At 38.1% G+C, this 127581-nt stretch overlaps 7 protein-coding genes and 2 long non-coding RNA genes across 10 annotated transcripts; 5 read left to right on the top strand and 4 right to left on the bottom strand.

The window, feature by feature from the left end:
* Window positions 1–5831: 5831 nt before the first annotated feature.
* On the bottom strand, window positions 5832–19026 carry LOC134659183 (origin recognition complex subunit 4). Its single transcript, XM_063514816.1, has 8 exons — window positions 18622–19026; window positions 18126–18251; window positions 17494–17713; window positions 14064–14270; window positions 12885–13105; window positions 7674–7882; window positions 6070–6354; window positions 5832–5859 (listed from the first exon to the last, which is right to left on the bottom strand). The coding sequence occupies exons 1-7, from the start codon at window positions 18829–18831 to the stop codon at window positions 6090–6092; spliced, it is 1458 nt and encodes a 485-aa protein (XP_063370886.1). The 5' UTR covers window positions 18832–19026; the 3' UTR covers window positions 5832–5859; window positions 6070–6089.
* On the top strand, window positions 9242–11024 carry LOC134659150 (uncharacterized). Its single transcript, XM_063514778.1, has 2 exons — window positions 9242–9410; window positions 10216–11024. The coding sequence occupies exons 1-2, from the start codon at window positions 9254–9256 to the stop codon at window positions 10944–10946; spliced, it is 888 nt and encodes a 295-aa protein (XP_063370848.1). The 5' UTR covers window positions 9242–9253; the 3' UTR covers window positions 10947–11024.
* A 1139-nt stretch (window positions 19027–20165) lies between the features above and the next one.
* On the top strand, window positions 20166–42750 carry LOC134658991 (synaptic vesicle glycoprotein 2C-like). Its single transcript, XM_063514598.1, has 14 exons — window positions 20166–20523; window positions 24498–24634; window positions 25167–25300; window positions 25955–26102; window positions 26885–27047; window positions 27502–27720; window positions 31034–31154; window positions 33346–33468; window positions 35043–35135; window positions 37260–37540; window positions 39676–39908; window positions 40322–40483; window positions 41188–41368; window positions 42603–42750. Exons 2-14 carry the CDS (start codon window positions 24526–24528, stop codon window positions 42748–42750), a joined length of 2115 nt encoding a protein of 704 aa, XP_063370668.1. The 5' UTR covers window positions 20166–20523; window positions 24498–24525.
* LOC134659370 (uncharacterized) lies at window positions 26155–26424 on the top strand. The gene is made up of 2 exons (XR_010097804.1): window positions 26155–26196; window positions 26265–26424. It is a non-coding gene; the product is annotated as an uncharacterized LOC134659370 (long non-coding RNA).
* Window positions 42751–70948: 28198 nt separating the features above from the next.
* Window positions 70949–93728, bottom strand: LOC134659134 (uncharacterized). Of its 2 annotated transcripts, XM_063514760.1 has the most exons (9): window positions 93582–93728; window positions 80885–80971; window positions 80097–80260; window positions 79062–79919; window positions 78260–78434; window positions 77015–77163; window positions 76059–76245; window positions 74453–74477; window positions 70949–71084 (listed from the first exon to the last, which is right to left on the bottom strand). In XM_063514760.1, exons 2-9 carry the CDS (start codon window positions 80968–80970, stop codon window positions 71013–71015), a joined length of 1716 nt encoding a protein of 571 aa, XP_063370830.1. In that variant the 5' UTR covers window position 80971; window positions 93582–93728; the 3' UTR covers window positions 70949–71012. The 2 variants fall into 2 exon arrangements, with proteins under 2 accessions (XP_063370830.1, XP_063370829.1); XM_063514759.1 differs by lacking the exon at window positions 70949–71084 and having other exon boundaries at window positions 74315–74477.
* Window positions 93729–95385: 1657 nt separating this feature from the next.
* On the top strand, window positions 95386–96853 carry LOC134659227 (LYR motif-containing protein 4). The gene is made up of 3 exons (XM_063514854.1): window positions 95386–95533; window positions 95803–95923; window positions 96719–96853. The coding sequence occupies exons 1-3, from the start codon at window positions 95445–95447 to the stop codon at window positions 96773–96775; spliced, it is 267 nt and encodes an 88-aa protein (XP_063370924.1). The 5' UTR covers window positions 95386–95444; the 3' UTR covers window positions 96776–96853.
* A 5425-nt stretch (window positions 96854–102278) lies between these two features.
* On the bottom strand, window positions 102279–126569 carry LOC134658990 (uncharacterized). The gene is made up of 16 exons (XM_063514597.1): window positions 126383–126569; window positions 125458–125578; window positions 124018–124113; window positions 122888–123052; window positions 122116–122248; window positions 121435–121487; window positions 119758–119836; window positions 109442–109507; window positions 108731–108805; window positions 107963–108019; window positions 107102–107209; window positions 105139–105291; window positions 104880–105016; window positions 103958–104029; window positions 102881–103034; window positions 102279–102596 (listed from the first exon to the last, which is right to left on the bottom strand). Exons 1-16 carry the CDS (start codon window positions 126456–126458, stop codon window positions 102369–102371), a joined length of 1773 nt encoding a protein of 590 aa, XP_063370667.1. The 5' UTR covers window positions 126459–126569; the 3' UTR covers window positions 102279–102368.
* LOC134659191 (uncharacterized) lies at window positions 107101–108807 on the bottom strand. The gene is made up of 3 exons (XR_010097785.1): window positions 108731–108807; window positions 107963–108019; window positions 107101–107209 (listed from the first exon to the last, which is right to left on the bottom strand). It is a non-coding gene; the product is annotated as an uncharacterized LOC134659191 (long non-coding RNA).
* On the top strand, window positions 111553–112660 carry LOC134659154 (uncharacterized). Its single transcript, XM_063514782.1, has one exon. The coding sequence runs from the start codon at window positions 111874–111876 to the stop codon at window positions 112639–112641; it is 768 nt and encodes a 255-aa protein (XP_063370852.1). The 5' UTR covers window positions 111553–111873; the 3' UTR covers window positions 112642–112660.
* Window positions 126570–127581: the final 1012 nt, after the last annotated feature.

Genomic DNA, 127581 nt, shown 5'->3' with positions numbered 1-127581 from the left:
TTAAATTATTGAGAGTCGGACTCGCGTTCCAAGGGTTCCATTCCATACTTACATTAAGTCCGACTCACGCTTGACTCGAATCACATTTCCCTGTCATCTACACATCTGTTTCAAAATTTTAGACCTAGTAGTTTCGGAGATAAGGAGGGGGGGGGGGGGGGAATGATCTGACAGACAGACAGACACACGAGTGATCCTATAAGGGTTCCTTTTTAGGGTTCCGTAGCCAAATGGCAAAAAACGGAACCCTTATAGATTCGTCATGTCTGTCTGTCTGTCTGTCTGTCCGTCCGTCTGTCCGTGTATGTCACAGTCACTTTTCTCCGAAACTACAAGAACTATACTGTTGAAACTTGGTAAGTAGATGTATTCTGTGAACCGCATTAAGATTTTCACACAAAAATAGAAAAAAAAACAATAAATTTTTGGGGTTCCCTATACTTAGAACTGAAACTCAAAATATTTTTTTTCATCAAACCTATACGTGTGGGGTATCTATGGATAGGTCTTCAAAAATGATATTGAGGTTTCTAATATCATTTTTTTCTAAACTGAATAGTTTGCGCGAGAGACACTTCCAAAGTGGTAAAATGTGTGTCCCCCCCCCCCCCCCCCGTAACTTCTAAAATAACAGAATGATAAAACTAAAAAAAATATATGATGTACATTACCGTGTAAACTTCCACCGAAAATTGGTTTGAACGAGATCTAGTAAGTAGTTTTTTTTTAATACGTCATAAATCGCCTAAATACGGAACCCTTCATGGGCGAGTCCGACTCGCACTTGGCCGCTTTTATGCTTTTGAGGTACGGAACCCTAGAAATGGAGGTAGGGTAGGCTCTCTCACGGGTTTACGTGAAACGTGGCGTGTAAAGTTATTGCAAAGGCCGCTTAGGGCCCAATAAGGCTCGAAGCTTACGGGAGCTGAGGCCCAAAGCCCCAAAACTTTGAAATGAATGAAATGAAAATGCTTCATTGCTACAAAAAAAGTACAAAAATATAAACTAAACTAATTTAAACTAACTACAGTGAAACCTGGATAAGTGAGACTTCAAGGGACGTGCAGATATGTCTCACCTCAAGAGGTATTCCACTTATCCAGGGTCTCAGCTAGGCAGGTACATATAAATTTCTGTCTCATTTACAGAGGGTCCCATTAATAGAGGTGAGAATAGAGGATATATTTCAGTTATAGAGGTAGTTAATAAGGTATTTTGTAATTATCTTTAAAAATAAATAAGGCAAAACAATCCTTGTCCCTAAATATTTTTTAAGTCTGTTTAAATATTTCTTTGAATTTATTTTGAATGATTCTCCAAAGGATAGATATTTTCAATTAAATTGGATACGGACTTCATTGCGTCTTAGAAATTTATTAAGTGAAAATTTGTTTATTCGTGTAATTATCAAGATTTTCGCTTTTGTTTCTTTAACTGCATTAAGGGGCCCACTGATGATTAACAGTCCGCCGGACGGTATCGGCCTGTCAGTTACAACAAAAAGTTGACAGTTCCGAACAACTGACAGGCCGATATCGTCCGGCAGACTGTTAATCAGTGGGCCCCTTAAAGTAACTAAATGAAACTTGAAGTCGTTTAGACACAATTAAGCAAATGCGAAATTTGTGGATAAACTAAGAGTTGTAAAAATACGGAAATTGATCAATAAATTCCAAGTTAGAGAGGTCATGATTGACGTTATCTCAGATACAGAGGTCAATTCCTATAAAATTAAAAAAAAACAATTAGGAAAATGTAATCTTATAAATATTGTCTCAGTAAAAGAGGTAAAATACACTCTCTGTCTCAATTATAGAGGTAAATGTGACTATAAAATCACAACAACGAATCCCAGTTATAGAGGTTCGTTTTATCTCACTAACAGAGGTAATTCAGTGCTAAAGTGTCGGGACCGCACCATGACTCCCAGCTATTAGAGGTTTCTCACTTATCCAGGTCCCACTTAACCAGGTTTCACTGTAGGTATATTTAATTACACAAACCACCGCGATATACCTAGTTTCATTGTTTTTACCTTAAATCGCGGAAAAAGACTATATAGCGGTAAACCCGTTTGTGTAATTAAATAATGTCGAGGAAAACTGAAATAATTAATAAATGTTATTACTATTATACAATCCATTGATCCGTTGATATCAAAAAAGGACTGGTTAATAAATCTGCATACATTGATTTGACGACTGGTCTGGCCTGGTGGGTAGTGACCCTGTCTGTTAAGCCGCGGTCCTGGGTTCGAATTAGTGTCCGACCGAAACATGTTTTTTTGCCGAAACCGAAACCGAAGGTTCGGCTTTGGCTCTAGTTTCGGCCGAAACCGAAACCGAAACTTTTGCAGATTTATTAAAATCGGTGAAAAAAGGTGATTAAACCGCTTTTATACTCATATTAAGAGGCCGGTATCGATTTTAGTCGCAAAAATGTGAAATTGATAGATTTTGTCGATGAAATTGTACACCGTTTGTTCCGTAATAGAAATAACAAGTACTGGTATCTATTAGCACGTCTTCTTATCTTGCACTTTTACAGATCATTTTTTTTTTAAACAGACTCACTAAATTAGTAATGTTTTTTATTCTGATGGCGCGTAAAGCACTGATTTTGTCAATCTTGATACTGATAAATGCATGATGACTGATAAATTTCGTAAAGTTTGGACTACTAAAAATGGTAATTCTGTATTACACATATCCTGTACTCCACCTTTAATAGACTACATTTTTGTTATATGATATTGAACAAGAGTAAATGAAACTTAGGCGAAATCAATTTTCACCAGAAATTACTTTAAAACCAGTGAACATTTTTCGTGAAAATCAACTTAATTTCAACGTAATTTTGATACTTAAACAACCTACAACATTTCCTGAAACTGTTCTTATACATCATTTTGTAAAATTTTTTGATGAATTTTTAAAAACTGCCCCTTCTCGTCATATATTGCCGGTGACACACGCTCGGGACCTCATTATTAAAAGGCAAGATGAGAAGACGTGCTAATAGAAACCAATACTTTGTTATTTAGATATTACGTAACAAAAGGTGTACAATTTCAACGACTAAATCTATCAATTTTACATTTTGGCTCTAAAATCGTTAACGGGCTCTTAAGCATCATGGCAGTGGCGCCATCATTAGAGGAATTGCGTTTTCTAATAAACCAATTAATGTCTAGGTATACATAAATATTGTTGTCCTACTTGCTCCCCAACTTTTGGTCTTTGTCACAGATTTAGTTTCATAGTACGAAGTACTATTACGTATGTTTCGGCCCGGCCGAAAGGTTCGGCCGTTTTTTGGCCGAAACCGAAACTACGGCCGGAACATGATTTTATGGCCGAAACTGGCCGAAACCGAAACCGAATCTTCGGTCGGACACTAGTTCGAATCCTGGTAAGGGCATTTATTTGTGTGATTAACACAGATATTTGTTCCTGAGTCTTGGGTGTTTTCTATGTATTTATGTATTTGTATATTATATATATCGTTGTCTGAGTACCCAAAACACAAGCCTTCTTGAGCTTACTGTGGGACTTAGTCAATTTGTGTAAGAATGTCCTATTGGCAAGGTGCGAAGTCGGTGGAGCGGGAAGTGGCGCTGATCGTCACAAACACAGGTAATCTTATGGAATGGCCGCCATTAGTAACTAGCGGCAGCCGCTTGAACTAAATTTACTCCATAAGATTTAACGTAGAAAGTCTGCCAAAATGAGGGCAGCACCAGTCGTGCACCTAGCGAATAATATTTATTTATTTATACATCAGTAGTCTGTATTTCGGATACCGGTATTTTTTGTATGGGAACGGAAACGGTATTTTTTCGTTCTTTGCTAATTACTTCATTTCTAATTGGGCAATCTAATAATACGTCGTAACCTAAAAACACAACTGATACATTTCGAGTATAAAATAATTCGAAAAATATGGTTATTTCTAAGTTTTTGCAAAAAACCGGTTCCGATCCCTGGTCTGTATGTTTGATAGTTTAGTCATAATTTGAGTAAATGTCTTAATTTCCTCCTTATAGTGTCATTCACAGGGACATTTACCTTATGGGTACAAAACGCGAGAGTTTAAAGTGTTATTAAACTAACTATTCTAATAATATTAAATATACCTTATAAGTTATAAGTAATTATAATTATTTCTAAATAATGTGGCAAACGGTTTTGGCAACCGCATGATGCTCTTTGTACCGTTCGCTTTACGTTTCACATCAAAAAGTGAACTAAAGATAAATTTAGTAGACTATTAATTTATCTCTTTATCATTTTAGTACCAAAAAGACTATTAGCATCTAGCATCGAGTAGCGGAACTACCAGTACTGCTACTTGACAATAGATGTAGCACCGACCGGAAAGTCTTATGTTGTTGAGATAAGACTTTCCGGTCGGTGCTTCTATTGTCAAGTAGCAGTACTGATAGTTCCGCTACTCGATGCTAGATGCAGACACTGAAATTAATAGTCAGAACTGATGTATGGAGTGAGAACTCTTGTCTTATTATATTTCTCTATGCTCTTTATAATAGTAGTTTATGTAAGTACGAGTATGGGTTTATGAAACGAACGATCTGCACACAAATCATAAACCCTCTATGATGCGTTTATAAACTGCAAATTACGGCCATCAGCGTAAAAATATTTTAGTTACAACATAATTGTTTATTGTTATTCAGATAATAAAAATGAAATGTTATTATTGCAATAACGTCGATATCGTTTCGACTGATCACGTAGAAATATTGCATTGAAATATAATCTAGCTCCGCCGTGAGGAAACCGGACTTATACCAGTAAGGCCTAGTTTACCCTAGGTTGAAAGGTCAAATGGCAGTCGTTTTCGTAAAAACTAGTGCCCACGCCAATTCCTGGGATTAGTTGTCGAGCGGACCCCAGGCTACCATGAGCCGTGGCAAAATGTACACATTTATTGTATTTTACCGTTTGTTGTGTACTTGTTTTGTGCAATAAAGTGTTTTACTATCACTCTTTTATCAAGGTAACATTTATTAATAGGTATTTAATATCTGGGAGAACGAGCTTTGCTCGAAAAACATTAAAAACTCAAAAAGCCGTTTCCAAGATCCCCGAAATAAGTAAATAATCAAGAATTGCTCGTTTAAAGTAATAAGATAAATAAATACATAAATAAACAAGAATTACTCTTTTAAAGTTATAAGATAAATAAATAAATAAACAAGAATTGCTTGTTTATAGTTGTAAGATTAGATTAGAAAGATTATAAAGTTTCATTCATCTTCGCGACATCTATTGTTAAGTAGCAACGCGGACAGAAACGCCATGCACGCCATCTAACGGCGACTAGGGTAACTACTTCAATTTATGAGTTCTGCTTGTAATGTTATATGTTTCCGCTAGATGGCGAATTATTCAAAGTTCTGCTTGTGATACCTCATATTTTCGCTAGATGTCGGCTTATTCAATTCAGCCGGTGTAGCTTTATTTGACGTTCATAAGCATATTGTAATTTTCCTACTTGAATAAACTATCTTTTATCTTTATCTTTTATCAAGAAATAATGATAAATTCAATAAAATTATGTTTGTATGTTTGATCGTACTTTATTTAAAATAGCACAAAACATGATAATTATAATAGCCAGAATAAATAGTTACAAATTAAAATAAATAATCTAACAATCATAGTAAAAAACACTTAAATAGAATCATAAGCGTAATGAAGAACTTTGCTAAGTAACTTCTATTTATTATGACGTATGTTGAGTGAGGGACGAAACAGAATCTCGAGCGTAGCGAGTAACACTATTACAGATTCACACTATTATTACGGATCTTGAACAGAGCGATCGAAATAGTATCTCGAGCGTAGCGAGTAACGCTATTACAGATTGCCACTATATGTAACATGAACAGAGCGAGGAACGAAATAGATTCTCGAGCGTAGTGAATCACACTATTAGGGATTCCCATTATTATACATCTTGAACACGGACCGAAAAAGAATCCCAAGCATAGCGAGTAACACTATTAGTCCCTTATCTTGAGCAGAGCGAGGAACGAAATAGCACCTCGAGCGTAGCGAGCAACGCTAAAGGTCCCCACTGTTAAGCCAATGGCTAATCTCCGTTGGCAGCGCCTTAAACCCTGCAACCGCCTCGTTTAACCCTTCGGCTGCTAACGTAAACAGCTGGTACTCTTTCTGCACTCTACTGGCCGTAGTTTCGTTGGAGGCGTATTCGGAACCACGAGCCGGGACGAGGAGTTCTAAGGCCTGGAGATGCTCGAACGCCTTCAGAATGACGGGTCTGGGCACGGTCTGTGTCGACGAGTTGGATGCTGCGAATTTTGTGTACCTGAAATAGAAAATAAACACTATAGTTTGTCAAAGGACTGTCTCATTTCAAACATAGACAGAGAGAACCATACTATCTTTGTCTTACACTAAACTGAAAATCATAATTAGATTCCAAAAAAAGTAAGACAATGTTGCCACTTTTTACTAGCGCGTCTTGTATTTATGTAAAAATAAATAAATAAAACTACTTTTTTAAATCGTAGGAGTAAAATTACCAATAAATAAATTATCTTAGCGTGTTTATTTATAAAAAAGGAATTTACTATTTTACAAACAAATTATTGCAGTGGCAACATTTTTTGGAATCTAATTACGACTCGGAGTATAGTACTAGCACCCAAAAGAAAATAATGAGTATAGTTTTTTTGTTCTTATTTACTGACAAATTGGTTTGACCAACTATACATACGATTATGTACAAACATCAAACATTTATTCAGCAAATGGGCCATAGGGGCTTTTATATTATGTCATATTTTTACAAGAAAAAATATTAAAATAAAATTATAAACATGGAATCAATGAAATATTAAATATTTTATTAGAAATATATACAGTCTCTAAATTTCGAATTACATACAAAAAATCTGGTAAATATCAAATGATATTTCGTACATAAGTTCCGAAAAACTCATTGGTACGAGCCGGGGTTTGAACCCGCGACCTCCGGATTGCAAGTTGCACGCTCTTGCCACTTGCACTATTCACTAACCCGGGGTTAACAGGTTAAACCTGGAGTTAACATGGTTTCCAGTACAATTTGTCACTGAGTTAACGGATTAATGCGTTAACCCCGGGTTAGTGGGGTGGTGGGCCTTTGTCATTTATTCAATATTGCATTTACTTTATTTACTTTTACCTATGTAAAACCATTTCGAAGTTCATAGGCTGCCCATCGAATATATCCATTCCATGTTTCATAGCGATGACCAGAGACAACTCCTATATAGAGACTGTAGATAACTTTATACTTACCTATGTAAAACCATTTCGAAGTTCATAGGCTGCCCATCGAATATATCCATTCCATGTTTCATAGCGATGACCAGAGACAACTCCAATATAGAGACTGTAGATAACTTTATACTTACCTATGTAAAACCATTTCGAAGTTCATAGGCTGCCCATCGAATGGAATATGTTTCATAGCGATGACCAGAGACAACTCCAATATAGAGACTGTAGATAACTTTATACTTACCTATGTAAAACCATTTCGAAGTTCATAGGCTGCCCATCGAATATATCCATTCCATGCTTCATAGCGATGACCAGAGACAACTCCAATATAGAGACTGTAGATAACTTTATACTCACCTATGTAAAACCATTTCGAAGTTCATAGGCTGCCCATCGAATATATCCATTCCATGCTTCATAGCGATGACCAGAGACAACTCCAATATAGATAGGGACTGTATAAGTTTCACTTTGTGCTCCGGAGCTACTGTTTTGTCTATGGTTGATATTAGGTCTGACGCTTCGATGTAGGGCTTACTTGGGGATAAAGTGCAGACTACTTGGAACTAAAAAGAAAATTGGTATTTAAAATAACATTCAGGGTTCGAAAGGATAATTATCAATGAGAGTAAACTTGATAATTATGAATGATAGTTGTCTTGATAATTATCGTGATTTTTATGCCGGATAATTAACGATTTGATAATAACCTAAAATATCGCTATACGATAAGTAATTGCTTCTGTATTCTTTACATTATATGAACATTGTATTGCGAGATAAATAAATAAAATAAACTATAAAAAACACCCCATTTTTTAGGGTTCCGTAGCGAAATGGCAAAAAACGGAACCCTTATAGATTCGTCATGTCTGTCTGTCCGTCTGTCTGTCCGTCTGTCTGTCCGTCCGTATGTCACAGCCACTTTTCTCCGAAACTATAAGAACTATACTGTTGAAACTTGGTAAGTAGATGTATTCTGTGAACCGCATTAAGATTTTCACACAAAAATAGAAAAAAAACAATTAATTTTTGGGGTTCCCCATACTTCGAACTGAAACTCAAAATTTTTTTTTTTCATAAAACCCATACGTGTGGGGTATCTATGGATAGGTCTTCAAAAATGATATTGAGGTTCCTAATATCATTTTTTTCTAAACTGAATAGTTTGCGCGAGAGACACTTCCAAAGTGGTAAAATGTGTGTCCCCCCCCCCCTAACTTCTAAAATAAGAGAATGATAAAACTAAAAAAAATATATGATGTACATTACCATGTAAACTTCCACCGAAAATTGGTTTGAACGAGATCTAGCAAGTAGTTTTTTTTTAATACGTCATAAATCGCCTAAATACGGAACCCTTCATGGGCGAGTCCGACTCGCACTTGGCCGCTTTTTTTTTACTATCTAAGAATAAAAAAAATATATATATAGCACCATCCATACCTGGAATAATTACCCGATATTTATCGCAATTATCAAAGACTATAATTATCTGGATAATTTCAAACCTTGATAACAATTTGTGGTACAGTAAGCAGCAGAAGTTACTAAGCGGGCGAGGTGTTCAAAATGATCTTGACACGACTTAATTGTTAAGAGAATAAGAGATTAAGAGCGTGTCAAGGTAATTTGAACACCTCGCCCGCTTAGCAACTTCTACTGCTGACTGTATGAAATGAAAAAGTATTTTGGCAGAAACGTAACTTTTTATCGCCGTTGTAGGTTTTTGATATTAAAGTTTTCACACTTGTCATTTAACACAAAAGAGAATCAATCAACGCCATTCAACAACTGTCATCACTGTTTATTCTAACGTCACATTACCAAAAAGATACGTCAAATATAAAAATATTTATTTTACCGCTTTACCAAAATAAAATATTGACATTACAACTGTGTACTCGTAAAACGATCAATATTTATTGAATAGTAAAATGACACAATCACCAAAAAAATACGTGTCTACGTACACAAGTTCGACAACCAACCGAGGGGTCGAAGCTAAGGAGGTAGAGATTGGCAACATACAACTGGATTGCTCGTCTCAATACCAGGAGAGTACGGATGTCGAGACACGCTCGCCGGCGTCAGGTAAGCGAATACTGTAGCCTACAAACGCTAACATTAGTAGAATATCCATACTAATATTATAAATGCGAAGTGTGTCTGTCTGTCTGTCTGTCTGTTACCTCTTCAGATTTAGTTGAAATTTGGTATGAAGATAGTTTGAGTCCTGGGGAAGGACATAGGATACTTTTTATCTCAGAGCTCACCCCTTAAGGGGGTGAAAAGGGGGGTGGAAATTTGTATGGACAATCAATAACCGCTGAGCCGATTTAGTTGAAATTTGGTATGGAGATAGTTTGAGTCCCGGGGAAGGACATGGGGTAGTTTTTATCCCAAAAATCTCCCTTTAAAGGGGTGAAAAAGGGGTTGGAAATTTGTATGAGGAATCGTTGAAAAGCAGATTGGGTAAAAATAAGCTACCCAAATTACTAACTCCACGCAGACGAAGTAATAAATAAATAAATATTTTAGGACATTCTTACACAGATTGGCTAAGTCCCACAGTAATGTAGCCACGCTCTAGTAGGGTCCATGTATGTACTAACTAACATAAGAACATCTTGCAATATACAATTATGATTATGGTAAGCTCAAGAAGGCTTGTGTTGTGGGTACTCAGACAACGATATATGTAATATACAAATACTTAAATACATAGAAAATACCCAAGAATTCGGAACAAATATCTGTGTTCATCACACAAATAAATACCCTTACCGGGATTCGAACCCAGGACCGCGGCTTCACAGGCCGGGTCACTACCCACTAGGCCAGACCAGTCGAAATTTTTTTTTTGAGTGTTCCGTTTTACGTTGTTTCATTCTTTCAGCGGACACAGGTTCATACCTACAGGTCGTAGTCCAAAAACACAAGAAAAAAGAACCGACGGTCGCCGCAACGCAGACGTCCCCTCGACTACCCATCGCTTCTAGTCCTATCAAAACCATCAGGAATGGTTCAGGAGACCATCCTGTATACGTCTTACCTCATCATATGTTAGTTTACAACCCTCTAAACCATGAGAAACAAGAGAAAAAGAAGTTATCGACCATCAAAGAGCCTACGCGTTCATTTTGGTCAAAATTTATAGAAAACACCGAAACTGCACCCGATAAAGTAGATTTATACTATTTTGAAAAAACTACAGGTGATTTTTTAGCGACGTCAGGTATGTATACGTATACTGAAAGATTTTCCGCACAAATGTCTAGAATACCAAATAGAATTCTAGCTGAAATGTTTTCTATACCCCAAATCATTGCTAATATACCTGTGGCTATATTGTTAAATTTAGAACGAGCTATTTTTGTTACGCTTAGAAATATAATCGTGGGTAGCGTTCAGATTTGGTCGGATAATTTTCTAAAGCCAGTTTTGGCTTTATTTTTTAATTCTATAATACAACCCCCTTTAGTTTTAATTGGTAATGTAGGGAGAAGTGTGAGGGATGCTTTAAAACCGTTGGCAGATATAATTGGGGACTTTTTAGAGCCGGCAGTGAAAGTGTTAAGTGCTATAAGACTAGTGAATATTGAGAAGAAATGTGCTCATAATGTGTAGATAGTTGGAAATTAACCTTTTAACGGCCATCACGTTTTTAAGAAGTCACGCACACGCCAACATCATTTTTATGAGTGAACATTAACCTTTTCGACGCCGTGTCAAACACAAAAGCTGTCACGGTGACGCCACATCACCGAAGTGTCAAAACTGAAATTGAACTTTATGCATATGCACGTAGGTCTATGTTTCTCTGTGGTCTGTGACTGATTAATCGGTCTTTGGCGTTGAACCTACGGTGCGGATATATCGGTCATTGACGTCCAAAAGGTTAAAGTTTATGGCAGAGTTGTTTAGACCGCTAATGCAGATGGCGCTGGAAGGCTCAGTTTTAGCATAGAGAAAAAAATACATAGAGTGCTCACTCCATACATCAGTTTTAGTACCAAAAAGACTATTAGCATCTAGCATCGAGTAGCGGAACTATCAGTACTGCTACTTGACAATAGATGTAGCACCGACAGGAAAGTCTTATGCTGTTGAGATAAGACTATCCGGTCGGTGCTACATCTATTGTCAAGTAGCAGTACTGATAGTTCCGCTACTCGATGCTAGATGTAGACACTGAAATTAATAGTCTGAACTGATGTATGGAGTGAGCACTCTTGTCTTTATTTCTCTATGGTTTTAGTTATGTTCTTATTCAGTAGAATAATAATCCGTCTTTATTTAAATCAACGATTTAGAATTACTTATGTCAACTTTATGTAGATACCTATAATATTAAAATATGTACATAATTCGTGTTTAATTTCGATCCCATTTGCAACATTATGACATTGAGCTCAAAATGATAGAGGCCGTTAGTGGCCATAGGAACTAAAAAGTTGCAAGATCAGGGACCCGCTTCTCAAAAGCTTGTAACTTGTAATGTAATACAAGTGGAAGTCCCTTTCTAACAAAAGCTGTCAAAAAGTGACATCCACTTGTATTACAAGTTACAAGCTTTTGAGAAACGGGCCCTAGGAGGAAAAAAAGATAATGTGTATTTGGGTGATTTCGAATACTTAATATTCATAAAAGACTCTAATTTGCTTTTAATTTTGGGTGACTTTCGGAATAACCAACTCTGAAGTATTCCGAATTTGCCATATATACTTTGACACAGAATAAATAATAGTACTAGGTACAGAAGATTCACTCTCTAACAAAACGCGTCTATTACGACAGATATGACCGCTAGGTGGCGCGAGCGCTACGCGGCAAACACTATGACTAGACACCAAAGTTGGTGTGGGCCGCATGTACTTGTAGGTACTTATAGAGACGCGTCGATATCACCATAGAGAAAAAAATACATAGAGTGCTCACTCCATACATCAGTTTTCGTACTAAAAAGACTATTAGCATCTAGCATCGAGTAGCGGAACTATCAGTACTGCTACTTGACAATAGATGTAGCACCGACCGGAAAGTCTTATGCTGTTGAGATAAGACTTTCCGGCCGCGACATCTATTGTCAAGTAGCAGTACTGATAGTTCCGCTACTCGATGCTAGATGTAGACACTGAAATTAATAGTCTGCCCCAAAGGGTAAAAACGGGACCCTATTACTAAGACTCCGCTGTCCGTCCGTCCGTCCGTCCGTCTGTCACCAGGCTGTATCTCACGAACCGTGATAGCTAGACAGTTGAAATTTTCACAGATGATGTATTTCTGTTGCCGCTATAACAACAAATACTAAAAACAGAATAAAATAAAGATTTAAGTGGGGCTCCCATACAACAAACGTGATTTTTGACCGAAGTTAAGCAACGTCGGGCGGGGTCAGTACTTGGATGGGTGACCGTTTTTTTGCTTGTTTTTTTGCTTGTTTTGCTCTATTTTTTGTTGATGGTGCGGAACCCTCCGTGCGCGAGTCCGACTCGCACTTGGCCGGTTTTTTCTCTATGATATCACGGAGTGAGCCACGCCTGACTTTGATAATATTATACTTACCAAAATGTCCTTAAAAACCTGCTCATTATTAGTATAATAGCACAGCTTCTCTAACGCGTCTACCACCCTCCCCCCCCCCCTTAGAGCTAGGACATGCGCGTTCCAGTCCTCCACGAAACCTGGATCTAGGTTCGAGAACTCTGTTAGCTCTACTTTGCAACGGTTCAGTACTTCTATGGGTATAGAGTTGCTTTGTCTGTCTGTTTCCATTGGTTCGGCGGCTGAAAAAAATACATTTTTATTATAAGCTTTTACTTTTTACAAGCTTTTATTACAAGCTTTTATTTACTTTCACCTGTCCCGTTGTCTGTCTATCAGTCTGTAATCAAATCTTGCAAGTTAAATTTGATCCACTTCCCGGTTCCCGATTGAGCTGAAATTTTGCATACACATGTAAGTCGGGTGACAATGCAATATTATGGCACCATCGAGCTGATCTGATGATGGAGACAGGAGGTGGCCATAGGAACTCTGTGATGAAACAACGCAACCTAATTGTGTTTGGGGTTTTTAGAATTGTCTCGATGAGTATTAGTTGTCTGTCGTAAGAAAAGTACAATCAGCGATAAAAGCGTGTACCAAAAATGAAATTTTTGCCAAAAACTTATTTTTAAGCTTAGTTTTTAATTTTAGTTTGTAATTTTTATTTTAAAGCTTTTTATTATTTGTTTTATTACTTTTAGATTTTTAATAAATCTCACTTGATAAGTTCAATACAGGTGGATTTTCTTTTTGGGTCAGTGAGGGCAGCTACCAGATCCCGTGCTGCTACGAGAAAACGGCTTTAGAAGACCTTCCCTCGATTTCAAATTGCTTACCCCCACCATAGAGAAAAAAATACATAGAGTGCTCACTCCATACATCAGTTTTAGTACCAAAAAGACTATTAGCATCTAGCATCGAGTAGCGGAACTATCAGTACTGCTACTTGACAATAGATGTAGCACCGACCGGAAAGTCTTATGCTGTTGAGATAAGACTTTCCGGTCGGTGCTACATCTATTGTCAAGTAGCAGTACTGATAGTTCCGCTACTCGATGCTAGATGTAGACACTGAAATTAATAGTCTGAACTGATGTATGGAGTGAGCACTCTTGTCTTACTATATTTCTCTATGATATAAGTAAAGAAGCAAGAATCGGGCATGATTCGAACTTATGACTAAATGTAATCTCTTACCCCCACTCTTCCTCCTCGCTCGCTTTTTCCCCTTCCCCTTCCCTTCCCACTTCCCCACGGGCACCGACAGCAGTTCCACCAGCTCGTCTACGACCCTGCCGTGCGGGTTGGAGCCTTCGCCAGGGAATATGAATATGTGACGGTGTGAGAAACGGGATTTGACGCGTTTCTCTAGAGTTTCCATCACGTCTAGCCGGTTGGTTATGCCTGAAAATTATATATATTTTATACATATCAATGATTTATTAACTCAGGATTAGTCAGGATAGGTTATAGACCAGGGATGTTGCGAACATCCGCATCCGCATCCGCAACCGCGGAACTTCCGCATTATTTTCAACATCCGCATCCGCATAAAATCGATGCGGAGCTTATACGGATGCGGATGTCGAACAAGTCGGTACAGGAACGTCTTAGCGGCGGCGTAAGTGCTAGGTAATTTCGTCATTACATATAACGGAATCGTCTAGATCCAGAAAAGTCGGCCAGGTTACTGTTTATTAAATATAACGCACCTATATTCTTGCTCAAATACTAAACGTTTCGTTTTTTTTTTAATAAAAACATACTAAAAATGTAATATTTGACGTTTTTTAAGTACCTAATCTTGACATCCGCATCCGCATCCGCGGATGTGAGCCGTTAAATATCCGCATCCGCATCCGCGGATGTCAAAAAATCTGCATCCGCAACATCCCTGTTATAGGCGTTCCAAAATTGAAGCGCTTAACTTGTGACACATTGGACAAGTTGCCTTTAGTCGCGGCTGGACAAACGAGAAATGTGCACGTGCTTACGAGCTCCCGCACACCGAAAGAGAAAGAGACGACCTTATGTTTAACAACGAGTGTGACAAAGATGGATGGAATGATAAAATTAATCAAAAATAACAGATTTCTTCGCATGCACAGAAATAAATATGGAAGTATTTTTTGTGCTCCTCAAGTATGAGTGTAACCTATCTATGGTTATACTCGTATAATATAATTGATAAATATAAAATGAATGAGCACATAATAGTTATGCCATCATTTTTTAGGGTTCCGTACCTCAAAAGGAAAAAACAACTCTTATAGGATCACTCGTGCGTCTGTCTGTTTGTCCGTCTGTTACAGCCCATTTTCTCGGAAACTACTGGACCAATTAAGTTGAAATTTGGTACACATATGTAAATTAGTGACCCACCGACGGAAATGTAACGTAAACAAATTAATTTTAAACATGGGAGCCACTAAATACCCTTTGTCTCGTCGTGTGTAATATCAAACAAGTTATACAGCAGGGTCTGAGTCCGCGCTGAGTGGCAGAACGCGTGGAACTCCTCATAGAGCAAGAGGTTAGACTAGCGCTATCTCTATCCCTCTCACTGTATTGTGTATGTGACTCACCTAAGACACATAGGCGCCTGCCTTGCGTGTGTAATATCAAACAGGTTATACAGCAGGGTCTGAGTCCGCGCTGAGTGGCAGAACGCGTGGAACTCCTCAAGGAGGAACAGAGATGAAACTAGCGCTATCTCTATCCCTCTCACTGTATTGTGTGAACTCACCTAAGACACACATAGGCGCCTGCCTTGCGTGTGTAATATCAAACAAGTTATACAGCAGGGTCTGAGTCCGCGCTGAGTGGCAGAACGCGTGGAACTCCTCATAGAGTAAGAGGTTAGACTAGCGCTATCTCTATCCCTCTCACTGTATTGTGTATGTGACTCACCTAAGACACACATAGGCGCCTGCCTTGCGTGTGTAATATCAAACAGGTTATACAGCAGGGTCTGAGTCCGCGCTGAGTGGCAGAACGCGTGGAACTCCTCAAGGAGGAACAGAGATGAAACTATTTCAAGCGCATATAGCGATGAGATCCTAAGCTATTTCTGTCACTCTCACTATATGCTTATGTGGCATATGTCCGTGGTCGCTGGGGCACTAGTGCTATCTCAATCCCTCTCACTGTATTGTGTATGTGTAAACTCACCTAAGACACACATAGGCGCCTGCCTTGCGTGTGTAATATCAAACAAGTTATACAGCACGGTCTGAGCGCGCCGAATGGCAGAACGCGTGGAACTCCTCAAGGAGGAACAGAGATGAAACTATTTGAAGCGCATATAGCGATGAGATCCTAAGCTATTTCTGTCACTCTCACTATATGCTTATGTGGCATATGTCCGTGGTCGCTGGGGCACTAGTGCTATCTCAATCCCTCTCACTGTATTGTGTATGTGACTCACCTAAGACACACATGGGCGCCTGCCTTGCGTGTGTAATATCAAACAAGTTATACAGCAGGGTCTGAGTCCGCGCTGAATAGCAGAACGCGTGGAACTCCTCAAGGAGGAACAGAGATGAAACTAGCGCTATCTCTATCCCTCTCACTGTATTGTGTATGTGACTCACCTAACACACACATGGGTGCCTGCCTTGCGTGTGTAATATCAAACAAGTTATACAGCAGGGTCTGCGTGCGCGCTGAATGGCAGAACGCGTGAAACTCCTCAAGGAGGAACAGAGATGAAACTAGCGCTATCTCTATCCCTCTCACTGTATTGTGTATGTGACTCACCTAAGACACTCATAGGCGCCTGCCTTGCGTGTGTAATATCAAACAAGTTATACAGCACGGTCTGAGCGCGCCGAATGGCAGAACGCGTGGAACTCCTCAAGGAGGAAGAGATGAGACTAGCGCCATCTCTATCCCTCTCACTGTATTGTGTATGTGTGAACTCATCTGTATTACAAGTTGCAAGCTTTTGAGAAACGGGCCCCTGATCCAAGTGAAATTTTGTGAACAGGAAACACAGGTAAAAATATATTAGTGTCAAATTACTTACCTAAGACACACATAGGCGCCTGCCTTGCGTGTGTGATGTCAAATAAGTTATACAGCAGGGTCTGAGTCCGCGCTGAATAGCAGAACGCGTGGAACTCCTCAAGGAGGAACAGAGATGAAACTAGCGCTATCTCTATTCCTCTCACTGTATTGTGTATGTGACTCACCTAAGACACACATAGGCGCCTGCCTTGCGTGTGTTATATCAAACAAGTTATACAGCAGGGTCTGAGTCCGCGCTGAATAGCAGAACGCGTGGAACTCCTCAAGGAGGAACAGAGATGAAACTAGCGCTATCTCTATCCCTCTCACTGCATTGTGTATGTGACTCACCTAAGACACACATAGGCGCCTGCCTTGCGTGTGTTATATCAAACAAGTTATACAGCACGGTCTGAGCGCGCCGAATGGCAGAACGCGTGGAACTCCTCAAGGAGGAAGAGATGAGACTAGTGCCATCTCTATCCCTCTCACTGTATTGTGTATGTGTGAACTCATCTGTATTACAAGTTGCAAGCTTTTGAGAAACGGGCCCCTGATCCAAGTGAAATTTTGTGAACAGGAAACACAGGTAAAAATATATTAGTGTCAAATTACTTACCTAAGACACACATAGGCGCCTGCCTTGCGTGTGTAATATCAAACAAGTTATACAGCAGGGTCTGAGTCCGCGCTGAGTGGCAGAATGCGTGGAACTCCTCAAGGAGGAAGATCATGCTCTTGCTGCGGCTGTCGGCGCTCTTCAGACACGAGAGGAGAAAGGAGAGGTTCTCGGCGAACGTGCCGAACACTCGGTCACCTACTGCGTTCTCTAGTTGCATCTGAAAAGTAATACACAGAATAAGTGAAATTGCATTTTGTATGTTATATTTGTTAAAGTTTACTACACAAAAAATATGCCAATTTACAAATTGTTGTACCCGGCCACGCATATGGCTGCGTTTTCACCAGAGATTGTGTAGTGAGGGATGTGTTTGTTAAGAACCAATCGAATCAGCCGGCCTAGACAAAGTGACAATTGCTATCGCTTCGCCATCGAAATCGTGCTCCTAACTTTGACATCGAAAACAGATGGCGCTGTACTGCGCCATATGTTTAGCGGTCACTGAATTGTCGAACGTCAACTTTTGACAATCAGAGTTACCGCAAAATGTATGGAGCTGTACAGCGCCATCTTGTTTACGCCATAAGAGTTTTTTTTTGTAAAAATTCATTATCGGGTCAACTTGTTACCTGAGCTGTGATAGCCTTCAGCGCCACCTTATCATCATGGTGCAAGTGACCGTTCAGCTTCACTATGATGGCATCGCTGGCCAGGTCCGCTTCCTTCCCCAGCTGGTGTAGAACTGAGTTTACTAACTGGAATAAGATTGAATAATTTTACGGTTTAGACTCACTTGTTTTAAGTCACTCGCGCGACATTCATATATATTCATATTTGGAATAAGATATTCATAGCAGGCTCGGATCCGGTCTTTTCTTCATATTATTAATATTATTATGTTCTTTTTCGGTCTTTGGTTTATTATTTCATTTTTAATGGAACATTCTAATACGAAATTGTTATCTAGGCACATGATTCAGTTCTACGTAAAGAGCATAAAATAATTAAAAATATTGGGCTATTTCGGGTTTTTCCACTCAATTGTTCAAGATACATTTTTTAATAACCATTTAAAAGAAAAATAAGGTTGATACATGCTTTAAAATTACAAAACGGGATACTTACGGTAGTCTTTCCACTGCCTCTAGGCCCTATTAATAAAGCCGAGTGCGATTCGCCCTGCAAAACTGTTCTTTTCATTAAATCGTAAACATGGTTCCATTCTTGTTCATGGCCACGAAATGTAACGTTATCCTCCATTATTCTCAGCTTCAAATACTTTCTTATTAGCTTTATTTGCTTAGAGGTAAAGTTTGCTGGATTGAGCTCACACATTTTTAGTTAATTATTGAAATAAACCCAGACGCAAACAAATACATAACCTATTGACGTGACACGGCCATTCCCGCCGGTTTTTTGACAAATGATAATGATCATTGAGTTTGACATTTGTAAGGATGTAGCTAGAGCGAAAAATTGAATGGATTAATAAAATCGATAATTTTGCGTAAAACTATCGATTGCAAAGTAATACATTTTTAGGCAATCATAATTAATTTCAAAATTTCCCACACGCTTTTCTGATTATTCACAAAATTACTGGATTTATGAAGTTTGATTGATGGTTGATGAAACTCTTGATAATAAAGCGTAACCCTTCTGCGCATGTGCTAACACTCCTACCTGCGCAATGCGTAGACATAACTGGTCAATATGTGAACTGCTACACATGAAGTAGAGATCGCAGGATATCACATTCGAATTGAAGATTTCAATTTTGATTGTAATTATTGGTAATATTGATTGAAGTTATATATAAACGTTAATCAAACGAAAAATATTAAAACACATTGTTTAAAAATACTAAATTCATATTAAATTTTACTTCTTTTTTGCAATGGAAAACATATTCGTTTATTCGTACCTACTGTAGGTATTTCAGCTAAGCGATTTCAGTCCATTTCTATTCTAATAATATTATAAATGTATTTTTTGCAAGTTTGTAATCTAGAAAAAGACACAGTATAATTATCATCTCGACCAGAATTCATATCCCTTAAGACTAAGGCGAGAGGCATTAGGGGTTGCAAATTTGTAGGTCACAGGTCACAGTACCTAATAAAATTAGGGGACTGGAACTATTTCAAATCCGCAACTACTCCAACATACCTTAATAAGTATTACGTAAATTTAGATTTATTAATATTATGTTACCGAGGGGTGCTAGTTCCATACTTTATCACAATACATATGTCAAGCAGAAGTGACACATCCATACAACACAATAAACCTAGAAGTGAGATTTCGCATATTAACATATTGCCATGGAGTTATCTAGGTCTGTGCATATTACTGTTATGCCATCCAGGGATCGAAATATCAACTCACGTTGCCTTGATCTTCAGCCCTTCTCTTTCATGCATTACACTAACCTACATATTTTGTCCCTTTCTTGACCTTAAACTCTAGGTTTTCCACTGCTACACATGAGATAAATTCGTCGACAGACTAGATTGACATACAAACCTCAGTATAAAATTCTCATTCAATTGTTTTATTTCGCTTAATTAAATGTTCTTTGGATAAAAACAAACTGAATGTAATTATTTTATATAAAGTTAAAAGTTGTGATGATATCAATTTGATATAATTCTTTAAAAAAAATGTTTTTACTTAATTCATGCCATGTCTAGTCAGTGGCACACTTTTGCAGTTCCTTGTTCTATCAGTGTTGCAAAAATTGGTGAATACATTGAAACTGTTTCAGTGAAAAATGTGAATTGATTCGATTGTATGAAGCGGTTTTAACTATGTTTTGTGATTGTGAACGAGTGAAAAATGTGTTTTCGTAAAAAGCGCATCAGGTCCTAAGTTCAATTAAATTATTGCAAATCTGCAATTCTGCACACGACACGAGCGATTCTAAGTCACAATGTAATAAATGTATATACATATAAAACAGTGTAGCACCGCTTTCAGTGTTAAATAAGGAAAGAAACTAACATTGCTTAGTAAATGCTTCAAATTGTAAGTTATCGCTGGAAATATTATGAAATTTTATATCCTTGAACCCTTAGAAAATCCTTTTAAGTTAAATCCTTCTTCGATTTTTAGTAACTCTAGAAAGCAATGTTTTGTCTGCTATTTCCAATGCTTATTTTGACTTTATTATTTGTATAATTATGTACCATAACTGTGACCATAACATCGTTTAGAATAACCCGGAAATGGTATTATATTGAAACAAAAATGTGCTTTTATCCATAGGTAATTATTATTTGCCATGTATGATTTTGGTTTACTCAATCGGTACAAATTATATCTCGGCACTTAATATAGATTACTAGCTTTTGCCCGCGACTTCATCTGCGTAGAATCAGTAACATCAGCTAGAGTAAGTATAGCGCCTGGATAAAGTGTAATAGCAATCATTCAATTTGAGCATTGCTTACATTAACAGGCAATTCGTTAATTTTCTCATTTCCACCCCCCTTTTCCCCTGTTTAGGGATGACTTCCAACATAAAAACTATCCTATGTCCTTCCCCGGGACTCAAACTATCTCTATGCCAAATTTAAACTAAATCCGTTCAGCGGTTTAAGCGTGAAGAGGTAACAGACAGACAGAAAGGCAGACAGACAGACAGACACACTTTCGCATTTATTTTATTAGTATGGAGTATGGATTATGTTTAACTTGCCCATCATACCAAAGCATAAGTATGTACCGTACCTACCTCTAAAATAATTAAGTATAATAATTATTCAGTACTTTGGTGCAAATTTTCAAATACGGCGTTGATGTTTTTAATTTCTATAAACTACTACATTTATAAACGTGTTTTACACTGTAAATGTGTGTAACAAGTTGAAACATTGTAAGGTCTTGAAATTGGATTAAAAGTTACTTATAATTTTAAGGCCGCCAAAATATAACAAATAAACAGTGGGAAATATTTTCTGATTGCAATATTATACCTAAAACAGGATTTGCTTTTGTTAGACTTTAATCGATACTACAGCACTATTGCTTAAAAATCAATCATCCATTCAAAAATAATGCAACCGAATTAAACGTCACCTAAACATGCACTATTCCTTTTTATCTTGACAAGTAACCTAAGTTATAGACCTCCTTCTAAAATAATACGGGTAATAAATTAATAATAGTTATTATCATATTATCAGTCAGGTTAGAACGCTTGTATACGAAAGAGTGATTGTTTATTTCTTATAAAAGAGACTTAAATATAATATATTTTCATTTGTTTGCTTTATTGAATATAATTGGCCGAATTATTACAAAAAAATTCAAGTGACAGTTGTTTTGTGTGTCTTAATGTGCTATAGTCCAGTTTAGATGTTTAAAAAGTTTTTCTTTTTTTTAAACACTCATTCAATTTCTCAAATATGACGTTTTACAGCGGTCATAATCAATTTATATTCAATTAAATTGCACTATGTTCGCGTATTGCGATTTATTATTTTATAAAGTGCATACGGTGTCGTACATGGCGTAGTCTTGTGCTCCCCTGCGCGTTCTAAATTGGTTAAATGCGGTTCTAACGCCCACCGGACTCTCCTGAATTTGTCACCAACAGTATAACACTGAGTTATAGTCAAATCGTTTGCAAAGTATTATTGTGAATAAAACAGAAATAGTGAAAGTTTACTGCCAAAGTAAGTGCATATATTTATCTACAGTCTAAACAGAAACTCATGTTCTAATAAGTTCGTACTAAAACATTTTATTAAGTAAATTCAACCAAGTTTTGCGTATTATTTTAATAATATACTAACTCCTAATCACTAAAGTATATGTATTTTATTGATAACAGTGCTTTGCTTGTTTGTACATATTTCATATTGATAAGATTACTAGTACTCGCTTATATACATTTGGGTTTGATAGGTAGATATAGAGATCTTTATTTGATAATGATAATAAATGCTTATTTTAGTTTATTCACTGAGAAGTGTTCCAACTTTCATGCTATTATTATTATTCCTTTATTTATTTTTCCTCTTACGTTAGGTTATTTATAATATGAATATAAAAGTAAAATATAAAAACACTTAAAAACAATAAAAAATACATATAAACACATTATAAAAAACCTAACCTAGAATGCCGCCGGCAGCGGGGCAGGGCCCAAGCTACCGGTGGTCAGGGCTGCAGAGAGAGGAACCGGCGGACTATCCGCGCCGTGTCCAAGATCACCGCCTTCTGCATCTGGCCCTTGATCCAACCACCTAGCGAGAGTCTCTCAAGATGTTGGTCGAGACTCTTCGCTATTAGACTGTTCGCTGAAACAACTATCGGGACAATGATCGTCGAATCAACATCCCACATGGCGGTTATCTCATGAGCCAAGTCTAGGTACTTACTGGACTTGTCCTTATTATTATTATTATTTAAGCTTCATTTGTTCTACAGTCAGGATTGTTATATTATTTTATTTTATTTTTTTAACTTTGTTTTGGGGCTGTCTGCAGATCCCATCTGCTGGGTGAAAGCCTCCTCACTTTTTCTCCACTCATCCCTGTGTTGGGCTTTTTGGAGCCAGTCTTTGCCTGCGACGGAGGAGATGTCGTCTATCCACTTCTTTTTGGGTTTTCCTGGGCGCCTCCGTCCTACAGGTCCAGTCTTCAACTTTCATGCTATGGTTATACTTAACTCACTAACCCGGGGTAAACCCGTTAACCCAGTGTGAAATTGTACTGGTAACCAGGGATCGGAACCGGTTTTTTGCAAAAACTTCGAAATATCCATATTTTTCGAATTATTTTGTACTCGAAACGTAGGACTCAGTTGTATTTTTAGGTAACAACTTCGTATTATTAGATTGCCCTATTAGAAATGAAATAATTAGCAAAGAACGAAAAAATACCGTTTCCGTTCCCATACAAAAAATACCGGTGTCCGATCCCTGCTGGTAACCATTGTTACTCCAGGTTTAACCTGTTAACCCTGGGTTAGTGAATAGTGCAAGTGGCCCTTTAATTATAGTAGTGGGACTAGTCGGGGAAATACTTGCAGAAATGAATGGATCAGTATCATGAACCTAGTATTTTAACTGGACCAGGCATGAGGGGCGGGGTGAAATGACCGAACGGGATAGTCTTATGTATCTTTCAGTAGGAGTAGCAGCGAAAGCGCTATTATTGTTTGTCCTTGTCACAGTCTCACTTTTTTTTATTCCCTACCATAAATTAGTGTGGGTTATGGTGGGCAACAAATAAATTCGACCAATCACAGTGTCGCATTGCATATGTTTTGTCCCTCACGGAGGCACGCGTATACCACTTCTATAGGATCCTACCTTCTATGATCAGCATGATCAGTATGCAATTTTGTCTCAGGCAATGCTTTTGGCACAATTGTTTGTGGGGTCAAACAAAGCCCCATAAATCTGCATTCTATGAAAGAAAAATAAAAACAATTGTACCAAAAACAAAGCTAAAACGCATGGAACAAGCATTAACATTATATTCAGACTTTTGAAATGCCAAATTCAGTGATTTTATGAACATTTTTAATTGTTGACTTTGGCCATAATTCCATTTCTATGGAAATTGTCACCGCCACACACTACAACAAAACAAAAACAGTTTTTTTTCGACAAAGGAATCTTAAGTGTAACGCCTGAGTGGATGCTCGAGTTGGGCGTGCAGCGGGGCGGGGCGTGCGGCGTGCATGTTAAACAAATGCGCACGTATAGGAGCGGCCTTAGTGCACGCTGCTCACATCACGCGTGAGCCCACAGCCACGCTGCACGCGTCGCCGAGCGAGCGTCCACTCAGGCCTTACACTTAACACAATCAGTGCCGAAAACCCGTATTTTATGATTTCGTTCCTAGGCCGGACGACCCGATATTCGGGATCGTGGTACTACAGCTTTATAAGACGATTTTTTTGTGGCCTGTTCGGATGTCTTGTTTGGCTGGGTGGCAATGAATGTGTTAATGTAATGACTTAACAAATGTACTAATTTCTACCAGATGTGTCACATAACAGCGAGCGAGAAGCATGGCGGAGGAACAGGCGTGCCTCGTGCGCGCTCGCTCTGACTCCGACTCACCCAAGAGCTTCGGGTCCATAGCTCGCACCATGGCCTACACAGAGGACAGACTGACCGGTACGTCCTATATGTAGCACATAACTTATTAATAATACATTTTACCATAACTCCCAACCTCCCACACAACTTATTATTTGCTAGCGATCCACCCCGGCTTTGCACGGGTTAACAAATTATACACAAACTTTCCTCAAGAAACACTATCGATAGGTGAAAATCGCATGAAAATCCGTTCAGTATTTTTTGAGCTTAAGGCGAACATACAAACACAAACAGACAGACGCGGCGGGGGACTTTGTTTTATAAGGTGTAGTGATTTATAATAGAAATACTAGGTACAGACAGAAGGTTCTCTAACAAAACGCGTCTATTAGGACAGATATGACCGCTAGGTGGCGCAAGCGCGAGCAGACGTCCGTTCCGCGGTGCGCGGCTACTCCTATGGCTAGACACCAAAATTGGTGTGGGCCGCATGTACTTGTAGCGACGCGACGAAATCGCGGAGGGAGCCACGCCTGCCTCTACATACGAGTATGGTTATTTTTTTCGACAGATCATCGAGTTTTACTTATTTGTTTTTTTTTTTCAGAAGGTACCGGCGACCCAGGTACAGTCAGCATGACTGTCAACCCACCCGAACCCATGGACAATGAAAGCGGCGAGCTCATAGACTACAGCGATACTAGCGCTTTAGACCAGTTCCACGAAGACGCGCTGCGACAGGTGAGGCCCAGTGTTCCATTTATGGAACATGCATGTAGACCGTAGACCATCAGATGAGGCCCAGTGGGACATTATTCAGATTCCGTGGACAATGCGAGCGGGGAACTCATAGACTATAGTGATAAGACCAGTTCCACGAAGACGCGTTGCGACAGGTGAAGCCATGCATATTACCAGCTGAGGCCCAGTGTTCCATATATGGAACATTACCCCGAACCCATGGAGTAGACCTAAAGAAGGCTCAGTATATAAACCTTATACTGAGCCAAATCATTTCAGTCAAGATGGCCAAGTCGTAGGTATTATGTATTAAAAAAATAAAGATACTTATCTAATATTGACACGGTTTTAAAATTGGCAAGTCGGTGGAAATCGAGTTCTGTACTGACTAAAATAAAATAACCAACTTGGTTTAACATTACATCTCAAAACATTTTTGTAGTAGAAGAACTGCGTTGCGAGACTTGCATCTTTTACATACAACAAAAAAAAATACAAAATTTATTTTATAAAATGCACAATGTTTATGATATAAGGGATGATGTCTTCCGGTAAGCAAATTGTAATATTTTTGATGGAATTCTCTTATTTGTGACTAAAAAAGTTAAAAAACCCGTGTTGAGACTGTGGGTTTTTACTGTGTTTCCTTTTCAGGCCGGCTGCGGTATAGCCCAGCTGAAGGTGTACCTAGCATGTAGTCTGGCGCTCGCCGGCGCGACCTTAGAGCTTTCAGCAGTGCCCTTTGTGTTACCCTCGTGTGAGATCGAGCTGTGCATACTGCCACATGAGAAGAACTGGCTTGGTGAGTCTTATTAACTTATGTTCCATATTTGGAACATAATGATAAATGATGTAACGATGAAACATTGAAGTGTGTTTTTTTTTTGTAAAATGAAGTTTGAGCCAAAATAACAAAACACGTGTCCATTATTTTTTCATGTTCTCCAACATATATTCACACCAGTAATTAACTAGCAATTTGCTTGAACAAAACTATCTACAGAAGTTAGAGCGTTTTGTCACTTTTCAGTACTTTGGAGGCCAATTTCTCCCAGTAGGTTGAGTATGGGCAGCTAAAAAAAATACGTGTCTGTTATTTTAGACTACTCTTTAACTGTTATAGAGTAGACACGGCTGTTATAGTATCTTCTTCCTCGCGTTGTCCCGGCATTTTGGCCGCGGCTCATGGGAGCCTGGGGTCCGCTTGGCAACTAATCCCAGGAATTGGCGTAGACACTAGTTTTTACGAAAGCGACTGCCATCTGACCTTCCAACCCAAAGGGTAAACTAGGCCTTATTGGGATTAGTCCGGTTTCCTCACCATGTTTTCCTTCACCGAAAAGCGACTGGTAAATATCAAATGATATTTCGTACATAAGTTCCGAAAAACTCATTGGTACGAGCCGGGGTTTGAAACCGCGACCTACGGATTGCAAGTCCCACGCTCTTACCGCTAGGCCACCAGCGCTTCTTACACGGCTGTTATAGTATAATATAACAGGGTACCCAGTCAGTCCTTGTTATAATTATATTATAGTACATAGTACATATAAAGATTAGAGTAATATGGAGCATTGTCTGCAGTGCTGATAAGCCTGGTGGGCGGGTCGCTGGGCGGCGTGGGGTGGGGCGCCCTGGCCGCGCGGCTGGGGCGGCGGCGCGCGCTGGTGTCGGCGCTGGCCGTCAACGCCGTGTTCGCCGCCGTCGCCGCCTTCATGCCCACATACGGCACCTTCATGATGGCCAGGTACGTTATGGAACAAACATGTTCCCATTATGGAACAAACTTGTTCCGATTATGGAACAAACGGGTTCCGATTATGGAATAATAATGGTCCGAATATGGAACAACCGTGTTCCCATTATGGAACAAACATGTTCCCATTGTGGAACAAACATGTTCCCATTATGGAACAAACATGTTCCCATTATGGAACAACCATGTTACCATTATAGAACAAACATGTTCCCATTATGGAACAAGTCCAGGAAATTAGAAAGGAACGAAATATTCGAATTACCTTACAACATTTCTGATTTAGGTTACCTACTCAGAAGCATGCCCTACACAAATCAAACTTTCTTATCCAGATCCAGAGGCCGTGAGTTGAAGTCTCACCCAAGACAGTAAATTTCCACTTTTAAATTTATTCTAAGCTTAGTAAGGAATATTTAGACTTCAAAATGCCAAATGCTTCCAGATTCTGCTCTGCCATCGGCTCAGGCGGTCTGGTACCGACTTGCTACTCCTACTGCTATGAGGTCTCCCCGCGACCGCACCGCCGCCGCCTGCTGTCCATATTAGTCATCGCACACGGCGTGGGGGCGCTGCTAGCGGCCGCCCTCGCACACGCAGTGCTGCCACCTACCGGGGCTGACGCTCTGTTAGACGACAAGGAACATTTCTCGGCGTGGCACAGGTATTATGCCACATTGGGTTAGTACAGACATGCTATATACTAGAAGTGTCCATATTAGTCATCACACACGGCGTGGGGGCGCTGCTAGCGGCCGCCCTCGCACACGCAGTGCTGCCACCTACCGGGGCTGACGCTCTGTTAGACGACAAGGAACATTTCTCTGCGTGGCACAGGTATTATGCCACATTGGGTTAGTACAGACATGCTATATACTAGAAGTAATATTAGTCATCGCTCACGGTGTGGGCGCGCTGCTAGCGGCCGCTCTCGCACACGCAGTGCTGCCACCTACCGGGGCTGACGCTCTATTAGACGACAAGGAACATTTCTCGGCGTGGCACAGGTATTATACCACATTGGGTTAGTACAGACATGCTATATACTAGAAGTGTCCATATTAGTCATCGCACACGGCGTGGGCGCGCTGCTAGCGGCCGCTCTCGCACACGCAGTGCTGCCACCTACCGGGGCTGACGCTCTGCTAGACGACAAGGAACATTTCTCTGCGTGGCACAGGTATTATACCACATTGGGTTAGTACAGACATGCTATATACTAGAAGTGTCCATATTAGTCATCACACACGGCGTGGGGGCGCTGCTAGCGGCCGCTCTCGCACACGCAGTGCTGCCACCTACCGGGGCTGACGCTCTGTTAGACGACAAGGAACATTTCTCGGCGTGGCACAGGTATTATGCCACATTGGGTTAGTACAGACATGCTATATGCTAGAAGTATCCATACTAGTCATCGCTCACGGTGTGGGCGCGCTGCTAGCGGCCGCTCTCGCACACGCAGTGCTGCCACCTACCGGGGCTGACGCTCTGTTAGACGACAAGGAACATTTCTCTGCGTGGCACAGGTATTATGCCACATTGGGTTAGTACAGACATGCTATATACTAGAAGGACTACAGTTACCGCTTACCATCGGGCGAGCCGTATTCCTGTTTGCCACCATCATTGTATTATTTAAAAAAACTTTATTGTATCGGAAACAAAGATATTTTTCTTGCGAAGTTTATGACAATTGTCACAAGATTTAAAAGAATTTTCAGTAATTCTTGACAGGAAATGAGGTCTGTGTCGGAATTTCGTGACAATTGTCAATAGCTTCGCAAACGTGACGTCAGCAACAGTGATGTCGACAATTGTCGCACCTGTCACCGTGGTGAAATATGGGCCAGGCTTGTCCCTGTCACATTTTAACTAGAAACTCGTTAGACGCATTAGATTTTTAGGAGTAAACATTGATCCACATCTAAACTGGAAATCCCATATAGAAAAAATCAATAAAAGCATATCTAGTCAATGCTATGCTTTATCTATACTATCTGAAACATGCTCAGAAGAAATCACTAGAAATGCATATTATGGGAATATATATCCGTTACTTACCTATGGAATTATCTATTGGGGAAATTCTACAGATATCCAGTCTACTTTTATCCTACAAAAGAGGTGTCTACGAACTATTTACCGTATTAATATTAAAGAATCGCTATCCCATAGAGCCTACTTTTTTAAGGAGAAAGAATTTCTTACGCTAACTGGAATTTATATTCTCGAACTATGTAGTTTTGTAAAGAATAACGTCGAATATTTTGTTAAGAAGTCGGAAATTAAAAGTAACTTGCGTAACCAATACAAGCATGATTTAGTTCATCCTAGAGTCAAAACCTCCATTTTTAAAAAAAGTACATATACAGGGTGCTTCCTGTAACAGGAGCAATAAATTAAACTGTAGGGTGTACTCCTCAAACTGACCAACATTTGTTCAGCAACTTTTGAAAATAACTCATGTTTTGATTTTTATTACACTTTTAAGTTTATTCTAAGACGCAATGTATTGCAAATTTTCTTATGTTTAAAGCGTGACAACTTGACAAGCAACGTCAAACACACTGATTTCAGCGTACATTGAAGGCAATATTTATTTTGTATGAAAAAGAGGAAGTCTAAAGGATTCATTTGTTCAGCAACTTTTGAAAATAACTCATGTTTTGATTTTTATTACACTTTTAAGTTTATTCTAAGACGCAATGTATTGCAAATTTTCTTATGTTTAAAGCGTGACAACTTGACAAGCAACGTCAAACACACTGATTTCAGCGTACATTGAAGGCAATATTTATTTTGTATGAAAAAGAGGAAGTCTAAAGGATTCATAATTTTTAAAAGTTGCTGAACAAATGTTGGTCAGTTTGAGGAGTACAGCCTTTAGTTTAATTTATTGCTCCTGTTACAGGAAGCACCCTGTATAAATGCAATAGATATATTATATTTAATAACCTCCCCGATGAACTAAAATGTCTAGAGGGCAATCAATTTAGATGTAAATTAAAACGTTGGCTAATACAGAGAGCATCTTACAACATTAAGGAATATTTTGAATATAATAGAGATAATATTGTATAACAAGCTTTTAAATCATAAATCTAACTATTATTTCTAGGTAGTACCTAACTAATTAGTTTAAGACATAAATTGCATGTATGTAAATATAGGTATCAAGTAGATGTAAGTAAACATTGCATGCCCATGTCGGGTAACTGTTGGGACAATGTTCTTATTATATGAATGTCATCTTCTGTACACAGTTTGTCAATAAAGTGTTTCTATTCTATTCTATTCTACTTACCTACTCTAGCAAGCCATCTCTGTCAGTAGAAAAAGGCTCCAAATTTGATAAATGTTGGCGCGAACGATCGATTCCCGTACAAATTAGAATTTTGCTAGAGTATGGGTGTGGCCTGTAATACGAGCAAAAAATTAAACTGTAGGCTGTACTTCATACTAACCAACATTTGTTCATAGATATAGAAGACATATATTTTTTTTTATTCAACATCACATGAAATGGCAGAGTTAACAGACATACACACACAGATAAACCTTAAATTTAGACGACTGTTCAGCGACTTTTTAAAATAACTTGTGTTTTTTTCTAAGCCGCAATTTATTGCGAATTTTGTTATGTTTAAGGCGTGACAAGCAACGTCAAACACACTGATGTCAGGGTACATTGAAGGCAATATTTATTTTGTATGAAAATAAGAAGTTTAAAGGATTCATATTTTTTTAAAGTTGTTAAACTAAAGTTTTATCGTTTCAGGAGTACAATATACGTTTAAATTATTTGTGACCTTATTTATGAAAAGGGGCATTATTGCTCGTGTTACACTTAAAGGCCACATCCTGTATGTTCCTGGTAAATTTCATGAATAATACTAAATATATTAACAACCATTGGAACATATAAATATGTCTAGTCCTACGACTATTTCGCTCTATAATTATATATTTTTCTTTAGGTATTTGCTGTTATGTACGCTACCAATCCTCGCTTCGCTCGTGTCTCTCATATGGACGCAAGAATCGCCGCGGTATTTGCTAGATGTCGGCAGGGAAGTCGACGCCATGTTGGTCTATCAGGTATGATATGTTACACACAATAAAACACAACACACGTTCTTTTTAACACTAGCGACGCGCCCCGGCTTCGTACGGGCATAGAGAAAATAAAACCGGCCAAGTGCGAGTCGGACTCGCGCACGGAGGGTTCCGCACCATCAACAAAAATAGAGCAAAACAAGCAAAAAAACGGTCACCCATCCAAGTACTGACCCCGCCCGACGTTGCTTAACTTCGGTCAAAAATCACGTTTGTTGTATGGGAGCCCCACTTAAATCTTTATTTTATTCTGTTTTTAGTATTTGTTGTTATAGCGGCAACAGAAATACATCATCTGTGAAAATTTCAACTGTCTAGCTATCACGGTTCGTGAGATACAGCCTGGTGACAGACGGATGGACGGACGGACGGACGGACGGACGGACAGCGGAGTCTTAGTAATAGGGTCCCGTTTTTACCCTTTGGGTACGGAACCCTAAAAATACATAGAGTGCTCACTCCATACATCAGTTTTGATACCAAAAAGACTATTAATTTCAGTGTCTACATCTAGCATCGAGTAGCAGAACTATCAGTACTGCTACTTGACAATAGATATAGCACCGACCGGAAAGTCTTATGTCTTATGTTGTTGAGCATTAGACTTTCCGGTCGGTGCTACATCTATTGTCAAGTAGCAGTACTGATAGTTCCGCTACTCGATGCTAGATGTAGACACTGAAATTAATAGTCTTTTTGGTATCAAAACTGATGTATGGAGTGAGCACTCTTGTCTTACTATATTTCTCTATGGTACGGATTACACGAAACCTTCACGTCACTCGCACGATGACACATGTCGCGCGAGTGACTTAAAACAAGTGAGTCTAAACCGTAAAATGTGGTTAACGCCATCTAGCGTTATTTCGTCGCGTTACTTGAAACCCCTAAGCACATCATTGTTAGTACTCGAGTTATATTAGTACCAGTTAGAGGGAAACTCACTAGATGACATTTAAATAAATAAAGAAAAAAATTAATTGACATTGTAACAGTTTTTCGATCAGGGGCCTATTACATAACATTTTACAACTCATAATACAAGCGGACGCCTCTTTTCATTCCCTTTTATTAGAAAGAGACTTTCGCTTGTATTATGAGTTGTAAAATGTTATGCAATAGGCCCTAGGTCACGTGCCCGTCTTACGTCTTACGAATCTTACCTGTCGCGAGTTTAACATTTTTTCCCCATCGCAAAAAGTGCACAGCGCCCTAAAGAAGTTTTCACTTCAAAAAGTAGTGTTTAACTCGGGTGAAAGGCATCATTTCAGCCTCGGGCTGCTCGGCAAACTACCTCGGCGGGAATGAGTGCCTTTCACCCCTTAGTTAACAATAGGCTACATGACTAATTTTCATTTATGGTATCAATCGATCGGGTTTGTTTTTAGGATCTAATGTCTATATGGGACCCATTGCATTAAAGTAACACAAAAGTCAGAAATTGTAGTCAAAGGCCGACAGTCGCACTTCACTCGCGAAACGCCCTAAACAAAACGATAAGGGAATGTGACGTCAAGGTCTCCGGGAGCCCATCTTGTAGTATGGACAAAACAAGAAAATTGCGTTTTTGTCGGTGAAATATTGCGTTTATGTATATAGTTGCTATACAATATTTTTTGGATGAAATTTAAGGAATCGAATGGTACTCTTATTTTTATCGTTTTTGGAAGTTAAAAAAAACTTAAATTTTGTAACTTTCAGGTCCTGTATTTTTGTAAATTTTCAATATTTTTTCTACTCGCCGACTGCAATGCTTGAATTAAGACTTCGTATACCAAAGTGAAATCGCATACTTTTTTCACTATGGGACCCCAACTCAACTATAATATTTATTTCGATACAAGTGCGGAAAAGTAGGCATATGTACTGTAAACTTACTGTAAAATACTATTGTGATATTTGAGAAAAGATACTTCGATTTATTAACAAAGCACTTTATTGTTAATTTAGTTATTACATTCAGTCGGCCATTCATTTCTATGAATCCACGAATGAAGAGCGAGAGAACGCCGTGCGAAAGAGACCGCATATTAGGTTGCATTCACTATGGATGCGTTCTCACAACTATTATTTTAGTATCCACATTATTGTGATATATTGCTCGTTTGCTATCTATTTTACGAGATTTTGTTATAAAATTCAACATGTGTCATCATCCCTATTGTTCGGGCAGAGCTTGCACCGCGGCAACCAGGCGGGGTGCTGCGCGCCGGGCGCCGAGTACCGGCCCGGCGCGTTACAGCTGCCCCCGAAGCGCCCCGCCGCGCTACACCACGTCAGGCACACCGTTAAGATGGTAACACATGTTTATCACTACCGCCTACAACTTATCTGCTTTGCCTAAAGGTTGACTGGTAGAGAATGCCTTATGGCATTAAGTTCGCCTTTTGTACAGTGTGTTTTCTTATGTGCAATAAAGATTAAATAAATAAATCACTGATTTAAACTTTCACGATTTTTACGCCTTGTACAACGGCACTTAATCGCGTATTTAAGTTTTAAGATTTACCTCCGACGTTTCGAGGACGGCGTTGTTCCCGTGGTCTCGGAGAAGACCGGCTAAAGTTGACATCAAAATCTTCTAACCGTCCCGTTGTACAATTTAATAACACAACAACAACAATGTTAAGTGTGTACCTACAGTGAAATATAGCATTACCATGTGTACAGTAAAATATAGCATTATTTATTTATCTATTTAATGCTATATTTTACTGTAAAGTGTCATTCTATGGAACTTGCTAACTATGTAAACAGAAGTCACTAGTAAATTGACGTTTAGAGACAATTTAAATATGGCGCACACATGGTAATGCTATATTTTACTGCACACATGGTAATGCTATATTTTACTGTACACATGGTAATGCTATATTGTACTGTACACATGTAATGCTATATTTTACTGTACACATGGTAATGCTATATTTTACGGTACACACGGTAATGCTATACTTTACTGTACACACGGTAATGCTATATTTTACTGTACACATAGTAACGCTATATTTTACTGTACAGTCAGCAACAGAAGTCGCTAAGCGAGCGAGGTGTCCAAAATGACATCGACACGATCTTATTCTCTTAACAATAAAGTCGCGTCAACATCATTTTGAACACCTCGCCCGCTTAGCATTTCTGCTGCTGACTGTACACATGGTAATGCTATATTTTACTGTACACATGGTAATGCTATATTTTACTGTACACATGATAATGTTATATTGTACTGTACACACGGTAATGCTATATTTTTCTGTACACTCGTTAATGCTATATTTTACTGTACACATGGTAATGCTATATTTTACTGTACACTCGGTAACGCTATATTTTACTGTACACATCAGGGATGTTGCGGATGCCGATTTTTTGACATCCGCGGATGCGGATTTTTAAAGGCTCACATCCGCGGATACGGATGCGGATGCGGATGTCAAGATAGGTACATAAAAAACGTCAAATATTACATTTTAGTAATTTTTATTAAAAAAAACCGGCCAAGTGCGAGTCGGACTCTTGTTCCAAGGGTTCCGTACATTAAGTCCCACTCACGCTTGACTGCTAATTTCTAATAAGTTTTTTGGCTAATGACTAAATTACCTAGCAGTCTAGCACTTACGCCGATGCTAAGACGTTCCTGTACCGAACTGTTTCACATCCGCATCCGCATTAAATCCGCATCGATTTTATGCGGATGCGGATGCGGATGTTGAAAATAATGCGGAAGTTCCGCGGTTGCGGATGCGGATGCGGATATTCGCAACATCCCTGGTACACATGGTAATGCTATACCTATACGAGTATTACAGTACACATAGTAATGCTATATTTTACTGTACACACGGTAATGCTATATTTTGTTCGCAGTTTTGGCAAGCGTTCTTCCAACTGTTCTCAAGCGCGTACAGGAACACTACGTTTTCCCTCGGCGGGGTGATGCTATTCTCAATGGCCATACAGGTATGTACATGTAAAGATAAAGATAAGATAAGATAAAAGATAGTTTATTCAAGTAGGCATAATTACAATGCGCTTATGAACGTCAAATAAAGCTAGGTAGACCGGCTCCAACCCTACACCTCTGCCCCGAGAAGATTTAAGTCCCCCCTCAATTGGAGGAGGGTATCCCAATATGGGACCGGCAACAAACTCGGCGGGACACATCTTTTCAAAAATAATTACATCTTATAATTAACATGCATTACGAGAAAATAAGGAAAAAAAATACTATAGAATTCATGCAATTATACACATAAGGTGTAATAGAAATTTGATTTAGAAAATATACATATGTACATGGAATCATACAAATTCGTAGCTCTTTCAGAAAACATATCAAATTCTTACAAAAGGAAAAGAAAATAAAGTACCTCTTCTTCCTCGCGTTGTCCCGGCATTTTGCCACGGCTCATGGGAGCCTGGGGTCCGCTTGGCAACTAATCCCAGGAATTGGCGTGGGCACTAGTTTTAAGAAAGCGACTGCCGTCTGACCTTCCCACCCAGAAGGTAAACTAGGCCTTATTGGTATTAGTCCGGTTTCCTCACGATGTTTTCCTTCACCGGAAAGCGACTGGTAAATATCAAATGATACAGGTAATTTAAAATCGTCGGTATTGTCACTATGGGATTGGCAACTGCCAAAGGTTTCCATAGATGGCGCCATCATAGCTTGCCCCTTTCTCTAGTTTAGTTCCTTTTTATTAACTTGTAATGTACCTAAAGCGTAATTCTATGGAACTTGCTAACTATGTAAACAAACCGCCATATTGAAATTGTCTCTGAATGTCAATTTACTAGTGACTTTTGTTTACATAGTTAGCAGGGATGTTGCGAATGCCGATTTTTTGCGGATGTCAAGATAGGTACATAAAAAACGTCAAATATTACATTTTAGTACATTTTTTTTCAAAAAACCGGCCAAGTGCGAGTCGGACTCGCGTTCCAAGGGTTCCGTACATTAAGTCCGACTCACGCTTGACTGCTAATTTCTAATAGGTTTATTGGCTAATGACTAAATTACCTAGCAGCGTCTAACACTTACGCCGATGCTAAAACGTTCCTGTACCGACCTGTTCCACATCCGCATCCGCATTAAATCCGCATCGATTTTATGCGGATGCGGATGCGGATGTTGAAAATAATGCGGAAGTTCCGCGGTTGCGGATGCGGATATTCGCAACATCCCTGATAGTTAGCAAGTTCTATAGAATGACATTATATGTAAGTATGTATGTAACTATGTTTGTACGGGTCAAAACTTGCAAGTTAAATTTGACCCACTTTCCGACTTCCAATGAAGTTGAAATTTTGCATACACATGTAAGTCGGGTGACAATGCAATATTATGGTACCATCGAGCTGATCTGATGATGGAGACAGGAGGTGGCCATAGGAACTCTGAGATGAAACAACGCAACCTAATTGTGTTTGGGGTTATTAGAATTGTCTCGATGAGTATTAGAAAACGGGACAGTCGAGTCGGACTCGCCCACCGAGGGTTCCGTACTTTTTAGTATTTGCGGAAAATTTTCAACTGTCTACCTATCACGGTTCATGAGATACAGCCTGGTGTCAGACAGACGGACGGACAGAGGAGTCTTAGTAATAGGGTCCCGTTTTTACGCTTTGGGTACGGAATACTAAAAAGTACAGTCAGGGATAAAAACTGGCACCGAAAATTTTTTTTCGAAGTGAAAACTTCTTTAGCGGCGCTGTGCGCTTTTTGAGATGGGGGAAAAATGTTAAACTCGTAACAGGTGTCACGTGACCGTAAGACGTAAGACGGACACGTGACCTGATCGAAAAACTGTTACAATGTCATTGAGTTTTTCTTTATTGATTTAAATGCCATCTAGTGAGTTTCCCACTAACTGGTATTAATATAACTCGAGTACTAACAGTGATGTGCTTAGGGGTTTCAAGTAATGCGACGAAATAACGCTAGATGGCGTTAACCTCAATTATACATAGTGCTGCGGACATTTTGCACTAGTCATTGAGTTTTCACTTCTGCCGGCACTCTCGGAGTGCCCGTTGTTTTTTTTTCCAAAAACTTTTTTTTAAAGCTAATGTTTTTTTTTTCAGTTCTTCCTGGCATCCCACATACCATCAGCCGTTCTATCCATAGAGAACCAAGAATTCGAAGCGTCGAAAAAAATTATAGAAAACACGACATACGAAAACCGCCATTACAACGAAACGCTAGAAAACGTGGAATACAGAAACGTGACGTTCTATAAATGCAGTTTTAGAGATATGATGTTATCGCATGTGGGGTTCAAGAATTGTTCTTTCTACGATGTCGCGTTTTCAAATATCAAGACGTCTTATGCGTACTTCACTGGGTCGCTGTTTGTTAATACTACGTAAGTATTTTTTTAGTTTAACTAGCGACCCGTCCCGGCTTCGGACGGGTTAACAAATTATACACAAACCTTCCTCTTGAATCACTCTATCTATTAAAAAAACCGCATCAAAATCCGTTGCGTAGTTTTAAAGATCTAAGCATACATACAGACATACAGACAGGGAAGCGACTTTGTTTTATACTATGTAGTGATTCAGAAACGTCACGTTCTATAAATGCAGTTTTAGAGATATGATGTTATCACATCTGGGGTTTAAAAACTGTTATTTTTATGATGTTGCGTTTTCAAATATCAAGACCTCTTATGCGTACTTCACTGGGTCGCTGTTTGTTAATACTACGTAAGTATTATTATTTTGGAATAACTCCCATCTTAAAGGCCGGCAACGCACTTACAACCCCTCTGGTGTTGCGGGTGTCCATGGGCGGCGATAATCGCTTACCATCAGGTGATCCGTCTGCTCGTTTGCCTCCTATATCATAAAAAAAGCGGCCAAGTGCGAGTCGGACTCGCCCATGAAGGGTTCCGTATTTAGGCGATTTATGACGTATAAAAAAAAACTACTTACTAGATCTCGTTCAAACCAATTTTCGGTGGAAGTTTACATGGTAATGTACATCATATATTTTTTTTTTAGTTTTATCATTCTCTTATTTTAGAAGTTACGGGGGGGGGGACACACATTTTACCACTTTGGAAGTGTCTCTCGCGCAAATTATTCAGTTTAGAAAAAAATTATATTAGAAACCTCAATATCATTTTTGAAGACCTATCCATAGATACCCCACACGTATGGGTTTGATGAAAAAAAAATTTTTGAGTTTCAGTTCGAAGTATGGGGAACCCCAAAAATTTATTGTTTTTTTTTATTTTTGTGTGAAAATCTTAATGCGGTTTACAGAATACCAAGTTTACCAAGCTTACCAAGTTTCAACAGTATAGTTCTTATAGTTTCGGAGAAAAGTGGCTGTGACATACGGACGGACAGACAGACGGACAGACAGACAGACATGACGAATCTATAAGGGTTCCGTTTTTTGCCATTTGGCTACGGAACCCTAAAAAAAACAGTTGTCAAAAAATGAACATCATTAGTACAAAGGCGACCTTATCCTCTTAAGGGATCTCTTCCACGTTTAGAGATATGATGTTTTCACATCTGGGGTTTAAAAACCGTTATTTTTATGATGTCGCGTTTTCTAATATCAAGACCTCTTATGCGTACTTCACTGGGTCGCTGTTTGTTAATACTACGTAAGTATTTGAGATATTATTTATCATATTAAATATGTATATTGAAACTGGTCAGCCACGTATTTTGGTCAATGATTGACGAGGAGCTTCAACGGGAGTACGCGTATTGTCACGGCTCAATTAATATAACATTTGGCGTAGGCTCGAGTTTTTACGAGAGCGACTGCCATCTGACCTTCCAACCCAGAGGGTAAACTAGGCCTTATTGGGATTAGTCCGGTTTCCTCACGATGTTTTCCTTCACCGAAAAGCGACTGGTAAATATCAAATGATATTTCGTACATAAGTTCCGAAAAACTCATTGGTACGAGCCGGGGTTTGAACCCGCGACCTCCGGATTGCAAGTCGCACGCTCTTACCGCTAGGCCACCAGCGCTTCAAATAATATAATTATGAATATACCCTATAATTAGTTATTAGGCTGTCCGTGATCCAGCGTGGCAATGCTGCGAGCATCATGGGCACCTTTGCGCCAGGAACGACTTGAAGCGTTTTGTCTTTTTTAAATTTATAATTTTAATTTTTGTGTGTAATTTTTTATTATAATTGATTTTTTATTATCGATCGATTTTTTACATTTATTTTTATTATATTAATGTTTTTATTTATTTCTGTAATTAATATTTCAATTATGTAATTTTATTTTTTACCTATTTCTGAATTTTATTGTACCATTGTAGTTTTAATATTTTATTGACAGTATTAGTGAATGTGTGCTCATCCGGTTTGTCTGTGTTTTGTGACTCTGTATTATTTATTAACAATAGTCTTAAGTTATGCTTTAATTGTAAATATACACTAACACTTTTATGGGCTTTGCCTGAAATAAATGATTTTATTATTATTTTATTATTATGAATATTGTATTTTGGTTTCAGCATAATCGACACAGACATAACAGTGGGCCGCGAAATCGACGCGTGGTCCGAACTGCGCAACACGATCATACGAGGCATGCGCCTCGCCTGCCTCCGCGAGGCACCTCTAACTTGGAGGCTAGCCGGGGCATTAAGGGAGCAGGCACATGCCGCCCTAGCAACCATGTTAGCTGGCTTATTCGCCGCCATTTTCGCCCCAACGCTGGCTTTAAGGGGGAAATTTTCACCGAAAGGTAAGTCTTAAAACCTTCGATGCGCTCTGAATTCTTCAGAATCCTTCGCTCCTTCCACAATCGCGAAAAAATAACACTAGCTCTAGCTTCTCCAGCGTCCCTCGCTCTAAATTGTAAAAGAAACACTAGCTACGCTCTAGCTTCTCCAGCGTCCCTCGCTCTAAATTGTAAAAAAACACTAGCTACGCTCTAGCTTCTCCAGCGTCCCTCGCCCTAAATTGTCGTAAAACACTAGCTACGCTCTATATAGCTAGCTTCTTCAGCGTCCCTCGCTCTAAATTGTAAAAAAAAACACGATCATAGGGGCTGTTCATAAATTGACCCCCCCCCCCCAATATCATCTAAAAATCATGCTTCGAATGACCCCATTTCCTCCTACGCTTTGCTACCATCACATCCCCCCCCCCAATTTCAATGCATGCGCCTCGCCTGCCTCCGCGAGGCACCTCTAACTTGGAGGCTAGCCGGGGCATTAAGGGAGCAGGCACATGCCGCCCTAGCAACCATATTAGCTGGCTTATTCGCCGCCATTTTTGCCCCGACGCTGGCTTTAAGGGGAAAATTTTCACCGAAAGGTAAGTCGAAACCTTCGATGCGCTCGCGATTCTAATATAACACCTCGCTATGCTCTGAATTCTTCAACATCCCTCGCTCCGGCGAATAAAAACACTAGTTACGCTCTAGTTTCCCCAGCGTCCCTCGCTCTAAATTGTAAAAGAAACACTAGCTACGCTCTAGCTTCTCCAGCGTCCCTCGCTCTAAATTGTAAAAGAAACACTAGCTACGCTCTAGTTTCCCCAGCGTCCCTCGCTCTAAATTGTAAAAGAAACACTAGCTACGCTCTAGCTTCTCCAGCGTCCCTCGCTCTAAATTGTAAAAGAAACACTAGCTACGCTCTAGTTTCCCCAGCGTCCCTCGCTCTAAATTGTAAAAGAAACACTAGCTACGCTCTAGCTTCTCCAGCGTCCCTCGCTCTAAATTGTCGTAAAACACTAGCTACGCTCCAGCTAATAGCTCCAGTGTCTCACACCCATAATTGTCATTACCCAACACGATCATAGGGGCTGTTCATAAATTACTAGCTACGCTCTAGTTTCTCCAGCGTCCCTCGCTCTAAATTGTCATAAAACACTAGCTACGCTCTGAATTCTTCAACATCCCTCGCTCCGTCAGACCATGCCACAAAATAAACCCCTAGCTACGTTCTAACTTCTTTAGCGTCTCACTCCGCCCAAAATGCCGATTAAAAAAACAAAAACACAATTTTTTTTGTTCACAGTGATCCTGTGCGCGATTTGCGTGTTGCTGTCTCCCTCTATCTACGTGGTGCAGAGCGAGACGGCGCTATACGTGGTGGAGGCGGGATACAGGGTGTTCCTAACACTGGTGTTCTACATAGCTTGCGTGGCCATCGTCGACTCTTATCCCGCTAATTTGAGGTATAGTACATTATTGTCGAGGTTCGGAAGTAGCTACTTGCAGGCTGAGGATTCGTTTTAAACGGACGACCTTGGGAGTCCGTTTAATTGAATCCGAAGCCAGCAAGTAGCCTTCCAGCCGAGTCATATATAGTGCTTTTCTCAAAAATGGTGCAAGAAATAGAAATATTTTACAGAAGCAACGTTCTAATTTTCACAGAAAAAAGTACAACCATTAAAAAGATTTGCTTGCCGCCTTAAAAAAAAGAGAAGTGTATTTTTCTGCTGAAAATACGCCAACCTATTTGAGACACCTAAATAGTCGCGGTACCAATATTAAGCCTGTAACAGACTATCGCACCGCACCGCGACCTCCGTCGCACCCATAAGTGAGAGCGAGAAAGAGATATCTGTTTCTCGCTCTCACTTATGGGTGCGACGCTCCAAGGTCGCGGTGCGGTGCAATAGTCTGTTATAGGCTTTATAATAAAATAATAAGTGCTGATCATCTGTTTGGCAGTTTAAGGGACCTATGCCTTCATTTGATATGGCTATTTAAAGTTTTAAAAAGTTTGGAACTCGTTAAATAATGGAATTTGTATGCAACATTGCAGTCCCGAAATCGAGACTGCAATGTTTTTAACTTTTTAATTTTTTGAATGACCACAAACTACGCACTTCGCGACCTATTTTTTAACCGGCAACGTCGACTTTGACGTCCATTTTTGAGAAAAATACCGTTTCCGTTCCCATACAAAAAATACCGGTATCCGATCCCTGGTCAGGGGGGTGTCACTCCGCAGTTTAGGTACATTTGGCCGGCGCGCCCATCGGCCAGGCGTATGGCAGTGGGCTGCCGCTCGGCGCGCACGATAGTCGTGCCACGCGGCGCTCGCGCAAAATTGAAAATACACAATGGCTTCGAAACTTACTTCCGTGAGAATCAGACATACTATCTCCGGATAAAAAATGTATGTTTACATAATCAACGTTTGTAATTCCTACATATTTATCTTAAAAATAATAAATCAGTGGGTATAGGTATAAAGACTTGTCAAGTGATAACCCCGTGCCGACACTCACAGCTCGGTCATAAAACTGCGGCGCGCAAAGGAGATTCACGGTTCGTGCGCGGTTATAAGTTTCAATTTTGCTTGCAGGCGGCGATATAGGTGTAATTTTACACCTAAATCTGACTTTTGTGAAGGAGTGAATTTTCTGTACGGTAGTACTATTAGTTATTCTGTGCCCTGGTATTGTAAACCCCTTGTTCCAGATGCACGGCGCACGGGCTGATAATGTCCGTGGCTTACCTCGGCGGTGCCGGCGTGCGCGGGCTGTGGGCCGCGCCGCCCGCCGCCGCCGCCATCTTGGCCGCCATCTTGGCCGTCGCCGCCACCGCATGCGCTGCCCGAGTCAGATAGAGGTGGTACTATATTCCGACATCTTGAAGCAAAAATATAAATAATTAATTTAAAAAAAAAAATCATTTGCGCTATACAGACAGACATTGACGTCAAACATATAAATTAAAAATTAAAAAAAAAACAGATTCCGTAGATCCATATATTGTTAGAAAGAGGAACAAAAAACAAACTTACACACATTAGATAACATATTAACATAACACATAATATTAGCCACGAAATGGTCCCGACTCAGCATGGTGTTAGCCGGGATGAGCCAATTTGCGTCAGAGTTCCACAAAATTACAATTTCATATAATTATTGAACCTTACAATATTTAACGAGAATTATTTGAGAAAAGCATATTTACATTATTTATCCAAACTTTCTATACTCTTAGCAAAATATAGTCTGTCAAGCCATTTTCGTCAGTAGAAAAAAGCGGCAAATTTAAAAAATGTAAACATATGTACGTACGTAATTGTAAAAATTTGAATTTCGCGCCTTTTTCTACTGACAAAATTATTTGACCGGCTATATAATATGCCTCATCAAAAAAAATTAACTAAATCATCTTAATCATCATCAAAACTATTTAATTGCAGATGTCACTCTTCAGACAACACGCAACGTAACACGGACTGACATACTACAGATTCGTATGTATATACCGATATTTGTTACTATAATATCCTGTAATTATGTAGACAAATGTGGTTTTCCGTCACAGAAGGGTCCTTATGCTTCAAATGATATAAGGACTTTTTTGTCTGAAATTCCACCAAACATTCTGATAAATGTGTGTGTGTGTGAAGTTAGTTTTGTGTCTGGGAAGTTAACATGAGTTCTACCAAAGAGAATTTGAAATAGAGGTGGATTGCCAAACTAAATTATGTAGCCACAGTAAATTTACCGCCATCTTTCGACAGAAGATTAAAACTGTTAGAACGCCATTTGCCTTCGATCCTTATTCTTTCCCTGATGTGTCAATTTGTTAAATATCAAAAATTAGCGCCATCTACTCAAGACTAGGCCAAAGTTATGATGCAATCTTTTCGAGCGATGGCGCCATACCTTTGGCATTTAATTAACAAATTGACACATATCAGTGAAAGAATAAGGATCAAAGTCAAATGGCGTTCTAAGTTTTAATCTTCGGTCGAAAGATGGCAGTAAATTTACTGTAGCTACATAATAATTTACCATGACAGTAACTCTCTATACATTCTATTATCTTTGGTTTTACTCTTAAGAGGGTTTATGGCATTAGCGCTTGTATGAAACCTCTTAAGAAATATTTTTTGACAGTTCGTCTTTAAAACTAGTACCAATTCTATTTCTAGGTGTATGTAGGTACTGTAAACATTTCTTTATATTTTATTATTTTTCAAATATCGATTCAATGATAAACAGGGTTCGAAAGGATAATTATCAATGATAGCTATCTTGATAATTATCGTGATTTTTATGCCAGATAATTATCGATTTGATAGTAACCTAAAATTAAAACCATAAATATAAAAAACGCCTGAATAATTATTTTTTTACTATCAAAGAATTCTAAGAAAATAAATATAGCACCATCCATACCTGGGATAATTATCCGATATTTATCGGATAATTATCGCGATAATGATCAAAAACTATAATTTTGTGGATAATTTCGAACCCTGAATTGATAAAGCGAGAAAGTGTAAGCATAAAAGCCAACATGCCAATCGTTAACGCTCCGTAGCGAAGGAAACTGTCACTGTCGCACTAATACGGAACAGTTATTAGAAAGAGATGACTACGCTAGGCCACGGAGCGTTAACGATTGGCATGTTGGCTAAGCACCCCGTTGTGGCCGAAATAATTTAGACTTGCCATTTCTAACTAAAACCAAAGTTGTATGACTGATTCTATGATACTCAAAAGCTTGTGGTCATGAAAACCTGTATGGCTAAGATAATCGGTTTTTTATCAGCTATCATGTCTGTCACGTGCGGAATGTCGCATGACATGACAAGTGATAAAAATGCGACCATGATACCGCCGCTGTATCATGCTGGCGTAGCACGGTCGCATTTTTATCGCTTGTCATCATGCCTGTCACGTTCTAACAAGTATGTAAGTGCGAAAGTGACGGGCATAGGGACAGGCGATAAAAATGGAACCATGCTGCGCCCGATGGTCGCATTTTTATCACTTGTCATCACGATGTTTGTATTTGTCAATGATAATGTAATATAAAATATATATTAGACGTCTTTTAATATTCTTGGATGTAGCAATAATATTAATATCATTGAATTGGCAATCTTGGAGAGAGACGTGTATATATTGTTATATTATAATTTAGATTTTAAAATTTAGAGGGGTATTAAATATAAATTTAAATTAAAAAGACACATGGTGTATTCCCATTTGTCCCCAAACAACCGCCGCCATACACGAGGCGAGGACAGATGGGAATGGTTTATATGAAGCGCCTATTCCCACCTGTGCCCGGCGGGGACAAATGGGAATACACCACACATGTAAGAATAGTACGGATATAATTCTAAAAAGATGTAAAATATTTTAAATGACAGAAAAATACTAATAATACTTGGAGGTGCAAAAGGTCTCCAAGCGTCAATATGAATTCATATGAAACGTGTCTCGTCAGGAGACTGTTATGCAAACAGTCTAATAAACTAGTGCTATAGAATACATAACTAGTATGTATCCAATATGTCAATATTTTATAATATAACAAATGTATAATCTTATACTTAGGCTTCCTTTTAACTGAGGCGGAGATGAGAGACGTGCGGGAATCAACCAATTCTCTCATCTCCGCTCAGTGGTACGGCAACCTTATATTGTTCATTACACTTAGCAAACCCGTGTTAAATGTTGTCTCTTTCTAACGAACATAAATGTCAAAGTGATAGATAGGGGTAAATTATTATCAACGGCATTTTAATGCCAATAATCTCCATGGTTAATGGGCGTTTTTTTTTTCAGTTGTCCCCTACACTTTTTTTTCAAATTTGGGATTGTTTATGTTATTTCTACTCAGAATCACGAGCTCTTTCTATCCTAATAGGAGAAAAAAAGTGTCCCAAAATTTCCATACATTTTTCGATCTTTCCATTCCGCGACCGCCATACAAAGTCTATGAAAAATGGTGACGGAATGGAAATAAAAACCTTAGGACACTTTTTTTCTCCTATTAGAATAGAAAGAGCTCGTGATTCTGAGTAGAAATAACACAAAAAATCCCAAATTTGAAAAAAAAAGTGTAAGGGACATCTTTAAAAAAAACGCCCTAATACGTTAAGTTTAGAGATGTAAAAGATACCCAAGTGAAGTAAATTTTAATATTACAATAATTTATGAATGCGAGTGTAATATTTTTGCCTGAATTCAAATTACCTACGCTAGTTATTAAAAGTGTTCCCATTTGTCCCCGCCTAGCATAGATTGGAACAGGTGCATATATTGAATTATTACCATCTGTCCCCGCGTCATGTATGGAGGCGAGTGGGGACAAATGGGAACACACCATCTAAAGTGTGAGAGAATTCCCTTGTGTCACCGCCTCATGAACGTAGGAGCGAATATTTTAAAGACATACGTTACTTTAATATTATTGTCAGGTGACAAACACAACTGTTAATTGCAAAAAAATAATTAAATAAAAATTAACTTTATTTTATTATTAGTACGGTTCACTATGGCTCAGAACCTGTGAAAGTAATTACAGTAGGTCCTCGTTAATCCGGACGGGCTAAAAAATTGGTGATTGTGTGGTAATTAATTATCACTATACGTGCCTTTGTCGAAAATTTAACACATTCAATGACGAAAACACGACTATCGGGTATTTTATGATTTCGTTCCCAGGCCGGACGACCCGATAGTCGGGATCATGGTACTACAGCTTTATATGAAGACATTTTTGTGGCCTGCCGCGGATATCTTGTTTGGCTCGGTGGCAATTAATGTATTAAAGGACCATTATGTATGATACACGTGCAAATAGGTAATTCGCCACGAAATTTAAACACGATCGAAGGCAGTGTTTTAAATCGCCACTCGTTGCGAATTATCTATTAGAAACTCGTGTCGTACCTCGTATTTGCTTCTTTTCGCACTTGTATCGTAATGTACTATTTCTGCTTCACACGTACGCATTTGACCGGATTAGCGAGGCTCTGCTGTTGAGTTTTGGTTGTCACCTGATTAGCTAAATAAATTTCCTTAGTTGCGGCGGTAGCACGGTCGCATTTTTATCGCCTGTCACCATGCCTGTCACGTTCTACCAAGTATGTAAGAGCGAAAGTGACAGGCATAATGACAGGTGATAAAAATCCTACCAGGCTACCGCGCCTGATTAGCTAAATTAGCTAAATTCCCTTAGTTATTCTCATAAACTATCGCTTTTATTATTGCCATATCCTTAAGCATTACGTAGACTGTTTATTTCATAGTTTTAGAAAAGACATTTATACTTTAATTATGTATACAGGGTGCCCAGTAATTAATGGATAACCATCTAACCACCGACTGGGCACCTTAGAATGGTCCAGAAAATGCACTTATAGGTCTAGTAAAAGTTTCGTGGTTTTCGAGATAATCGAACTTTTCTGTCTTTTTTAATAGCTAGCACCATACTTCAAATTTAGAAAAGTGCGATTATCTCGAAAACCACGAAACTTTACTAGACCTATAATTGCATTTTCTGGACCATTCTAGGGTGCCCAGTCGGTGGTTAGAAGGTTATCCATTAATTACTGGGCACCCTGTATGTACATTTCCCATTTAAGGCCTGTGCACACAAGATGCGTATCCGTAGACGTGCACGTGCGCGTTGTAATATACAGATCCTTATGAGCAGACATGGGAATCCGTGGGGTAAATTTTCTTGACAGGTAGCTAGGGACTTCCTATATCGATAAAGTCGATTATCAATGCTAGTTCTATATACTAGTGATTACTCAAAGGTTTGCTTGTAAAAATATGTTTTTGTTAAAAGTGTAAAAATAAAATAATACTCAATTCACTTTGATTATCAATCAATAAAGAGGTTGAGATAAAATATTAACTATTTTATAGTGCAATAGGTATTACGCCCTACCTTTATTATGCTATTATTTAAAATATGCTATGTGTGAATTTCATACTCGTCGTCAAAACAATAGTTACAAAAAACACACAATGTTGGGGGCGACCACTAGTATATAGAACGAGCATCGATAGGTAATTGAGTTTATCGATATCTATAGGAAGTCCCTACCTGTCAAGAAAATTTGCCCCACGGATTTCTATGTCTGCTTATGAGAGACGTCACACCGCTTGCGTGACGTGTGCGTGCACGGCTCCAACATTTTTGTGCACGTGTACATCTACGCACACGCAGCCAGTGTGCTCCGGCCTTTATTTTGTACATAAAGCATTCCTCATTTGTGACTGATTTGGTAAATATTTAGCCATATACCTAGTCAACAGCCATTTCCCTCTTTGTGATTAAATATTATATTTAAAATTATATAATATAATTCAGAAGTTACATAACATAAATAGGAAATTGATTTTGTCGTAAAATAAATGCCGTTTTGAAACATTTAGGTGTCGTAAACTTCCTTAACATGGCCTTGATGACCGGTCTGGCCTGTGTGCCAATCCAAGTTGACGATCGCTATCGCTTCGCCAACGAATCGCTTTGTGTCTCTATCACTCTTCCATATTAGTGTGACTGTGACAGTTGCGTTTCGTTCGCTACGGAGCGTTAGCGAGTGGCATGTTGGCTACAGGGCCTGGTGGATAGTGGATAGTGACCCTGTCTGTGAAACCGATGGTCCTGGGTTCGAATCCCAGTAAGACCATTTATTTGTGTGATGAGCACCGATATTTGTTCCTGAGTCATGGGTGTTTTCTATCTATTTTTAGTTTTTGAGAAATGTAACTTCTATTTTGTATTATATTGTTTTTTTTTACATATCTTCAGTGAATATGAATTTTGATTAATATAAGTTACATTAGCAAAAGTGCAGCTTTTGGTCGGTATATTATTAAATTTATTAATTGTCAACGAATTGCACGTAGTTTAGTATTAGTTTTGTAAAATATTTCATTTCAATATCACTTGGTACCTTTAATTACATATCCTTTTAAATTTGACTGAAATATAATTATTTTGTAAGTACCTAATTATAATATTAAATTCAAAAGTTGATTGTTTTTTTCTTCATTGTTATGTGAAAAACAGCAATAATATTTTAGTTTTATAAAGAAATATTTAATTATCATTTTTATTTATTATAGAGAAAGTGAATGAAGTGTAGAATGACAATATTTATATAATTATATAAAAGCTGCGACATTTCAGAAATCATCGGATATTTTAAAGGTCAAAAGCTTGCAACTTGTAATTAGTGATGGGTAGGACATCAATTTAAAATGAGTTTGTATAATAATAATAATAATAACCCCGCGGGGGCAGCTTGTGGCGAGCTGACGGTGAGTGGCGACACCGCGGACCCCTATTCCAGAGGGCCCTGTTATCTGGCCCTCGCCTCTGTGCTTGCCTTCATTGGCCGGCCAGAGTGGAGTCGCAAGAGCGGGACCTATGCTCCAGGTTGGAAGTGTAAAATGTCATAACGCCGGCGGCCTGCTGAACGGATCACCGGGATCTGGCTACCGCAGACTCACCTCTCGACAACCTTACAGCCGCTCCGAAGTGTTGCCCTGTTGTCGCACTGTGCGTGCGGCCGATGTAGGGCCCACTAAATGAGTTGGCGAGTCACCACCTGTCTTACACAATTTTGAGACTGATTGTCACGGCAGGTGTCCGCTAGTCTCCTCCCATAGCCCATTATCCAGTCCATCCAACTTGCATATCAATAGCCCATGACCTTAGTTCCCATCGCAGCACAAAAGTGCTGCACTGCAATAGTCTTTGCACCTGGCGGAGACCATCTCCGGATGTATCATATTGTGCGCTCGGGGATGGTATCCGCCACGTGTATCCCTTGCTTTTAGAGTAAACTGTCTTAAAGGGCCTCTGCGCTGTTGGCTTCGGCCCCACGCACGCCTCCCAAAGGTCCGGGACCCCATGGTCCCGAGATATGGAAAGGACAAACAAATAATAATAATAATAATAATCTTTATTTCCAAAAATACAAATTACAGAGTGTGGCGGGGTCTCCGCACTAGGCTTCGCCTGTGTCGCGGTGTACCAGGAATACATTTTAACCAACAGAATGATAGTTACTAACATAAAGTCCAGCTTTTGGCAAAATAAACTTATAACTAACAATCATATTGCATCACAAAGAAAGTAAACTATATTATATATAGTTAAGTACTTATGTATACATTAATTTTAAAGTACACTATCTAACATAGCTTCTGTCTCGGCATAGCTAAGAGAACTTAAGAATTTAAATAAGAGATTTTTTGCTTCTATGGTGGTGCTAGATCTAAGGTTACACTGTTTAAGTATGGAATTGTAAGTTGTCACTCTGATGCGATCTCCAAAACGTTTTCCAAATGAGGAACGTACTTCGGGAATTGGTAGATTGAAAAGTATGAGTACCTCATTTACTAAAATGAGGTGTTACAATGTCTTACTTCAAATGAGGTGAGGTACTAGCATATTTTCAGCGTCGACTATTCCATTAATTCCAACGGCGACAAAAATATTTAATGTATATACATATTTATGTATTCATCACTTCCTTTATAAATAAATAAATAGTAACATTTAATTGGAGTGCAATTCTGGAGGTTAAGAATAGAACTTTTAGGAGAAAGATAATTTTAGAATCAAGTAAAATGAATAGAGGAGTGAAGTAAGACATTTTTGCGGTACGAAGTACTGCGACAAATTAACAAAATGAGTGGTACAAATGAGGTGCCTCACGAGTGAGCGACTCAACACTACTTGTAATACAAGTGGAAGTCCCTTTCTAACAAAAGCTGTCAAAAAGTGACATCCGCTTGTATTACAAGTTACAAGCTTTTGAGAAACGGGCATCTGCACACACTGGATGCGTGCATTTGAGCTTTGTAATATACAGATCGCTATAAGAGACGGCACACCGCTTGCGTGACGTGTGCGTGCACGGCTCCAAGGCCACCAACATTTTAGTGCACGTGCAAGTCTACGCACATGCAGCCGGTGTGCACTACTCTTAAAAAAAAGAGATTTGTTACTTTTTCATAAGTATTTGAACTTGTGAAGTGTAGTTATCGTAGTAGTTATTTACGATACAAGTGCGGAAAACGGGAAATTCGAAACGATTGGCGATAAATTAAAACACGAGTTGCGAATTACCTATTCGCACGTGAATCGAACAACGTTTTACAGTACATATGGCACTTTAAAGTTTCGACATACGCACGAAAAGTGCTATTTTACGCACTAGTGCGGAAATATGTACTGTAAATGATATTTTTATATAAATATTCTCATCTGAAATGCTAGAGAGACGTAGTATGGACTGATAAATGTTTGCATATTGCTATTTGTAAATATATCTAAGTTAAATAAAATTGTCTTTGCAACATAACGCATTTTTTTATTTTTCTATATGGGGCATTATCTATGAAAAGGGACCTTATTGTCGATGGCGCTTACGCCGCACAGCGTCGCGCGGCATTGTATTTATATCGGAGCATCGTTATTAATGGCGTAAGTGCCGTCGACAATAAGGTCCCTTTTCATAGATATCGACACATAATTAAAACTTGTCAAAATAATGATTCAAAATACAATGCATTGAGGAGGTCTTTTTATAGACCTCTGGGCGTCAAGGAGACAAAATCTAACTTATTTCTGTTTCTTCTACAATTTCTGTGTTATCTCCGAAATATAAAATAAAATAAACATATTATTGCAGTTGACTGTACAATTGTTATATTGTACAGTCAGATGTACTTATTATATAGTCTCTAGATTAAAGGATGACTCACGCTAGACCGGCCCGGGCCGGGCCGGAGCTTCCGGCGCTTAATTTTCTATGGAAAGCACGTGATCACCGTTCGGTGGTCATATAAAATGACATGTCTTACGCTTCGGCTTGGGCTCGGTCTGGTCTAGCATGAGTCATCCTTTAATCGGGTAATGAAATCGGTTACCAAGCTGTTAAGTAAGCCAATTATTTTTTTGATTGAAACAGGTAAATTAACCCTCATTTGGTTAAAATAGTTCATTTACTGGAAATTCGATTATCTTATGAGCTAATATCTCATTCAACTGTGATGGAAAATGTAGGTAGTTAAAGTTAGGATGCGTTCACAAAACCTCGTTAAACCCCGTGTACTTATACGAGTACAAATTAAATTAAATTAACACATTCAGTACCGAAAACCTGACTATCGGGTATTTTATGATTTCGTTCCCAGGCCGGACGACCCGATAGTCGGGATCGTGATACTACACCTTTATATGAAGAATTTTTTGTGGCCTGCTGCGGATGTCTTTTTTAGCTGGGTGGCAATGAATGTGTTAAAAGAAAGTTCCAAATTCAAAAGTGCCTAAATGGCCCTCCTGGGTCTAGGTTCTATTTATGTACTAACTTGAAGCAGGTACCTAGAGTTAGACCAAGCTAAGTTGGAAGCGATTTGATAGCACAGACTGTGCAAGTGTTATTTTACATACTTAATACAATAACAATCTTCAATGAAATAATGTTAAAATAACACTTGCATAGTCTGGTCTATCAAAATCCACCTACCAACCACCAACTTAGCTTGGTCTAACTCTGAATATATCGTGCCTTATGGCTCCTCTACACGATGGGCCAGCGCCGTCCACTCCAAGGGACGCATTTATGCGTTAGAGGGAGCAAGTGATATTGCTATCTCATTCTACCGCATGGCTGCGTCCCTTGGAGTGGCCGGCGCTGGCCCATCGTGTAGAGGAGCCATTATTCACAAGCAGGCGTGGCTCACTCCGCGATTTCGTCGCGTCGCTACAAGTACATACGGCCCACATCAATGTTGGTGTCTAGCCATAGTAGTTACCGCGCACCGCTAAGGAACGGACGCCTGCACGCGCTTGCGCCACCTAGCGGTCATATTAGTCGTAATAGACGCGTTTTCTTAGAGAGTGAATCTTCTGTACCTAGTACTATTATTTAAGGTATTTTGTGCCACAAGTGTGGAAGGAGCCTTATGAAACCACCCATATATAAAGGCACGGCCGAGCCAAGCTAACGGCCATTTTCAACTTACAAACACATTCAACCTAGATTAGAAACATCATGATGAAGATTACGTTTAACATTTTAACTCTACTCTTATGTTCCTCTGAGGTTTACTGTAAGTATTATTTACAATTGATCAGTGTTAATTATAGGTGTATAGTTTATGAAGAAAAAAATGTGTGTCCCATAGTACAAGCTTTGCTTAGTTTGGGGCTAGGGGCTAGGTTGATGTGTGTAAGATGTCCCCTAATAATATTATAATCATAGTCATCGCATTTATTCGTGATAAACTATAACATACACAGGTACAGAACAACAGAGAAAGTTAAACATAAAATAAATAGTTTACCACGAAATGGTCCCGCCTCAGCATAATGCTAACCCAAAAGTCAGCGCTGATCTTCCGGTGAGACCAATTGTGTTCGGTTACCGCGATAGTTACTCATTAAATAAAACTATTAAATAAAAAACAGATTATATCGCGTATATTGAATTTATTCTACATCCCGACGTTTCGAACCCTTTACAGCGTTCGTAGTCCACGGTCCACGGGTTATTAGTTTTATTTCATGATATCCATTTTATTAATTAACTAGCGACCCGCCCCGGCGTAGGCGCGGCTTCGTTGCGTAGTTTTAAAGATGTAAGCATACAAACAGACAGCGGGAAGTGACTTTGTTTCTAGGGCTTGCAATTCGAATATTCGAATTTGTCGAATATTCGACCTGTTTTGATATTCGAATATTCGGCCGCTCAGGTTTCGAATATTTTTTATTACTATAAAAAATCTATTTTATCCGCTGTAGTTACAGTTTCTGTGTGTTTTCCGGGTATTTACAGTGAATGAGGAACGGTAGGTACCCAAATACGAAGGAAATAATATTTTTACTGTATTCCTCTCGATAGACTTCGTGAATACAGTGAAACCTAACTCAATTTGAAAGAAAACGAAATCAAAAAGTATGTTATTTTTACGGTGCGTAAGTTTAAGTTAATGGGTCATTCTGTTTATTCAGTACCTACAAGCGTACGTTAAGCGAATTTTTGAAGTCTAAACCTTGCCAATTATCGCAAATCTCAAATTTTATCATACACCAAACCTGCCCAACTAGGTAATCTAACCATGCAACTTTAGCTGACGAATAATCCACCCAGTAGTCAACTAACTTTTTCCCTTAAATATTCCAATATTATATAATTAGCCGACCATTAGGAATAAAAACTTGCCAAAACAAATAAAGTCAATAAAGATTCAAAATACAATGGAATTAAAGGCCTTTTTACAGGCCTTTGAGTGACTACAAGTTAATTTAAATCGGAAAATAATTACCTAATAAAAAAAAATCTTACATACTACGCAACGACGCATTTATAATAAAAGTTTTATCTAGAAATATTGAAAACGTCTAATTTTGGCGTTTTACTTGTTTTTATAAAATGTGGGCATCTCATAGTAGGATGATAAAATCTAGTCAATTAAGTGGATTTCTGCAAAATATCATTAGTTTTAGCAATATGTGAAAAAATCTTTTGAATAAAACGATAATAAACCGATTTCTCGTTCCTTTTCTTATTTTTTATAATATTCGAATAATAATTCGAATATGTCGTCAGAAAAAGTCGAATATTCGAATACCTGAAAGTTTCGAACATTTGCAATCCCTATTTGTTTCATACTATGTAGTTATTAATTACTGTTCATATTACAGCCTACCCAAAAATAGTACCAGCGACTGATACCGAAGGGCCGACTGTTGAATTTACTTGTACCGAGGATTTGGCACCGGGGGAGATGCTGGCTTGGTGGCAAACGAAAGGTATGTCATAATTAATTAGCGTACGGACCAGGGATGTTGCGAATATCCGCATCCGCATCCGCAACCGCGGAACTTCCGCATTATTTTCAACATCCGCATCCGCATCCGAATAAAATCGATGCGGATTTAATGCGGATGCGGATGTGGAACAGGTCGGTACAGGAACGTCTTAGCATCGGCGTAAGTGCTAGACTGCTAGGTAATTTAGTCATTAACCAAAAAAACCTATTAGAAATGAGCAGTCAAGCGTGAGTGGGACTTAATGTACGGAACCCTTGGAACGCGAGTCCGACTCGCACTTGGCCGGTTTTTTTAAATAAAAATTACTAAAATGTAATATTTGACGTTTTTTATGGTACTAACTTGACATCCACATCCGCATCCGCATCCGCGGATGTGAGCCTTTAAAATCCGCATCCGCGTCCGCATCCGCGGATGTCAAAAAATCGGCATCCGCAACATCCCTGGTACGGACAGATGCCATTGTCGGCAGAGAGATGGACAATTTCTTCTCTCGAAATTATGATTATGTATTAACATTGACGTATATCTCAGGACTGCCCTTAAGAGCCAACAGGAGCTGAGATTTAAATATTTTAGGTAAATATACCCGTCTCGCTAACGGAAGCGGCTCCTAAAACTAGTGCGATAAGGACAAGGCGAAAAATCCTGCGTAAAAATCTCAAAAATCGAGGTTTCGTACTCGACTGTTTCCTCCTCCAAAACTTAACCAATCGTAACCAAATTTGGAAATCTAAATGATTATGACATCATATGTGTCGGACCGTTTTGCTTTTTTGGCTAATTGATATAAGTTTTGAATAGCGCGCCTCTCATTGCGGCATAGTCAATTAGGCCATTTTGGCCATTTTTGAAGGGCTCTAGCGCCTTAAAAAACAAAAATATCAAAAAAAGCAAAACGGTCCGACACAGATATTGACAATATTAATCTGTGTTGAAAAAATCATTGCTCTAGCTTCAAAACCCACGGAGGAAACAGTCGAGTACGTTTGTATGGAGAAATGACCACTCCTGTTGGCTTTTAGGGGCAATAAGAATGTGGGGTCAGTACAGCGGTGTGACACCGCTGCATCGCTTGGTTGATGAGTTCGCATCACGCGCGATTGGTCGCAACTAGTTGCGTTAGACTGCACGATTGGCTCGTATTCGTGAGTGACACCGCTGAACTAGTACCGTTTTTAGTGCCCGTAAGGCCCGTCCTCGTATGAAGAAAAACGCCTTATTCGAAACAAGTATCGTACAAAGATAATTTTTTCTTCCTTCGTTACCAGTTACGAAAGGTCGGTTACGGTTAGTAAAATATTTATTTATTTTATTTATCCGAGGTGCTGTCTACATTAGATGTCTGTTTTCAGACCTTTGGACGGACAACACCCTCGTATACAAGGACTTCTTTCCACTGACGAATAACACGGTGCACTTCAGGGTGCGCGCGTCTAACGACGCTTACTTCGGCTTCATGTCCAAAGCGAAAAGCAAGGCCCCTTACATAGATGTACGTAGATATATACTTTTTAGGGTTCCGTACCTCAAAAGGAAAAAATGGAACCCTTATAGGATTACTCGTGCGTCCATTCCCCCCCCCCCCAATTTTCAAATATGGGGTAATGTACGGAATCCTTGGAACGCGAGTCCGACTCGCACTTGACCGGTTTTTTATTATTTTAAAATGTAATTACTTTCTATCACCACACCGCTCGCCGTCGGCAGGGTGTTCAGGGTTCTAGGGTGTTCACACACCCTTTGACGAGACGAACTTTGGAGCCGGAGCCCACCCGGCGCGCGCGCGTTGCGTGCATACCCCCGCAAATAATTCTATATTTGTACGGCCGGTCACGGAAGGCGAAATAATTAAAATAATAAAGCAGCTTAAAAATAAATATAGTTTCGGTATGGACGAAATACCACCCGTCCTTATAAAAATATGTACAACTGAGTTAGCTCCCCCTCTTACACGATTAGTTAATCAATCATTTAGTGAAGGAAAATTCCCAGACCTACTTAAAATCGCAAAAATAAAACCTATTTTTAAACCTGGCGGCGATGTAAAAAATCCTAGTCAATATCGTCCAATAGCACTTTTACCAACCACATCGAAGATTTTTGAAAAATGTATGATAAACCGAGTTTATAATTTTTTTGAGAAATATCACATCTTAGATAGAAACCAGTATGGATTTAGGAAATATCATTCAATGTCACTAGCAGTTTACTATTACATACAAAGCGTCCTAGACCATATAAATAATAGATCGTATAGCGTAGGGCTCTTGTTAGATATGACAAAAGCGTACGAGAAAGTATCCCACGAAATATTACTTTGTAAATTGAATGGCATGGGAATACGCGGTTTAGCCCATAATTGGTTTAAATCGTACCTTCAGAACCGTAAGCAATGCGTACAAATAGAATATTTGGATAAGGAGTCCGAAGATATTAAAACAGTTACATCCAATATGCGAGAAATAACCAGTTCTATCCCCCAGGGTAGCGTCTGTGGGTGTCTCCTATTTCTGGCGTACATAAACGACCTTCCAAAAAGCCTAGACACAGACGCTACCTGTGTTATGTTTGCTGATGATGTTTCCCTCTTATTTAAGTGCAATAATAGTTTAGAAAGCAACTCTCAACTCAAAAATATTTTTTCAACGGTAGAGAATTGGCTTAGTGACCATAATTTAGAAATTAATTTGAATAAAACCAAAGTTATACAATTTAAACCTGTACAAAAAAAACCTTTAGAATTAAATTTGGAAAGTAATTCGTGTAAAATAGAGGAAGTTACAGAATTTAACCTATTGGGCATAACAATAGACTCTGGAATAAATTGGAAAGGACATGTCCAAAAAATTCAAACTAAAATGTCGAAATTTCTATATGCGCTTAATGTATTAAAACCGAATACCACTTTTAAATGTGCGTTATCTGCTTACTACGCATATGCGTACGCATGGCTCCGCTACGCCGTGGTGCTGTGGGGGGACAGCACCGAAGCCGACCAGCTGTTTGTGCTTTATCCTAGCTAATGTGCGTATCCCAAACAGTTGCCGCCCATACTTTATTCAATATAGGTTGTTAACCTTGCCTTGTATTTATATATTACAGGCTGCTCTTTTTGTTCGGGAAAATCCATATTTAATTACTGTAAAACAAGACAAGGAAAACACTAGAACACAGTATAGAAATAAATTACTATTACCAAAGACTAACCTAGAGATGGTGTAAAAATAGTCCCCAATATAAATGTATTTTAATCACAAATAAAATTCCCAATTATATTAAGCTAGAAACTCGAAACACAATATTTAAAAACAAGTTAGTAAATTTATTAATCGATAAATGTTATTATTCGGTTAAGGATTTTCTTAATGACGATAGTTTATAACATCTATTTTTTGTAATACTTATTTGTTATTTATAAATGAATCCAAACTTTAGGTTATTTAGTTTTTAAGTTAATGTTGTGTGCCCTTACAGGGTGTCATGGTCTGACTTGTATTTTATTGTATAACATCTGGATTTACTTATGTACATGACTTTACAACAAAATAAATGAAATGAAATGAACCTAAATGATCGTGTACTGTGCGGTTTAAGAGGAATTTCTTCTCGCGGACGCTCCGGTTGTGTAATGGGCTCCCCTGCCGAGGTTTTCCCGAGGGTCTACACTCAGTATGGGGTTCTTCAAAAAAGGATCAGGTTTTGAAAGGATCGGCACCGCGCATGTACCTCTGGAGTTGCAGGCGTCCATACGCTACGGTGATGGTATAACATCAGGCGGTCCGTATGCTTGTTTGCCACCGACGTGTGTCGTGAGACATAAGTAGGTACTACACGTACGAATACGTACGAACCTAATTCGCAACTCGTGTCAATTTTTAAACACTCCCTTCGGTCACACGGTCACGGTTTTATAATTCGCCACTCGTTGCGAATTTCGCACTTGTCGTAAATAAACTGTTACGTACGTTTTCGTACGGTAACATGTCGCGCGAGTGACTAACAACACTTGAGTCTAAACCGTAAAGTTATTTTTTCTCGTCGACTGCAATGCTTGAATTAAGACTTCGTATACCAAAGTGAAATAGCATACTTTTTTCACTATGGGACCCCAACTCAACTATAATATTCATTTCGATACAGTTTAGTCAACTATTAATGAAATTGACCAATCGAAAGCGCGGAGCAAGTACCAGGGCCTCATGAGTTACGAGAAGGTGTCGTTGATCAACCGGCTGGGGGCGCGGGGCGCGGGGGCCGGGTCGCGTACGAGTATGAAGGTATCGCGGCTGCTCGCGTATACTTTTGTTTTCTTTACCTACATATATGATTCTTCTACTAGTTTTAAGTATTTTTTTTGTTGACTCGTAGAAAAAGTATTGTATACAATAGTGATATAATCAAGCTTTTCAATCTCGTACCTTACTTAGGCAACTCAGCAAGCTTCGTTGCCTAAACAAGGTACTCGACTGAAAAGCTCTCCATTATATCACGATTGTATAAAATACTATTAATGAAAAATAACAGTAGGTTAGTTTATGTGACTGCTACATAATTATAGGCAAACCTCGTGCCGCCACCATACAAAATTATAGCCAAGGAAGTTTGAATCTTGTTGTATTTTCAATCCGGTTGAATTTCATTTGTTCGAAAATTTTATGAGACAAATGAAATGCTACCTACTTCGTTTTGAAGTTGACATTCCATCGAAACTGAGTGTACATTCTAATGTACATTGGGCGGCACGAGGTTAAAATACGAGTGTGGGTTTGAATTGAATTGAATTTTCAGGTGGCTTTGGGAGGATGGGGCAAGAAAAAGAACGCAATATCATTGAACAGAGAAGTCAAAATTTTCGTCGAACTCGACTATATAGTCACCGATTACGAATTTCGCGGGTTCTGGGCACGCAAGGTAAAGTATAAATAAGTGTTTGCAAAGAGAATTTGAAATAGAGGCGGATTGTCAAAGTAAGTTATGTAGCCACAGTAATTCACTGCCATCTTTTGACAAAAGATTGAAACTGTTAGAACGTGATTTGACTTTGACCCTTATTCTTTCACTGATATGTGTTAATTTGTTGAATATTGGAATTAACCCGACAGTAGGCCAAAGGTATCGGGCAATCTTCGAGCGATGGCGCCATAACCTTAATAAACTATTTTTTTCTCTACCTACTGAGATTCTTACCTAATTTTGTTTCATTATTTAGGTTACATAGCAGAAACAGTATTATTTTTGTTGACTCCTAAAAAAAGTATTGTATACAATAGTGGTATAATCAAGCTTTTCAATCTCGTACCTTATTTAGGCCACTCAGCACGCTCTCTATTACCTATATCTTGATCTAAAGGACGGCGATTTCGTGTCGGCGGGGTTCGAGGGTGAGGCCAACCCCTTTATGACGTGGAACAGCACTGTCAAGTTTGATGCGACCCACTTCAGCGTCGCCACTGGATGGGGCGCCACTGGCAACTGGAAGTTGGAAGGTATGACCAAGGAGAAAAGAGTGTATAGAGAGTTACTGTCATGGTAAATTATGTTGGCACAGTACATTTACTGCCATCTAGAAGATCAAAACTGTTAGAACGCCATTTGACTTTGATCCTTATTTCTTTAACATCTTAGGGTATCTTGTCTTGTACATCTCTGTCAATTTGTTAAATGTCAAAAGTTAACATCATCTACTCTAGTAGGCCAAATGTATGGCGCCATCGCTCGATAAGATTGCACCATACCTTTGGCCTAGTCTCGTGTAGATGGCGTTATTAATTTTTGATACTTAACAAATTGACAGAGATGTACATGAAAAGTACCTATCTAAAATCACAGACATATGTAATTACTTTATGCCCGAACTGAGCCGAGTTTGCCCGAAGCATAGAGAAATATAGTAAGACAAGAGTGCTCACTCCATACATCAGTTCAGACTATTAATTTCAGTGTCTACATCTAGCATCGAGTAGCGGATCTATCAGTACGGAATGTCTTATGCTGTTGAGATAAGACTTTCCGGTCGGTGCTACATCTATTGTCAAGTAGCAGTACTGATAGTTCCACTACTCGATGCTAGATGCTAATAGTCTTTTTGGTACTAAAACTGATGTATGGAGTGAGCACTCTATGTATTTTTTTCTCCATGCCCGAAGTCAGGAGTATCTCCCCACTACTATTTGATTTTTAGGACAATCATCTTGGATGAGTGACGATCTATTGCTAAATATGGTTCAAAATACCGGTAAAGAATTTTTGAGACCAGCGGAGTTGGTCCTAAACAAGACCAGAAGCAGCATCGACGACCGTTCAACGGTGTTTTGCGCCCGGCATAGAATGCTTGCTGACGGAAAATGGACTCGGGGAGTGGAGTCCAAGTGGATTAACTTGGCAACTCAGACTGAGGATATACCGGCGGGTAAGTTTTGGTTTGTATAGAAATATAAAATGAAGATTAACTTGGCAACTCAGACTGAGGATATACCGGCGGGTAAGTTTTGGTTTGTATAGAAATATAAGATGAAAATAGGATATAGATAAGATAGGATAAATTGCGCCAGGCATAGAATATAGAATGCTTGCTGACGGGAAATGGACTCGGGGAGTGGAGTCCAGATGGATTAACTTGGCAACTCAGACTGCGGATATACCGTCGGGTAAGTTTTGGTTTGAGAAAGATAAGATGAAGACATGATCATAGAGAAATATAAGTAAAGAAAGAGTGGTAATTCCATACATCAGTTTTCTTACCAAAACGCGAGTTATTTCGTAGTCGACATCTAACGTCAAGTAGTGGAACTATCAGTGCCGCAGCATAGAGAAATATAGTAAGACAAGAGTGCTCACACCATACATCAGTTCAGACCATTAATTTCAGTGTCTACATCTAGCATCGAGTAGCGGAACTATCAGTACTGCTACTTGACAATAGATGTACTGATAGTTCCGCTACTCGATGCTAGATGTAGACACTGAAATTAATAGTCTTTTTGGTAGCAAAACTGATGTATGGAGTGAGCACTCTTGTCTTACTATATTTCTCTATGGTTTCGGTTAATCCGCGGTTATAATATTAGCTGAAAATTGTCGAGCATTAGAGTTTTTGTTTGCCGCGACATCTATTGTCAACTAGCAGAACTGATAAGGGGTTGTGCACAAATCACGCCAGATGTTTTTGGTTACTTTTTGTCTCGATGAGTATTGCCTGTGGCACAAAATAAATAATAGTACTAAGTACAGAAAGACTCACTCTCTAACAAAACGCGTCTGTTACGATCAGCACAGATATGGCCGCTAGGTGGCGACAGCGCCACGCGCGGCTTATGGCTTTCCCCAAAAATGGGGCCGAACGGATGTACTTTTAGCTACCTGTAGCAAAGCGACGAAATCGCGGAGTGAGACACGCCTGCCTGTGGAAAGAAAAGTCAGCGACAAAAGCTTGTACCAAAGATGAAATATTTGCCAAAAACGTATTAGACTATAGCAGGGGTCACCAATCACCATGGCGAACCGCGGTCCCGATCCGGTACATATAATTTTTCAACTTATTTAATAAACTCAAGTAGAAACGGACCGCGATGGTCGTTTTATTTAAAAAAACCGGACCCCTGGAGAAACTATACCTACACTATTCACCACTACACACTACAAATTGTCTACCAGTTTGGCGAAATTTTTGTAGTAAAGTGTCATTCAATAGAACTTGCTAACTATGTAAACAAACCGCCATACTAAAATTGACACTGAATGTCAATTTACTAGTAACTTTTGTTTACATAGTTAGCAAGTTCTATTGAATGACACTTTATAGGTTAGGTTAGATATGTTTTTTTTTTTCAAATAAATAATTGGTGACCCCTGGACTATTATTATAGCTTTATTGCTCAGTGCTTTAATATCATTTGTTTTTTTTTTTTTTTTTTTTTTTTTTTATTAAATTGGTTGCACTTTTGATTGCACTGATCCCTGCTGGGTAAAAGCCTCCTCAGTACCCTTCCATTTCTCTCTATTTTTTGCTGTTTCCATCCAGTTCTTTCCAGCTATCTGTATGATGTCGTCTGCCCATCGTTTTTGTGGTTTTCCTCGGCCTCTTTTTCCCCTTGGTCCTGGCCATTTTGTTACTCTTAAGGTCCACCTTCCGTCCAAGTATCGGGACAAATGGCCAGCCCATTTCCACTTAAGTTGTAGGGCTTGTTTTAGCGCATCTATAATTTTCGTTCTCTTTCTTATTTCCTCGTTTCTGACTTTTTGTATCTTTCTGAGTTTTAGCATGCTCCTCTCCATTGCATGTTGACATGTTGTGATTTTGTTTCGAATTTTGCCTGTGATCTTACCTGTGTTACCTTCACAGACCCCTGGACTATAGTAACCCTTTAAATTTTGGTTTTACAGAAGAGCTGTACGTCAAGGTGGGGCCAGAGACTCGGATAGAATTCGATGTGAACAGCCCCCTTAAGTTCACCTGCAACGGCAGCGCCCCCGTCGACGGCAGGACTTTAAGATGGTTCAGAAAAGGTAATATCAGTAATATGTGAAGTTCCACGGGTCTTGGTACAGTCGCTATCAGATATATCGGAGCGGCCGAGGTGCTCAAAAATATCTGAATACGACTCTAACGCCTTGACAATAGGCGTGTTCAAATATTTGTATATCGTACAACGTTTTACAGTACACATGGCCCTTTAAATTTTCGACATAGTTACGTACCTAATGTGCTTATTATATTATAGCACAAGGTGCCATAATGGAGCCAAAATTCACCAGATGTAATGTAAAAACTGATTATAGAAAGAAACAGTACCTACCCTTTTTAACCTTTTCTTCCCCAGACCGCAGTTACCGGGAACCCATAAGCCTTGAAAACCAAAAATACGACCCGGTCACCAACACCAACGATTTAGAATTAACGCTGGACGAGTCTTATGACAAAAACCAGCTATTTTGTGCCCAAGGGTACCAATATTCTATCAAACACAATGGTACTACGATAAACAAGGATTATGGTGAGATAGTGAAGTCAGAAGACATCACTCTTGTTATGAAGAGTGATGTAACAATACCGATTCCTAATACTACGAGTAGAACAGTCGATGAGAGCAGTAAGTTTTTCATAGCTATTAACATCATTTTCAAATTAATAGCTAGTCCTTATCTTCCTCGCGTTGTCCCGGCATTTTTCCACGGCTCATGGGAGCCGGGGGTCCGCTTGGCAACTAATCCCAAGAATTGGCGAAGGCTAGCTTTTACGAAAGCGACTGCCATCTGACCTTCCAACCCAGAGGGTAAACTAGGCCTTATTGGGATTAGTCCAGTTTCCTCACGATGTTTTCCTTCATCGAAGAGCGCCTGGTAAATATAAAATGATATTTCGTACATATACGCTTCGAAAAACTCATTGGTACGAGCCGGGGTTTAAACCTGAGACCTGCGGATTGCAAGTCGCACGCTCTTACCGCTAGGCCACCAGCGCTTTAATTTAAAAGGCTGGCGTATGAATTAATCAATTTAAGAGCTAGTGTGGTGAAATATAAAATAAGATTTTAAACGATTTCGAATAACGAAGGCCTCGTGACCTTGAACCTCTTCACTGTGTACCAGTCCGCCGGACGATATCGGCCTGTCAGTTAGAACAGTTGACAGCTCCGAACAACTGACAGGCCGATACCGTCCGGCCATAGAGAAATATAGTAAGACAAGAGTGCTCACTCCATACATCAGTTAGACTATTAATTTAAGTGTCTACATCTAGCATTCGAGTAGCGGAACTATCAGTACTGCTACTTGACAATAGATGTAGCACCGACCGGAAAGTCTTATCTCAACAGCATAAGACTTTCCGGTCGGTGATACATCTATTGTCAATTGTCAAGTAGCAGTACTGATAGTTCCGCTACTCGATGCTAATAGTCTTTTTGGTACTAAAACTGATGTATGGAGTGAGCACTCTATGTATTTTTTTCTCTATGGTCCGGCGGACTGTTAACACATTCATTGCCACCCAGTCAAACAAGACATCCGCGCCAGGCCACAACAATTTCGTCATATAAAGCTGTAGTGCCACGATCCCGACTATCGGGTCGTCCGGCCTGGGAACGAAATCAAATACCCGACAGTCGGGTTTTCGGCACTGAATGTGTTAATAAGTGGGCCATTTTAATCATAAATTGATTTCTTCAGCAGTTAAAGTTCCTGAATGCTCGGCGGGACAACGGGTGTCGACGTGGCCGGGGTTGGTGATGGTTGCGGTGATATCGACCTTCGTGACGTTGTGATGACAAACAGTTCGCAAGAGATGGCGACACTGGCAACATCTGTCTCCCAATCAATTTTATTTTTTGTAAAACAATAAATAACGCTTAATAAAAAATTGGTCTAAGTCGTAGTCGCTCGGTTGGGTGCCCAGAAGGCTGGCCGCATTGCCCCGCTGGGTGGCAATGTTGATCCGCTGGGCAGAATATTGTCCAGCCCTCTGGTCACCAGAAGCCTCTATAAGGCGCTTTGACAGCTCCCTATAAAGGCTACGCGCGTTAGGTCGCCACGGCCCCAGGGTTTCCACCCCAAACGCCGCAAATATGTACTACTACCTAGTGTCGCATAAAAATGTGTTTCTACTAGATTTTGTAACAGATTATTTTTGAAATTTTGTTTTACAAAGAGGTAAATAAAAAACGTGGAATTGATTCGTTTCATTTATTAAAAAAGTCATCACATTCGGAACACTATGCGTTAGGGACTCTTTAAAGGCAAAGCTAATCATATAATGACTTTCCACAACACTTTACAAGTATGAAAAATAACTATTTTATCAGGCACTGAGGTAGCACATTTTGAACCTTAAAAAAACACTTTAAAAATAAAATCATTTTATGAATCAAAAACAAAAAAAAGCGGCCAAGTGCGAGTCGGACTCGCCCATGAAGGGTTCCGTATTTAGGCGATTTATGACGTATTAAAAAAAAACTACTTGCTAGATCTCGTTCAAACCAATTTTCGGTGGAAGTTTACATGGTAATGTACATCATATATTTTTTTTAGTTTTATCATTCTCTTATTTTAGAAGTTAGGGGGGGGGGGGACACACATTTTACCACTTTGGAAGTGTCTCTCGCGCAAACTATTCAGTTTAGAAAAAAATGATATTAGAAACCTCAATATCATTTTTGAAGACCTATCCATAGATACCCCACACGTATGGGTTTGATGAAAAAAAAATTTTCGAGTTTCAGTTCGAAGTATGAGGAACCCCAAAAATTTATTGTTTTTTTTCTATTTTTGTGTGAAAATCTTGATGCGGTTCACAGAATACATCTACTTACCAAGTTTCAACAGTATAGATCTTATAGTTTCGGAGAAAAGTGGCTGTGACATACGGACGGACAGACAGACGGACAGACAGACGGACAGACAGACATGACATGATGTTTTTTGCCATTTGGCTACGGAACCCTAAAAATTGAGATTTCATTACATATTAAGAATCATAAAGATAATTCAAAAAAATCTGAAAATGCTTAAATTTATAATTTAAGATAATAACGAAACCAGGCTTTTTAAGGTTCAAAATGTATCAAATCTCTGGGACATTGCCTTTTTTTAGTTTATCTCTAAATGTAACATGGTTTTTCTCGATAACTATCTATACAACCTTTTCATAGACTCTATTTGACATTTGTACAGTTTTACAATTTAATACACTAATCATGGCCACGTTTGGAACAACAGAATATGTAAAACTGTCAAAATGTATTTCTTTACAAACTTCATTTATTTACAAACTTGCTTAGTGTCATTCTATGGAACTTGCTAACTATGTAAACTAAAGTCACTACTAAATTGACATTCAAAGACAATTTTAACATGGCGGTTTGTTTACATAGTTAGCAAGTTCTATAGAATGACACTTTACTTACATCTATTATAAAATATATCAGAAAAAAATGTGGCTGGCAACAATATAAAATCATGAAATAAAAACTCAATTTGGAGGAATTCTAAAATACCTAATTAATCAGAACTTAAGTATTCATATATGATAATAAAAATTGTAAAATAAATGATTAATAACCACAAAATAAAATGAAAAGCAATACATGAATAAAATAAAAATTCATATGTACCTATAGTAAATAAGGATTAATCTAGATTTGACACTTATGACCACTATAGAAAACAATATGGTGATAGGTAAGTATATATAGTATCCCATATTTATAAAAAAGATGGGTTTAGGTGTTAATGACATTTAGATAGTCTCTAAAAACTTTTATGTACTTTTTTATTTTACACCACAGTTTCTTCACAAAAAACTTCAATCATTCCTTCTTTCTATAAAACTAAACAATAGTTTTTAATATTGTTACAAACGAAAGCTATAATTGGCATTGTTTAATTAAAGATTTGCGTTTCTACGGGTTTTTTATTAATTACGAGACCATATGATTTTTATAGTAGATCGAAGACAATGAGATTATTTAAATAACATATCTACCTAAAATATAAGAGAGTAATAAACATCTTGATAATGATAATTCACAATATATTGCACCCACCACAAACAATTGAACAAAATGTTATAGGATATGATTTTCTCCATATTTGACTTCTGGATTTAATGGTTATTTGAAAGAGGTAACTTTTATAAAATATTATTCAAAAAAAATTATATATCTTCCTGGGTAACAAATTCAAGTTAAAAAACAATCTACATATATGTATAATATTTGAGCTCTAATTAGAATAAAATTGAAAGTTAGAACGAGATAGGAAATTACAAAAAAAAACATACATACTTATATATTATAAATATAGTCTGTCGAACAACTTAGTCAGTAGAAAACGGAAATTAAAATTTTCTATGAGACGATAACCCTATGCGAATGGCGCCTACATTTTTTAAATTTGCCGTTTTTTTTCTACTGGCGTAAATGTCTTGACAGACTATAGGTAATCTAATTTTAGGAATGTTAGGATATTATTGGTAATGAATTCAGAAAACCATTAAACTACAATCACGTTTCTAGATTAACAAACTTTTGCGAAATGAAAAAATATAGTTAATTTAATTAGATTATTTCATAAAAATTGTATACATAAAGACAGTAAGCCGCAATTATTCGAATCCAGAATAATTATACAAAGAAAAATTGAAATATTAAGAAATATTACGGCCAAGGTCAAAATCGAAAATGTATAGTCACATATTCTTGACCAATTTGGCTGTATAACCATTTTTGACTTTAACCATAGGTAAAATGGAGGACTTAAAAACATCAGAGTGGAGAATGGACAGGCATACGTTAGCTGGTTATTATAGTTATCTATTGCTATGTTTTACTATAGTTAAACTAATATTTTAGTGAAAGAGGACAAGATATATTTAATGTTAAAACAACATCCTCATGTCTCTTTCACTCATCCCAATCGTTACTAAGCAGTGAAAGAGACAGGAATTTTAAATTAGTTCTATTTTGTTACAGGCATATTTAAGATTAGAAAAACGGGCCTTAGTTTTGTTCAAGAGATTCTGTTAGATATAAAGCTCTGAGACTATATTTATAACGATACGATAACACTTATAATTTGGCCAGTAGAAAATATCAACACAACGTATGTACTAAGCGACATACAAAAAATATTCAACCACAAAAAATATGAAGACATAATTGACGTATAGGACAATAGGCTACATGACTAATTTTTTTTATGGTATCGATCGGGTTTGTTTTTAGGATCAAATGTCTATATGGGACCCATTGCATTTTAACCTGTCAAATCCCACGATGTGACGTCACCATAAGCGTTCGCTCATATATGAGCCGTGGGAGCGGACGAGTAGTAACACAAAAGTCAGAAATTGTAGTCAAAGTCCGACAGTCGCACTTCACTCGCGAAACGCCCTATACAAAACGGCCAGAGGCCGTGACGTCATCGCCCATCTTGTAGTATGGACAAAACAAGAAAATTGCGTTTTTGTCGGTGAAATATTGCGTTTATGTATATAGTTGCTATACAATATTTTTTTGGATGAAATGTATGGAATCGAATGGTACCCTTACTTTTATCGTTTTTGGAAGTTAAAAAAACTTCATCCCTATTACATTTTGGTGTATACAAGTATCTAATTGTCCTTTACGTCATTATTTCAGACATGTCAATAAATATTTGTGGTATATTCGAAGTATAAATATAAAATTTAATGTCGAATAAAACTACAATAAGTTATAGATCATTTACACATGGCTGTTTTACGATAATTTATGTTAATAAAATAAAGCTACAAAAGTCAAAACACATAGACATAGCATGCTCATATATGAAAGAAGCGAACAAATAATTAGACTTGTTTAATATAGCACGATGATTAATATTTATAAATGGTATAAAACAATGACTTTTAAACAAAATACATGGATAAAAAGGCACTAACATCACTTTGATAAAGATCTAACACTCGCGCCACACGATAATGTCTAATATTTGCACTTTCATTGCAATATTATTAACGAATATTTTGGGGATGACTTGACGTATGAATAAAATGTAAACAATTAATTATATGATTGGAAATCTTTGAATTCTTTCTAATTATAAAGTAACCGTAAATTTCACAGTTTTGACCTTATTATTCTAGCTAGATGTTTAGTAAATGTCCGTTACGTCATTAAGTCATCGGTATTTAACAAAATGAACTAACTGGGCGTGTGAGCGCGGGTCCAATAAATTAATTCCTACTTACATTCTAACGTGTTCACGATTTCATCAATTTCAATTATATCTACGGCTACTTAGCAATTCTACGTATAAATTTAAGTAAAACTCGTAAAAAGGATTCAAACACAGAATGTGGAATATTATGTATAAAAAATTCATTCCAACAAAAACTAGATAAAAAAAATCTCAAAATAAATTAAATAATTAATAGATTTTGTGTACTAAACATAATAATCTAATGCGTTAATAAAATAAAGAACATTAGATATCTACAGGTCTACCGCTCTACGGAGGTTGGTAAAAGTTACTTTGGCTAACCGGTAGAAGGCTTGGCTGAATTTGCACCGATTTGAACAGAACAAAGTGAGGCAGTGTCATTACGACGTTATGCATAATGCAAATCATCATCATCATCATCATCACCTAGTGTGGTAATATACATACCTAGCTGAAATATTGAAACTGCCTTTAGTTCTAAACCTAAGCTACCAGTTGAAGGTAGAAAACATCGCAAAACTAACTATACCAACCAGCTGTGTAAATTGGTAGACCTGTAAATGTAAACTTACATGAAGTTTCATGCTATGTTTAGTACAAAAAAATGGAATATGAGCAAAAATTCGAGTCACTCGAGATTATCATGTCACTTACGACAATTGGCACTTTGGCACTTACAACCTTTGTAGATAATTGATTTGAGTATATTAGAATTTTGTTTAATTCTTAAAATTTCATTGTTTCTAAGGAATTGTTAGTTTTAATTGTTGTTCGTAAGCCCCGATTGCCGCAAGGGTGTTGAGATTAAAAGTAGTATTTATACAGATTGACTTCAAAATAACCGCTCAATAAAATGACATAATGACTTTTTTGAAATTAATGTTTGTTTCCTAATAATTGAGCACTTACAGAATAAAAATTACAAATTGAATTTAAACTGTTGTGAGACATGCTAACATTGAATAATTTTACGGTTTAGACTCACTTGTTTTAAGTCACTCGCGCGCGCGACAAGTGAGTCTAAACCGTAAAATTATTCAAAAATTACAAATGTCAAAAACATGCTGTTGATAACTGAACTATACTTGGTCAAGCAAATCTTGTCAGTAGAAAAAGGCGGCAAATTTAAAAAATGTAGGCGCGAACGGATATCGTCCCATAGAAAATTTTAATTTCGCGCCTTTTTTTACTGACAAGATTTGCTTGACCAGCTTTAGAATAACTTATTTTTTATTATAATTTTCAAGTCAACCTGTAGAAATGGCGTAGCTAGCTTACTTTACATTCGAATAATTTATACATTTCAGCAAATCGGGACTTTTCTTCTCACAAAGAACAAGCATTCAAACAATTCAATAATATTTGTTCGTTACTCAGTTCATTAATACTTTTTATATTACGATTTTACTTCAGTCACATGATATGTAAAAATATTTTTGTTAATTGATTACTATATAAGGTACGTATTTTAAGTAAATTGCCGATACGTATTTGACCATAATCCATCGATGAAAACTGTGGTTTTAATTGTGTTGTAACTTAGCTACGCCACTACTGCCACTAGCATTCGGGAGAGACCAGCATTTTTATGTACTTGTACAACACATAGAGTTTATGCTGGGGCTCTTTCATCTGAAAGGGAGAAAATAATTAAGAAATGACAAATATATTTAATAAAAGTATATAAAAATGTGAAAATGAGCATGCGTGCAAATAATCAAACAACAGTATTATACAACGGAACATATAAGAAAAAAAGATATGTAAAAAAATAACTAAATATTATTTCACTTTTGCAAGTAGATATGGCGAAAACTGTTAATAAAGCTGCAATAATAATTCTAAAAAAATGTTTTACAGTACATATGGGGCTACTTTTCCGCACTAGTGCGTAAAATAGCACTTTTCGTGCGATGTCGAAACTTTAAAGTGCCATATGTACTGTAAAACGTTGTTCGATACACGTGCGAATAGGTAATTCGCAACTCGTGTCGTCGGTCGTGTTTTAATTTATCGCCACTCGTTTCGAATTTCCTCTTTTTCGCACTTGTATCGAAAATAACTATTATTATGTAAAATCTCGCATAAATCATTTATGTCAACAAATGAAAATACTTTATTAAGCTGATGATCAAAGAATATGGATTGCTCATTGTTGTCATGTAGGTATATGTATTTTTATTTTCAAATTAAAAACACGAACGTTATAAATTATAAACTGAAATAAAAAAGTCGGCCTTGGGTCTTGGGGTTATTATTTCAGTGTCATTCCAAATGCCACTTATTACTTATTACAGTTCATTAACTGAAATACAATTCAGTTTATAATTTATATAGTAGAGTTTGCACTTAAAATGACGCAAATTAAAATATTTTCACTAAAAAAATCCTTATCGTAAAGTTTATATTTGCAAAAGTAAATAATATGTTACTATCTAATGAATATCAAAACATGCATCATTCTTTTTATGTACAGCTTTCACTCCTATATTTCTATTGGCCACATTTATCCGTGTACGCTTTTTATATTAAGTTTTATAATTATTTCAAGACGGAGTTTAATCTTATACCTACGGAGATAATTTCATAATTAAATTCTGGCATACTAACTATGTTGGTAGAAAAAGGCGTTAAATTCAAAATTTGTATGTTTGATCAATCCTTCGCGCCTATTTTTTTTTTACTTTGCCGCCTTTTCTACCGACAAAGCTGGTTTACCAGGCCAGAGTATATGTATATTGAATTGAGAAAAGGAAAAACACCTACTTCTACTATGAAATCTTTATCGGGTTTATATCAGAAATAATGTCCCTTTTACTTATTCTTCATGTATCTTATCTATTGATGACAACAAACCGGAGACAAAGCAATGTTCGTTAAATTAGATATATAATTTTTGAATAGACGTATTTTAAGTAGATATGACACTACTTTTTTAATTTAACAAAGGACTTATACTTTGTTTTTATAAAAACACCCTTTTAGAGTTTACTTTTGAAACTGACAGATTGTTTTTTTTTTTCTATTTCTATAAAAACGATTCAACATACAAAAACAATGCGACTTATATTATGATATATGTACTATGAGTTCAAGTAAGAATTAGTTTATTAATCATGTACTAACTGTTATTAATAAATATTTGCATCTTTTTATCAACAAGCTCAGCGGCCAAGACTGCCTTTAAAGGCGTTAAAAAAGTTTTTTGTCAATGACATTTCGTTGCCTATCTATACTAGAGAACCTATCTACTATAATATATCAAATGAAATGGGCAAAAAAGTCGGGTTCATGAGATTCTTATATTGCGCGGAGATTTTTTTTAATCTCTAAAAGCATTGAGTAGGTAATTATATACTTGATTAGAGAGTTTTAACTTTTTATTAATACGAACTCTTCAGTTTACTTAAAAAGGGCAATCTGTAAATCTGTACAAACAAAATGGCTCCTGATCACACTTCTCCGCAAAAAACATAAAGGATGACGAAATATCGGGAAAATATGTAACATGCGTTGAATTAAAAAAAAATTACCAATTTAAAAGTAGAGCTCATGGATGGGGCTAAAACCTGCTTAAGGTAGATAGAAATGGCAACTAGTTGCAAACAGCTGCCAAAGTAGGTACCATATTTAGCTGTCAATTGAAGCCCTATCCTCTAGCCGCCCATACGTCAAACCTTGCCAAGCAAAATGAGATTTTATTAACACAAAGTTCAAATTTGAATGGAACAGGAGACCTTTTTATAGGTCTCTGGGCGGCTAGAGGCTATTATTTTTTTTAATATATATCGGCACTACTTTGAAAAAAAAAAACTCTTATTTTGTTCTGTTAATCAAAAGAATGTGTTATCTATGTTTGGGATGCGTACAGAGTTACTGCCTTTCAAATACGAGATATTTTCAAAGTATGCCGATATGCTAGCCTACGAACGTCCAACATTATATAATTCTGATATCATTTGGTCAATATTTTAAGTCTTATGCTTCGAATAATACAGACCCTAAACTATAAATTTCAATTACGCGCTTTGAAAGTAGGTATGAAAAAACTAGAACCTAATCATTTTATAACACATTTTATGTAAAAACATGACAAATAAATTACTTCTTTTATAGGTTAACGATAATTGTACCTTTGTAATTTAATTCATAATATATTTAAAAAAAATTAAACATAATATAAAATGCCCAATGGAAATAATTTATAACAGAACCAATATTTTGGCAACTTGACATCCTAATACCACAATTACATATACTTAATAATAAATTGAAAACCTTTACCGTATCTTTATACAAAAAGGCCATCTTTCCCTTAAACTAGAAGTCACTACAAAACACTTTTAATTTGTAAGGGACAAAAATCGTAAGTCCTAAGTTCCTACCTTATTTAAGGCAACATTTTCATTTCTTTACACCGTTTTTACGATTTTGTCCCTTACGTCGTTTTGATAAAAGTATTTCTTCCTGATTTGATCACATTTTTAAAATAGTTTTATAAAACGAAACGGATAATGTATTTTTTATGGCGGGGCGTCTAACTTTCGACGATAGAAAATATCTGAAGGCTTAGTCGAGTTTAAGGCGGTCTTAATATTAACCTCGTAAGGCACAATGTACATTAAAATGTACATATTTTTTGCAATGTAATTAGAACCCTTCGTAAACTAAATAAATTCGAATTTATTTTGTTTCATTGATGCTTTTTCAAAGAGTTTCTTATGCAACAAGGTTCAATTTAAAAATTGGATTTTTTTGGTCTGGTGGGACTTAAGAGGTTAAGTACAGACACGCTTGTCGTTTGCCTCTATCTTTCATATGCAAGAACGATAGAGAGGCAGATAGCGTATCGATTTTTCTAAACCCACAATAGTCGATATATTGACGCCCCGCCACCGTAGTGACCTCCCCAATATGGTTAGCCCTTATAACCTAGGGGGTATTTTGGTTAGTCTCTTGCCCTTGGGGCGCGTTTTCGGTCGCATTCGGTCCCTTCTTACCTGCGTTAGTCTTAACCGTTCACACCTGAAACAAAGGCAATACTTTTACATTCGAAAATTATTTTTTTCATATCGACGGTGGAAATGTCAAATGTCGTAAGGGACACGTTGTCGTATGTCCCTTACGACATTTGAAATTTCCACCGTCGACATGGTGGAAAAATTCGCTGGCTATGGATGAGGTCTTGGTGGCTCAGTTGGCAGAGCGCTGGAGTATCGGTACAGAGGCCGTGAGTTCAAGTCTCACCCAAGGCTGTAATTTTTCCACTTTTAAATTTAAATTTTACTTTCGTATACTAGGCAGCAAGGGATAACAAACTGGCCCTTACAAAACGAGACCGATTTGAATTTATGTTCAGGGAAATTTAATAGATAATTATCATTATCATTAAAAAAACCGGCCAAGTGCGAGTCGGACTCGCGGACGGAGGGTTCCGCACCATCAACAAAAAATAGAGCAAAACAAGCAAAAAAACGGTCACCCATCCAAGTACTGACCCCGCCCGACGTTGCTTAACTTCGGTCAAAAATCACGTTTGTTGTATGGGAGCCCCACTTAAATCTTTATTTTATTCTGTTTTTAGTATTTGTTGTTATAGCGGCAACAGAAATACATCATCTGTGAAAATTTCAACTGTCTAGCTATCACGGTTCGTGAGATACAGCCTGGTGACAGACGGACGGACGGACAGCGGAGTCTTAGTAATAGGGTCCCGTTTTTACCCTTTGGGTACGGAACCCTAAAATTATATACATATATATATATGACGGCGAAGGATGGTCCCGATGGCGGTGGGCGCGTGGGGGTAGTACCTAGATGTATTACTTCACAGCCAAAATAATAGGTATGCTACAAACGCATGAAATAAACATTCGGACTTGTTAACCATACTAGTGCCTACCATATTTTAGGACTAAGCGATAAAAAGAACTAATTGCTATTTAGTTTTAAAAGGATTTATTTTAAAAATAAAAAGATCGCATAAATCCGTTCAAATCTTTATTCAAGTCAAACTACACCGGCTCCAACCCTACGCCGCTGACCCGAGAAGATTTAACACGGCAACAAACTCGGCGGGACACATCTTTTCAAAACAACACATAGTTTCTTTATTTTACAAAAGTAAGCTTCTAATGGCACATAAGAAATCAAAATAACACTTGGAATAAAACACTTAGCTAAACGGTTAAACAACGTGAGAATCTATAAGCTTTCAGAATAATCCTTCAGGTGTAAGCCTTCAGGAACGTAGCGAATTAGGCACGAGCTTGGCTAACGTCCGATCTCTAGCGCGGTCCGATCAAGAAGAAGGAAGCCAGTTCCAGCGGCGGAGCCAACCGCTCCCGCCTCCAATTCAAGTTGGTAAACCTGCCTGACCAGTCTACCAACATAACGACAAAAATGCCTGCTCGTGCCTACGTTCACTCAAGATACTACGTCATCTTGACGTTCCAAAGCCTTCTACCTGTCATTTAGTTCAACAATACGCCAAACATTGCTAATCGATTTTATACAGGCGTCTAACTATGAACTGTAATGCTGCAATACGTCTTTCTGGTGTCTCGCTCCGACATATATATTTATTGTTAATGATAAGTGACTCACTGATCAACCTTGCCGGGGCTCTGCAGCCGGCGCTGTATGGCATGCAGCTTGGCGGGCGGCACGCGGTGCGCGGTGACGCGCGCGTGCGCGGCGCAGGTTGCGCGCGCGCCGGCGCCTAGCAGCTGGTAGGAAAACATGGCGTCGTCCCGCGGCTGGATCACAGGCGTCGCACGCAACGCGCACATGCCTGCAACACAGGGTTTTCGATCTAGCAGGATTCATTATAATATAACCTTTTGACCTAATTTTTTTTTGTACATCTCCATATATTGTACTTTTATAGAGAAACTAAAAAAGTCCAAACTCAAAAGAAAACCACTATTCTCATCATCTGGGTCTCAAGAGGGTGAACTGAAAATGGGACTTCATCGTGTATGCTTTAATAACATTACAATACAATACAAATTAAGTATTAATTATTTATACTCCTAAGGCCCATGGTAATGTAGTAACTATTCAGTTCGATGTAATTTAAACCATGTTCAATTGGAACAGAGTCGCTTTTACTTTGTTTCGTTCAATTTTCAAACAACGCGAAATCTCTATTTCCTACAATCTAGGTTCAAATTTTACTGACAAATTTTGGATGTTTCGTTTGTATGGCTGGGCCTTACATGAAGACAGAAGTAAACAACAGGCGGCCTTATCGCTAAAGAGCAATCTCTTCCAGACAACCTTTAGGTTGTGGAAAAATGAAACTGATATCAACCAATTAGGAAATATCTAGGAATCGTCTGTGACTGGTCAAAAGCGTTGGAATGTCCTGAGCACCTGACTTTAAAATTGAAGCTTAAATATAACGGAATATCTGAATCTGTTATTAACCTAATTTCTAGCAATATTAGTAAATATACACAAATTTTAGTGATAAATGACACCCAGTCCAAATCAGCTGCTATTAAACTAGGAGTGCCCCAGGGATCCATGTTGAGCCCATTTTTGTTTATAGCACTCACCAGTAATGTAAATATCTTCTAGATGGAAGTAGGTCTGGTGTAAGGCGGCTCGGTATAGAGCAGAGGCGGTGGGTGCGGACAACGCGTACCCAGTACCCGACAGGTAGCGAGGGTACACGCGTCCTGAGTACATGTAGCGAGGGCTGTACCTGTAAATGTTGCATTCGTTTATTTTTTGGTTGGGTTACAGTAGGCCTCTCCAAACTACGGCCTTTTAGCCTTGACGGCAGTGACCCTGCCTACGAAGCATGGGATCCCGGGTTCTAATCTCTTTAAAATAATTTATTTGTGTGTTTAACACGAATTTTTTCTTCTTAATTTGAATGTCTTCTTTAGTCGGTTCCTTCTTTAGCTTATTAATATCCGTTTAAAATATGCGTTACAAATAATAATAATATGATTTTTTATACACGAATTTCAGTGGGCAACCATTAGCAACCAACTTGTCACCGATAATTTAATTCATACCTATGCCATTTGAAACTGTGATAAAAAATGTTAATGCAATTTATATTTAACACAAACGATGTTGTTAAGTTAGCTGATATGAACTTCCGCTAATTGAAACCGGATTGAATAAATTATATTCATAATCTGTTTATTAATAATTACAGTGAATAAGGGTACATACGGTTAACTAAATGGAAAATGCAACGAGCCTCGCTAATTATTTCACTGTAAATGATAATTCATAAATTATTGTGATGGGGTACATTTTTCTGGGTATCAATAAGATTAATAGATTTTAACTGAGACAGCAAGTAACAAACGTTTGTAGCAATCTAACACGATTTGTCGTAGTCCTAAGAAAATTAGAAAAACAAATGAATCAACAATCCTGATCACGGCTATGTCGCATGTGTCCTTCGATACGGAATTATAATTTGGGGAAACTCTACAACTAAGTTGCGTGCTGTTCGAGGAATTATCATGCTCTTATTAAAAAGGTACTCGGGTTGAAATTAGGAACCAATACATGGAAAAATACTAGTATGTATACCTAACATATAAACTCATCACTTAATATGCTTCTCTACTCAGCGACCGGCCCAGCGCCACATATGATACCCTATAAGCAGGTACTCCTTAGTATTCAGGTATTTAAGCAATCATAACCTAGTCTCCATTTTCAAGCCTATGATTGTTGAGGATCGCATCACGTTCCATGCGTAGATAAAACCGTTTGGGGTTATCTTTAATGATAACATGATGTGGGAAGAAATTAGTGTAAAACGGTCAACTCACCACTTATTGTGCTTATCAGCGACCGGCCTAGCACCACATATGAGGTCCCCAATAAGCAGGTACTCTTTGCTGTTCGGGTGCTTGAGGTCGTGGTCGCGCGAACGGTTTCGCAGGTTCGTCACAAGCGCAGGCACGTTGATGTACATGTCGTCGTCTGTCTTTAGGATGTAGCGGACTGGGAAATAAATAATTTTATTCTCAAAATTATATTGTACATAAAAAACAAGCTTTGTATCGCCGACTCATTCATTTCCAACATCATCATTCCATCTTCATTTTCCTAAAGTTATCCCAAAGAAAAGATTTTTATACAAGTTTTAATCTTCCTAGCATTTTATCACGGCTCACTTGAGGAGCCTAGGCATCCTAATGATAAGAATTGGCAATTTTACAACCCAGAAGGGATAAGTTCGGTCTCCTCACGATGTTTTACTTCACCTAAAAGCGAGAGGGAATATAAAATGATATTTCATACATAAGTTACGTTACCAGCCGGAGTTCGAACCCGCGGCCTTCGGATTTAAAGTCGCCGCTAGGCCATCAACGTTTTTAGCCGGATTTTACCACTGATTGTATAAATAAATAAAACTGACCAAGTGCGTATCGAACCTCGCGTAGTGGAGGGATTCGTACCTTCATACGATACAAAAAACAACAACAAATAAAATATCGTATCAGCAAATGGGCTATTTTACTAAGTTTTTCTGAGCTAATCTGCAGCATGAAAATAGAAACGGACGAACATCACAAATTATAACAAGAAAATCGGGATATTAAATATTGTAGTCAGGTAGGTACTCACCACTTTCATTGCACTTATTTGTAACCCACTTCAACATCATTATAGATTTCAAAGTAAGATTGTTATATGAATCAATGAAGCCCTCCTGCAAAACATCTCCGTACTTCTGGACTTCTTCTTCTATCTTATTCTGTACTTCTGTATCATTCTCATTACTCGGCAAACCAAGAAGGAACAAGAGTTTGAAATCTGGCTCTCCCTCTATTTTAAAGTCTTCTTTAACTTTACTATCATCTTCTTTAAGAAAATGCTTATCTTTCCTTAACATATTAAGAACTTTATCTAAATTAGTATTATCTTCGTAACCTTTTGGAGGTATTTTCATAACGTTGCTCTCGTAATCGTAATTATAATCGTTATCCTCACCTAATTCTTTATTCATATCAAATTCAGGTAGCATAACATCATCTTCGAATCTCTTTTCCTCAGGTACTTCTGTTTTCTCTTCAATCTTATTATCATTAAGATCATTTTGAAGAGCCTTAGCTAATTCTGGCAGCAAATGTTTGAAGCTGCTGATATCTCTTTTAGTTTTAGCACTACTATTAATATGACTATCTATTGGATACAAATCGTAAGTATAATTATAATCTTTATACTTTTCCCTAGCTTCGTTATAAATTTTAGATAATTGTAAATATGTTTTGTAATGCCCCCAGGTTTCTCTTATGGCTATTCTTCTGTCAAAGTGTGCGGTGGAGGAGCAGACTATGATGAGAAGGAATAGGTTGTTCTTTTTGTCTCTAGTGTGTGGGGGGCATATGTGTTTGGGTTCGTGTATGGTGGTCACGTTGTTCGGTTGTACGTATATTTTAGTGTCGCGGTTTGTATTAATGGACCAGCCGGCGACAGCAGCACCTGAAACACAAACGATAGAATGAAATTTTCAAAATATAGTTTGGTCAAACTAATTTGTCAGTAAATAGGAACAAAAAAAAACTATACTACTTTTCATGCTGACCCCACATTGGCTGTTATTAAATGTTATATAACATCGTGTGACAGGGACAACATAATAAAACTATCAATACTGACCTTTAAACATTTGATCGTTGGCCTTATTATAGACGGGTATGTAGAGCAGGACACAGAACATGATCATGGCCGTGCAGAAGAGGAAGAACTTGGCCAGGGCGGTGACCGTCGACCGGCGCGTGCGCGGCTCCGGCGACGGAGAGCGCTCCACGCGGGTTGCGTACCTGCGCGGTTATTTCCTCATAAATACCCTTGTCTGTTCCATTATGAGCGTTATTGTCACTATCGGGTTCATATTTTGTAATAACGCAATGAGTGTCATCTCTATTATCTGTTATTTGTATCAGTAAGTCAATGTCATCACGTTCGGTTCGACATCTACGAGTATATCAGCAAAATGATTGTCATGCATTGTCATGTTATCCGTCATTGTCACACTAAAGTCACTGCTATCATTACGTTTGTCATTTAAATCAACAAATTTCGTGTAAATACATTTCTAATTTATTTCTTGTTTCATCATTTTTATCACCGCCATTGTTATTGTCCGCTGCGTCATTTATATTCACAAAATCATAATCATCATGTCATCCGTAATTTATAATTATATTAATAAAATCATTGTCACATAATACCATCGTTGTAAAAGTTTTTTTACTATAGAGGTTGTTTTGTTTAATTTAATCATACTCTATTTTCGTCAGGATTAAGTACTGTGATACACAGATAGTTATAATACCTTGTTCAACAGTTTTGTCAATAATACTGTTATTTGTTTCATCATTATCACTTCAATAATTATTGAAGTAATTATTCATCACTATTGATGTGAATACGTTTATGTTTACCTGTTATACAAGATGGGGCTGTCATCGCTGTCACGGCCCGACGAGTAGTACCTGTCTTCGTAGTCCTCGTCATGCGCATGTGCCATGCTGGAACAGACAGGCAGACATACATGTTACACACATACAGACATCCTTCTCCGAACGGAGCATTGAGCGGACGGTAGTGCGTGCTCGGGATAACAAATTTATTTATATAATTATACTTTCTTGCACAAATTTACACAAAGAGTACAGATGGCGGACTTAACGCCTTGAGGCATTCTCTACAAGTCAACCATTGGGCTAAACAGAGACAGTTTGTTTGGTGCAGGATTGTAAATAGTAGATATGAAAATAGACACAACGAGACAAATTTTGCATTTGTTATTGAATTGTTAGTTTTAGTTGTTTTTACACATACGCATATGTGACATGCTGGAACAGACAGATAAACATACATGTTACACACGTACAGAAATAGCAGAGCTGTAGCTCTATACACACATTGCAAGTTAAATAAAAGCTTGCAATTATAACACTGATAAAAGGTTATCATTTTACAAAAAAGAGTCGAGGTTCAACATTATTTTAGTCGTTTTTTTATCGGGAAAGATTATGATGTACATGTACAGTAAGCTGCAGAGTTAAGTGACCCCCCTTAATTTGCTGCAGCAGTAACGATGCAACATGCAACAGCAATACAGTTACGATTGCACTTTTATTTGCCATCGTGGTATAAAAATACACACCGTACATATATAATATGTGCATGCTGTTTGCAGTAAGATAATACGTGAGTCATGTAATCTGTGTACTGTACTTGTAGTTTTATAAGCGTAGAGCCCCGTCTCCATATCGCGCGGCAAACCATCGAACATTGGCTCGCGCGGCAGCCGCGCGCAATGGATACCGGGCTGCCGCGCGAGCCAACTCGATGCGCCCGATATCCATTGCGCGCGGTTTCGCGAGCCAATGTTCAATGGTTTGCCGCGCGATATGGAGACGGGGCTTAAGATACTTCTTATTAACAACGCGTTTTGTAATGTGATACTAGGTTAACTTTAGAAACAGACAATGTACCTTTATATAGATGTATGTAGGTGAACCCACATAACTACAGTCCAGTGCCACAAACTACGAGTATGTTCCACAAAGACCACAAATTCAATACGTAATTAATGTATTGTAAATTGTAAGTAATAAAATACTAAAACTAATACCTATCTTATTTAGTGCTAGCGACCCGCCCCGGCTTCGCACGGGTTAACCGGGAACCCTTATAATTTTTATTTATTTATTTTATTTTATTCTAAAGAATATACATTGTGTCGAATAGTAATACATGCATATATATGGATGTATAATTTCGCCATGTCCGTCTGTCTGTCTGTCCGAGGATTTGCTCAGTGATCCTTAGTGCTAGAAAGCTGAAATTTGGCATGGATGTGTAAATCAATAAATCCGACAAAGTCGTACGATTAGGGGTCTTCAACAAACATTTTTAAATTTAAAGTGAATATTTTCGGATATAATCGCTCCGAAAGAAAAAAGATTGTGCCCCCTCTAACATTTGAACCATGGGTCAAAAAAATATGAAAAAAGTCGTAGAAACGTAGCTTAAGAAAGACAACTATAGCGAACATGATCACTTTAGCCGTTTTTGGGTAATTACAAAAAGTCTGCTCTTCTTAGTAAAAATTCGTATAAAGCGCTGTGAAAGTACTCCCCTTTGCTTGTAATGTACATGATACTTACTAATAGCCCCCGATTAGCCTATTATTCTGACAAAATGGTAACTACGGAACCCTACACTGAGCATGGCCCGACATGCTCTTGGCCAATTTTATTTTGTATTCAATTTAAAGATAAAGATAAAAGATAAAAATAACTTTATTCAAGTAGGATCCATTGGATCGCTTTTGCATCGTCAATGTCTAAATAAGAATTAATACATTACAATTTGGAAAATTAATACATTACTACTTAATACTGAACTAAAAAAAAAAAAAGATAATAATAATAAAATAAAATAAAAATTAAATTAGAACATGCAAAAGTGCGATTACCTAATGGTAGTTATGTCATTGTATATTTACAATAATTTTTAATTTCATGCATCAAAATATATACAAATTATAAATTATACCTACCTAGTTAATGGCTGAATCAGCATTTTGCATCGTCAAAAACAAAAATTATAAGCGCAATAAAGAAGGCTTAATACGATTTTAATTGGTACTTTGATAGCTCACACTATACAATTGCAGAGTAAAACTAATTCAAATTCCGATAAGAAACTTTCGAATTGCTCAACCTGCCGTAAAACTGTATGTTATTACATTAATTTTTGTGGCTAATTTAGACACGTAAGTACTAAAATATAGTAAAAAACAGTTTAAGATACTAACAACCTTGAAATAAAATGCATAATTTATGCAATTATCACGATTATAGTGGATTTATAACTCAAAATAACAAAAGAGTATTTACGTAGGTACTCGTACCTACTAAACTTTGGTGTTTTTAAAAGGGGCCGCTTATGAACAACCGAACTAACTTATACGAGGGGCGTTCAAAATATTCTCGGTATTGATATCTTACGACCTCTTCTAAAATTTCTTTCGTTACTGGCCGCTAAGGTTTATTCATTGACATTAAAAAAAAGTATAATTCGAACCGAGATAGTCTTTTGTTTTTCTGCAATTGCTGAACAAACATGAACATCCTGTGCGAATTGACAATGTTAACTAAATTAGAACATCGATGCGTGATAAAATTCTTGACAAAACAGAGTAAAAATCAAAAAACCATAAAAGAGGAAATGGATTGTGTTTACCGTGAGTCTGCTCCTTCTTTATCTACCATTCAAAAGTGGTCAAGCGAGTTTAAACGGGAGAGTATTGAAGATGACCCTAGACCTGGCCGGCCTGTAGTAGCTACTTCACAAGAAAATATTGATAAAGTGGAAAAACTTATATTGGAAGATGGTCGAGTGAAGGTAAAATCTATAGCACAAGTAACCAATCTCTCTATTGGTACCGTACATGATATTATACATGACCATCTTAATATGTCAAAAGTAAGTGCAAGATGGGTTCCGCGAATGCTGACTCGGCTTCAAAAAGACATGCGTGTAGCTTGTTGTTCCGATTTTATTGACCTGTGCGGTGAAAATCCTGATGAGGTGCTGCAAAGAATAGTTACTGGAGATGAAACCTGGGTTCATCATTATGACCCAGAGAGTAAACAAGAGTCCATGCAGTGGCACATTAAGGGTTCAGCTCATCCCAAGAAATTGAAGGTCATCCCTTCAGCTGGCAAGGTCATGGCCACTATATTTTGGGATTGTGAAGGAGTATTACTAATCGATTATAAAGAAAAAGGTGTAAATATCACAGGACAGTACTACGCTAACATTCTACGTCAATTAAAGGATGTAATTAAAGAAAAGAGGCGAGGAAAGTTAACCAAAGGTATTCTGCTTCTGCATGACAACGCCCCCGTCTATACTGCTCATATTGCCAAGGCAGCTATTGTTGAACGTGGGTTTAAAACTGTTACTCACCCACCGTATAGTCCGGACTTAGCCCCCAGCGACTTCTTTTTGCTCCCCAATCTTAAAAAGGATCTGCGTGGAAATAAATTTTCTGACGATGAAGCATTGAAGGCGGCAGTGGAGGAGCATTTTTACACGAAAGATAAAAAATATTTTTACGAGGGATTAAAAAAAATAATTGATCGATCTTTTAAGTGTATGAACATAGGGGGGGAGTATATTGAAAAATAAAAATATCAAACTTTTCGTACTTGTTTGTTTTCATTCTCATACCGAGAATATTTTGAATACCCCTCGTAACTAGGTACACTAGACGTTTAATTAATACCTATATGTACCATAACATACACTTCACAACAAATTAAGCACAATAAGTAAATAATAACTATTAACACATGAAATTATACTGATTATAAACGTAAATGTGACGTTCCATGAGAAAAGGTACCATATGAGGGTTTCTAGTTTCGGAATTAATTTTGTAAGATTTTGTGTATAACCCGTGCGAAGCCGGGGCGGGTTGCTAGTGTCGCTACTCGCTAGTAGCGACGGCGCGGTAATCGTACATTAAAAAAAAAACGACAGATACACACTATAAAATTCCAAGGAGGAGGTTTAGTTCTCAACTCATCGAGATCTTTGAAAGATCTTTCCGTTTATGTACAATCGAGTTCATAAGTATGTATACCTAAATTTTTTCATCTTAACCCATTGCAATAAGGTTAAAAAATGTATACATATTTATGAACTCGACTTTATCTTCTCCATCCGTCCAAAAATCTGTCAAATTTTAAGTTAAACACCGTCATTTTAGAGTCAATTATCAAATCAAATGACAAAGTTGTATTCAAGTTCAATACCCTACATAATTTTACGCTAAATACCTATTTTATATCAACTTAACTTTCCAATAATGGACTCTATGTATTTGGAATAAGGTTCATGGAACTAGAATGACTAAGTCCTTTTTGGAACGGTCGCGCGGACAATGCGATGACATCACTTGGCATTAGCATCTATTCCTGTCGTACTGGCTTTGATTCATCCTGTCCGTTCATAACAAATATGAGTGCATAACTTGAATAAGTTCTCAAAAAAAAACCGGCCAAGTGCGAGTCGGACTCGCGTTCCAAGGGATCCATACATTAAGTTAATATTAACTAATAATAATAATTGTTACAATGCTGAGATGAGATTCCCCCGTGATGAGAATCTCGTGAAAGCCGAGAAGGACAAGTCCAGTAAGTACCTAGACTTGGCTCACGCGAGATAACCGCCATGTGGGATGTTGATTCGACGATCATTGATCCGATAGTCGTTTCAGTGAATGGTCTAATAGCGAAGAGTCTCGACCAACATCTTGAGAGACTCTCGCTAGGTGGTTGGATCAAGGGTCAGATGCAGAAGGCGGTGATCTTGGACACGGCGCGGATAGTCTGCCGGTTCCTCTCTCTGCGGCCCTGATCACCGCGGCAGCTTGGGCCTTGCCCCGCTACTGGCGGCACACTAGGTTAGGTTTTTTATATAATAATATGTTTATAAGTATTTTGTATTGTTTTTGTACGTGTTTTTGTATTTTATTTATTTTTATATTCATATTATAAAATAACCTAACTTAAGTTTGTAAAGAAATAAAGGAATTGTTACTATAACTGTTCCATATTATAAGGCACTTCAAACGGTCTCAGAGAAAAACGCATTTAAGCGATTTTCAAGAGCAAAGTGATCCCATAAGTGCTCTGTGAACAAAGTTTTGTACGGAACAAAAAAAATACTACAAAAGGGCGTTCGGTAATCCGGAATCTAAAATTTACCCCCTGTGCCGGATTGTTAGAACTGCCGGATTATAGGATTTGTATGTGAAATATGAGCTTTATATAGAAAATAAACGCTCATTTTGTAGCGACTCGACTGTCGGGAGCATGCACAAAGCAGTGACGAGTGGCGGAGAGAGGGGAGGCCTTTGCCCAGCAGTGGGACACAACACAAGGCTATTAAAATACTATACCATAAAGAAAAAAATACATAGATTGCTCACTTCATACATCAGTTTTGGTACCAAAAAGACTATTATTCTCATAGTCTACATCTAGCATCGAGTAGCGGAACTATTAGTACTGCTACATCTATTGTCAAGTAGCAGTACTGATAGTTCCGCTACTCGATGCTAGATTTAGATTATGAAAATAATAGTCTTTTTGGTACCAAAACTGATGTATGGAGTGAGCACTATTGTCTTACTATAATTATTTCTCTATGACTATACATACTTACAAAATATATTTAACAGAGGTGAATTATTGAAGTAACAAAATGTCCCCAATGTCAAAGATATACGCTCATCCCGTATACGCTCTTATCCAAGTCTGAATCTAGCTCGGAAGTAGGACACCTAAAAACGCCCGGGGGAACTCTGCAGTTAGCACGGGCCGTGCCAGTTACACTTCACTCTGAGTTTTGTTTGCGCCGGTCGCCAATTTTTAACCGACTTTAGTTTGTCATCGTTAAAGAGTTCGCTAAATTTTATTGTATGGAAAGTTTTATGGTGTGTGTTTTAGTTTTTAAGATATTTATCTATGGGCCAATAGTTGCCTGAAAGTAAATATTCTCTTTCATTCATAGTAAGCGTTGATCAGTCTGTCAAGTGCGGATGGTGCAACTGGCCCTAAGGGTCGGTTGCACCGAACCGTCTGTCATCGTTAAAGCTAATATGTATTCTATGGGTAATTCCATAGTTCACTGATGCTGACAACTCTGACGAGTGATTTCAATCACTCAGCTAAATGTTGGTTGGCGAAACTTGGTGGAACTTTTTGACGGAGAGGCTCATTAGACGGCGCGCGAACTCGTATACTTTTTTAGTTACATTGCGGACCATTGAGGTTACAACAATTCAGTCGACCGATCAAATAACGCAATGTACGTCATATACGATTTTAGTTACATTGCGGACCATTGAGGTTACATCAATTTATTCAGCCGACCGATCAAATAACGCAATGTAATGAAACTCGCATGTGAGTTTTCGACTCACAGTGACTCTTAATTTAGTTTCATCGCCAGTTTCATTAGCTAAAACCACATTTCCATAGAAGACTCATTACCCTTTGTACTACGTATAGCCACAATAGGATCGATATAATTTCCTGTCAATATCCGTTAACGAGACAAAAAGCCAAGGTAACATGACAATGACTAGCGTCAGGGCAAATTATCTTTTTTATAGTCAGCTACCTAATTATGTACGAGTCTGTGATCATAGTTTCCGGGATTAGGGATCATCCATTAATTACGTCACACGAATTTCTAGGTTTTTTTACCCCTCCCCCCCTCCTTGTCACACTTGGTCACATTTTGCAAACCCCTCCCCCCCCTGGTGTGACGTCACATTTTAGGCAATTTTGTTTTCAACGAAATCGACAATATTAACTCGGCATTATTTTTTTAATAAAAAAATATTTTTGATAAGTATATGAATATTAGTAATTTTATAACACTACGAAAGTTACATCCAAAATCTCATTATTTAACTGTACAGCGAATAAAAAAATATAAATTAATTTTCGGTTACTGATGAAGTTAAAGTGACATCACAATGTTTGTGACTCCCCCCTCCCCCATGTCACATTTTCTTGACCCCCTCCCTCCCCCTAAACGTGTGACGTAATTAATGGATGACCCCCTTAGCCGTTAGGCATAGTGTGGGTAATGTTTTCGATCTCAATCCCTTAGTTTTCTAATGTTTTTTGTTGCTTACCATATTAACAGTTTTTATCAATATCCCATATTTACTTCCAAGTTCATTGTCTTCGAGATATTTGGCTAAGTTGAACAATTTTAGACCAAAAAAACTGGTTTTCTGACCATAACTTTTGTGTTATTTAATTTAAAATTAAAATCCTTGACACGTTTTTCGAGACGTCAAAGACGAATCTAAATATGTAGTTTTCGTATAGGTATGTAAGATCCTTTATCACAGACGAAACGGTCAATTGGGTCATTAGATATACAAAGATTGGACGTACAGGGAATCAGATATTAGACATTCGGGTAATTGGACGTACGAGGAGGAGGCATTCAAGGAATTGGACATACAGGGATCGGACGTTCAGGTAATTAGACATACGGGGATTGGTCGTTCAAGGAATTGGACGCACGGGGACTGGACATTTGGAAAATTGGACATTCGAGGCCAGAACCGATCCTTTACAGCAATCTAGTTACGATAAAAGTGTTTTTTAGATAATGTTTAAAAAAATCATAAAAAATAAGTATTCGTTTCTCTCAAAATCCGGTTGACAAAAATGGAGATAGAAGATTGAAGAACCTATAGCCGTTTGTCTTATAATTCTATCTGTACTGCAAAAGTAGGAGATACGATTCAAAACTTGACAAAGTAAGATCCTTTACAGCAATCTAGTTACGATAAAAGTGTTTTTTAGATAATGATTAAAAAAATCATAAAAAATAAGTATTAGTTTCTCTCAAAATCCGGTTGACAAAAATGGAGATAGAAGATTGAAGAACCTATAGCCGTTTGTCTTATAATTCTATCTGTACTGCAAAAGTAGGAGATACGATTCAAAACTTGACAAAAATCGATGAAAACCGCAGGTAGCCCCTTAACGAGCGATAATAATGCAACAACATTAGTATTCATAATCAGATAACCTACAGTCTATTAAGTAGTATGCATTATGCGATTATGTATTTCCGTTGTGACCGCAATCTTGAACTAATAACAGTAGGATGATTGCAAAAAAGCGTATTGTGGTCGAAAATCAAATTAATAAATTAACTTAATGTTGTCCACACGTGTCAAGTCAATTTATGTCATTAACACTTGACTCACGGCTTAATTAACACGCGTAAAAAAGATTGGGTTATGTGTCTCCACAATTGTCATTACCTACTTCTAGGGTTCGAAATAATCTAGATAATTATAGTGTTTGATAATTATCGCGATAATTATAGTCTTTGATAATTATCGCGTGCCTATATATTACTATGTAGTCTACTCGTATGTAATATAAACATGTACATTGGATGCAAAATAAAAATCTCTATCTCTAAACATAGGATAATTATCCCAGGTATGGATGGTGCTATATTTATTTCCATGAATTCCTTGATAGTAAAAAATAATGATTCAGGTGTTTTTAGGGTTCCGTAGCCAAATGGCAAAAAACGGAACCCTTATAGATTCGTAATGTCTGTCTGTCTGTCTGTCCGTCTGTCCGTCCGTATGTCACAGCCACTTTTTTCCGAAACTATAAGAACTATACTGTTGAAACTTGGTAAGTAGATGTATTCTGTGAACCGCATTAAGATTTTTACACAAAAATAGAAAAAAAAAATTTTTTTAGGGTTCCCCATACTTCTAAAATAAGAGAATGATAAAACTAAAAAGAAAAATATGATGTACATTACCATACAAACTTCCACCGAAAATTGGTTTGAACAAGATCTAGTAAGTAGTTTTTTTTAATACGTCATAAATCCCCTAAATACGGAACACTTCATGGGCGAGTCCGACTCGCATTTGGCCGCTTTTTATATTTTAGGTTATTATCAAATCGATAATTATCAGGCATATAAATGTCGATAATTATCAAGATAACTATAATTGATAATTATCCTTTCGAACCCTGCCTATTACTTCTGTTCAAATAGGTATAATGACACTTATGTAGCCATTAACAAAAGAACGACCCTAAAACACATCTAAGTACTAATGTACCAATAATCTAATAACTAATGGGCATAGAGTAATGGGTTTTAATTCCCAAAGGTTGAGGCCAAGGCCTTTTTGGGGGAAGTGGGGAGACGCATGCGGGAGAGGGGTTTGGATCCTCGCTCTGGGTTCTTCCTGATGCAAAGGTTATCCATCGCGGTTCAACATGGCAACGCAGCGAGCGTGATGGGCACTTTTGCATGGGGGGGGGGGGCTGGAGCGATTTTATCGGCTAGTTTAGTCTAAGTGTAATTTGTGTTTTATTTTTTAAGTTTTGTTTTATCATTATAGTTTAGATCGTATGTTTTTTTTTAAGTTACTTTGATGTGTATATCTGTAAATCTCTCATATTGATTAAAGTAAAATTTGCGCATTGCTTAATTCCCAAATGGTTTTATATGAGTTTCATACATATTTGTATGTATATGTTGCATTACAACTGTCCGTTGTTAACTGACCCGGTTTTTAGAATCATTAATCAGTTCTAGATGATTGGATATGATTGGATATGATACGACGAAAATCAACTAAGTAAATGTTAGTTATGTTTTTAGAAGCTAATATGGAAAATCATAGTTACAAAATGAGTAGGTACCTACAGCCGCCATCAGATATAACCGAGCGGCCAAGGTATTCAAAAATATCTGAACATGCGCTTTAACTTCTTGATAATGTAATTAAAAAAAAGTGCGAGTCGGACTCGCCCATGAAGGGTTCCGTATTTAGGGGATTCATGACGTATTAAAAAAAAACTACTTACTAGATCTCGTTCAAACCAATTTTCGGTGGAAGTTTGCATGGTAATGTACATCATATATTTTTTTTAGTTTTATCATTCTCTTATTTTAGAATTTACAGGGGGGGGGGGGGGCACGTTTTACCACTTTGGAAGTGTCTCTCGCGCAAACTATTCAGTTAAGAAAAAAAAATATATTAGTAACCTCAATATCATTTTTGAAAACCTATCCATAGATACCCCACACGTATGGGTTTGATGAAAAAAATTGTTTTGAGTTTTAGTTGTATGGGGAACCCCCAAAATTTATTGTTTTTCTTTCTATTTTTGTGTGAAAATCTTAATGCGGTTCACAGAATACATCTACTTACCATGTTTCAACAGTATAGTTCTTATAGTTTCGGAAAAAAGTGGCTGTAACATACGGACGGACAGACGGACGGACAGACAGACAGACATGACGAATCCATAAGGGTTCCGTTTTTTTCCATTCGGCTACGGAACCCTAAAAATAGCCTTTATTACTGAGGTTTTGTATCATTAGTACTATATCTAAATATACCTTATTTCTCACTAGTGAGAAATCATGATAATATGCTTTGCAATTATCATGATGTGATCAATTCTAAGATGGCATATCATTAAATGATCAATATCAGCTTAACCGTATTATGAAGCGTTTAAAACGCCGAATGACAGGGTTTTAGTTAGGAACGGCTTTGGTAAGCAAAGCCTTACGATATACCCGTTCCAAAACCCACAAAGGGGATACCGGTGGGTCCCTGGATTGAACTTTTAGCATTGTGCTATATAGGTTTAATAAATATATAAGCCTGCTTGTTCTGTATTTTCTGTAGATAGCCTCAATATTTAAAACTAAATGTTATTAATAAATAATAATAATAAATTCATTTATTACAGGACCATCAGGGATCATTTTTTGTTAGTACTTACGACTATGCCTTATAAAATATTGTTAGTATTATGCTCTATAAACTATACAATGTCATTTTGTAGCAAAATATAAATAAATTAATTGAAATTAAAAAGAAATGAAATTAAATCAAAATATAATAGATAATAACGGCTTGCATAAATTATAATAAAAATTCGATTCGATCGTTATTAGTTGAACTGATATTATGCTTTTTTTTACTGATTAGCATTATCAAGTTAGGCATTATACTGCAGTGACTAAATAAACGAATTACTGTATTCATTTTTATTTTAAGTTGTTTTTAGGGTTCCGTGCCTCAAAACGAAAAAACGGAACCCTTATCGGATCACTCGTGCGTCTGTCTGTCTGTCTAACCATTCACCCCTACTGGGTCTAAATTTTGAAAAAAAAAAACACAAAATAGTTCTTTACCTATAGATGACAGGCAATCCTATTAGAAATGTGCAGTCAAGCGTGAGTCGAACTTAATTACTTAGTTTTTGATCCAACCCCTACAGGTTTTTTAAAGACATTTCATTCATGTTCTACATAAAAAATACATTTTTAAAAATTGGGTACGTAATGTACGGAACCCTTGGAATGCAAGGCTGACATGCACTTGACCGGTTTTTTAATGATGTTTTAATAAATGCACTTCTGTGTTTCCGAAGGCATACCTTCAATCAAGATAGCCACATACCTACTTTCATGAATACCTACTTTCAAGATAGCCACATACCTCTGTTTTTCAGGATCTTGAGAATAAGTAAATACTTTATAAAAAATAAAACCTACACATTATATTGCTAATTAACCAAATAATTAAACAAATCAGAATGTTAAACACTTTACAACACCCTTAAGCAGACCGTGACCATTATTCAGCAAAGGGGTCATAGTTATAAATACGAGCGTATGTAAACACTTAGGAAATCCGGAGTTACAACATCGCACGTTACCTCCACACACACTAACGCAAGATGCGTTAGTGTGTAATTATCCACTGACAATAAAAATCCTTGTTCTTGTCATCATAAGACGCTTAAAGTCATTAAATCTTCTTTTTCTACTCCAGCACTTAAATGTGTCAATTAAATGACTGACAGTGATATCTAAAGCAATGTCATTTGAATGCTTTGTCTATAGGCTCATAAGATGGCTGCTGCATCTTATGAGTATAATACAACTGCTTTATTTTTTTTAAAGATACAAGTTCCGATCATCTTGATTGAAAGAGGTATGTTTTCATTTACAATAATAACTCTTTTTTTTTTTTAATAATAACTCAATTTTTTTTAAATAATAACTCTTTTTTTTTAATAATAACTCTTTTTTTTAATAATAACTGTTTTTTTTAAATAATAACTCTTTTTTTTTAATAATCTCTTTTTTTTTAATAAGAACTCTTTTTTTTTTTTTTTTTTTTTGCTGCAGCTGTCATAGAAAAAGTAATGTATGCAACAGCTCATAATTGGTTCTTAAAATTCAAGGGTCTTTTTTTTTTTTTTTTTGCTGCAGCTGTCATAGAAAAAGTAATGTATGCAACAGCTCATAATTGGTTCTTAAAATTCTCGGGTCTTTTTTTACAAAACTCGACTACGTCTCGTTTTGTAACTTCGACCCTTGAATTTTAAGAACCCTTATTATATCACTGTTGCATAAACTACTATAAGATGCTTCTGGGGATTCTCTAACTCGTTAAAACGGTATAAAATTAATTCTAAAAATAATAAATAAAATCTCGATCGTACTTACAGTTTTTAAATGTGAAGATGTTGAGTTTGTTCTGGTTTTGTTCGATACGGTGTTACTTCATCACTTTAGCGTTAGTTTTAAGCTTATAATTAATTTAAACGGACTGCAAAGTAGACCGTCGTTCAATAAACCTGACGTTTTTTTGACAGATCGGCAGGTCGCATCGCATTCGGTCGTATGATGGGTGCTGCATGATGTGTTGCCATCATAGATTTAGATGTACCACTTCATACTTCACAAGTAATTTTAAATAAAAATTGATTTACAAGTATGACTACAGAAAACTTACGCTTCTTTAATATGCTTTCAATACAATACTCAACATATTTTTATTTTTTTAATGATTATTTCAAAAAAAAAGGTTTTCATTTATATAAGTTGCGTAAGTTACCTTTGAAACGGGTATTTAGCCTCGTAATGGCAATATAAATTTATCGTTCCGAATCACGTACATATATTTTATGGCAGTCATAATTTTACGTTTTTATTTATAATATATCTTACAACTGATTATTGTAATTTGTTATAGATATTTTTGTAACAATAATTAATCATAAAAATATTTATCAGTAGAAGTTATCAGTTAACTAAAGAAAACTGCATTGTTGCTGACAATAGTGACGATCTTCAGCGGAAGTTCGTGAAATGGAACATATTGACTAGTGTCCGACCGAAACATGTTTTTTTGCCGAAACCGAAACCGAAACCGAATGTTCGGCTTTGGCTCTAGTTTCGGCCGAAACCGAAACCGAAACCGAAACTTTTGTAGACTTGTTAAAATCGTTGAAAAAATGTCATAAAACCGCTTTTACACACATATTATGGGGCTGTCAACACCCAATGTCCTTGAAATTGTTGTTACTTAAGCAGTTTTTTATGAAAATTACTAGAGTTAGACCAAGATAATTATGCAACGATTTTGATAAGTTGATAACACACGCAGTGCAAGTGTTATTTTAAACGTCAAAACATAAACTTCTATGAAATTATGACGTATAAATAACATTTGCACTAGTTGCACTGCGTATGCTATCAAAATCATTGCAGAATTTTCTTGGTCTAACTCTATTCATTCACCAGTCAAGCTAACATGTAGACACAGGGTCAACCAAAAACGCGAGCGCAGCGAGCGCGAAATTTTTTGTTAACAATATCGCAAGGCCGGGTACCGATCTTCACCTGGGCCAAAAAGTCCGAAGTGCCCCATTGAGGCGAACTTTCATGCGAAGTCAAAGCCGTGCTTAAGGCTTCAGGATAAGTAGTTGAGCACAGACTCCAACCAATGTACATTGTATTCAAAAGCGAGACCGCAGGCCGAGCATGGCGCAGCGAGGCCAAAGGCTAAGCTGAAGTAGAAGACATGTGGAAAACAAACCAATGGTAAATTGAGGTAAAAAGTGAGGCTAGTTTTCTTATTATTATCTTGCCCAGGGCTCAGTAACATGCGACAGTCTCATTCACTTATAGGTATTGACAGCCTCTTAAGACTGCGTCAACCGTCCAGTGGCGCCCTCATTAGTGGAATTGTGTTTTATAATAAACCAATTAATGTCTGTACCTAATATACATGAATCAGTATATGTAGGTATTAATATTGTTGTCCTACTTATTCCCCAATTTTTGGTCTTTGTCCGAAGTACCATTTCGTAAGTTTCGGCCCGGCCGAAAGGTTCGGCCGTTTTTTGGCCGAAACCGAAACTACAGCCGAAACATGATTTTTTGGCCGAAACTGGCCGAAACCGAAACCGAAACCGAACCTTCGGTCGGACACTAATATTGACTTTATTTACATACATTTTCATTCGTTTATTTTTCGGTTTGCTATAAGTGATAATTATTAGTAAATTCTTGTGCAAGCAGAGAATGGCAACGAGTGTTACAAAAATGCAAGTCCTATCTATGTACAAAAATCTGTTGAGGGAGTCGCAAAAATTCGCTAACTATAACTTCAGGTATTTCACAATCGGTATCCTAAATTACATAACCTATATTCAATAATTTATTTCTGTATTTTAACTTTATTGTGTGTATGGATTTATTTGAAGCACCAAAAGTCGGCTAGTTAGTAAAATAATTATAATCTCTTGACTTTTTACAGGCAAATGTTCACTTTTGGCTAGTGTCAGCAGATAGACACTACATACAATTTTGCACATAGTATTTACATTGCAATCTGTAAGAATACCCAGTTTAATTCATCATCATCATCATTAATTTTCAGATCGTACGCGCTACGCAGAGTCAGAGATGCCTTTAAAGCCAACAAGACATTGTCAGACCCCAAGCAGATACAAAAGGAATACCAATTTGCTAAGGAAAACCTGGCTGTCATCAGGCGCCAAGTAAGAATACCTTTTTAACGGTTTTGAAGGGCTACTGAGTATCATTGAAACCCTATATCATCTTCCTCGCGTTGTCCCGGCATTTTGCCATGGCTCATGGAAGCCTGGGGTCCACTTGGCAACTAATCCCAAGAGTTGGCGTAGGCACTACTTTTTACGAAAGCGACTGCCATCTGACCTGCAACCCAGAGGGTAAACTAGGCCTTATTGGGATTAGTCCGGTTTCCTCACGATGTATTCCTTCACTGAAAAGCAACAGGTAAATATCAAAAGATATTTCGTACATAAGTTCCGAAAAACTCATTGGTACGAGCCGCGACCTCCGGATTGAAAGTCGCCGCTCTTACCGCTAAAATGTACCACATTGTCGGTGGTCAATAAGGTTGATTTCGAATTGAAGCTTAATGGAATTATCGCCTTATTGACAACCGACCCCGTCTGTTTGTATGTTTGCAATAAACTTTTTTATTCGGTAGACTAAAATGATATTTCATAGTATGGACATGATGTTCATACTATGAAATGTCATTTTAGTCTACCGAATAAAAAAATAGACAACTACTGAGCGGATTTAAATGGGGTTTACCTATGAATAGAGTGATTCTTTAGGAAGGTTTAGGAGTAATAGAAGGTTTAGAAGCCGGGGCAGGTTGCTAGTTTAAAATAAAATCAAAGTTCCAATGACTTGAAAATGACGGATGCCACTTGAAACGCTAGTAAAATATTGTGAGAAAACCTACATGCTTATAGTTGTCGCAATATAATTGTGTAAAGGGTAATTTTTTGTTATTTCAGGCAGCAATCGGAGACATGTATCAGACAGAGAAACTAGTTATCGAGAATGTCCGGTAGAACAAGTTGTAACAAGTTAAGTAATTCAGTCAAGTTATATCAACAGAGAAAATAGTTAGGCTGGTTTACCACTGATGCCAGGATCGCACGTACCGAGTAGAGTGGCGAGACAGTAAAACGAAGTATGGAATTTTTACTCGGCCGAGTAACAATTTCATACTTCGTTTTACTGTCTCACCACTCTACTCGTTAGGTGTAACCGAGCCCTGAGGAGATGAGTGGAGATGAGAGATGTGCAGGATGAAACCAACAACAATAGGCAATATTACGCGAAACTCTGCGTAGGGGGCGCCACTTCCACAATCTGTCACAATCTAAGGGTCTACCGAAAACGAGAGTGTCGAAATTTTGTTATCTAACCTCTGTCATTCTTGCATATTCGAGCGATAAAGAGGCAGATAGCTGAGTTTCGATCTCGCGTTTCCCGGTAGGCCCTTTGTAAAAAAATTTGATGTATCAATCAATATCATATTTCATTGTCAGTGAAAACTTGTCAAAAAACAGTTTAAGGCACAGTATGTATAGGTTACTCTATGGTTTACTAAGGGCGCTAGTGCTGCACTCTGGCGGAAGAACATTGCAGTAGTACTCCCTATTAAAGTGTTATTCTATGGAACTTGCTAACTATGTAAACAAAAGTCACTAGTAAATTGACATTCAGAGACAATTTTAATATGGCGGTTTGTTTACATAGTTAGCAAGTTCCATAGAATGACACTTTACAATACTGTTGGAACTACAATTCAGCGGAGCAGAGAGAGATTTGGGTGACAATGATACTATTGGTTTATGCCCTTCATGTGACACATGTCTCTCTCATACCCGCTCATTTCTGCCTCTGAGTCGGACTATGCTTACTCTGCACCAACATCGACGGGACAAATTTACTATTACATATATGTACTTTGTTTTAGTCTGTGCAAAGTAAGCTTGGTCCTTGGTGGTAAATCTATTAAGAATATTCAATGAAATCACAAGTTATAAGACACTAGTGAATATAAGTTATATTAGATTTTTTTTATAATCATAATTGAAAAAAAAGGGTTATTGGACATAAAATTTAATCAAAACGCAAAAGGTATATTGATACCTTTATCTAAAATTATTTGAAGTTACCCCAATGGGTAACTTCAAAAATAGGGTTATTTTGGAAACAATAAATATCTACTAAAAATATTATTAGGTACTATACATGTATGGTTTGGTTACAAGGATCAGATGTTAAGAACTATGTTACACTTTACTGATTTAAACTTTCACGATTTTTACACATTATTAAATTGTACAAAGGTACTTAATCGCGTATCTAAGTTTACCTCCGACGTTTCGTGGTCTCGGAGAAGATTTCAGTCAGACTATACGCGATTAAGTCCCGTTGTACAATTTAACCTATTAACCGCCGTAGACTGATATATAAGACATACAAAATCGGGCTCATTTCGCCGCTGTCTGATAAATAATACAAAATTTCATGTAACTTCGTACCCCCCGGCGACACGAGCACGCTCGATGACGTATTCTATGGCGGTTAAAAGGTTAATAATATGTTTCACTTTACGGACGGGACAGAATTACTAGAAATAGTTGACATTTCTTTTCTACCTCATGTATACCCTTATTTATTCCTGCAGCCAATAAGCCTCCAATTCGAATACTATCTTTCTTATACTATTTCTCAGAGAGAATCATACTATCTTTGTCTTACACTAGAACTAGCACCCAAAAGTAAAGGATGAGTATAGTTTTTTTTATTATTTACTGACAAATTTGGTTTGACCAACTATATCTTTTATTTTAATTGCCTCCAGAGGACGTATTTAACTGAAAAGACACTGTATTCGTTGTTGCATTTTATTGTAGTTAGTTACGTTTAATTTAAGTTGATGTTTAATTATAAATATATGAGATGTAATGTTTTAATACTAGTTATTTTCTTATTCTTCGCCTAGTTAACCTCTCATTAACCCCATAGAATTCCAATCATAAGTTTATTCGATAGCGTATTAAACTAATTTTACGATTGAACTCTATAGAAGGGCTCGGAATCGGTATTGAAATACGCGATAATATCGTTCTAAAACCGCTTTATTATTTCGTTCATAAAAAAAACCGGTTAAACTTTTCGACGCCGTGTCAAAAACAAAAGCTGTCACGCTGACGCCACGTCACCGAAGTGTCAAAACTGAAATTGAACTTTATGCATATGCACGTAGGTCTATGTTGCTCTGTGATATGTGACCGATTAATCGGTCTTTGGCGTTGAACCTACGGTGCGGATATATCGGTAATTGGCGTCCAAAAGGTTAATTGATGGAACGCGAACTAAAAAAATTGCGTTCTGTGTCCTAACCGGTGGGAAGAGGGAACGGAATTTTATGGTTCGCAGGGAACGGGGAACGATGTAATAGCGGTTACTCTTAGCTTTCGGAGACACTCGGTTAAACTCGTTCTCATACGTGAAATAGATCGATGAGACTTACTCGTTCTATCTCGCTTCGATATTTTCAATTTAACCGGTTATAGGTGAACCAGGATCTATTGAGGGTGCGCCATGTTGCGGAATTTCACTGGAACTAATTTTTTCATACTACACTGAATTGTCACCCTATACATGAGAATAACAGCGCCCTCTTGACAATTATCATATATTACTGGTCAGGCTATAATTTAGTTCCGCAAAAACGGAAGGCGAACGAATTTGGCATAAATCAGTGTCACAATAGAACAGTTCTTTAACCGGTAACCGCAAACGGAAACGAAATCGTTTTCGTTCCTGGATGAATGAACGAAACCGGTTTGAAAAATAAAACGGTTTCCGAGCCCTGCTCTATAGTTTGTTTTTTTAGCATTAGAAAAAAGATAAACAATGTGTCTTTTTATTGAACAACACGTCACGGCAATTATGTAACAATTATGAATCATATACCTACGATTATTTACATTCTTTTGCTTTCATATGTAATAGTTACTGATTTAAATAAAGTGTTTTTCAATTAAAAGACAAGTCAAGATCACGTAGTCTTTTTCTAATGCTAATAAACACGAACTATAGTATTTTTTCAAACCGTAAAATTAGTTTAAACTTAGTATTACTCACGATTTTTAAAAATCGAATTTTAGTATGTAAATAACTGATAAATACTTGAAAACTCACAAAATTTTATAACTATATCGATCTCTTCGCATATAATTTTTTATTGGAATTTTGCGACAAGGGATTGCAAACTTAAGATGGACGGCAGGCCGGTGATGCGCTATTGGTCGATAGCTCAATCGCTGGACCGCTATTGGTAGATCGGTTAGCCGGTAGCTCATTGGTCGAGCTGCGTAGCAACGTCGGTAACCAGGGTCGGCCTGCAGAGGTTGAAGTTCCACTTTGCTTGCTCCGATATCGGTACCTATTGAAGAAGTCTGATCGGGACAATGTAAGATTTATGCGGGTAATGCTGACTACTTCAAAATGGCCGCTTATTCCTAAATTCATTTATTATGCCATCATATTAGGGTTTCCCTATACATATTGACGCGGTAAGCCAATGGAAAAAAGCTTTAGGTAGGTATGTTTCCGCGATAACAGAGACAAAAACGTCGCTCACCTCAAGCGACAATATTTATTTGTACAACAAGAGATCAAAGTTTGATATTTCTTCGAGTGCTTATTTTGAGTCCCGTGCAAGCTAAAGATTCTATAATAGATTCACGAGCGTAGCGAGTGAATCTAATTTAGAATCTTGAGCGTAGTAAGGGACTCAAAAGCGCACGAGATGTAAATAACTTTGATCTCGTGTAGTACACAACATTTTTCACCTCAGCAGTGAGAACATATTAGAGAACCCGAAAAATTCATTCCTTCTTCATCACTTACCTCTATTCACTCATGTTTTCTTAAGATATACCAACAATTAAATTTTCACCTCAGCAGCTCGAACAAGGGTACTTTGCTACTTAAAAACAGTGAGCAAAATGCGATTTTGCTCATTTTGTCTCACTCAGTGAGCAAAATGCGATTTTGCTCACTGTTTTTAAGTAGCAAAGTACCCTTGTTCGAGCTGCTGAGGTGAAAAGTCTTATTCGTTCTTATTGCGTAGACATAACAACTTTTTTTCTATAAGGTCAATGTAGCTAATTCCGTCATAGAGGCTATTCCGCCCACGCGCGTATATTTCTTTGATTTTCAATTGTAGAAAAAAAAACATTGCTTTTGATTGCTGAAACTAAAAGCAATTGCTGCTTTGTCGAAGTATTTATCAATGTTGTTCGTTGTTCGAGAAAAACGCAAATGGACGGAATAGTCCCTATGACGGCATTAGCCACATTGACCTTAGGCTATTGCCGATTCCGCATCGATAGGTGCGGGAAGACTCTTTTATAGTATATTTTTGGAATTACTCGACATTCTGAAATTTTCGCAATTATCCGAGTACACTATAGGGGATTTGTGAAATTATAAAAACAATGAATTCTTGCTAAGAATTTTATTAAAATAAAAATTCGGCATTTACAATTCGTAAAAACAGGCTACTCTAATTAAGGTCTCCTAATAAGATGAATGATTTACTTACTCTTTAAGGGCCACTTGCACCATTCACTAACACGGGGTTAACCGGTTAAACCTGGAGTTTCCAATTACTAACAATTACTACGAATAGTTTACGAAAAAAGAATAAAATAATAAGTTAAGTACGAGAGTTTAATTTACATTAAGTTACTAAATAAAAAATTGGTTTAGATGTTTATAACTTACATGACTACGAAAAAATAGAGGAAATTGTTATAATAAACTAGCGAAAGCCGTCCGGATTTGCATGTTTAATAATGTAAGGTGCGATGGGGTAACTTCGAATATTTACCGGGTTTTTTTTTTTCAAACCGGTTTTTTAGGCTAAGGCTATCCGCTAGCTTATTCAAGTTACTCACATTTTATACTTAGTGTACTGTTTAATAACTCATTTCTTTTCGCAATAGCACTATCTGAATATTGTTTGGAAGAAATCTCTTTTTAGTGATAATTCCGCCTAGTGCTCCTAGTATTTGGATAAAAAACATACCTAAGTATGATTTAATTTAAGGTTATGCGACTTTCCTGTGGGCATTAAAATAGACTGATATATAAGGCTTAACTTTCATACTTTATCCTTACGCATATTAAAATCTTCTAGGTACTTCTTTAAATTTGTGTGATGATAGTCATAGTATACAAATCGCTAACTTGTAAGGTTCACAGAAAAGATGCCGGTTATCCCGAACTTTTTTGACTACTTACTATATTTCTCTTTATTTTTATCTAGTAAGGTCAATGTGGCTAATTCCGTCATAGGGGCTATTCCGTCTACTATTGTTTTTCTCGAGCAACGAAGAAATTTGTTAATTTAATTTCATCGACAAAGCAGCGATTGCTTTTAGTTTCAGCAATCAAATCATTTTTTTTTCTACGATTGAAAATCAAAGAAATATAAGCTAGTGGACGGAATAGCCCTGACGGAATTAGCCACTGACCTTACAGTATTTATTTCCAATAAAACGTTGCCGTTTCTACTCTCGGATTCGAATCCATGATCCTACCGGCTTCGCCAGTAAGGTACCGCCGTACTAGTCATGCCTTACCAATGTCATCGCTGTCCTCAAGCGATACAGCATTCCCATCTGCTATTCTGCTGAACTTCTTCTCTTCTCTTCTATGCTTCCTTCTCGCGTGCTTAGATTTCTTCTTCTTGTGGCCGTGCTTCTTGTGTTTGAGATCTGGTTCGGCTGAGTCCGGCGAAGGTTTCTTGTGTAGCGCGTGGTCCGTATCTACAGGTACCATGTAGGTATCATGAGGTTCCTGTAAACAGTTTAATCTTCAATCTAAAGGTCCTCCATCCCTCTTCTTACAGGTAAGGAGAGAGGACCCACATTTTTATGTCGCGTTCCATCAATGAACCGGTTTTTGAATAAACCAAACAATAAACCGGTTTTGGAATACTAATAACAGATATCGATACCGGTTTCGAGACCTGCTGATGGGTAACATTTATCATGTGTTGTGACACATGCGTAGCCTTTTACGCCCTTGTCAATATTGTGTGTTTCGTATAAGCGTATAACATAATTAATTCTTTCGTTCACCTTTGGGCCCTTGTTGTTCAAGGACCTCCGCAGCAGGTTGTTGCTCGGGTCGCTGAAGTAACCGTTGAGGTTGTCCCCGATGAACAGCGGGACCTCCGTGGTGGCGTCTGCCATGGCGCGGACATATTTGCTTAAGCCTTCTTGTGGGGGGAATCTGGGGGAAAAACTTTGTACTAGTATAAATATATGTTCTCAAAACGAAACATCACCTTATCCTCCTAGTTTAGTCGGTAGTTGTCTGCCCTGCCTAAGAAGAAGGAGATCCCGGGTTTGACTCCCGGTAAGGGCATTCATTTGTGTGTTTATCAACAATATGTGTTCCTGAGTTATAAACTTATAAATGTTATCTATGTGCACTAGATAACATGTATTCATCTATATTATGTAGATCATCTACATTTATATATGTAGTATATTGTCGCCTACGGCGGTAGCACGGTCGCATTTTTATCGCTTGTCACCATGCCTGTTATAGGGTGCCTACCGGGCGTTTAAATAATAAGTCCGTTGTAGACACACTATGTATAATTTAACAGTTTAAGTACAGTTACAAGCATGAAGAAAGCACAGGCACAAGAGATAGGAAACACAGATTACAGTCAGAAGAAAGGAACACGAAAGAAAGCGAAATAACATAAAAAATAGGCGTAAGCACTGCACTCGCGTACAAAGCGGATCGGTAGCAAAAGGGACATGCATTCGCCGTCGCGGACGAGATCGCACTGCCGGAGCGGCGCGAGCGCCGGCCGCTGTATAGTCCAAACCGGTCACGTGGTATGTTGTGCAGGTTGTGTTATTCCCAACTGCTCGCGCAGCGAGGCCAGTTAACCGACTGCGGTGGGGAGGTTTATGCGTTGTAAGTTGCATTATAAATATTATGCTGTGTGCAGTGATCGCCACACTGTCACGTTCTAACAAGTATGTAAGTGCGAAAGTGACGGTCATAGTGACAGGCGATAAAAATAGAACCATGCTGTGTCCACTGGTATGTACCCATAGTAACATGTAAGCTAGCTTTATATAGTTTGAGGCTATAGGGTCAATCTGTGTAATATATTGACTATTTTTTTTACATACCTGTTATAGTTATCAGAATTAGTCAGTTTCGCTTTCGGTTCAGCTTCTTTCTTCGCTCGGTCCCCTCTCATTCTGAAAATAGAATTTAAGAGTTGGTTACAATCCGACGACCTAGGTTTAGGTTAGGTACCTATCCTCAAACTGTAGGTAACTGCCGGTCATGTGAACTACAAAAGCTAGCAAGTAATTGATGTTTTTCATTAAACTCTATCGCTTAACTTATGTAGACTGTACTGCAAGCCTCGGAACCGGATTAAAAAATAGCGGTCAATACCGGTTTATTTCGGTTTACCTCCGAACATTCATAACGCGAACGTTTTATGAACTTTATAATAACCTTAATAAACCGGTTTATTCGAAAAGCGACGAGACGGCTGACCGGTCGGCGGTGTGCCGCGTAAAAATAAACACCGTGCGTAGGAATAAACCGGTTTTTATTGTTCTAAACAGGTTCATCTGACAAGACCTTTATGGAAATGATCCCCTAAAACCGGTTTTAAAATAACAGTTTCACGAACAAACCCGAAATGAAAAGGTTCTGCGCCAAGGACACGCGCCTTGGTAACGCTCTAAGAACAAATGAAATTACTCTCATTTTTCCTTTGTATATGAGATTTATTTCGGTACATAACTGTTAATTTTAACCGGTTTCCGAGCCCTGTTGTACCGTGACTACCGTGCACCAAGTTCAAATGAATGAATGACGAGTTAATGGTTAATATCTCTCGGTCATCTGTTGGACGACGTTCTCAATATCGCGCAATCGCATTTGCCTTCTTGTTTCTCTTCTGATTGAAGGTGTTCAATGAATGATGAATCAATGATTGATGAACTAATTAATGAATAAATGGCCGAATGAGTGAATGAAAAATTACATACTGAATGAGGGAATGAATGAATGAGTGAATGGTTATAATATCACCTTTCAACGCTGTCGATCGGAGGCTGCACCTTCTCGCTCATCTGTTGGACGACGTTCTCGATGTCGCGCATGCGCGTCTCGATAGCATTAACTAAGTGCTGGAGGCGCTGGAGCGAAGCTTTCTTGCCTTCTTGTTCCTTCCGATTGAAGGTGTTCAATGAATGATGAATCAGTGAATGAATAAATGGTTGAATGAGTGAATGACATATGACATACTGAATGAAAGAATGAGTGAATGGTTATAATCTCACCTTTCAACGCTGTCGATCGGTGGCTGCACCTTCTCGCTCATCTGTTGGACGACGTTCTCGATGTCGCGCATGCGCGTCCCGATAGCATTAACTAAGTGCTGGAGCGAGGCCGGCTTCTCTTCTTGTTTCTCTTCTGATTCGCCGTTGAAGGGCTGTTCCGCCTATAACAATAGGGAATATTACGCGAAACTCTGCGTAGGGGGCGCCACTCCCACAATAAGTCACAATCTAAGGGTCTACCGCAAACGAGAGAGTCGAAATTTTGTCATCTAACCTCTCTATCACTCTTGCGTATTCGAGCGATAAAGAAGCAGATAGCTCAGTTTCGATTTCGCGTTTCCCGGTAGGCCCTTTGTAAACAATCCGCCTAGATGTATCAATGTCATATTTTGACTGTCTGTGAAAACTTGTCAAAAAACAGTTTAGGGTACAGTATGTATAAGTTACTCTAGGTTTACTTAGTATACTTAAATTACGTCGCTAGTGCTGCACTCTGGCTGCAAAAACATTGCAATAATACTACATATTGTATCTATTTTTTTATTTAAATAAGATATCGTTATAACCTAAACAGGCCACGTAGCCAACCTGCCAATCGCTTAATTACGCTCCATAGCCAGAAGTCAAATTATTTTCAACTTGATAGAGACGCGAGTCTCTGGTCGAGACTTGAGTGCTTTTCAGAGAACTCATGATTCTTTGCAATCAATTTCGAAATGCATTGTCTTTATGTAAAATTTGTGGATTAGGTACACAAAATCATACAATTACGACTAATTTCTTTACCTAGGAAAAAACCTAAATATTGTTGACGGTAGTGATGGGTAGGACATCAATTTAAAATGAGTTTTTATGAGTACCTCATTTTCTAAAATGAGGTGTTACAATGTCTTACTTCAAATGAGGTGAGGTACTAGCATATTTTCAGCGTCAACTATTCAATTAATTCAAACAGCGACAATTTTTTTATGATGTATGAAAGCTTGCAGCGCTTACGCTTGTTGTCTTTCGTGTTTAATTGTTAACGTATTTTCGGTGGTGACGCTAAGCGATATTGAAGTACGCCGCGTGTCGGTCTCACTCCCTCTTTGGGTATTTCTAATTCATTGTTTCATTTTAAAAGGATTTTTGAGGGGTTCATGTCACAGAGAGGCGGTGAGTAGTGCAAACTCAACGCATTTCTCGGTGGACCTTTTGTCGTTGCAATAAGGTTTGTAGTTCGGCAGTTGACAGTGTGGATCATTACTTGTTTCTTCATTTGAGACATTTGAGTTTTGAGTGTCGGCGAGCAGGCGAGCACCTAGCGCCTCGCGCGATCCAGGGACTCTGTTGCGAGTTGTGAGGAGTGTATGAGTTTTGAGGGTCGCGAGACTCGCGAGTGAATTTGAACGGATAAGAGTTTTTTTGAAATTTGAAGTGTGTGAATGATTTGTGTGGCAAGAGGTGTATGTGATGCGCGCGAGTAAATGAGTAAAATGAATAGAGGAGTGAAGTAAGACATTTTTGCGGTACGAAGTACTGCGAAAAATTAACAAAATGAGTGTTACAAATGAGGTGCCTCACGAGTGAGCGACTCAACACTAGTTGACGGAGTCTTTATTCGGAGGCTCGAGTCCTTTTGCATTGCTCTTAAAAAAGCCTCAACAAAGGACTCGACTCGGGACTTAACCCTTAAATGCATTATGATGTAGAATTGTAGATCTACATCGTATATTTTGATGGCCCGTGACACAGTGTACATATATTATTTTTTAATTAGGTACTATGATTTTTTTCTTTATTTTCCCCACAATCTATACAACATTAGGTACCCATATATTTCAATTTATTAGGAAATTATACAAAAAAACATGCATTTAAGGGTAAGCGCTGAGTCTCGTAAAAACAAGCTGAGTTCTTTAAATGCAGACTTAAAGGACTTAAGTTCCTACCAACAGTAACTACTTATACCTATTGTGTGGTTAATATTACCTTCACCAGGTTTTCCTGTTCCTTCTCGTAGTCATGCATGTCTAGTTGCGCCTGCGCGCGTGTGTTCGGACTCGCGTTCCAATGCTCCTGAGGAATCCGGGCCCAGGACTGGAAACAAAAATACAATATAATACAAAATACACTTATTTATTTACCGCCACTGTAATCAGTTTGACATATACTCACAAACAGGGCTCGGAACCGGTTTTTTTGTAAAACCCAAAATAGTCCAATATTTTTAATTATTTTATGCTCTTTACGTAGGACTGAATCTATTTAGGTAACAACTTCGTATTATTAAATTGTCCCATTAATGAAAGAATAAACCAAAGAACGAAAAATTATGTAATAATACCGGTATTTTTTGTCTGAAGAAAAAACCGGTTCCGAGCCTTGCTTACTAATGATAAGGTATTCATTGAGGGGCCCACTGATTACCAGTTCGCCGGACGATATTGGCCTGTCAGTTAGAACAAAAAGTTGACAGTTCCGAACAACTGCTGGCCGATATCGTCCGGCGGACTGATAACCAGTGGGCCCCTTCAGAGAATTTAACAATCAGCCTTTAAGAGCTTACCCCTCTGTCAAAAACTCTGTCAAAATCAAACTTTCACGATTTTTACACATTATTAAATTGTAAAACGGGACTTAATTGCATTTTAAGTTTACCTCCGACATTTCAAGGACGGCGTTGTCCCCGTGGTCTCGGAGAAGACACCAGGACCACAGGGACAACGCGCCGTCGAAACGTCGGAGGTAAATCTTAAATACGCGATTTAGCATTGAAGCCCCGTGTTACAATTTAATAATGGAGAATCTTCATCTTAGAAATCTTGCAGTCGGTTAAATAATGATACTTACTCTTGCAGCTTTTTTCTCTGGATTCCTAAAGAAACGTTCCTCGGATACTGGGTCAACCTTAAATAACAAAGAAACATCAGACAGGACAGACAGGCAGACAGACAGTTCCTATATCGATAAATTAAATTATTGATCATACGAGTAAAAGAGCATCGCGGTGCTCCGCCTTAGAGCGTTTTGACATTATCCGATCCGAAATGTAAGACATAAGTAGGTGTTTTTCTGTATTTATTTATTCATTTAATAAGAATAAGAATAAGAATTGTTTATTGCCACATACATGAAAATAAAATAGAGTTAGAATTACTTAGGTACATAATAAAATAAAACAGTTGTTATCATATACCAAAACAAAAGTACAAAACAAAAGTGAGAAGATCTTTGTATTAGGCAAAGGGTTCCAGTCTCAGCGCGTGCCGGGCCTAGGTGCCCGGCGCTGGTTTTCAGACCGGTCCCAGACTAAGGACGGTCGGAGAATATTACCTACCTACCTAATAAATCACTGTTGCTAAAAATGATAGGCAATTTCTCTGAAATTATGACGTTTAACACATTCAGGGCCGAAAACCCGACTATCGGGTATTTTATACTTTCGTTCCCAGGCCGGACGACCCGATAGTCGGGATCGTGGAACTACAGCTATATGTGAAGAAATTTTTGTGACCTGGCGCGGATGTTTGTTTGCCTGGGTGGCAATGAATGTGTTAACTTGCACATTCTGTGCTATCAAAATCGCCGCAGAGTTATCTTGGTCTGACGCTGACCTACCTTTTGTTTTTTCCCTCTTTTGTTCATATTGGTGTACTGTTCGTCAGATGATGCCCCCGGGCCGAATATAGATGTCTGCAAAACAACTATTTTTAACAAGCTTTTATTAGGTCGACCTGTATGTAAAGAACTAAGTAATGGAATCTAAGGTAACTAATTTAACCATCTTCCAAGGATCGTAGTGTCATGAAAATTGGCAGCTGTATGTAGTTCTGATGACAACTGTCGAACTGATCTGATGATGGAGACAGGACGTGGCCATAGGAACTCTGTGATGAAACAACGCAACCTAATTGTGTTAGGGGTTTTTAGAATTGTCTCGATGAGTATTAGTTGTCTGTCGTAAGAAAAGTACAGTCAGCGATAAAAGCTTGTACCAAAAATTTAATTTTTGCCAAAAACTTATTAATATGGTGCTACCCGTGCTACTTTACCGCCCTATTAGGGCGGGATTAAGGACAATACGTATTGCCTATGTCAAAATTTTAAAGGGCCATATGTACTGTAAAACGTTGTACAATACACGTGCGGTCGTGTTTCGTAATGTACTAGTATATTTTTATAAGACTTTCCGTGAGCCGGTTTTCATGATATTTTGGTGAATAGAAATACAGGATATTTTCTATCTCGGAAATCATCATTATATGCAGACAAAGTCGCAGGCTGAAGCTAGTATTATATACGATGAATGATGTGATTGTTTATTCTTACTTTCCGATCTCTGGATGATTTCTTGTCGGGTGGAAACATTCGCTCCTCCGAAATTATCTCTGGAACCTTCAAAAATATTACAATAACTTATTATATTAACAAACACTTAAAGGGACCCACTGATTACCAGTCCGCCGGACGGTATCGGCCTGTCAGTTGTTCGGAACTGTCAACTTTTTGTTCTAACTGACAGGCCGATATCTTCCGGCGAACTGTTAATCAGTGGGCCCCTTAAGGATGACTCACGTTAGACCGGTCCACGTATAATAAAGAGTACTAGCATACAGTATGGATGGACGCTCCCTGAGACCCGCTCTCGGTTACCTCACAGTTACCCTACAATGCCTTATCTCACTCACACAAGCAAGGTACGCGTTCACCTACACGAGCTTAGGCTGTGTGCGTAGGAACGCGTTTGTTTCATACATTTGATTGCAAGTGTCCGAGGTGTGTCCGGGCCGGAGCTTCCGGCGCAATTACTTTTCTATGACAGATCGGTGATCACGTTATGCTTTCCATAGAAAACGAAGCGCCGGAAGAAGGCCCGGACACGGCCCGGTCTAACGTGGGTCATTCTTTACTATACACTTCGAATGGACTCAATAATTTTATGTAAGTACCTACGTAAGGAATCTACATGATGAAATTGTTATGTTTGACCATATTCTGAGGGGTGGATACCTATATACGTAGGTCATACTGAACAACATTTACTAAAGGGGCTCACATTAACAGTCCGCCGGACGATATCGGCCTGTCAGTTAGAACAAAAAGTTGACAGTTCCGAACAACTGACAGGCCTATACCGTCCGGCGGACAGTTAATCAGTGGGCCCCTTAATTAGCTATTCTATTCTACAAAATCTCTCCTGCACCAACATATTATGTATAGCTTGTCAACCAAATCTTGTCAGTAAAAAAAGGCGCGAAATTAAAATTTTCTATGGGACGATATCCCTTCGCGCCTACATTTTTCAAATTTACAGCCTTTTTCTACTGACAAGATCTGCTTGATCATCTATATGTCTCTGTTGGACCCAATGGTTGACTGGGGTTCTACCGCAAAAATCGAAATTCGCAAATTGCGGGCGTTTTTCTCTATCACTCTAATTACGCCTTCATTGAAGTAAAAGAGAAAGATCTCCGCAATTTGCGAATTTCGGTTTTCACGGTAACGCCTCTGGCAGAGAATGCCTTTTGGCATTAAAAGTTCTCCATTTGTATTTTTTTTCTTTATTTGTGAAATAAATAAAAAATGAAAAACCCAAAAAAAAATTATTTAAGTAGGTATCAAAAGTGCAGCTTATTACACAGTAGAAGAATATTAAATTTTTAGGGGTACATAAATATTATAGTTAATAATAAAGTAAAATATATAATAATAATAAAATAATTTGAGCCTATATACGTCCCACTGCTGAGCACAGGCTTCTTCTCATGCGCGAGAGGGCTCGGGCTATAGTCCCCACGCTAGCGTGGGGACTATAGCCCGAGCTATAGGCGGGGGAAGAAAAAATTTTGCTTGCATTAATTCGTACAGTTTCGAAAGCTTTTTCTAATCAATATTTAGGGTTTACAGATGCCCACGATACGATTATCTCCAGTACCGTAATTGAGCTCTTCATGAAATTAATGACCCTAGGGTCAATATCTAGAACACTATACAGACTAAGTCATACAGTCGGGATAATGTATCAATTATATGTCTTAAGTTAGTTCATGATTAATAACAAAGAAATCCCGAGAGTTTCCTGTGAGCTGTGTACAGTCAGCTCAATCTATAGTTTTTTTTAAATAATCGATATAAATGTAACTTAAAAATTCCTACACAATTCGAAAATTTGATGATTAGGTCATAATATTAATCTCAATTGATATGGAAATTTGCACCACTCGGATACCGTGAGATCTATTTATTATGATTTTTTATTTTTTATTTTATGCTTAAAAAATATGTTTTTTCATCCTACAGTCGAAAATTTTATATTTCTACAATTATCTGTTTATTTAACACGTGTTATCAAAAAAATATTGGAATAATAACAAGTGCTTTGCGAGAAATCAAAATAAATCACAAATAATTTGAGACCAATACTTTTTTTTTCCGGTTCCGGTTGTCAAAACGTTAACAGCTCGGTAGTGTCACTCCGTTAAAACAAAGCGAAATAAATAGTTAGAAGAAGAAGTTTCCACTAAAAACAATCTCAAGTGATAGACAAAGTGATAAAAAGTGTTCAAAATAATAGTTTCGGTGCGAAAAGCCGATTATAAAAGCATATTTCGGGACAAATAAGGAGCGGATATTTAGAGGTTACGATTTAAGCAGAGACAAGCAGTGACAGTTAAGTTAACGTCCAACTGTCATCATAGTGTTGCCAGAGTGCAGAGTCAATATCCTACTAAAACTACGTTCCATTCTACGCACATCAAAATATGGAAGCGCAATTTGAACTCTATTTTGCAAAAATGCAAATAGAAATGCAGAACCAAACCGAATTAATCACAAATCGAATAACTGAAAAAATAGATGAAAAACTAAAACCTTTTATAGAAGAAAACGAAAAATTAAAAAAGAAGGTGGACTTACTCGAGAAGAAAATAGAATTTATGGAAAACGAAAAGAAAAACAAAAACATAATTATACACGGGCTGAACGAAGGGGAGAAATCTATGATAGAACTTATCAAAAAGGTGCAAGAACAATTCCTGACCGAACTCAACATATCCATTGAAGCTTCTGACATAAATAAAATGTACCGCATTGGAAAGGAAAAAACTAGCGGAAAACCAAGACCTACTGTTCTGTCCTTTGTAAACGGATGGAAAAAGGCAGAAGTACTAAGAAACAAGAACAAGTCTAAAGTTTTACAACTCGCAGAAGATTACTCCAAAGCGGTTTTAGAAAAAAGGAAAGCATTAATACCTCAATTAGTTGAAGAAAGGAACAAGGGAAAGGTGGCTTATATAAAATACGACAAGTTAATAATCAAAGATAACCCAGACAAGAGAGAAAACAGAAAAAGAGAGCTGTCTACTTCCCCTTCAAGCAACTCTCAACCGAAGAAACAACAGAATGCTACCTCGTCATCGTCACTACATAATAAAACGAATGCCTTTGATCTGATGAGAGCCAGATCTAACTCAAACTCCTATGAATATGCGAGGCAGCGGTCAGCAAACGGACTGGATGAAACATCATAGCAACTAAAGCAACAACAAACAACCAAAGTATCAGGTCCCAACCCGGCTGGTCCCCGTGGGACGTCAGACCAACACCCTCCAACCAAGGAAACAGACTTAACAACACCCCAGGTACACATTTCAAATAATAAACAACCATCACAGAACAAAACAAACAACAAAACAGTCGACTTTAAATCTAATGAACTGAAAATCTGTACTTATAATGTAAGATCATTATCTTCGCCAGAACGGCTACTACAATTAACCTATGCCCTTAACAAAATTAAATTTGACATATTGGGTCTCAGTGAAGTACGGAAACTAGGTTGCCAAATCGAAGAGCACCAAGAATACATACTTTGCTACAAAGGAGAAACAAAAGGGCTCCATGGAGTGGGTTTCCTTATCAAAAAGACCTTCTTACAAAATATTGTTAGTTATAGTGGAATATCAGAACGAGTTGCGGTTTTAAAACTCAAATTTGGAGAGGTCCCTATAACAATAATACAGACCTATGCACCCACTGAATCACCAAACGAAGATGAGGTAAATAAATTCTATAGTGACCTAAGAAAAGCTCATGAAAATCAAGACAAAATAGTAATAGTCATGGGAGACTTCAATGCGAAGATAGGCCAACCCAAAAAACATGAAAACCTAGTAATGGGAAGATATGGATACGGAACAAGAAATAAAAGAGGTGAAAGACTCGTCCAATATGCTTGTGAACAAAAACTGTCCCTAATGAACACTCACTTCAAAAAGAAACCTAACTGCAAGTGGACGTGGATATCTCCTAATCAAAAAATTAAAAACGAAATAGATTTTATAATGTGCAACAAACCCAAAAATATAAAAAATGTAGAAGTACTAAACAAGTTCTCATTTCCATCCGACCACAGATTAGTGAGATGTACCTTCACAATGAATTGTCCTAAACTAAATAGAAAAAACTTTACTTCTGTACCCAAAGCACCTGAAACAGACAAACAAAAATCTACATACATAGAAAAATTAAGAGAAATTTTAACTAAAGATTTAGACCTTACAAAATGTGACAATAACAGCCAAACTTTCTATAATAAATTGGAATATGCTATGGTAAGGAGTCTTAATATTGCAAATTCGAATCAGGAAAGCAAAAAGACAAGAGGAATTTTACAGGAATCGACTATAGACTTAATAGACAGAAGAACAGAACTAATAGCAACCAAAGCCAAAACAAGCGAAACAAAAGAGGAACTAAAACACCTATTCAAAACAACTAACAAGGCAATTAAACAGGACTATAACAATCATAGAAAAACTGTCATAGAGAAAAACTTAAACAAATTCAGAAGCTGTAAAAGAGCATATAAAGAACTAAGTACACACAAAGACTGGATTGATAAACTAAAAAATGGCCAAAATGAAACCAAGACGAGAAAAGAGATTATAGATCATGCCACATCCTTTTATGAAGAACTTTACAAAAAACCTGATAATAATGATGAGAATGAATCCACAAAAGACCTCAACCTGGATCCAATTGAGCCAATAACGGAGAAGGAAATCCTCAGACATATAAAGAACTTAAAACCTGAGAAATGTCCGGGTCCGGACAACATAAGTAATGAAGTCATAAAAATAGGAGCCCCGACTCTCATTCCTTACTTAGCAAAACTGTTTAACATGGTCCTTGAAACTGGAATAGCCCCTAAACAGTGGTGCTACTCGGAAATCATACTTATTTACAAAAAAGGCGACCCTGCAGACATCGGGAACTACAGGCCAATAAGTCTACTGTCCAGCGTCTACAAACTGTTTACTTCGGTAATACTAAGCCGATTAACACCAAAGATTGACAACAACCAACCAATCGAACAAGCAGGCTTCCGCTCCGGTTTTTCCACTATAGACCACATCCACTCACTGGAACAGATACTTGAAAAATGTAAAGAGTTTAACCACCCGCTATATATTGGTTTTGTGGACTACACAAAGGCATTTGATAGTATAACTCACAGCTCAATTTGGAAAGCACTTCTATCAAACAGAATAAACGAGGTTTATATAAACATTATTAAGAACATCTACTCACAAAGTACAAGCCGAGTAAAACTAGAAAGCAAAGGAAATGAGATAACCATTGGACGGGGCGTCAGACAAGGTGATCCTCTGTCACCAAAACTGTTCATAGCTGTACTGCAAGGAGTATTTGAGAAAATCAACTGGACTAACAAGGGACTTAGAATTCAAGACTGTCACCTGAGTCACCTCAGATTTGCAGATGACATTGTTATCTTCGCCGAATCAGCTACTGAGCTAGAACAAATGCTACAGACCTTAGACACTCAAAGCAAATTAGTAGGATTACAAATGAACGCCAAAAAAACCAAAGTAATGACAAATTATAGTAAAAGAAAGCAGATACAGGTATCAGAAAATCTCATAGAATATGTCAATGAGTATATATACCTGGGAAAACGAGTATCCTTTAACGCAGACAGTAACGAGGAGGAAATAGACAGAAGGGTCAACTGCAGTTGGAAAAAGTTCTGGGCACAAAAAGAAATGTTGAAAGGGGATTACCACCTAAAACTAAAGAAAACTATAATGGATACATGCATTTTGCCCAGCCTAACTTATGGAAGCCAAACATGGACTTTCACCAACAAAATAAAACATAAAATTGCAGTGTGTCAGCGCTCAATGGAAAGAAGTCTACTACATTTAAGGAAAATACACAAAGTAAGAAACGAAGATATAAGAAAGAGAACAAAACTCACAGATTCCCTTCAACATGCACTGAGACTAAAATGGAAATGGGCAGGCCACATTGCTAGATTTAATGATAAAAGATGGACACTTAAAACAACAACATGGCCGGGGCCTATAGCACAAGGAAAAAGGAAACCAGGCAAGCCACGAAGGCGCTGGGCAGAAGACATTCATAAGGTCGCAGGTGCAAGCTGGATGGAGTCAGCCAAAGACCGAGTAAAATGGCATGGGTTGGAGGAGGCTTTTACCCAAACGGGGTCCATATAAAACTATCATTCATGTCAAATAATATAATACATAAAACTGTTAAAAATTTATGGAATAAATAAAGCTTTAATAATAATTAATAATACTTTTAAAATTGCTACGCTCAAAATAGCTACGTTCAAAAAGCCTAATGACAATACTTTGAAAGTCAATATTTATAAAAAAAAAACGTCACCTTTCTCACTTGTTTGACCCTGACATATCCCATCCATACAAGTGTCAAGAGTGACGTTCCTTCAAAAACGTCACTTTTGTCACTTGTTTGACACTGCCATAGCCCATCCATACATGTCAAAAGTGACGTTTCTTCAAAAACGTCACTTTTGTCACTTGTTTGACACTGACATAGCCCATCCATACAAGTGTCAAGAGTGACGTTTCTAAAAAAACGTCACTTTAGTCACTTGTTTGACACTGACATACCCCATCCATACAAGTGTCAATAGTGATATTTCATAAAAAACGTCACTTTTGTCACTTGTTTGACAACGACATATATCCCATTCATACAAGTGTCAAAAGTGACGTTTCTTAAAAAAAAGTCACATTTCTCACTTGTTTGACCCTGACATATCCCATCCATACAAGTGTCAAGAGTGACGTTTCTTCAAAAACGTCACTCTTGTCACTTGTTTGACACTGACATAGTCCATCCATATATGTCAATAGTGACATTTCTTTAAAAAAAGTCACTTTTGTCACTCTGACATATCCCATACATACAAGTACCAAGAGTGACGTTCCTACAAAAACGTCACTTTTCTCACTTGTTTGACCCTGACATATCCCATCCATACAAGTGTCAAGAGTGACGTTTCTTCAAAAACGTCACTTTTGTCACTTGTTTGACACTAACATAGCCCATCCATACAGGTCAAAAGTGACGTTTCTTTAAAAAAAGTCACTTTTGTCACTTTTTTGACACTGACATATCCCATCCATACATGTGAAAAGTGACGTTTCTTTAAAAAAAAGTCACTTTTGTCACTTTTTTGACACTGACATATCCCATCCATAGAAGTGTCAAGAGTCACGTTTCTTAAGAAAACGTCACATTTTCACTTGTTTGACCCCGACATATCCCATCCATACAAGTGTCAATAGTGACGTTTTATAAAAATCGTCAATTTTGTCACTTGTTTGACACCGACATATCCCATCCATACAAGTGTCAAAAGTGACGTTTCTTAAAAAAACGTCACCTTTCTCACTTGTTTGACCCTGACATATCCCATCCATACAAATGTCAAGTGACGTTTCTTCAAAAACGTCACTTTTGTCACTTGTTTGACCCTGACCTGACATATCCCATCCATACAAGTGTCAATGTCAAAAGTGACGTTTCTTCAAAAACGTCACTTTTGTCACTTGTTTGACACTGACATAGCCCATCCATACATGTCAAAAGTGACGTTTTTGAAGAAACGTCACTTTAGTCACTTGTTTGACACTGACATATCCCATCCATACAAGTGTCAATAGTGACGTTTCATGAAAAACGTCACTTTTGTCACTTGTTTGACACCGACAAATCCCATCCATACAAGTGTATTAGTGACGTTTCTTAAAAAAATTTCAGCTTTCTCACTTGTTTGACCCTGACATATCCCATCCATACAAGTGTCAAGAGTGACGTATCTTCAAAAACGTCACTTTTGTCACTTGTTTGACACTGACATAGCCCATCCATACATGTCAAAAGTGACGTTTCTTTAAATAAAAAAGTCACTTTTGTCACTTGTTTGACACTGACATATACCATCCATACATGTCAATAGTGACGTTTCTTCAAAAAACGTCACTTTTGTCACTTGTTTGACACCGACATATCCCATCCATACAAGTGTCAAAAGTGACGTTTCCTAAAAACAAACGTCACTTTTCTCACTTGTTTGACCCTGACATATCCCATCCATACAAGTGTCAAGAGTGACGTTTGTTCAAAAACGTCACTTTTGTCACTTGTTTGATACTGACATAGCCCATCCATACATGTCAAAAGTGACGTTTCTTTAAAAAAAGTCACTTTTGTCACTTGTTTGACACCGACATATCCCATCCATACAAGTGTCAAAAGTGACGTTTCCTAAAAACAAACGTCACTTTTCTCACTTGTTTGACCCTGACATATCCCATCCATACAAGTGTCAAGAGTGACGTTTGTTCAAAAACGTCACTTTTGTCACTTGTTTGATACTGACATAGCCCATCCATACATGTCAATAGTGACGTTTCTTCAAAAAAAGTCACTTTTGTCACTTGTTTGACACCGACATATCCCATCCATACAAGTGTCAAAAGTGACGTTTCCTAATAACAAACGTCACTTTTCTCACTTGTTTGACCCTGACATATCCCATCCATACAAGTGTCAAGAGTGACGTTTGTTCAAAAACGTCACTTTTGTCACTTGTTTGATACTGACATAGCCCATCCATACATGTCAAAAGTGACGTTTCTTTAAAAAAAAAGTCACTTTTGTCACTTGTTTGACACTGACATATCCCATCCATACATGTCAAAAGTGACGTTTCTTTAAAAAAAAAGTCACTTTTGTCACTTGTTTGACACCGATATATCCCATCCATACAAGTGTCAATAGTGGCGTTTCATAAAAACGTCACTTTTGTCACTTGTTTGACACTGACATATCCCATCCATACAAGTGTCAAGAGTGACGTTTCTTCAAAAACGCCACTTTTGTCACTTGTTTGACACTGACATAGCCCATCCATACATGTCAAAAGTGACGTTTCTTTAAAAAAAAGTCACTTTTGTCACTTGTTTGACACTGACATATCCCATCCATACAAGTGTCAAAAGTGACGTTTTTATTTGAAGAAACGTCACTTTTGACAGTTCATGAACGACCAAAAATCGTGATGTTAAATAAAATTATCAGTTTCGTACGGTAGTCCCCACGCTAGCCCAATGCGGATTGGGGACTTCACATACACCTTTGAATTTCTTCGCGGTACGGTAGACTTTTTAAACTTAGGTCAGCTAAACGTGGGACACATGTCGTTACAAGTTTCGCAATTTATACATTTTAAACTTAGGTCAACTGGACGTAGGAAAAAAGGTCGTTAGTATTTTCGTGCACTAGCAGACATTTAATTGCTGGTGACTGTACGCATACGCTCGTATAAAACGCTACTCTGTAACCGCCCTAAGATACCTTCATCCTATCCAATCCGTTGCTTTGCGGCCGTGCGGCCTTGAGGTATCGCCATCGCTTCCCCTCCCGCCCCGCGCCGATCATTTAAATAATTTAACGATAATCAATTTTACAATTGTGACAAAAGCTCATTGTATTAATAGGAGATTCTTTGACGTTGTGATAACATTAATTACAGGCTGTATGGTGCATTAAAAAAATATACTGTAGAATTAATGCGCGTGGGGTAAAATACGTTATAATTGTTTAAAAAATAGTAAAAATAAAATCCCCTGGTTTTTTATTTTATTAGATTGAGTAGAATAATTGGCGTAACAATATAGTGGAAAATCACCAAGTGTTTAATTAATGTTGTATTGTAATTATTTATTTCAAACATTTTTATTGCTCGTGACGTATGCACCACTAAAAAAGTGGTGCATATTTTACTTACAGTGTAAAATATTTAGTTATGCCTTTTGAACAAAAAATCGCTACTGTAGAATTTGATGTTTACATCTTTTTTAAAACTAAATTTTTAAATTTTTTTTTTCCAAAAATCTCAATATATTTTTTAGAGATAACTTTACACATACATTCACAAAATAGTGTTCTATTATATTCCAAACACAAATATACTGTAGGATATAATGTGATGCTCTCGAACAATTTAAAGTTTAGTAACCGGCCTACTAGCCCAATGCGGATTGGGGACTTCACATACACCTTTGAATTTCTTCGCAGATGTATGCAGGTTTCCTCACGATGTTTTCCTTCACCGAAAAGCTAGTGGTAAATATCAAATGATATTTCGTACATAAGTTCCGAAAAACTCATTGGTACGAGCCAGGATTTGAACCCGCGACCTCCGGATTGAAAGTCGGGCGTCATATCCACTCGGCCACCACCGCTTCTAAAGTAAAATAAATAAATATAAAAGTTGTAGGTACCTTTTCGGTGAAGACGTGTGATTCCTCGGCCTCAATCTCATTGGGCTGGTCAGAATCGTCCGGTCGGGACAGGAACTTGCTGAAAACATGAATATTATGACGTAGTAATATGGGGTTGGCAGCTGTCAAAGGTTTGCATAGATGGCGCCATCATATCTTGCCCCTTTTTCTATGAGATTTGGCTTAAAGGTCTGCCATCTGGGGCATTCAAAAAAACAAAAACTTGACATAATTGTAGGGATTGACGGGGTAAAATACTTCGACCGGCCAACCCGAGTTACAGTTAGACCAAGAACCAAGATAAGTCTGCAACGATTTTGATAGCACGCGCAGTGCAAGTGTTATTTTGAACGTCAAACTTCTATGAAATTACGACGTATAAATAACACTTGCACTGCGTGTGCTATCAAAATGGTTGCAGACTTTTCTTGGTCTAACCATAGAGAAAAAAGCGGCCAAGTGCGAGTCGGACTCGCCCATGAAGGGTTCCGTATTTAGGCGATTTATGACGTATTAAAAAAAACTACTTGCTAGATCTCGTTCAAACCAATTTTCGGTGGAAGTTTACATGGTAATGTACATCATATATTTTTTTTAGTTTTATCATTCTCTTATTTTAGAAGTTAGGGGGGGGGGGACACACATTTTACCACTTTGGAAGTGTCTCTCGCGCAAACTATTCAGTTTAGAAAAAAATGATATTAGGAACCTCAATATCATTTTTGAAGACCTATCCATAGATACCCCACACGTATGGGTTTGATAAAAAAAAAATTTGAGTTTCAGTTCGAAGTATGGGGAACCCCAAAAATTAATTGTTTTTTTTCTATTTTTGTGTGAAAATCTTAATGCGGTTCACAGAATACATCTACTTACCAAGTTTCAACAGTATAGTTCTTATAGTTTCGGAGAAAAGTGGCTGTGACATACGGACGGACAGACAGACGGACAGAGTTTTTCGGAACTTATGTACGAAATATCATTTGATATTTACCAGTGGCTTTTCGGTGAAGGAAAACATCGTGAGGAAACCGGACTAATCCCAATACGGGCCTAGTTTACCCTCTGGGTTGGAAGGTCAGATGGCAGTCGCTTTCGTAAAGACTAGTGCCCACGCCAATTCCTGGGATTAGTTGCCAAGCGGACCCCAGGCTACCATGAGCCGTGGCAGAATGCCGGGACAACGCGAGGATGATGATGAGACAGACGGACAGACAGACAGACATGACGAATCTATAAGGGTTCCGTTTTTTGCCATTTGGCTACGGAACCCTAAAAAATACATAGGTTGCTCACTCCATACATCAGTTTTAGTACCAAAAAGACTATTAGCATCTAGCATCGAATAGCGGAACTATCAGTACTGCTACATCTATTCTGCCCCCTTAAGCCAATTAGCGGTATCTCAAAAACAAAAATAGTTGAAAATGGAATTATAAGATAAAGAATTTAAAAATTTAATGCAAACATAGATGTTTGCATTACATTTTTATTTGAGATACCGCTAATTGGCTTAAGGGGGCAGTATTGTCAAGTAGCAGTACTGATAGTTCCGCTACTCGATGCTAGATGTAGACACTGAAATTAATAGTCTGAACTGATGTATGGAGTGAACACTCTTGTCTTACTATATTTCTCTATGGTCTAACTCTATGTACCTATGTATATTAATTATACCTTTGTATTTCTGCATCGGTAGGTTTCTTTTCGTTGTTAGTCGTCAGAGCAATCTAGAACAAAACAAATTAGGTGATTAACCTTTTCGACGCCATGTCAAACAAAAAAGCTGTCACGCTGACGCCACGCCACCGAAGTGTCAAAACTAAAATTGAACTTTATGCATGTGCACGTAGGTCTATGTTGCTCTGTGATATGTGACCAGGGTACAGGGCGGACACGCCATACATCAAAAATGATTTGTTTTATATGTGTGCGCGGCACGTCTGTACCTACACGCGTCATTGAGTTTCTGACGGAATCCTGACATGCTCTCAGTAGAGCGACTTACGTACACATTCATGTCGCGGCCTGTCGCGGGCGAGGTAATCCGAATCGGGGCGGGGCGGTGCGTGTCCGTTCTGTATGATAATTGATAATACTATTACTTATTCTGTGACCAGGGTTTGCAATCCGGATCCGAAATGTATGAAATTATCCTGATCTGGATCCGGATCCGCAGATCTTCCCGTACATTTCAGATCCGTCGTGCAAACCCTGTATGTGACCGATTAATCGGTCTTTGGCGTTGAATCTACGGCGCGGATAAATCGGTCACTGGCGTCCAAAAGGTTAAGTATATTTTATTTCTTAAAATAATAAATTAGCTTTAGGATTTTTTTATGATTGTTTAGATGTTACCACTATATCGGGCCCGGGCGACGGTGGCGCCCTCTTCACAGGCTTGTCGCAATCCTTGTCGTTGGCGAGGGCTCGGCGATCCGCGGACTTGTCTTCGGATAACTCGTATATAGGGCCTGGGGCGGGGCCGCCTCTGTAATAATAATAATAGACTCTCGCTAGGTGGTTGGATCAAGGGCCAGATGCAGAAGGCGGTGATCTTGGACACGGCGCGGATAGTCCGCCGGTTCCTCTCTCTGCGGCCCTGACCACCGGCAGCTTGGGCCTTGCCCCGCTGCCGGCGTCACCCTAGGTTAGGTTTTTATAATGTGTTTATATGTATTTTTTATTGTTTTGTAAGTGTTTTTATATTTTACTTTTATATACATATTATAAATCACCTAGCCTAAGAATTCAAGTAAATAAAGGGAATAATAGACATAATAGTGTCGTAAAAATAGTCTGGCATACCAGTTTTGGCAGTTAAAGTACAATAGTTATTAGTTAGTTATAGCATAGAGAAATATAAGTAAATGAAGAGTGATAACTCCATACATCAGGAACTATCAGTACCGCTACTTGACACCAGATGTCACAAGTTTCACTACTGACGAAAAATGTACGACTAAAACAATTTACAACTAATATTATAAGCAGAAGGAGTTGAAAATAGAGTTCCGGTTAATCCGGTTATAATATTAGCTAAAAATTGTCGAGCATTAGAGTTTTTATTCGCCGCGACATCTAGTAACAAAAACAAACATCCAAAAAATACGGTCAAAATGATAATCTTCTTTTGAAGTCAGTTAAAAATGCAACATACTTAGGTAAGAAGCTGTTGTCAACAGGGGGCGGTTTCTTCATCTTGTACATGTGGCTCCAGGGGGCTGCGGGGAGGGTCTCCCAGGGTTGTCCCAGCACGCGGGTCCAGACCTCTCCGCGGACGACCACCAGGCATCTGGGGACAATAGTACACAGTGTAAAAAGTAACAGTGGACCGGCGCCTTTGATGTTTATGTAAATGGAACAACCTCCCGCCACCAATAAGAAATGCCAGTTCACTATACGTGTTCAAATCTAAACTAAAACTACACCTCAAGGAACAAACGATCTCCGCCTAGCCGACCTTTACCTTTACCTACCCTCACCTGTATTTGTACCGACTTCTGTGTTGTAGAGTTTATATAGATTATGTAGTTTATGTATTGTCCAAATATTTATAAATAAACATGTCCCGGTTTTATAAATAAATTACCGTGTCAACTGCACATTCTGTTGTATTCTGCTTCGGTTTTGTTTTTATGTTCTGTGTTGTTTTGTGTTTGTTTTAAGTGTCAGTGGGTACACTGAAAATCAGCGTCGTTACACAACTCATGTGCTGCGACACATGCTGAGTGTTATCCTTTTCTGGAACCCCTCGCAACACTATTACTTACCTACTAATTTACCTAGATTTAAGCCTCTATTTTAGTGTTGTTGTGTATGTGTGTTTCAAATAAAGCATCATTCATTCATTCATTCATAAATGCCGACACCGCACAAGAACACGGGTTGTCACACACTTTTACACAACTGCCCAAAAATTACAAACATATACCTATATCAAATAAGACACGCTAGCTCTGTAAGTAGTACCAAATACTCGTTAGAACGTGACAGGCATGATGACAGATGATAAAAAACCGACCATCTTTGCTCTAACACTAATACAGCTGCAGTTAGAGTAAGTAAAGCGCCTGGATAGAATCGAATGGCAATTCATTAATTTTCTCATTTCCACCCCCCTTTTCAATGACTTCCGACATAAAAACTATCCTACTAATATGTCCTGCCCCGGGACTCAAACTATCTCAATGCCAAATTTAAACTCCGGTTTAAGCGTGAAGAAGTAACAGACAGACAGTCAGACCTGAGATAATTTACCTGAGTCGGGTGCAGCAGTATGGGAATTGCATGTTGGTGTCCTCGACCACTTCTTCACATTCTATGGCGGATTCTGGCGCCTCTACACGCTTGCAGCTGAAAACAGATGAATCCGGTAACATTATCACTTTTCATAGACAATAGTTAGCCCTAGGGTAAATATATCTCTGATATGTCTGAGATAATATATATATGTACCTATGTAATACCTAATTACTATTCATAAGTGCTTGTTGCTAGGCCTACATGAATAAAGTATATTTTGAATAGAATTTGAATTGAATACCCCGTGTATGCTGCCTCCCCATTGTGCGAGGGTCCGCGCAGCCCGTGAGGTGAGGCTACGGCCAAGCCGAGGTGATAATCGCTTGCGCTTCGCCATCGAATCGCTTCGTGTATCTCTATCACTCTTCCTTATTAGTGTGAATTCCTTATTCCTTAGCAGTTGCGTTTTCGCTACGTAGCGTTAGCGATAGCGATGTTATCTACGGGGCCTGGGGTTACAAAAGCATGTAACTTGTAATACAAGCGGATGTCACAGCTTTTGTTAGAAAGGGACTTCCACTTGTATTACAAATTACAAGCTTTGGAGTAACGGGCCCCTGTACACCAGGGGCTTACCCGACAGTGTATATAGCCAAAGGTCTGTCCACCGGCAGCGGTGCGGCGTGCAGTACCTACGCTTCTGCCCATTCTGTGTATGCTGTGTGCTTCCTCATTGTGCGGAGTACGCATGCAGTCTGTACTAGCTACGGTGTAAACAGCCTCAGGCTTACCCCGACAGTGTATATTAACCAGGTTCCGCCCACCGGGCTGGCAGCGGTGCCGCGTGCAGTACGCGTCTGCCCATTCGATGTATGCTGCGTGCTTCCTCATTGTGCGAGGTGTGCAGTCTGTGAGGTACTAGCTACTGATGTAAACAGCCTCAGGCCACAAAATAGATACAGTACAGAAGTCAATCACATGTATGTACTTCACTTTTCATACCTACGCTCGGCGGTCGCTCTAGGGTTGTCAACTATGATTTATGCACAAAAAACTATCGTGGTAGTGGCACTCGTATCTGGTAGTGGCCGGGGCGGGGTGCTTACCTACCTACCTAACTGTTCTGTTTAACGTTAAAACGAACCATTGAAATACAAGCAGATACCTACTTACCTCTCTGAAACCACTGGTAGCTTAAAAAACGACAATTCACCGTTTAATGTTGAATTTAAACAATCGTCCACTGAATAGTCATAATAACTTTTTTTTTGTTTCTCCATAATTGCACAAAAAAGTTTACAGACGCGTGTCTCAAGCGGTTGACACTCGCGCTCGCACTGGTCCCAACCGGTCCGAGATATCGTGTCTGTGAGCAGTGTCTATGTGTGCGTTGCTCGAGCGCACTTTGTATGTAGATTGATTTCTGTACTGTATCTGTTTTGTGCTCAGGCTTACCCGACAGTGTATATAGCAAGGTTCCGTCCGCCGGGCTGGCAGCGGTGCCGCGTGCAGGAGTACGCGTCTGCCCACTCGGTGTATGCTGCGTGCTTCCTCATTGTGCGGGGATCCGTGCAGTCTGGAAGGTGAACGGGTAACGACAATTCGACAGGGACTCTAGACCACGGGTCAAGGGGCCTACCGCGAAATTCGTAAATTGCAGGGATCTTTCCGTTTACGCCAATGAAGGCGTAATTTAGAGTGACAGAGAAAGATGTCCGCAATTTGCTAACTTCGATTTTCGCGGTGATAGCCTGGAACTATTATAATTTCCTCAAATATTTCGAACTTGTATAGGCTACCTACCCAACAAAGCTAAATAAATAACCGTAAATAATATAAGTAGGTATATAAGGTATGGTCACGTCATGCGGCGACCACCTGACCACATGACACAGAAAGTGCTGCATATATACCTACCGTCGACGAGGCGAGGAAGACCCCGACAAACATGGATGGCCACTATAAATAGGGACTTAAGGGTCAAACAGATTACTGTGTTATCGTCTTTCCTGTAGACATACACAAGAGTTAAGGGCTATAAAGGTTAATTTTCTTATTTAACCCTTATCCACGTTAAAAGGTCCTCCTTTTATTTAGAGAACTATGATAAAATCATTACTTACATGCCCACAAGCTGTTAACTATTGCCCACAGGAGAGAAAACTAGTGTGTTCGCGCGAACTGTACATTTTTCTCTTGTGTATATCTACAGGAAAGACGATAACACAGTAATCCGTTTGACCCTTAAATAAGGCAAAAATACCAGCTCAGACGACCGGGAACAGACAGTCCTGGCGAAGAATTAGGGAGCCGACCCCAAATAATGGCCGGGATTAAGGTTAGGAAAAGAAAAAGAAATAAGTAGTATATATATTCTTACATTCATCCTTGGCGCTCTCCTTCCCCGGGTCGGCGTACACCATCACCACACAACAGACGAGATATATAATATACATGTTATAAATATTATCAGTTATAAATAGTTATTCGCTCGACATGCCAGGATGGCGGCGAGACACTGAACGTGCCGGTAAGCTGAAGGAGGCCTAGTTGGTACTTGTACAGTTGCATCGATTAGCCGTATATTTTTTAACCGATTCGTTGCGTGTTCCATTTTCGAAAACTTTTGGCTGTGGCGGCGAACAATTGTTTCAAGACACGACAGGCGTGCCTTACGTCATAGAATATGATGGCACGCCTATCGTGTCATACGCAACGCGTAAAAAACATTGATGACGCGCCTGTCGTGCCACCCGCGGCCAAACGGTTAACTACAGATGCTACGAATATTCGGCAACTATTCGGTATTCGGCCTTTTCGGCCAATTCCCTAGCTAGCTCACTAGTAGGGTGTCATTTATTGGCCAATACCATGTCGAGCAATCGCTGGTGGCCTATCGGTAAGAGCATGCGACTTTCAATCCAGAGGTCGCAGGTTCAAACCCCGGCTCGCACCAATGAGTTCGTTTTTTCGGAACTTATGCCCGAAATATCATTACATATTTACCAGTCGCTTTTCGGCGAAGGAAAACGAAAACATCGTGAGGAAACCGGACTTATCCCAATAAGGTTTAGTTTCCCTGGGTGGGAAGGTAAGATGGCAGTCGCTATCGTAAAAACGAGTGCCTACGCCAATTCTTGGGATTCGTTGCCAAGCGGACCCCAGGCTCCCATGAGCCGTGGCAAAATGATGGGATAACGCGAGGAAGATGATACCATGTCGAGCATTTATTAGGACATCCAACTAATATTATTTTCTAAAGAAGATTATCCCACTTTCCACCGCCACTGTACTATGTTTTGCAAACAAGCGCTGCTTACAAACAGAACAGAAAGATTGTATCCGGAGCTCCGAGACCTTACAAACATCCAAACTCGACGATCAAAGCAAAAAGCATTTTATACCTTTATAATACAGACGAGGATGAAATAATTAGGAGCGACAATAGTTATGGGAATTTGAAATTTTCAAAAAAGATAGAGATAGATTTTTTAAATTGAACGTATTTCCTGAGTACCTACTTACTTAGAACAAAAGAAAAACGTTACCTACACAAATGGGTCGGTATTAGGACATTAT

This window comes from Cydia amplana, chromosome 24 (genome assembly GCF_948474715.1).
Source record: "Cydia amplana chromosome 24, ilCydAmpl1.1, whole genome shotgun sequence".
In the NCBI taxonomy this organism is placed as follows: Eukaryota; Metazoa; Arthropoda; class Insecta; order Lepidoptera; family Tortricidae; genus Cydia; species Cydia amplana.
Note: the sequence above shows the minus strand (reverse complement) of the source record. Positions and strands in the feature narration are given on the sequence as shown.

Coding starts and splice junctions, on each gene's coding strand:
- LOC134659154 (XM_063514782.1), top strand. CDS start 111,874: ATGGAAGCGCAATTTGAACTCTATTTTGCAAAAATGCAAATAGAAATG.
- LOC134659150 (XM_063514778.1), top strand. CDS start 9,254: ATGACACAATCACCAAAAAAATACGTGTCTACGTACACAAGTTCGACA. Junction 9,411..10,215: donor GACACGCTCGCCGGCGTCAG/GTAAGCGAATAC, acceptor TCATTCTTTCAG/CGGACACAGGTTCATACCTA.
- LOC134659183 (XM_063514816.1), bottom strand. CDS start 18,831: ATGTGTGAGCTCAATCCAGCAAACTTTACCTCTAAGCAAATAAAGCTA. Junction 18,252..18,621: donor GAGGCAGTGGAAAGACTACC/GTAAGTATCCCG, acceptor ATCTTATTCCAG/TTAGTAAACTCAGTTCTACA. Junction 17,714..18,125: donor TGAAGGCTATCACAGCTCAG/GTAACAAGTTGA, acceptor ATTACTTTTCAG/ATGCAACTAGAGAACGCAGT.
- LOC134658991 (XM_063514598.1), top strand. CDS start 24,526: ATGGCGGAGGAACAGGCGTGCCTCGTGCGCGCTCGCTCTGACTCCGAC. Junction 26,103..26,884: donor ACATGAGAAGAACTGGCTTG/GTGAGTCTTATT, acceptor CATTGTCTGCAG/TGCTGATAAGCCTGGTGGGC. Junction 35,136..37,259: donor TATTCTCAATGGCCATACAG/GTATGTACATGT, acceptor TTTTTTTTTCAG/TTCTTCCTGGCATCCCACAT.
- LOC134659134 (XM_063514759.1), bottom strand. CDS start 80,970: ATGGCACATGCGCATGACGAGGACTACGAAGACAGGTACTACTCGTCG. Junction 80,261..80,884: donor AGCCCCATCTTGTATAACAG/GTAAACATAAAC, acceptor ATAACCGCGCAG/GTACGCAACCCGCGTGGAGC. Junction 77,164..78,259: donor GCTGATAAGCACAATAAGTG/GTGAGTTGACCG, acceptor CAACATTTACAG/GTACAGCCCTCGCTACATGT.
- LOC134659227 (XM_063514854.1), top strand. CDS start 95,445: ATGGCAACGAGTGTTACAAAAATGCAAGTCCTATCTATGTACAAAAAT. Junction 95,534..95,802: donor TTCGCTAACTATAACTTCAG/GTATTTCACAAT, acceptor ATTAATTTTCAG/ATCGTACGCGCTACGCAGAG. Junction 95,924..96,718: donor TGGCTGTCATCAGGCGCCAA/GTAAGAATACCT, acceptor TTGTTATTTCAG/GCAGCAATCGGAGACATGTA.
- LOC134658990 (XM_063514597.1), bottom strand. CDS start 126,458: ATGTATATTATATATCTCGTCTGTTGTGTGGTGATGGTGTACGCCGAC. Junction 105,292..107,101: donor AACAGGAAAACCTGGTGAAG/GTAATATTAACC, acceptor CTATTGTTATAG/GCGGAACAGCCCTTCAACGG. Junction 105,017..105,138: donor TGCAGCCACCGATCGACAGC/GTTGAAAGGTGA, acceptor TTCAATCGGAAG/GAACAAGAAGGCAAGAAAGC.